At 42.6% G+C, this 144,179-nt stretch overlaps 1 protein-coding gene across 3 annotated transcripts; it reads right to left on the reverse strand.

Moving 5' to 3' along the window:
- Positions 1-41,688: 41,688 nt before the first annotated feature.
- Positions 41,689-103,371, reverse strand: UBE3A (ubiquitin protein ligase E3A). 3 transcript variants are annotated; one of them, XM_075852603.1, is made up of 11 exons: positions 103,257-103,371; positions 87,045-87,089; positions 78,071-78,381; positions 76,216-77,462; positions 63,997-64,141; positions 56,401-56,606; positions 55,408-55,572; positions 53,616-53,771; positions 53,449-53,522; positions 50,933-51,076; positions 41,689-42,482 (listed from the first exon to the last, which is right to left on the reverse strand). In XM_075852603.1, coding segments are annotated over exons 2-11 (2,571 nt in total). In that variant the 5' UTR covers positions 87,047-87,089; positions 103,257-103,371; the 3' UTR covers positions 41,689-42,361. The 3 variants fall into 3 exon arrangements, with proteins under 3 accessions (XP_075708718.1, XP_075708719.1, XP_075708717.1); XM_075852604.1 differs by lacking the exon at positions 103,257-103,371 and adding an exon at positions 103,009-103,235; XM_075852602.1 differs by lacking the exon at positions 103,257-103,371 and adding an exon at positions 102,750-103,235.
- Positions 103,372-144,179: the final 40,808 nt, after the last annotated feature.

Below are 144,179 nucleotides of genomic sequence, written 5' to 3' on the forward strand. Positions count from 1 at the left end.
GACTCCCCTCTATGAGCCACAATCAGTGATTCTCGCTCTTGGGGACAATTCATCCATGTATTACATAGAAGGCCGTTCATATAAATAGCAGTCACGTGATTCTACATTTCCCAGCTGTTTGACTGCTGTCTCAGGAGTCAGACTCACGGCGATCAGCTGATGACTGCGGCAGCTCTCAAATTAAAGGGGTTGTCTGCGATGCAACAGCCCCTTTAAGGTAGTGATAAATCTAAGGGTGTGCTTACTTTTCCATAAAATGCAATGGCATATGTTACAATTTTGTTCAAGAACTTTTGTTCAGTTACATCACCTTTTATCTTTATATACTATTTTAATGGAGATCAAATATTGATATATCCACATTTGTTAAAAATTGTAAATACTTTACATAGAGTGTCCTTACTTTTTTATATCATTATATAAATATATTTGTCTAGCGTATGATGTGTGTACGATGCGTATGTGTTAAACAAATATACTGGTAATGTTATTGATATTTCATTTCAATCTATTTTATTTCTGGACTCTGCTTGCATATGTACGGTCAGGTTGCCAACAACATAGTGTATTTCTTGCTTGACAGCTTGTCTGACATTGTTCAGGTGTTTCAAAAATAGCAGCTGAATTGTAAGCTCTGCCTTATTGTGGCTATGAGTTCTGGGAATTCTGGTGCAAAGCAATAATCACCTGTAACTTGTCGAAGCGATCTACTTAACTTCCCTAACAACATTCAACAGAAAGACAAGCTCATTGACAACCACAACACTAGACAGTGCTGCAAGTTCTCTGAAGGTGCTAGGGTAATCACCTGGTGAATAAAAATCATTCTCTCCATCAGTCACCAATCAAAAATGACAGAGAAGAAATTTAAAGAAGCAGAGAAATCTGCCCTCACTATATCCTTCAACTCAAAAGAAGAAAGCCTCCTAAAGAAGAAAATTATCTCATTGGATTTGATGAAGAAACAAGCAGCAGATTCATTGACGCTTGACCAGAAACTTTTATATAACCACTTTACACTGAAACTTAAAAGAACAGAGTTGGCACATGCCAGGCTCATGGGAAATACTGAACTGATGAAACACCTGGCACATACCATGTTCTCCAGTTTTAATACTACAGTTAATGATGGAACAGAGAAAGCTGTGAGAGCTATACTACAAAATGGGAAACCCCCAAGAGCAGTATCTGCACCATGTAGGCCAAGCTCGGGGATGTCAGAGAATGGAAAAATCTACAGAACGGATGTCAACCATGGTCATACCAATCGGAAATTCTCGGCTAGGAAAAAACATCCAAATACTCCTCAGAGGTTCTTTTCAGCACCAGGGAGACGACAATCACTGAACCGACAGGCACAAGTCAAGTTCGAAGTAGGTGAATCCATATCTAAGAATCAGGATTTAGCTATTGAGCCCCAACATTTAGGAGGTTCTGGGGTCGAAAACATGAAAGTTAAAGAGTTCCTTAAAACAAGAGCTGAAGAAACTGACATGAAATTTTCACAAAATAATGGAAGTCTAGTGAGAAAAAGGCCAAAATCTACAAGTTTCTTGTTAGACATTGGTGGAATAAAGTTGCAAGGATCCTCAACCACCTTGGGGATCGTAAAAGAGGATACAGAAGAAATGTTTGCATGTAAAGTAAAAACATTTATTGACAAAGTTAAATCTTTGCAGCAGAATGACCCCACTTTAAAAGATTACTACTCTCAGAGAATGTTGGATGAGACAGGGAAAAAAGAGATTTCCAGTATAACATGCAAGGATGACAAAAGGGAGCAGAAACAATGGTTACCAACTGGAGAAGAGCTTCATCACCGGAGTGTTACTATGAAGAAACTTGATACCAAGTTCATTCGGAAAGATGTCCCTACAGATATTTTATTCATGGAACAGTATAATATAGTTCTTACAAAAGAAAATTATTCTGAAAGGAACTGGCTCAATAACAACCCATATATTTCTACTAAATAGCCACACATCTCATCTTTACTTTTATGTTGTGATCAATAATTTCATGCTATTTTAAGGGAATTCTTGAAGCAATGGGAAAAGTAAGGTATTGCACTTGTATTATTTGTATGTACACCTTTAATGTACAATGAACAATTCTCTGTTGTTTATTTAGTAATGCTTAAAAAATGTTTAAAGGCCAATACTGACCTATAAAAACTGGCCCCTAGGCAGCAATTGTAACTGAGTGCAACGTTTTAATACACATTCTGTCCTGATTCTGCCTCCCTGCATTGGTGCTGAAGAACTACCATCCTCTGTGCAGAAATGCCTATGTTACAACTGGTATAGGGAGGCAGATTTGGGATTGGGTGTATATTAAAAGTTTGCACCAATTGCTATCTATTGAGCTGCTACTTTATGGTTGTTTTTTATTGTTTGTTTTTTTACCTGCTTGGTTCTTAAGGTACCCTTACACTTTGGTTGAACATCAGCCGAACCCATTTCAGCTGACCATCTAATGTGTATGGGGGTGTCCCGACTTTCCACTGACAGCAGATACTGGGGGAAAGCGCGATTGGGCAGGTTGGATTTCAACATGTACAATTCTTTGTTCCCGAAGGAGACACACAGAGGGGACTGGCAGCAACTTTCCCTCCTTTCCCCATCGACAACACATGCACATTTGCCCAAGCATAGATGTGTATGCGGGGAGGTGGGATGGAATAGCTGTTTACCTGAGAACATTCTTAAGGCCCTTTTACATGGACCAATGATTGGGCAAACAAATGTTCATATGAACGCTCGTTCTTGATCATTGCCCTGTGTAAACAGGGACAACGATCAGCCGATAAATGAGCAAACACTAGTTTATTGGCTGATCTGCTTGTTTATGTAGCAATAAATATTATCGTTGTCGGCAACACATCTCCCTGATGTGCTACTAACATGATAGAAATGTATGGGGACGAATGATCTTAGTAATGATCACTCATCCCCATACATAACCAATCATTGCACCTTATGAAAGGAGCAAACGAGCGCCGATCAACAACCGGTCAATTGATTAGCACTCATTTTCACAGCCCATATCGGGCTGTGTAATAGGACCCTAAGGTGTATGGCCAACTTTAGAGTCAATAATATAAGTGTTACTATTCTATTTATCTTGTGATCACGATTTAAAATCCATTCTAAAGTACAGTCATCAGTAAATGCAAATTTACTTTCTAATGCGTGACTAATTACAGCTATTTAGCATAGCAGAGGCACTTTTACATGGGCCAATGATCGTGCAAACAAGCGTTCATATAAACGCTTGTTCCCGATCATTGCCCTGTGTAAATAGGACGATCACGCAAATGCTCATTCATCGGCTGATCTGCTAGTTTATGCAGCAATAAATATTATTGTTCTCAGTAACAAATCGACCTGTGTAAACAGGGAGATGTGCTGCCGACATTATGGAAATGTATGTGGACGAACGATCAGAGTAACGAGCGCTCGTCCCCATACACTTTCTGATCATGTGAAAGGAGCAAACGAGCGTCGATCAACGAGTTGCCTAGTCGATCAGCGCTCATTTTCACTGCCCATATCGGGTCGTGTAATAGGACCATAACTTAGTGACAATTAACATTTTATAAAAAACATGCTTAAAGGAACAGTGTCATCACAAATTATTTTTTTATATGTTAAAGATGTTAGTGCTTTATTAAAAACGTTTATATTCATTTGTGTGTTTGTGTTTTACTTTTTCTTATTTTTACACTTTTTCTTCCCTATGGGGGCTGCCATTTTTTGTTCCATTTCTGTGTGTGTCGATTAACGACACATACAGACATGGAATACGGCAGCCACAGTCCCATAGGGACTGCGAACGGCTCCCGTCCCATTGACTTCAGTGTACGGCGTCTGTGTGGGAACTGCGCATGCGCCGCTCCCACACAGTCCAATTCGAAATTGGCGCCGTCCGGCGCCATTTTCCTGTGGACCGGAAGTCGCGGCCGGACAGTAATATTACTACTTCCGGTCGCGGCTTCCGGATTTGTGCACTTGGACCAGCGGCAGCAAACGGAGCGGACGGGCCGGAGGGAGCCGCGGCGGCAGGAGCAGGTAAGAGATTTCAATGTATGTTCGTGTTTGTGTGTGTTTACTACTGTATGTAAACCTACTACACTGTGTGTTAGCTCAAAAAATGGCGACACACAGTGTAGGAGGTTACACCGTTGAAACCCCTCGTTTATCCCGGCACTAGCCAGGATAAAGGAGGGGGGGATGCTGAGAGCTCACTAGAGCGAGGGCTTTTTACCCAATTTTGCAAAGCTGCAATTTTGGGGATAGCTCCATCTAGTGACCAAAAATGGGTAGTATTATAAATTAGAATTAATTTATAATATTTCCTGACTCGTGAAAAAAATAAAAAAAATTTGAACAATGTTTAATCACCCACACACTAAATGTTTAATTTTTTAAAAAAAAACATGTTTTTCTGGCAACACATTCCCTTTAAGACTTTCATTTTCTGATATAAATAACTGATAATAACGTATCAACTTAAAGCTTTCATACCAAATGCTATAATACAAATGTAGTATTAGATTATATTACATGGTATCCATAATAAAGCATCAGAAATAAATTTTTGCCTTTTGAGTTCGGATTCAATTACCTTCAGAGTATGCTAAAAATGTATCATTGTTCATACAGCAAAATGCGTAGTAGTATAGAAATTCGTTTGATTGGCTTTTGATAAAGTAAATGTCCCTGCAATTGTTCTTATGGAATGCCGCATGCACAACACTATATTACAGTTGTGTACAGCCTTGGAGTTGTACAGAACCATAATGTGGTACCTATAGACATTTATAGGGTTCTACTGTACCTCCGATTCTGTGTGAATCCAACAAAATTGCACCATGTTCCATTGGATGCTTTATTACAGAACTATTCTCGCCTAGAAACAATGCTTCTAGACACACAATGGAGCACAATATGGCTGCATACTTAGTGCCTATACCTTTGTAGTATGGAGCTGCAGGGACTCCGTGTGCTTACATACAGGTTTCATGCACACATCTCTGCCATGTGCATGAGGCCTAAGATGCTTGTATCTTGGGGAAACATCATGTAGATGTTTATTTTAAATTAAATACCCTATAGTATTACCTAGTTCTATAAAAAAAAACATGAATTTCTATTCCATCTACATCTAGCTCATGTGGCCCGGCCTGACTGCAGTGAGCGATGTCAAATTCCAGTTTTCCAGAAGAAAGCTGTTGTATGGATACTGTATATAAAAAACTATTTCAACTTATATAATAAAGATTAACATTTCTGTTATAAGGCGTCAAAGTGGTACTATTGATTTAGCTCAAGCTTAATAACTACCTACATTTTGAAATTAAATTTGGAAATCACCACAATTAGAGGATATCCATCCAGCTTTACTTCATAGCAGATACACAAATCACAGATATGACAATACAATGTTTAACCCTTTCCCGCCATTTCACGTACAGTTACGTGATGGGAGATGGTCTTTTCCCGCAACTCCACGTAACTGTACGTGAAACAGATGTAGCTGGCTCAGGATCTGAGCCAGCGACATCACCGCCGGGTGACAGCTGTGTGTTACAGCTGGCACCCTGAGGTATCGGCCAGGACCGGAGCTAGCCTCCGATCCGACCGATTAACCCCTCACATGCTGCGTTCAATAGAGATCGCAGCATGTGAGGAGTTTATAGCCACCGGCACCCCAGCAATGTGATCACTGGGTTGCCGGTGGATGCAAAGGCGATCGGAGGGCTAATACTTACCTCCCGGTCTGCTAGTACCGGAATCCTCCTATGCCCCATCGTCGGCGGGGCCCAGGAGGCTTCCGGTACCATCGGCAAGATGGCGCCGGCTCAGCTTCCGGCTCAGAGGCTGAGTCAGCGTCATCAGCAGTGGGTGTCCGCTGTATGTTACAGCGGACACCCCGATCGATCGGCAGGAACCGGAGCTAGCTCCGATTCCTGCCATTAACCCCTTCAATGCAGCGATTCAATGCAATCGCTGCATCAAAGTGGTTTGTATGAAATCGGCAGCCCTGCCATGCGATGGCAAGGCTGGGGACTGTTACTATGGCAACAGGATGCCTAACAATGGCTTCCTATCTGCCATTACCGAAGCCGATTAGGCCCCGTCCGGAGGCAGAGCCTGATCGGCTTGCTGTCAGTGAACAACTGACAGTTCTAATACATTGAACTACATAGGTAGTGCAATGTATTAGTACATCAAACAAACAGTCCCCTAGTGGGACTTCAAGTCCCCTAGTGGGACTAAAGAAAAGTGTAAAATAAAAGTTGTAAAAAATACAATAAATGTTTCAAATAATAACAAAACACAATCGCCCTTTTTACCTTATCAAGTCATTTATTATTGAAAAAAAGAATAAAGCCATACATATTTGGTATCGCTGCGACCGTAACGACCTTAACTATAAAAATATTATGTTATTTATTCCACACAGGGAACGCCGTAAAAAAAACCTAAAAAACACTGACATAATTGCTTTTTTTTGGTGACTTTGTTTTCCAAAAATTGAAATAAAAAGTGATCAAAAAGTCGCATGTACCCAAAAATGGTACCTATAAAAACTATAACTCGTCTCGCTAAAAACAAGCCCTCATACAGCTCCGTCGACAAAAAAATTAAAACCGTTATGGCTCTCACAACTTGGCGACAGAAAAAATCCATTCTCTTTACAAAAGTTATTTTATTGTGCAAAAAGTTGTAAAACATAAAAAGTGCTATAAATTAGGTATCACCGGAATCGGACTGACCTGCAGAATAAAGGTAACATGTCATTTATAATGCATGGTGAACGCTGTATAAAAAGAATTAAAAAAATATGCCAAAATTGCTGTTTTTTGGTCACCTTGCCTCCCAAAAAAAAAAGGATAACAAGTGATCAAAAAGTCACATGTACCCCAAAATAGTACCAATAAAAACTATAGATCGTCCCGCAAAAAAAACAGCCATCATACCACTACGTCTATGAAAAAATAAAATTAGTTAAGGCTCCAATAAGCCAGGAAATAAAGATATGCAGTTGTGCTGGCCCGAGGCGAACGTTTCTTCTGTTTCAAGTGGCGAATTATCAAGGCCCCTAAAATTAGGGAACCAGGAAGGGAAGGGCCCAAACATATCTGCTGGAAGCAAGGGTGCCCGTATTATACCAGGACAACACTTCCCAGCAAAATTCCTCAAACTGCAAAGATCCCGAGTGTTGACCAAAAGGAGAATAAGTAAAGACCATTTATTAGTGCGACACCGGCCTATGCAGAAAGGATCGTGTCACAGCGTAACACACATCTATGAATCATTTTATTGTTTTTTTTACCCCATTATTATACCACCTGACTATGCCCCTTATATACTCTGCCCAGCTTACATGTACCCCCACATTATAAACGGAAACACCAGTAAGACTCCAAACAAAACTACTACAAGAAAAATGCACGCTCCAAAAGCCAAATGGCGCTACCTCCCTTCTGAACCCTACAGTGTGCCCAAACAGCAGTTTACTTCCACATATATGGCATCGGCATACCCGGGAGAACCCTTTTAACAATTTTTGTGGTGTGTGTCTCCAGTGGCACAAGCTGGGCGCCACATATTGGCATATCTATGGAAAAAAATCCCATTTTCACTCTGCAACATCAAGTGCACACCAATTTCTGCCAATCACCTGTGGGGTTAATATGCACATTACACCCCTAGGTGAATACCTTGAGGGGTGTAGTTTCCAAAATGGGTTCACTTCTGGGGGGGATCCACTGTTTTGGTCCCACAGGGACTTTGCAAATGCGACATAGCGCCCAGAAACCAATCCAGCAAAATCTGTACTCCAAAAGCCAAATGGCATTCCTTCCCATCTGAGCCCTACTCTGTGCCCAAACAGCAGTTTATAACCACATATGTGGTATTGCCGTACACAGGAGAAGTTGCTTTACAAGTATTGGGGGGCTTTTTTTTCATTTATTTTTTGAGAAAATGAAACATTTTCAGCTAAAACTACGTCTTATTGAAGAAAAAGGATTTTTTTTATTTTCACTGCCCAATTCTAATAAAATCTATGAAACATCTGTGAGGTCAAAATGCTCACTACACCCCTAGATGAATTCCTCAATGGGTGTCGTTTCGTGAATCGAGTCACTTTTAGGGAATTTCCACTGTACTGGTACCTTAGGAGCTTTGCAAAAGTGACATAGTGTCAAGAAACCAATCCAGCAAAATCTTTGCTCCAAAAGCCAAATGGCGCTCCTTCTCTTCTGATCCTTTCCGTGTGCCCAAACAGCAGTTTATGACCACAAATGGGGTATTGCCGTACTCCAGAGAAGTTGCTTTACAAATGTTTGGGTTCTTTTATTCCTTTATTTGTTGAGAAAATGAAAAATTTTGAGCTAAAGCTACATCTTATTGGAAAAAAAGGATTTTTTTTATCTTCACTGCCCAATTCTAATAAAATCTATGAAACCCCTGTGGGTTCAAAATGCTCACTACAACCCTAGATGGATTCTTCAAGGGGTGTAGTTTCCTAAATGGAGTCACTTTTTTGGTGAATTAACTGTTTTGGTCCCTTAGGGGCTTTGCAAATGCGATGTGGTCTCCGCAAACCATTCCTGCTAAATTTGAGCTCCAAAAGCCAAATGGCGCTCTTTCCCTTCTAAGCCCTGCCGTGTGTCCAAACAGCCATTTATGACCACATGTGGGGTATTGTTTTACTCGGGAGAAATTGCTTTACAAAAGTAGCGGTGCATTTTCTCCTTTTAGTCCTTGTGGAAATTAGAAAAAATTAGCTAAACCTACATTTTCTTTGAAAGAAAGTAGATTTTCATTTTCACGGCCTACTTCCAATAATTTCTGCAAAAAACCTGCGGGGTAAAAATTCTCACTATACCCCTAGATAATTTCCTCAAGGGGTATAGTTTCCAAAATGGGGTCACTTTTTGGGGATTTCCACTGTTTTGGCGCCGCAAGAGCCTTTCAGACCCGACATGGTGCCTAAAATATTTTCTAATAAAAGGGAGGCCCCAAAATCCTCTAGGTGTTCCTTTGTTTCTGAGGCCTGTGCTTCAGTCAATAAGTGAACTAGAGCCACATGTGGGGTATTTCTAAAAACTACAGAATCTGGGCAATAGATATTGAGTTGTGTTTCTCTGGTAAAACTTTCTGTGTTACAAAAAAAATAGATGAAAAATGCATTTCTGCAAAAAAAAAAAAAATTGCCTTAATTCCTGTGAAACATCTAAAGGGTTAAGAAACTTTATAAATGCTGTTTTGAATACTTTGAGGGGTGAAGTTTTTAAAATGGGGTGACTTATCGAGGGTTTCTAATATATAAGGCCCTAAAATCCACTTTACAACTGAACTGGTCCATGTAAAAATAGCCTTTTGAAATTTTCTTGAAAATGTGAGAAATTGCTGCTGAAGATCTAAGCCTTGTGATGTCATAGAAAAATAAAAGGATGTTCTAAAAACAATGCCAATCTAAAGCAGACATATGGGTGATGTTAATTAGCAACAATTTTGTGTGGTATTACTATCTGTCTTACAAGCAGATACATATAAATTTAGAAAAATGCAAATTTTTGCAATTTTTCGCTAAATTTTGGTGTTTTTCACAATTAAATACTTAATGTATCGTGCAAATTTTGCCAGTAACATAAAGTCCAATGTGTCACGGGAAAACAATCTCAGAATCGCTTGGATAGGTAAAAGCATTCCGAAGTTCTTACCACATAAAGTGAAACATGTCAGATTTGAAAAAATTGGTTGTGTCCTGAAGGACAAAACAGTCTGTGTCCTTAAGGGTTTAATAGCTGAACATACTGGTTTGGTGAAACATAACACAAACATTCATTATTTTTATTTTTTTTAATTCGTTTTTATTATTTTTCCGTATGAAACCACAAAATAACAATGTAAAGTCATCTCAAGTGACTTAGTGCATTTGAAAAGCATATACTGACTTGCAAGTCAGGCAGGTAGGTACAATCAAATAATACATTCTCTTTGCCTATATACAGAACGAGAGTTTATACATGTCATTACCACTGACTCCGTTGTGCTTATCTCGTCTCAGCAAGGAAATAATTGTGCACTCTAGCCTGCGTCTCGGCCACACATCCGTGGGCCATATTACTCAGACACTTAACCAAACATAAAAACCCAAAATACTATAAAAAAAATTAATGATAAAACCTTCATTGCCCGTCGCCTCTCTTGTATACCATGTGTCATCCCCCCTGTCCTCCTTTCAGAAGTCTGTAACATCCATTCCCTGTCCCCAGCTGTCTACACCTCCCCCCCTTCTACACACTATCCCAGGCACGAATGGAAGTCCTACAGCAGAGTATCCCCAGCCAGCCTCCGCCTCTGATACCATGCTGTGGGTTGGAAGGATGTATGTATTTTATCTTTTACACGTTCGGGTAGTAGAGAAATGAAGCCCTCCCAGATCTGAAAGAAAGTCTTAACCCTCTTCTCTTTCTGGTGTGAGGCCTCCACCCAATCCATCTTCATCATAAAGGATAATTTTTCCAGGAAAACCTGAAGATGCGGGGCCTGGGTGTGGTTCCATACCTGCAGTATCGCCTTCCTGCCTGCTGCTGCCACTAAATGTAGGATGCGAAGTTCATGTCGCATATGGTCCTGTGCACCTGTTTCCACATACCCCAGTATTGCCCATTGGGAAGTCAAAGCGAACTCACCCGTCATGTTAGTCTTTGTGAAGTCTCCAACCCTCTCCCAGAACTCCCGAATGCGAGGGCACGCCCATAAGCAATGGTATAAGTTTGCCTCCGTCTCACCACATTTAAAACAGTCCGAGGTCTCATACAGTCCCATCCTGTGGCCCCTTTGAGGTGTAATATATGCTCGATGAGCCACATTTCCACATATCTTGCTGAGGGCAAGAATTTGTACGCAAAAATTGTGGCCTGAAGTATGACTGAAGGGGTTACAGTCGAATAGTCTACCTCCCATTTCGCGAGGCCTAAGCCAGAAGTACTATAGTCTATGGAGGGGTGAAGAAATTTGTATAATCTAGATATTCGCGCGAGATGTGTTCCTGGCTCTAGTATCAATGATTTAAAAGGGGAAGTCCATTCATCGGGCAAAATGTGACTCAGCACCACCTGTGTATAACTCTGGGCCTGTAAATAGTTAAAGAAGGGGAGGGAGATATGTGGATATTTAATTTGTAAGTCCTGCAGAGAGAGCATTGTGTGGAGTGTGGGATGCAAAAAGGCCCCCAAGGAGTTAATACCATTATCATGCCAGGAGGTGAAAACACGGTGTGAGGTACCCTGCTGGAACCGCAGGTTCCTGACCAGGGTCAGTGCTGGAGAAAATTGGGTATCTTGGTGCAGCATATGGCGGATCTTATGCCAGGTCCTCCAAATTGTAATTATGAGCGGGTTGACCCTAGAGTCAGTAGGCAACATGTCATATGGGAGATGTAGAAGGTTTATAAGGGAAATCCCCGGGGTGAAAGACTGATCCACCTGGGTGGTGGTATAGTATGAGGTGCCTTGTGCCCAGTCCGATATAACCCTGGCTAATGCCGCTAAGTTATAAGTCCTAATATTGGGGAAGTTCAGACCGCCGTTAAACCTATGCTGTTGCAAAACATGAAATGGGATTCTCGGCCGACCCCCCCGCCCAGATAAATCCCCTGTAGAGTTTATTTATGAGCTTTTCATCCTTCGGTCTCAAATACACAGGCAGGGATTGGAATAGATAAAGAAGTTTAGGGAATTCCACCATTTTCAGTAGGTTTGCCCTGCCCATGAATGAGAGAGAGAAGTGTTGCCACGATTTCAATGTGGATTCCAAGGCTACAAGATATTTGAAAATATTGCAGTTATAAAGGGCTGAAGGCATTCTAGTAATCTCAAATCCCAGATATTTTATCAAGGAGAGGCACCACTTCAGGGAGAACTGCGATGACCATAGGGGCGTGCGAGGGACTTTTAGAATTAGGGCTTCACTTTTATCCACGTTCAGGGTGTAGCCAGAAAGTTTCCCTAGTATTTGTAGCTCATCCAGGGCCAGGGACAAAGTGTGCTTGGGGTCATTGAGTACATCCGCATATACTGTCATCTTCAATTTGTGACTCCCCAGCTGTATTCCCCTGAACGTGGGTGACGAAGAGATGTGGTATAATAGGGGATCTAATGACATGTTGAATAGGATGGGGGAGAGGGGGCAGCCCTGTTTCGTGCCTCTAAATAAATCTATAGTCTGAGAGAGGTGTCCGTTAATAAATAGATTCGCAGTGGCCTGCGTCTGTAAGGAGTGCAGATACGTCAGAAAGGTCTGACCAAAATTCCTACCACGCAGCGTCTCATTTAAAAAGGGCCAAGAGACCTTATCGAAAGCTTTTTCAGCATCTAGACTAAGCAGCATGGTCGGAAGCTGGCCATCCTCCTGGGCCCACACCGTCGCAGCAATTACCGCCCGAATGCTTTTAGAGGAGTATCTGCCAGAGACAACCCCCATCTGAGAAGGGTGGGCGATTGCGGGAAGGAATGTCTGGATGCGGTTCGCTAAGATTTTGGACAGGTTTGTAATCCTGATTGACCAGGGAGATGGGTCTGTAGGACTGGGGTAAGACTGGGTCCTTATTCGGTTTAGAGATAATTATAGTTCGAGAGTCAAAAAATGAGTCTACTACCAGGTTGTTACGATAAATGTCATTGAGTAAGCGAGTAAGATGTGGGACTATGTCTGGGGATAGCATCTTGTAGTACTCTATCGGAAAACCGTCAGGCCCTGGGGATTTGTGGTTATGTGAAGAGGAGATGGCTAGGCGGACCTCCTCTTCCGAGATGTCCGCCTCTAAGAGCGTGTTTTGTTCCTCCGAGACACTAGGCATGGAAAGAGTTTCCAAAAAGGCCTTCACTTTTGACATATCAGTGGGAGCTGCCCTATAGAGGTCTTCATAGTATTCCGCAAATACTGCTTCAATTTTCTCCATTTCCGAGTGTAATGCCCCTGAACGCGTATCCCTTGCCAAAAGCACATGGCCAGTATTACGTGGGGGTCGCGTGAGATATGCCAGTAAGGATCCCACCCTGTTCCCCCATCTGTAAAATTTGTTTTGGTAAGACTTCACCTGCCACATTGCGTGCCCCTGTAAGAAGGTATTTAGCAGGCCCTGCGCATCTAAGAACTCTTTTTTAGAGCCAGGGGTGGGGTTGCCCGCGTGTATGGATTGTGCTCTAAGGAGATTAGATTGTAAATCAAGGAGTTGGGCCTGTGTTCGCTTGCGCTTTAGGTTTACATACCTTATTATATGCCCCCTCATCACTGCTTTAGAGGCCAGCCATATCAAGGCTACTTCATCTAGCTGCTGGGTATGATCATGGATATAATTATTCCAGTGTGTTTTTAGATAACTTCTGAAGTCCTACGACTCATAAAGATACGAGGGGAATCTCCATAAGTTCGTCCGGGGCATAGAGGGCAGCCCCTCCAAGGTCAGGGACACAAGAGCGTGATCTGATATGGTGATGGGTCGGATATCAGTCCGTGTCACTCTCGATAACAAATCTGTAGAGAGCATTATGTAATCAATTCTAGAAAAAGAGTTGTGTACTGCAGAGTAAAAAGTATAGTCTCTCACTTGTGGAATATGGAGTCTCCAGAGGTCGCATAAAGAGAGATGTTAATGAAGAAGGCCATTTGCGAATTAGGAGGGGAGTCAGCATGGTCTACACCCGATCTATCTAGGGGAGGGTAAGAAGCTAAATTATAGTCTCCAGCCACAATCAGATCCAAGCATTCCCTTTGCAACAAGAATTCCAGTAGCTTAGGATAAAAACCGTCAATCGTCAGGTTGGGGGCGTAGATGTTAAGGGGAGAGTAAGATTTGTCAGCTGCAGTAAGTCGGATGTACACAAAACGGCCATCAGGGTCAGAGTACCTATCCTGGATGGAGTATGGCAGGCCTTTTTTGAAATATACAGCGACACCATGTTTCTTGGTGGAATACGTGGAGACCACTTGCGTATCTCACCAGGAGGGCCGGATAGGAACATAGTGGTCCGTTCTCCAGTGAGTTTCCTGCAAAAAGATGATATCTGCGCGTTGACGCTTTATATGTGCAAGCACTTTGCGTCGCTTTTCAGGGGTATTCAGACCTGCCACATTCCATGACACCATGTGTAGGGTAGGGGGTGTATGGGACTCATGTGATGTGCTTATTAGGGTACTTATCCTGTGTCTAGACGTATGACTTCTGTCAGTATGATCCAAACGCTATCACGACGCCACTTCCCGTCCCAGCGAGCGCGAAGTGTAGTCAGCATACAAGAACGGGGGGACCATTTCCGGTCACAAGAGGCTATAGGTAACCTAAGAGAGAGGTGGCAAGCGTAAGAACCTAACCCAAAAACAAAATAACATCACCACACAAGTAAATGCATTACATTGAGTAAAATGGGTGCTATAAACACTCCACCATCTACAGGCGGAAAAACACAGATAGCCTCCATAAAGCAATCCAAAGATCTCACGACCCATTTAACCAACAAGAAGCCAATAGGCCAGAAAATGAACAGTCTCCGCCACAGTATGATGAATGTATATCAGTCCGCTACCACTGGAGGATATCTTCTGGCAGCTTCCTCGGGGGAGTCGTACAGCTGGGCCCGGCCATTCTCCACCACACGCAATTTTGCCGGATATAGCAGCTGAAAGCGGATATTGTTGTCATGGAGATGTTTACAGATTGGTGTGAAAGCTTTACGCTTCTGGGACACTTGTATGGAGAAGTCCTGAAACAGTAGGATTTTGTGGCCATGAACCCGAAGTTCCGGGGCCTGTCTGTACGCCCTGAGGATCCGTTCTTTAACAGTCCAGTTATGGTAGCGGGCTATGACAGCCCTCGGCCTGCCCCCTCCACCCTGGTCTCTCCTCTGCCCCAGGCGGTGGGCCCGCTCAATGGACAGGGGATCTTCCGGCGTTTGAACACCAAGAGCCCTGGGCAGATCAGTAGACAAATACTTAGCAAGTGTTTCCGCTGTAACATCCTCCGGGATGCCGACGAATCGCAGATTATTGCGCCTCTCTCGATTTTCCAAATCATCAAATTTTTCTTGCAGTGTGTGGATAAGGGCATCTTGATGGGTGGTTAGACCCTCCAGACGGGTTACCTCTGTTTCCCAGGACATGGTTCTGGTCTCCAAGTCCCCCAGCTTCTGGGAATTTGCAGTCACCTGTGCCAACACCGTGTTAATAGAGGATTGTAAAAGGTCCAATCTTTTGTCAAAGATTGGGATGATAAGGCGGGATACCTCTTGTGCCACCTCAGCGGCATGGGTGTGCATTTGCGATGCTTGGGAGGTCGGCCCTGAGAGATTTGACGGTGTTATGTCTCCAGACGCTAACCCGCCGGAAGGCGCCTACTGGTGTGATTGTGCGGCCGCCACAGTCGGACCCTTTGATGAGCCCTTTCCATTTTTCCGCTGTGTAGACTGCATAGTGGAGGTTGTCGAGGCAGAAGGAAGCGCCGTCGAGGAGGATCGAGTGGCTCTAGCTTGCCCCGATTTATGTAAGTACTTGTCCATCCAGCAGACGGTAAATGCCAGGCAGGCCGAGAGCTTTTATATTTGGGATAAGTGCACTGTGGGGGAGGGCCGCTCAACTCACATATACAGCGGCATAGAGATCATCAAAAGCAGGAGAGGGTCGCTCAGAAGACCAAACATAAGTGCCAGGAGGGATTTGCCACGGTTATTCCCACCTCCCTTCGCAGGTCTCACCCTAAGATGTCTATTCAGTAAGTGAGGTAGTAGCGATGCAAGCAGAAAGATGTAAATTAGGCGTCCATGCAGAGTTGCAGAGTATGGTTTGCCACACAAAATCTGTCCCCTCCTAGTGGGGAGTGAATGCAGAAATATAGAGCACAGTCTTATCGCTATATGGGGGGGTCGTGGGGTCCTCAGTAGCCCGCAGGGTGTGCTAATTGTTTGGCAGGGTCTCCTAGCAAGGGGATAGGGAGATATGCGCCTCCCCCCATTTCACTTATCTGTGCCGGTCCGGATCGGCTTGCCCGCCGACTCCCCTCTCTCCTCTGTGCGTCCTCCGTTCCTCTCCGGTGCGGTTGCTGTCGGCAGCGTCCTCCCAGCTAAGCCCAGCTGTGGCCCGGGAAGCAGCCGCTCGGGTCCGATGGCCGCCCGTGCACCCCTCTCTGATCCCCCACCTGCAGGGGAAGCGCCACGTGGTCTGCTCTACAAGATAGCGGGGTCCAGCCTCACAACCGCGCGCGGCGTCTCTGACAAATTAAATCCATCCATTGTTTAGTGGCCAAGAAAAACGGATGGCAAATGGATGCAAAACGGCCATAAAAACTGACAGTTGATCAGTTTTTAATGACGATTTTTTTTTCCACTGTCGTGTGAGTGTAGTCTTAACACAACCAAAGCCATTTAAATATTCTTGACACTGTAATTTAAAGTTTTTTTGTTTTTTTTTAAGACAAATTTTTTATTGAAAGTTTTCAAGGTTATACAAAAATAAACAAGATTATTGAATTTTACTCTAGGATTTGGAAATGTACAAGTGAAACCTAATGAGCTTCTAGAAGGTCACAATCTCTCTATGAAGGAAGCTGTAAACCATTAAAAGCGAGCCGTTTGGACCATTTATAAGCAAATACCTGTGGCCTATGTAGTCTTGTGGAGATTAAATGTTCCATGACACAGTTATACTGAACTTTACGCATAATTTCTGCTTTAGTCGGAATAGAAGCACTCTTCCATCTCTGAGCAATACTTGTTCTTGCTACAGCCAACACATGAGCCACAATCGCGCTGTTCTCAGTGCCTATATCCTCCAGGGTCAGGGAATGCAGTGCTACCTCCGGTCCCCAAGGAACAGGGAAGCCAATTATACTAGTCAGCAATTGTTGTATCTTTGCCCAGAAGGGAACTATGAGATCACATCTCCACCAGACATGTAATAGAGAACCAATGGAGGCTTGACATCGCCAACAGTTATGAGACACATTAGGAAACAATTTAGATATACGGTATGGAGTCATATACCATCTGTAGAGCAACTTCCGTGAAGCTTCCAAATGATTTACACAGTTTGATGACTTGGAGAAAATTTGAAACACCGCCTCCCACTGCCCAGCACTAAATTAACTCCCCAATTCCACTTCCCACTTTTGTATGAAATTAAGGGTAAACAAAGAAGATTCATGCTGGTGGATCGCCTCTTAAGCTTTAGATATACCTTTAGATGTTAGTTTAGGGTTGTAAAAGAATTGTTCATAACTAGTAACAGGGCCAGCAGCTGTAAATTTAACAGAGGAAAGGAAATGCTTCAATTGAAGATACTTATAAAAGTCTCTAGAACTTAGACCATATTTGGAACATATTATAGAATAGGGTAGCAGCAGATTATTGTCATATAATACTTCCAATGACACAATATCTTTAGTAATCCAGTTAGAGAAATTAGAATTAGGTATACAACGTTGCACCATAGCTAAAGAGACCATGCTATGCCTAAGAGGGAGAATAGAGGCATTATTAGACACACCGTTCCATACCTGGATAGACGCTTTAATTGTAGGAGATAATTTACCCAATATGCGTTCCCCCATCCTACAAGAGCCCAACACAACCTTCAAGTCTGAGCTATGTAATATATGCGCTTCCACCTCCACCCAACGCTTAGTTGCATCATATAACCATCATTGTTTTAATTGGTCCAAAATGGCCGCATTATAATAAGCAGCAATATTCGGATATCCCAAACCTCCCTTGGCTACAGACAAATGCAATATTTTCGCTGCAACCATTGCCCTCTTACCATTCCAGATAAACCTTGTAAACACCGTTTGAATACGTCTCAAAATAGATTTGGGAACTGGGATGGGAAGGTTTAGAAAATAATACAACACCTTTGGAAGAAGTAACATTTTAGAGGCAGAAATACGACCCATCCAGGACAAAGGAAACCTGGAGTAGGATATAGTGTCCTTGTTTAAAGTCTGCATCAGAGTATTATAATTGACCGACACCAACTTACTACAAGGATAGGTAAGAGAGACACCTAAGTAAGGAATTGCTCCTTCAGCCCATTTAAAAGGAAACTCCCTTTGTAGTTGCAACTGTGTAAGTTTGGGAATACCCATATTTAGAATTAAAGATTTTGATGTATTAACTTTGTAGTAACTAATCTCCCCAAATTCCTGAATGAGACGGTGTACGTGAGGCAATTTATCACCAGGGGAGGATAGACACAATATGACGTCATCCGCAAAAAGACCTATACGATGTTCAGTATGACCTAAGGAAACTCCTCTAATATGATGCAACATTTTGACCGCCATAGCAAATGGCTCCATTACCAAAGTAAATATCATGGGCGATAAAGGGCATCCTTGTCTTGTGCCATTAGAACCCCGGACGAAGGCAGGTGCCGAAACGCGCGTCGGGTGTAGACGTCCCATCTTTGCATCACAATGTCTACTGGTATGTTGAACAAATACTTGCCATCTTCAGCAGCTTGCACAAAACTTTGCCTATAACTCTTTGATTACACTTCAAAACCAGCTTTTGCACACCTAAACTGCTCTATACTATTGTATCCTGTTGGCGTTGTTTATACATTCTCTTTTTTACTCAAATCGCCACTACTGTACGAAATATATGCATATAAGTGTTTTAGCCAGGTATGCTGCTATTTATTTATTTGCTGCCATAATACCTTATTGTTTCCAACATGTTGACCAAATTAGCACATCTGATTTATGATTGATGTGACGTCCTTTTTTATTGTGTGACTTATCCTTATTCCATCTTTTTACTTGTCTCATGTCTCTATTCAATAAAAATTGTATATATATTTTTTGTATTTCACGTGCTTCAAGTCGATCATTTTTTCTTTGTCAGTTTCTCATGCTAAATCTTTTGATCGACGCACCAAGTGTATCTTGGTCAATACTTAGGATATGATAACGTGCCGCTCACATAACTAGCAACAGTGCTTTACAGTGTAAATGTTGATGCTTCGAGCACTATTATCATTATCATATTCTGTCTGTTGGTATTCTTTTGGTCTATATGTTACGGAGAAAGTAGTTGACAACGCTCCCGTACTATACATCTGGGCAGACGGAGAGGTATATAGAGCCATAATAGCAGACAAGAAGGAACTCTGAATCCCAAACTTCCCCAACACCTCCCGTGGAAACGGTCGAATATCTTCTGCGCATCCAGGGTAAGGAGCAGAGAAGGCGTCCGCCGAACCTCAACCTCCGAGATAACATTTATAAACCATCGAGTGCTATCCACTGTTTGTCTCCCTTTTTCAAACCCCACCTGATCAGGACTAACCAGCTGGGGAAGAATATCCACTAACCTGCCAGACAAAATCTTGTGTAAATTTTTATGTCTGTGTTTAGAAGGGAGATGGGTCGAAAATTAGAAGGGACATCTGGAGACTTGCCTGGCTTGGGTTAGGCGACTACAAGGGCCTTTAGCATTTCAGGAGGAAATGCTCCATTCTTAATTACCTCATTAAAAGTTCTGGCCATATAGGGAGCTAAAATATTTTTACAAGACTTAAAGTACTCACTAGTAAGCCCATCAGGTCCAGGGGATTTATGGGCTTTAAGCGACGATATGGCTTTGAGAATCTCTCCCTCTGTTATGGGCATAGAAAGGCTTTGTAATTGAGTCGGAGAGATAGAAGGAAGGTCCAATTGAGCCAGGAAACTCCTAATGTTATCAAGTTGGGGCTGCACAGTGAGGGGGGTCATTCCTTAAATTATAGAGTGACTTATAATATTCTGCCAGAGTATTGGCTATCCCTCTAGGGTTCATTATGCGTTCCTTTTTAGCGTTATACATAAATGGGATCCGAGATTTTGCACCATGTGCTTTAAGTTGCTTAGCCAATAATGCCCCAGGTTTATTACCACTCCAATAGAATGAAAGTTTGAATTTCCGTAGGGCCAAATCATATTTATGGACATTCAATTCATGCAACTGATGAGTAAGAGCCGAGATTTCTGCTGCCTGTACTGCCGAATAAGTGGCCTTATTTAATCTATGTAAAGTGCTTAGCCTAAAGAGTAATTGGCTCTCAGTGTTTTTCGTGGACTTTTTAATGTGTGAGGCAATCTTGATGAAATGACCTCTGATAGTGGCCTTGTGGGCACACCACAAAGTAACATCTGGATTGGGAGGTGTATTTGGGATGGTGAAGGACAAAATTATTAAGTCGCCAGGCAGAGTCCTGCGGCCGGCTAAACTGCTCTTGTATGGACAATGAGATTGGAGCGTGATCCGAGCAATTTAAGCAACCAATCGAGACAGAATGAGTGCGATTGAGGAGATCCCTATCAACAAGGAAGAAATCAATTCTCGTATATACTTTATGAGAGTTAGAGTAAAAAGTGTAGTCACGGTCACCATAGTGATGCAATCTCCAAATATCAAAAAGGCCATGTTTGTGTAATGTGGAAGAAGCCGGAGTAGATTCTTTACAATTTACAGTAGATGTAGAATCCATAGGGGGCCACAATGTCAAATTGACGTCCCCCACCAATGTCAATGAGCCCTTTTTATGTTGATTTGCCAAGGATATAATTTTACGCAGAAACTTGTGCTGTTTACAATTAGGGGCATATACAGACAGAATAGTGTACTGAATATTGTGCAAAAGGCATATTAGCAAAACATAACTGCCTTGTTCGTCCACAATCTCAGTTTGCATATGGAATGCAACTGAGTCCCTTACCGCTATGGAGACTCCACACTTCTTACCTACAGCTGGAGCCGAAAAGATATGTGGGAACTTTTTAATCAACAATGTTTTTTATTGAAAAAATTTTCAGTACAAATTATGCATTGCAAGGACAAGAATAACATACTCATCATCACATAAAGTTTATCAAAACAAACAACTGCATCAAAAAATTATGCTTAAGATAGAGTAATTACATATTTAACTCTTGGGCCTATAGCTTCCCAGGCAACCCCTAAGCATCACGGAAATAAACAGTTCTGAGGAAGAAGCAACCACCCCCTCCATTCCTCTGTAAATCTTGTGAATCTGTGAGTTTTATATGCTATCATTTTTTCATAAGCACACGTAACATTCAGCATAGTATGAATCTCATCAATGGACGGAATGGTTGTACTCCTCCAGTATCTGGTTATTGCTAATTTGGTAGCTAATAAAAAATGAGCAACCAGCACCCTAAACTCCCTCGGTATCTCCTCAAGACCCAGTAAAAGGAGTGCCAGAGACGGTGATGTGTGCATATTAGTCGGGAAATAGTTCTGAATATCGAGGACCACAAGGACTGAAGATAAGGACATGACCACAATATATGAAGCAGTGTGCCCCTATGTCCACACCCTCTCCAACATAGATTGGAAGAATTAGGATATATATGGCTCAACCTATCAGGCGTATAATACCAACGCAGTACCGTCTTGATAGCAGACTCGTAATGCGAGACGCATGTAAAGGTAGTAGTGATGAATTTCAAAGAGAATTTCCACTGGGATGTTTCAAAGACCTGTTTCAATTCCTTTTCCCATGCCAGGAATGGAGACGTTTTAAGAAATAAGGACTTTGAACCCATGAGCGAGTAAATAGGTCTAAGGCAGACTGGAGTACTTGATGGGGCTGACCATAGTTGAAAAACCTCCTTGTTGGCTGTTAATTGAGTATAGTCTCCCGTAGATAGGAGGTGTCTTATTCTTAAATACTTATAGAAATCTTTACGGGAGATGCCATATTTATGTGTTATATCGGAATATGGAGCTAATTGAGCCTCTTCCATCATATCATTGAGGTATACAATGCCTCTTTCTTTCCAGGGTCTCAAATCCATATCGCTTAAGGCTATGCAGAAAATCTCGATAGGTGTTACCTTCTGAATTGAAAACTTTGTATTCGGACTACGTGAATGAAACTGTTTCCAATAATACAAGGAAGTATGTAGAAAGTAAGGAAGAGAGGTAGGTATGACTATGGGCATTAGTGAAGCCAATAGTAAAGCCCTCAAGTTATCGCTAGGTGCCCAAAAAGTCTCAATATGTATCCAATGTTGTGAGACATCACCTGTCCACCAGTTTCTTAAGAGCGAGACTTGAGTTGCACAAAAATAATCTTGAATATTGGGTAGACTCAGACCTCCACATTTTTTATCTCTACTCAAGATCAAGTAAGCGATTCTGGGTCTTCCCGGCTTCCAAATAAATGTATTCAACAGTTTCTGCACCTTATTGAAGAAGGAACTCGGTAGTTTAATAGGGACCGTTCTAAATATATACAGCATTTTTGGTAGAATTAGCATTTTAAAGGCCGCTATGCGACCCACCCAGGATATTTCGGATTTATTGTACAACAACATATCTTGTTCAATGGTTTTTAACAGTGGGATATAATTATATTTATATAACGCAGGTATAGAGTTAGTAACTGCTATACCTAGATAGGTAACATGGTGTGATTGCCAATCCATGGGAAACTTAGATTTAAGTGATTGAAGAGTATCCAGAGGAATGTTAAACGGTAAAATTTGAGATTTATTCTCATTAACTTTATAAAGAGATAGTGTCCCAAATTCTTTTATAATGTTTAGTGCTGTCTCTAAAGACTTCTCCGGGTGTTCCAGTGTCAGCATGATGTCATCTGCGAACAACGAAATGCGATGTTGTCTATTTCCTATGCAAACCCCAGTGATATCCTTGTTTAGTCTAATCGCTTGAGCTAGCGGTTCTATTGATAGTATGAATATCAAGGGGGAAAGTGGACACCCCTGCCTAGTCCCATTAGAAATATCAAAGTTATCTGAGAGTGCCCCATTAACATACACTCTCGCGGAAGGTGCAGAGTACAACGCCTTGATAGCCTGCAATATCCCATCTTTTATGCCCATAGTCTCCAACACCGAGAAGGCAAATGACCAACGCTCTCGGTCAAACGCTTTTTCAGCATCTAGTGTCACCATCACTGAGGCTTCCTTTGAGCCCTGGACATAGTCCAATATATCTAGAACCCTTCTGGTATTCTCAGTTATTTGTCTGCCCTTGACAAATCCTACTTGATCTCCTCCTATCAGGGAGGGTATTAATGGTGCCAGTCGGTTAGCCAAAAATTTTGCATAAATGTTGAGATCTGTATTAAGTAACGATATTGGTCTAAAGTTTTGCGGGATATCTGGGGATTTCCCAGGCTTTGGAAGTGTTACGATTAGAGCTGAAAGCATTTCTTTTGGAAATGAGCCCTCTTTAAAGGCCTGTGTTAGAGTATTATGCAAATGAGGGATCAGAATATCTATAAATGTTTGATAGTAGCAATTCGTGAGGCCATCTGGACCTGGTGCTTTCTGCAAGGGAAGTGCTTTTACAATATCTTCTATTTCCGACAGTTGTATCGGGGAATTTAGGGCCTCCAGCTGTCGTTTAGGAAGGATAGGTACGTTTAATTTTGTTAGAAATTGGCTAATAGAAGTCACAGGGCAGATGAGGAATTTGACAACCCATCCAAATTGTAAAGACTAGAGTAAAATTCCATAAACTCATTGGCTATATCTCGGGGTTCATATATCTTGGACTGTGTAGATCTTCGATATAAAAAGGGGATCCTAGTCTTATATGATTTTGCCTTTAACCGTTGAGCCAGTAATCTGCCTGCTTTATTATTTTGTGAGTAGTACTGGGCCTTAAGTCTGGTGAGGGATTTTTCATATTCATGTAGTAAACAATCTCTCAATTGTATTCGTAGATCTCTAAGTTGTGACACCTGTTCTGCGGATACTGAAGATTTGTTTAGATCTTCTAATGTACGGATGTTCTGCATGATATCTTGCATCTTTTTTTTTTTTTCCCTTTCTACCTTAGCTCTGTGTCCTAATTTAATGAATACTCCCCTGATTATGGCTTTATGAGCATTCCAAATTGTGAAGGGGCTAGTAACTGAACCCACATTTAACTGGAAGTATTCTTTTAAGGCCGATTCTATCTCAGTTCTATATTCCGTGTGGGCTAATAGGAAGGGATTACATCGCCATAAAGACGTATTGGATGCCACATAGTATTCTTCGATTTGAAGTGATATGGAGGCATGATCTGACCATTTAATAAGGTCAATGGTAGTGTTAGTAACAGTATGCAACAAGGACTTCTGTATCAAAAACATGTCTATGCGTGAATAGGTTGCATGTGCAGAGGAGAAAAATGTATAATCCCTCTCATTTTCATGGTGAATGCGCCATATGTCATATAACTCATTCGTGTGTAAAAATCCACCCAAGGGTTGGGAGGCCGATCTCTGCTCCGCTGTAGAGTCCAGATCCTTATCGTGGATAGTATTAAAATCTCCACACATGACTAAATGACCTTGTTGAACTTTTTTAAGTTTCCGAAAAAATTTACCCAAGAACCGGATTTGATGCTGGTTAGGGGCATACACCACCCCCAGTGTGTACAGAGTGTTGTTTAAATTGCAGACATGTATGATAAATCTGCCATTTGGATCTACAATTGTCTCAATAGACTTATGAGCGACTGTGTCTTTAATTGCCAAAATTACGCCTCGTTGTTTTTTAATGTGGTGTGATTGTATAATACACGGGAACTTATAATGTTTGAGTCTATGTGCATCCTTAGCGATGATGTGCGTTTCTTGCGCACACAATACATCTCCCCTAGATTGGATAGCCTCTTTCCACATATACGAGCGTTTATGCGGACTATTCAGTCCTTTGACATTTAAAGAAAGAAATTTAAGAACCATGAGGACTATAAATACCAGATATTATACCATCATTACATCTGCATAAAAAGCTTTAGAAGATAATCGGTACCTAAATATGCTCTCTAAGAAAAGGTACACTTCGTTGGAATAGAGACCCTTCTTTGAATTCGCACCCATTACTCTGCGTACACAAAATCTTTCAGTTTTATACATCCTGCAATGCCCAAAAAAAAACAAAAACCTGTGAAACAATAACAAAGGAGAACAAAAGAAAATGGTAAAACATATACAACCTCATCTGCTGTATCCATAGAAACGGGTACCCACTCACGGTTACACACCGAGAGGGTCAGAGAACTCTCAATGCACCATTTGAAGTAGCGAACAGAGTTCAATGCTTGGTGCGTCTTCCATGTGTCACGGTATGCCATTCTTGATGTATACGAGTCGGTGATCCTCCATTATCTCCACTTTTCTCTGGTGCTGGAAGATTCCACATCTGCAGCAATTTAGCACCTTCCTCCAGTGATGAAATAGAATGCATAGTCCCCTGGCGTAGAATCAGGATTTTGACCGGCAATCCCCAACGATATGCCAATTTTTGATCACGTAGTACGGTCGTAATGGGCGCAAGTTGCCTCCTCAAGCGTAGCGTAGCTGCAGATAGGTCCGCATATAACTTCACATGCTGATACGGAGCTGGAAGATCTTTTGTTTTCCTTGCAATATCCATAAGATACTCCTTAACCCCTTAATGACCGGGCCATTTTGCACGTTAATGACCAAGGATTATTTCTTGTTTTTTCACGGTCGCATTCCAAGAGTCGTAACTCTTTTTTTATTCCGTCGACATAGCCGTATAAGGGCTTGTTTTTTGCGGGACGAGTTGTATTTTGTAATTGCACCTTTTTTAGATGCTTATAACATATTGATTAACTTTTATTAACTTTATTTTAGGAGAGAATTGAAAATAAGCAGCTATTCCAGCATTAATTTTCACGTTATAAATTTACGCCGTTTACTATGCAGCGTAAATAACATGTTATCTTTATTCTATGGGTCGGCACGATTACGGGGATACCAAATATGTAAAGGTTTTATATGTTTTTCCTACGTTTGCACAATAAAAACCCTTTTAGAAAAAAATTACTTGTTTTTGCATCGCCGCGTTCCAAGAGCCGTCATTTTTTTATTTTTCCGTCGATGTGGCCGTACGTGGGCTTGATTTTTGCGGGACAATGTGTAGTTTTCATTAGTACTATTTTGGGGTACATAGGACTTATAGATTAACTTTAATTTTATTTTTTATGGGGGGAATGGGAGAAAAGAGAGAATTTTTCCGTTGTTTTTTGCGTTTTCTTTGGACGCCATTCATTCGGCGGTTTAATTAATATGTTCATTTTATTGGTCAAGTTGTTACGATCGCGGGGATACCATATATGTGTATGTGTGATTTGTTTTGACCGTTTTACTAAATAGAACCACTTTTTGGGCAAAAAAAGTAGTTTTATTTGACTTTGGCCTCATGCACACGACCGTAAAAACGCCCGTTATTACGGGTCGTAATCACGACCCGTAATAACGGGCTCATAGACTTCTATTGGCGACGGGTGCCTTCCCGTTTTCTCACGGGAAGGTGCCCGTGCCGTTGAAAAAGATAGAACATGTCCTATTTCAGGCCGTAATAACGGCACGGACAGTCCATAGAAGTCTATGGAGCTCTCGTAATAACGGGTGGCTACATGTGTGCACCCGTCATTACGGCAGCGTTGCTAAGCGACGTCAGTAAATAGTCACTGTCCAGGGAGCTGAAAGAGTTAACTGATCGGCAGTAACTCTTTCAGCACCCTGGACAGTGACTACCGATCAGTATAAGGCCTCATTTACACGAGCGTATTATACGCGCGTGCGACGCGCGTGCTTTTCACGCGTGTCGTACGCACCTATAATAGTCTATGGGGCTGTTTAGACGATGCGTGAATTTTGCGCAGTGCGCGTGCGTTGCGTAAAACTCACGACATGTTCTAAAATCGTGCGTTTTTCGCGCATCACGCACCCATTGAAGTCAATGGGTGCGTGAAAACCACGCATGCCGCACGGAAGCACTTCCGTGCGAACTGCGTGATTCGCGCAAGAGCTGTCAAACTCCTGAATGTAAACAGAAAAGCACCACGTGCTTTTCTGTTTACAAACATCCAAACGGAGTGTCAAATTCGAGATGAGCGCACCGAACTTCACCGGGTTCGGCCAAACTCGTTTTGACCGAAACCGGTAAAAAATGTTCGGGTACGCGACGTCAGGAGACAGTCTCTGTCCACGGTGCTGAAAGCGTTAAACTGGTTCAGCACCATGGACAGTGACTTCCGCTCCGAAAATCCATGAACCTGTAAAAAAAAAAAGACGTTCTGACTTACCGATAACTCCGGTCCGACCTCCCGGGATGACAGTTAAGTCCAAGTGACAGCTGCAGCCAATCACAGGCCAAGCACAGGCTGCAGCCAATCACAGGCTGCAGCGGTCTCATGGACTGCGGCGTCATCCTGGGAGGTGGGGCCGGATGACGAGAGAGGGACGCGTCACCAAGGCAACGGCCGGGAGACCGGACTGGAGGAAGCAGGCAGTTCATGGTAAGTTTGAACATCTTTTTTTATTCACAGGTTGGTGTATATTGTGATCGGCATTCACTGTCGCGGGTGCTGAAAGAGTTACTGCTGATCAGTTAGCTCTTTCAGCACCTTGGACAGTGACGGGCGTCGACTAGCCTCATCTCTATGATGGCGGCTGCGCGAAAATCACGCAGCCGCGCATCATACACGGATGACACACGGAGCTGCCAAGTGCCTTTTGCGCGCGCAAAACGCAGCGTTTTTTGCGCGCGCAAAACGCACACGCTCGTGTAAATGAGGCCTAAACCTGTAAAAAATAAAAATAAAAGACGTTCATACTTACCGACAACTTCCTGCTTCCTCCAGTCCGGTCTCCCGCCCATTGCCTTGGTGACGCGTCCCTCTCGACATCCGGCCCGAAGTCCTGGATGACGTTTCAGGCCATGTGACCGCTGCAGCCAATCACAAGTCAATCACAGGCTGCAGCGGTCACATGGACTGCCGCGTCATCCAGGGATGTCGGGCTGGATGTGAAGAGAGGGACGCGTCACCAAGACAACGGCCGGTAAGTATGAATTTCTTTAACTTTTATTACAGAAAAGGCTGTCCCTTCTCTCTATCCTGCACTGATAGAGAGAAGGGGCTGCCGATTAGTGCAGTGCTATTTTGCCGCCAAAAACGTGCTCGTAAATACGGGTGGAATACGTGTGACACCGGACCCATATTTACGGGCACGGGTTCGTAAATACTGGTGCAAAACGGGTGGAATACGTGTGACACCGGACCCGTATTTACGCCAGTATTTACGGGTGGGAAAAAATACGGTCGTGTGCATGAGGCCTTAGACTGTAATTTATTTATTTTTTTTTTTCACCAACTTTATTTAACTGTTTTACTTTTTTTTTTTTAGTCCCACCAGGGGACTTCACTATGCGATGTGCCGATCGCATATATAATGCTTTGGTATACTTCGTATACCAAAGCATTATTGCCTGTCAGTGTAAAACTGACAGGCAACCTGTTAGGTCATGCCTCTGGCATCGCCTAACAGGCAGATGCTGAAGACAGACCTGGGGGTCTTTGTTAGACCCCCGGCTGTCATGGAAACCCGACGGCGAACCGCGATTTGTTTGCGGGGGCGCCGATCGGGTGACAGAGGGAGCTCTCCCCTCTGTCAAACACATTAAATGCCGCTGTCACTATTGACAGCGGCATTTAATGGGTTAAACTGCCGGAATCGGCGCGCGCTTCGATTCCGGCAGTTGCAGCAGGAGCCAGGCTGTGTAGAACAGCCGTGCTCCTGCCGCTTATCGCGTGGGTACACTGTCAGTACCCGCGCCATCACAGGACGGATATATCCGTCCTCCTGCGCGAACTAGCAGCTGCTGAGGACGGATATATCCGTCCTTCGGCGTTAAGGAGTTAATGTGGAAGAAATGTATTCTCGCCAGAACATCCCTCGGCGTTGTCTCTGGCAGATGCTTTGGCCGGGGGATTCTGTGAGCTCTATCTATAATCAGGGCCGCCATCAGGGGGGTATTAGGGGTAGTACTGTAGGGGGCCCGGCCAAACTTAATTGAAAGGGGGGCCCGGCAACTGCCGCGACTTGCTTTTGGTAGAAAAAAACAAGCCCCTGCAATGGGGCCTGTTCTTTTCACCAAAACAATGTCGTGAGCTGCTGCGGGCCCCCGAGCTGCGGGCCACCCTCTCATCACCGCCGCCGTGCCGCGAAACACCACCGCTTGCGCGCGTACGAGCGCGCACGACCGCAAGCGCGCACGATCGCAAGCGCGCACGATCGCAAGCGCGCGCCCACGTGCGAACGACCAGGCGCGCCGCCGAGAGGGAGCAACACAAGTACATCGACGGGGAAGGACAGCCACACAGGGACAGCGGCGCACGGTTACTTACCTGCTGGCCCGCCTCCGACTCCGCCTCCTCCTTGTCCTCCTCCGCCTCCTCGTCCTCCTTGTCCTCCTCCGCCTCCTCGTCCGCCTCCTCGTCCGACTCCGCCTCCTCCTCCAGAGCGTAGCTGCGTAAGGAGAGGGGGAGGAATCTAGTTCTTGCGCGGCGGCAGTTCTACGATCCCCGCCATTTTCTGGAGCCTGGAGGTGAAGGACGACGTCTGGACCGAAGACATCGCCTGAAGAGGACTGGAGTGGGAGCAGCTCTTCTGACATGGTGAGTAAAGTGTGTCAAAGTGCTGTTTAAGTATGGCCCTGTTCACACAGAGTATTTTGCAGGCCGAAAAAATCTGCCTCAATATTCCTTAAAGAATTTTGAGGCAGATTTTGACCTGCCCACACTATCTTGCTGCGTTTTTTGCTGCGTTTTTTGCCCGCTGCGATTGAGGACAGCAGACAAAAAACGCAGGGAAAAATGCATTTTCTGCCTCCCATTTATTTCGATGGGAGGTCAGAGGCGGAACCGCGGCAAGAAAGGACGTGCTGCTTTTTCTTTTTTCTGCGACTTACGCTCATTGATTTCAGATTAAATCAATGGGAGGCGGTTTTGGAAGTTGTTTGGTGCTGATTCTGACGCAGTGTCCGAGTCAATATCAAGGCCCAAAAACTGTGTGAACTGGGCCTTATTGTTAGGGCTTATTCAGACGAACGTGTAATACGTCCGTGCAACGTGTGTGATTTTCACGCGCCTCACACGGACCTATGTTACTCTATGGGGCCGTGCAGACTGTCAGTGATTTTCACGCAGCGTGTGTCCGTGTGTCCGCTGCGTAAAACTCACGACATGTCCTATATTTGTGCATTGTTCGCGCATCACGCACCCATTGAAGTCAATGGGTGCGTGAAAATCCCGCCCAGCACTTCCGCAGCAGTATAAACTATGAATGAAAACAGAAAAGCACCACGTGCTACAAACAGAGTGTCATAATGATGGCGGCTGCGCGAAAATCACGCAGCCACGCATCATACGCTGCTGACACACGGAGCTGTTATGGACCTTTTGCATGCGCAGAACGCCACGTTTTTGCGCACGCAAAAAGCACACGCTCGTGTAAATCCAGCCTTAGGGTAGGAACACACTAGGCATGAACGCTGCAGATTTTATGCAACACATTTTATTGTGGATAATCCGCAGCGTATGCGTATTACAGTCGCAGCAGAGTGGATGAGATTTGAACAAATCTCATTCACACGCTGCAAAAAAAATGGACCTGCAGTGTGGCTTTTGGCTTTTTAAGCCGCAGCGTGTCAATGTATTCTGTGGGATTGCTGCTCCTCTGTTGCGGAAATGCTGCCGTTCTGCCGCAAAAGTCACAAATGAGAAAAAAAAGGTACTTTTTTACATTTATAAAAAAGTTTAGACTTGCCCCGGCCGTAGTCCAAGTGACGCGATCCTCTATTAGTAGCGCAGCCCGGAATAGAGGATCGCGTCACTAGGACTACGGCCGGGGCAAGTCTAAACTTTTTTATAAATTTAAAAAAGTGCCTTTTTTTTTTTTCTCATGTGTGATTTTTGCGGCAGAACCGCAGCATTTCCGCAACAGAGGAGCGGCGATTCCACAGAATACATTGACATGTTGCGGCTTAAAAAGCCAAAAGCCACACTGCAGGTCCATTATTTTTGCAGCGTGTGAATGAGATTTGTTCTAATCTCATCCACTCGGCTGCGACTGTAATACGCATACGCTGCGGATTATCCACAATAAAATGTGTTGCATAAAATCTGCAGCGTTCATGCCTAGTGTGTTCCTACCCTAAGGCTGGATTTACACGAGCGTGTGCTTTTTGCGTGCGCATGCAAAAGGTCCATAACAGCTCCGTGTGTCAGCAGCGTATGATGCGTGGCTAGGTGATTTTCGCGCAGCCGCCATCATTATGACACTATGTTTGTAGCACGTGGTGCTTTTCTGTTTTCATTCATAGTTTATACTGCTGCGGAAGTGCTGGGCGTGATTTTCACGCACCCATTGACGTCAATGGGTGCGTGATGCGCGAACAATGCACAAATATAGGACATGTCGTGAGTTTTACGCAGCGGACACACGGACACACGCTGCATGAAAATCACTGACAGTCTGAACGGCCCCATAGAGTAATATAGGTCCGTGCGAGGCGCGTGAAAATCACGCACGTTGCACGGACGTATTACACGTTCGTCTGAATAAGCCCTAACAATAAGGCCCAGTTCACAGAGTTTTTGGGCCTTGATATTGACTCGGACACTGCGTCAGAATCAGCACCAAAAAAACTTCCAAAACCGCCTCCAATTGATTTAATCTGAAATCAATGGGAGCCAGTCGCGGAAAAAAGAAAAATCAGCACGTCTTTTCTTGCCGCGGTTCTGCCTCTGACCTCCCATCTAAATCAATGGGAGGCAGAAAATACATTTTTCGCTGCGTTTTTTGTCTGCTGTCATAAAACGCGGCAAGATAGTGTGGGCAGGTCAAAATCTGCCTCAAAATTCGGTGCGCAGTTCCAGGCGGGTGCGCATGCGCGGGAGTTTGCGGGTGTGCGCGATCGGTTGCACGGGCGGCAGTGTTTGACGACGCCCATGCTACCCAGGGCCGCCATCAGGGGGGGTATTATGGGTACTGATGTGAGAGGCCCGGCCAAACCTAATTGAAAGGGGGGCCCGCAGCTCACGACATTCTTTTGGTGAAAAAAACAAGCCCCATTGCAGGGGCCTGTTTTTTTTCTACCAAAGGCAAGTCGCGGCAGTTGCCGGGACCCCCTTTCAATCAGGTTTGGCCGGGCCTCTCACATCAGTACCCATAATACCCCCCCTGATGGCGGCCCTGGGTACCATAATATAGTGCTGGACGGAGTACCGTTAACAGGCGGTGCCACGGTAGGGGGGCCCAGAAAATTTAGCTGTAGGGGGCCCTGAAATTCCTGATGGCGGCCCTGTCTATAATCACATCATGCAGGGAGCACATAGGCATCATTGCTTTAATGAAGGATTGCAAATACTGTTGTATCTCCTGCTGTGTCACCTCCTCCGAGATTCCTCGAAATTTAATATTATTTCGCCTAGAGCGATCTTCCAGGTCATTGATTTTCATATGGATCTGCTCTATATCTTCCGATAAAGCATTGTGCGCATCGACCAGGTTATGAGAGGATGCAAAATCCGCCATTTTATTTTCCACATGATTAACTCTCACTTCTAGCTCATTAACTGTGGTGTGAATTGGTAAAAGAAGCTGTGCAAATTCTTTGTGCATGGATGCACTAAACGCTACCAACATGTCCCTCAGTAAAGTGCCAGAAGCTGGTGCATCAGTAGTGTGAAAACTCTGCAGCATTGCATTGACATGTGCTGGGGAGGATCTCACCTCAGATATTGTACCCGGCTGCTCCTGGAGCTTCTGCTTCTGTTGCGCAGGAGCATGAGCTTTACCATCAGCCCGCTCGGGGGAAGGGACGTGCCTGTTCTCAGAGTTTAAACTCCCCTCTCTCTCTGCATGCTGTCGATAACAGCCAGCACTACTGTTTCCCTCCTCTGCTCCTACCTCTTGTGATGGTGCCGGTTGCTCTTGTCTGGGCGAGGAGCACGACGGGGGAGATGTCCCAGAGTGAGAGGAAGATGGCGACCTGCCCGATTTCGCGCCTTTCACTCCCTGCTCTTTATCGAAGAAGAACTCCAGTTTCTCCTGCTTTTGATGCTGCCTCTTGCCGCGGTTCATCATCAGGGATGAATCTGCTTCACCGGGGGAAGGTTTGTAGAAAGTGAAAGTAGCTTTATATGCTGTGTCAGTCGCTCGGTGCCGGAGCTCTCTGTTCAAGCTGCCATCAGTCTCGGCTGCCAAGCCACGCCCCCCATGTGGGAACTTTTTATGTTTAAGTCTATGGGTATCCTTTTTATTAAGGTGTGTTTCTTGAATAGATAACACATCAGCTTGAGAGAGTAGAGCCTCAGACCACAATGTAGAGCGTTTAAATGGGGAGTTTAATCCCTTAACATTGTGTGAAACAACCTTAAAGACCAATTTCAACAAAGGATTGCTTAGATCTGACCAAACGCCCAGCTTTCAGAGGAAGGGGTGTCTCCACAACAGCACCAGCACAGGTTCCGTACCAGGGGCGTAACTAGGAAAGACTGGGCCCCATAGCAAACTTTTGACTGGGGCACCCCCTCCCCTGGGTGTCACACAACCCCCCCTTGTAGATAGTGCCTTTTTTACAGCCCCCCCTGTAGATAACGCCATACAGCCCCCTTTGTAGATATCTACAGAGGGGGCTGCATGGCGTTCTCTACAGGGGGGCTGTATGGCGTTATCTACAGAGGGGGCTGTATGGCGCTAACGCCATACCGCCCCCCTGTAGAGAACGCCATACAGCCCCCCCTGTAGAGAACGCCATACAGCCCCCCCCTGTAGAGAACGCCATACAGCCCCCCCCCCCCCCTGTAGGGAACGCCATACAGACCCCCTTGTAGAGAAAGCCATACAGCCCCCCCCTGTAGGGAACGCCATACAGACCCCCCTGTAGAGAAAGCCATACAGCCCCCCCTGTAGGGAACACCATACAGACCCCCCCAGTAGAGAAAGCCATACAGCCCCCCCTATAGGGAACGCCATACAGCTCCCCCCCTGTAGGGAACGCCATACAGCTCCCCTGTAGGGAACGCCATACAGCTCCCCTGTAGGGAACGCCGCACAGTCCCCCCTGTAGGGAACGCCATACTGCCCCCCCTGTAGGGAACGCCATACAGCCCCCCCCCCCTGTAGGGAACGCCTTACAGCCCCCCTGTAGGGAACGCCATACTGCCCCCCCCTGTAGGGAACGCCACACTGCCCCCCCCTGTAGGGAACGCCATACAGCCTCCCCTGTAGGGAACGCCATACAGCCTCCCCTGTAGGGAACGCCATACAGCCTCCCCTGTAGGGAACGCCATACAGACCCCCCTGTAGGGAAAGCCATACAGCGTCCCCCCTCCCAAAAAAAGCCGACCTACAGTGTGTCCTACAAAAGACATGTATCACCTATCCACAGGATAGGGGATACATGTGTGATCGCTGGCATTGATAGGGAGAACGGGGGACTGAAAGTCCCCTGAAGTTCTCCATGACTAACCTCTGACTTCCGGAATCTGCGCAGCTCAATAAAAATGTAAGGAGCACTGGTCACGCATTCGCACAAGCGCGACCGGCTCTCCATTCATTTCTACGGAGCTGCCGTCACAGACCTCGGAAGTCCGAGGTTTGTGATGGAGAACTTCAGGGGACTTTCAGTCCCCCGTTCTCCCTATCAATGCCAGCGATCACACATGTATCCCCTCTCCTATGGATAGGGGATACAAGTCTTTTGTTTAATGGCAGAGCGGGGAGATACCTCCCTGCTCTGCTGTAGTGTTCAGTGGCATCGCGCTGTAGCAGCCATAGCGGCTGCTAGCGGAGCCTCCGGCCATGGTGGGGGCCCGTGCCGGCGGGCAACACGGGCCCCCTCATGCCGCGGGCCCCGTAGCAGCCGCTACGGCAGTAGTTACGCCACTGTTCCATACATAAGGTAAACACATTTCCCAGAAGCAAGATAGAATATTATCCATGAGCAGGAATACAACAAAAAGCAAACACAGCAACAGAATAATAATAACAAAAAAAAGAAGTAGTCGGGAGTCCTGGCATTCCCACACCAAGAATCCCCACATACAAAGTTACATTCTAAGGCGGGGTCCAAGTAGAACATACCTGGAAAGTAAAAGAAAATAACATGGCATTCACGGCATTCAGCTTCATGCCTGTGTACAAACCTAAGGAGAAAAAAGGTAAGTTAAAGTGCCGTCACCCGCACTGGGTTCTAAAAGGATGATCAGTAAAATGAACAATAGTTAAAGAGGCTCTGTCACCACATTATAAGTGGCCTATCTTGTACATGATGTGATCGGCGCTGTAATGTAGATTACAGCAGTGTTTTTTATTTAGAAAAATATCATTTTTGACGGAGTTATGACCTATATTAGCTTTATGCTAATGAATTTCTCAATGGCGTGTTTTACTATATCACCAAGTGGGCGTTGTACAGAGGAGTGTATGACGCTGACCAATCAGCGTCATACACTTCTCTCCATTCATTTACACTGCAAATAGCGATATAGCTATATCGCTATGTGCAGTCACATAAACACACTATAACGCTACTCATGTGTCATGACAATGAATATACATTACCTCCAGCCAGGACGGGATGTGTATTCATTCTCCTGACCACTTCAGTAGCGTCTCTGTGAGTTACAGCACAGCACAGCGAGATCTCGCTGTGAATGACAGCTGACAGCTTACATATAAAAGAGTATCCGGCACACCAATATAGAAAAAAAGGTATTTTTTTATTTTGTTTTTGTTTCTAATGCCAGTGGCAGAGTGCGACGTTTCGGTCTAGGTGGCCTTCATCAGGCACTGAGCCGTGCTGGGCAACTGAATTGACGAGCGCTAGTGGTGCTGATAGCGGCTGGCCGCTGTATCATGGCGCCCTTTGTTTCTATATTGGTGTGCCGGATACTCTTTTATATTTATGTTTGGGTTGGGCCCCTATCCGTGCAAAACCTCACCCTTCCACGTATCTGGTGCTATCTGAACCTTTACACAAGCTGACAGCTTACAGCGTAATCTCGCGAGGCTACGCCTGCTATGCTGTAACTCACAGAGACGCTACAGAAGTGGTCAGGAGAATGAATACACATCCCGTGTAAATAAAAACCACTGCTGTAATCTACATTACAGTGCCGATCACATCATGTACAATATAGGCCACTTATAATGTGGTGACAGAGCCTCTTTAAGTTGCCACCTTAGTATTGCGGGACAGTCTCCCAATCCTTCGGTAAAGTAGAGGAAAACGACCCAGCTCTTCTCGGGGGAGATCCAGGAGCAGTCAATAACCCCCATTCTTGACATAGGCGCTCAGCATCTTTCGGAGATGTAGCCACAATTTTCGTACCATTTTTAGTAATGACAAGCTTGACCGGGAAGCCCCATTTGTACGGTATACCTTGATCTCGAAGAATCTTAGTACTGTGAGCAAACGCTTTCCTCCTTGCCAGGGTAGCCGCAGAAAGATCCGCAAATACGGAAATCTGGTGAAATCTTGCAGGCACAGTAGGTTCAGAGCGCGAAGCAGCCACCAGCTTTTCTTTAATGTGAAAGAGATTCAGCCGCCTGTTCTACAGCTCGGCGCCATTTTGGGATGAGTCCGAAGCCGGGAAGAACCTTGTGAGTTTCAAGGGGCTTCTCTTTTTTCGGCCTCTCACCATGCTGTATCCGATCCCAAGGATGTCCGGTAACAGGTAAGGAGGTTTGTAAGGCTAATGAGCCGAGTAGTGCGGTTTAATTAAATCGCCGTTCAGGCAGGAGCTCGGAGATCACATGTCCGACCTCATGCACTGCTGGCCACACCCTCGTAATTTAAAGTTTTAAGTGTCAAGTCAATAACTGCTACATCTCTATAAACAAAATGGAAAGGTTATAAAGGGAAAACAAAATAGACCAAGGCAGATGTCAATGGAAAACTGAAAGCAATATGCCTTGAAAATACAAAACGCACAAAAACAAACGAATGGCCGGAAACAGGAGTCAATATTTGTGACAGAACTGTAAGGCATCATGCACATGATGGTTTCAGGATCGCAAAACACGGATCCTAGTCGCTTCCATGTGCTGTCCGTTTGTTTTTTTGCGGACCCAAGCACTAGAATAGGGTGAGACTGCAGACCTGGACAATAGGACACGTTCTGTAAATTTGCAGGAAAAACACATGAATACACAAAAAAAAACGGATGTGCGCATGACCGCATACGAATGACTGGTTCCGTATGCTATCTGCAAAAAAAATGGATAGGACACTGAAGAAAACGATCAAGCACATGAGCCGTAAGAAATCAGCTAAATGAAATGGGATTTACATATTGAAAAGCCAGACGAAAAACTGACTATTACCTACACAGATGAAGACAAGGTTACAGTGGGCTAAAGAGAAGCAATTATGGAGAATGGAGAGTTGGGGCTTATCCACACACAACAGAATTGTTGCAGAAAATGTCTGCAGCAATTCCGTTGAAAGTCAAAGGCTTTACGCCAGGAAATGGTGCGCAAATTGCTGCGTTTTTCCCAATGCTGGGAGATGGAGACATCTCTCAAATACGCAGAAATTCTGGACACTAATTGACATCTGGTCGGAAAAATACGCACCGCAGGTCAATTTCGGCTCAGAAATTCTACGCAGCATGGGGATGAGGTTTGTTAAATCTCATCCACTATGCTGCTACTGTATTCTGCTGCATTTTTTCCGTCCGAAGTTCTGGACAGAAAAAAAAATGCACCAATTCCGCAGCGTGTGGACGAGCCCTTGGATGAAAGGGATATTCAGCGATGAATCACCAATCTGCATTGGCCGAGGAAATTACGCTGATACTTTTTCTGGTGCCATTCTTATGAAACAGATAACGATGACTGCCTAAAGAAAACAATCACATTTCCTCACTAATTTATGATATGCGGTTGCATGTGTCAGGTAAAGGACCAGGGGGGGTGGCAATTTCATCGATAGAAAATAGGTTTGGTGATTGTCAGATTTCAGGATGGCAATGCATCTAGCCACGGAACAAAGAATGGTAAAGCTTTTCTTTAGGAAAGGCATATTAACTCAATGACAATGCAGGCAAACTGTCCAGATCTCAATCCGACTGAATATTTATGGTAGAAATAAAGAAATTTGGCCTGACAAGGTCACATCCTGCAAAACTGATCGGTCAACCGCTCTTCTAGAAATTGCACCCAGCTTAATGTAGAATATGGTTTATCATTAGTAAATTCCAGGACTCCGAGTTCAGGCCGTCCTAAAAACCAGAGGAGAAAAAGTACTAAGGCCCTGTTCACTTGGAGTTTTTTGCAGGCAGAAAATTCTGCATCAAAATTCCATCTGAATTTTGATCTGCATGCATGCCATTTGCCACGTTTTTCACCCACGGCCAGTCCCACGGGGAAAAACTCAGCGAAATAGGAGGTCAACGCCCAAATATAGCGCATGTCGCTTCATTTTCCAGCGAGACGGGAAATTAACGGAAGGCATTTTGACTGTTTTCCGATGCGGTTTCAAGGTAAAAAAAACGGTTAACAGGGCCTAAGTGAGATTTTTTTTTTTGTTGATTCCATCATTTTTTTCCTCTACATGGTATATTGTTTTCTAGATCATTAATTAAAATAATGGTATTGTTTTCTAGATCATTAATTAAAATAATGAAATTTAATTTGTTTGAGGTATGTTTTACAAAGTCAGAATGTTCAGAATTGTGCATATTGGATTGGTATAACGGATGCAGCTTGCTGTACTCTTTCCACACCACAGGGTCTTCCATCACCCACTAGCATGCAGTTATTTCACACTGAATGAATATATATATAAAAATTTATAGGAATTATTTCATACTTTGTGTTTAATAGAGTGTTGTCTTGGATCAAGATGTGCCCTCCATGGGGCATTCACATCTAAGACATTTATGGCATGTCCACAGAATATGGCATAAATATCTGATAGTTGCAGGTCCCTGCCCTAATTTTTCTGAATTAATCGGTTTAGTACAAGGCTGTTTTGAACCTACAGGACCAGACACAATTTTGTCATTTTTAGGATACGTTCCAACAATGATTGGCATGGGGAAACATTTTTTTGGGGGTGGGTATTTTATGTGTATTTATTCTTACTGTATTTTACTTTTATTCTGGCTTGTCCCTTCAAAAGACAGAAAAGACCTTTGGGGGACTTTTTTTCCCCCACCATATTTAACTTCAGGAACTGGGGCTGTACAGGGAAAATCAGCCCTCTCAGTCACTATTGTTACTAATAGGCCTGGGTCTACTTAGACCCAGCGGCGGTCTTTCACTAATGGCATCCCAGCAATCATGTGACCAGTCACATGATCACCGGGACCAATAGAGGCAGCGATACAAGAGTTTAGAGAAGACAGAAAGCTGTAAAAACCCGCTTCTATCTTCTCTCCAGGATGACATGCTCTCCACCTGACATTTAGCTAACCGGTCGATCAGGCAGCCAGCTAAAGCCTGCGCTGTAGTTTTAAGGACATTAACTGCCCACCTTATAACTACCGTGGGCAGTTGGGAACCAGTTAAATAATACAACACTGTATACAATTGAATAAATTACAGATTTCCGAAGATTAACCCACTGCAGCCTTTATTCGTCCATTGTTCTAGGAAGAGATCTTCCTTCAGACCATTAAACCAGTTGTAAGCCACCAGTGTCCCTCAGCACCCACTATATACTACTGACGCAGATGTGAATGAAGCCTAATATAGGTTTTTGTGTAGCAGAAGTATCATCAGTTTTATTTTACTTTTCCCTTGAGTACACAAAGAACATTCTCATACAATAACACTGAATTGCTCACCTTGAATTGCTACCAAGAATCAAAGGATGAGAAGTGTCCAAAACAAAGCCTCTTGCTTAAAATATTCTAGAAATTGTGAGAATTGGGAACAATGGAAAGGAAATAGCACTTCGATAAATTACTATCTTTTGAGGTTTGGTTCTATGTATTGGCAATGCACCGTTTTTCCCTTTACAAATCTCTTTTACAGATGTAAACAATTGAACTTGGAAAAATTTCGGGAACTTGCTACCAGCTCTGCTGACATCAAGCAAGGACGAGTAGATATGTTTGAGATTTAGCTACGCATTTACACACTTAACCAGTGTCCTCCTCAAGCCTCAGATTACAGCCTGAGGAAGATGCTGGTTCAGCATCGAAATGCGTAGCAAAATAAATCTCTTTGAAACCATACCTAGTCGTCCTTGCCTGATGTCAGCAGGACTGGTACCAAATTTGATTTATCCTAAGCGGAGACCGTACAGTCTACTGGCAAGTGAATAGCTGCAGCTGTCATATTTTGCCTCCTTGTCTACCCCAGTGTCGTGCCTGCAATTGCAAGACTGCTCCAGGTGAGCATAGTTGCTACTCTTTCCTACTACAATTATCCCAGATGACCTGCACCATATGGCGCTGTGAAATTTTTCTCTTTTAGAACCTTGCAGAGGTAGACAATTTCCCTGTGATGTGCTCAATATACAGTATTAGGAAAACCAGTGCTGTGCTTTGTTACAAAAGAGGTACAGGATCCTTAAATTACAAACACACTGGTTAAAAAAAAAAAAAAAAAAAAAAAAAAAGAAGATACTATTCTATATCCCCCCCCCCCCAAACACATGGCTCGACAGAATATTAAAATAGTTTCTGCTTTATGTAGTGTGATTTTCATTTAAAGTGGTTGTCTGATATTAGAAGGCTGTCCTGTGTTCCGCCAAATACAGACACCACTCTTGTTTACAGGCTGTGCCTAGTATTACAGCTCAGTTCCATTCAAGTGAATTTAATCTCATACAACCCCTTTGATATTGCAAGCCTCATTACAAAAATAACTAAGGTTACAGAGGGCAGAGCAGATAAAGGGTGCCAGTTTTCACCTTTTCCCTGCCTTCCATTCCCCCAAAGCAATAATCTTGGAGCAGTTCTACAGCAAGGCTGCAGGCTCTTATGGCAGACGTCCAGATAGCTTGCATAAACACGACTTGGCACACTTCTTCAGCTAAAATAGTTTTTTGGGGGGGTAAAAACAAAACTAGCTACTCTAACCTGCACAATAATTTCCTTTAGCAGCAACGCACATGCTCAGATCTATATGTGTACAATCCCATTTTTCTAAATGATATACCAATTATGTTGTTGGTTAAAAATGGATAATCCCTTTATTTCATATTGCAACATGAGAAGTTAATACACACGCAGAAGTCCAGGTAAGAGAAACAAATACATTCGGGTATAGTATTTTTGATATTTCCTACAATTAAACCAATTGCAGATCAGGGAGAGGTCTAGTAATAGACGTTCAATACGGTATATCAAAAGGGTTGTAAGTTGTGTACATTGCTATTTGAGACTGGCCTGAAAAGGATGGTGTGTGTTTTATTTTCAGTGAGAGGTTTGATCCCTACAAAATCATACAGCAGTACTACTCGTGTGTCCTGGGTATGGGAAATAAGTCATAAGAATAGGATACGGACAAAGTAAAGGGAAGACTTTGGATTGTCTATTTAAAAGGTTTTCTTAATATGCAATTCATATTCTTCATGTAAGTGCACTTTCAGAAGCTTATTTTTTTTTAGGGTGCAAATGTTCATTTTTGTTTTTTTTCTCATCTTCTACAACTTATAGTTTGGCTGAAAATGCACTGGTCAGTAAACATAAGTGACCAAAAAAGAAAAGAAAAAGGAAAATAGCGCTAAATTCTACCCCCCTTTTCACAGACCCAGATAAAAGATTTCCTAATGAAAACCGTATGCTTTACAAGATGTGAAGACAACAAATTGTGAAATTATTCATTTTTTTAATTTGTATATTTTTTTTGTGCTGTGGCTAAAGTAAAAGGTTGCAAGGCTGCAGTATAACATTCCAAGTACTCCCATCTTTATCGACTACATTATTATTTTTTCCGGTACAGAAACGGTTTGGGGCTAGAACAGCAGTAATTGCATCACACTGTTTCCAATAATTCAAGTTTTATACACAAACTGTAAAAAAAAAAAAAAAGGGGGGGAGAATGAGAGGGTAAGAAAAAAAACAAAAACAACAGTTCCTGATGTAAGTAGATGCAGGACAAACTGGAGCAGTAACAACTTGAGTTATTCCGCTAAATGATCGCATATTTCATGAGTATCTATTGGTCATCAAAGACTCCAGTAGGTTCAACTTCAAGCAGTATTAAACATGAGAAGTGATTTAACCCTTAAAATAAATATTTAGGAAAATCTCTCTGTACATACGTGTGAAAGATTGTACAAGACTTTCACGCTAGGGGAGGGAGAAAGACTTTGTTCATATAAGCAGCAGAAATCTGCTGTTCCAGCCCAATGTCCCAGAGGAGAGGGGAGGCACACATACAGTTGACTACATGTAGCTGACTATCTTATGGCCTTTGTGTACAGGGACTTCAATATTAATGATGGTTATCCCTTTTGTTAAGATTTTTGCCTTTTCCTTTTACAGCATGCCGAATCCCTTGGCATACGTGATAGCCTTTAATAATCTCTCTTTCAGTTTCTCTTTGCTTGAGTAGTCCGGAAGTAAAAGGACATTAAAGCACGTATGAGATGTTGGTAACCTGCAGGGAAATATACAGAAAAAGGTTAAGTATACAGTTCTAACAAAGTCTACTTTAAAGAATATTCATTGGTATAGATTGACAAAAATGTTTTAATGTTCTAACCTTAACCCCTTAACCCCTTCAGGACCAAGCTCATTTTGGCCTTCAGGACCAGGCCCATTTTTTCAAATCTGACATGTGTCACTTTATGTGGTAATAACTCCGGAATGCTTTTACCCATCCAAGCGATTCTGAGATTGTTTTATCGTGACATATTGTACTTTATGTTAGTGAAAAAATTTGGGCCATAAATGTAATATTTAGTTGTGAAAAACACCAAAATTTGGAGAAAATTTTCAAAAATTTGCATTTTTCTCAATTTAAATGTATCTGCTTATAAAACAGATAGTAATACCACACAAAATAGCTACTATTTCACATATCCCATATGTCTACTTTATGTTTGCATCATTTTTTGAACGTTCTTTTATTTTTCTAGGACGTTACAAGACATAGAACTTTTGCAGCAATTTCCCACATTTTCCAGAAAATGTCAAAAGGCTATTTTTTCAAGGACCACTTCAGTTCTAAAGTGGCTTTGAGGGCCTTAAATATTAGAAAGTCCCCATAAATCACCCCATTCTGAAAACCGCACCCCTCAAAGTATTCAAAACAGCATTCAGAAAGTGCTTTAACCGTTTAGGTGTTTCACAGGAATTAAAGCAAATTAGAGGTGAAATTTACAAATTTCATATTTTTTGCCAAAATTAATTTGTAATACATTTTTTTCTGTAACACAGAAGTATTTACCCAAGAATCGCAACTCAATATTTATTGCCCAGATTCTACATTTTTTAAAAATATCCCACATGTGGCCCTAGTTCACTACTGGACTGAAGTACAGGCCTCAGAAGCAAAGGAGCACCTAGAGGATTTTGGGGCCTCCTTTTTTTATAATATATTTTAGGCACCACGTCAGGTTTGAAGAGGTCTTGTGGTGCCAAAACAGTGGAAACCCCCCAAAAGTTATCCCATTTTGAAAACTACACCCCTCAAGGAATTTTTCTAGGGCTATAGTTAGCATTTTGACCCAACAGTTTTTTTGCTAAATTTATTGGAATTAGTCTGTGAAGATGCAAATCTACTTTTTTTCTGAAAAAACCTAGAATTTTCAAATTTCTACAAGGAATATAGGAGAAAAAGCACCCCAATATTTGTAAAGCAATTTCTCCCGATTACGGCAATACCCCATATGTGGTGATAAACTGCTGTTTAGACCCACGCCAGAGCTCAGAAGTGAAGGAGCACCATTTGGATTTTGGAGCGCAGATTTTGCTGGAACGGTTTTCAGTGCCATGTCGTGTTTGCATCGCACTGGAGGGACCTAAACAGTGGAAACCCCCCAAAAGTTATCCCATTTTGGAAACTACACCCCTCAAGGAATTTTTCTAGGGGTATAGTTAGCATTTTGACGCAACTGTTTTTTTGCAAAATTTATTGGAATTAGTCTGTGAAGATGAAAATCTACTTTTTTTCTGAAAAAACATAGAATTTTCACATTTTTACAAGGAATAAAGGAGAAAAAGCACCCCAACATTTGTAAAGCTATTTCTCCCGATTACGGCAATACCCCATATGTGGTGATAAACTGCTGTTTAGACCCACGCCAGAGCTCAGAAGTGAAGGAGCACCATTTGGATTTTGGAGCGCAGATTTTGCTGGAACGGTTTTCAGTGCCATGTCGTGTTTGCATCGCACTGGAGGGACCTAAACAGTGGAAACCCCCCAAAAGTTATCCCATTTTGGAAACTACACCCCTCAAGGAATTTTTCTAGGGGTATAGTTAGCATTTTGACCCAACAGTTTTTTTGCTAAATTTATTGGAATTAGTCTGTGAAGATGAAAATCTACTTTTTTTCTGAAAAAACATAGAATTTTCAAATTTTTACAAGGAATAAAGGAGAAAAAGCACCCCAACATTTGTAAAGCAATTTCTCCCGATTACGGCAATACCCCATATGTGGTAATAAACTGCTGTTTAGACCCACGCCAGAGCGTGCAGGAGCACCATTTGGATTTTGGAGCGCAGATTTTACTGGAATGATTTTTGGTGCCATGTCGAGTTTGCAATGTACTGGACAGTGGAAACCACCCAAAAGTGACCCCATTTTGGAAACTACACCCCTATGGTATTTATCTAGGGGTATTTTGAGCATGTTGATCGCAAAGTTTTAGGTGTTATTTAGGTTATTTGTCTTTTTTGTCCCAAACCATTGCATTTGCCAGTACAAATAACTATTTCGTGCTAAAAAAGCATATGACCAACAAAAAAAAGTTAGATTGGGAAAATTTAAAAAAATATATGAAACTGCCTTGGAAAGGCAATATATTTGAAAAGTGGAGGAAACAAATACTGAGAATGTTCACATAATAAAAGGACAGCCATGGGGCTATATAATTGTTTTTGTTTTTTTTTTGAAAGGACTGGTTGTCTCATTAGCACAATCAATCCCTACATGAGGGACAAATGTGCCAAGTGACGCTGGCACTCCATAACAGCAGTGTCCAACACCGTATGTATAGATACAGTAAAGGATCACTAATCCACAAATTATTGTCAGCTTTACCAGCAGTATTATCGGGTAGAACAAGTTGCACAAAACCGTAAAACAAGCCCAAACTGCACTGATCAGGAACAGCTCGTATACCCTCCAAATAAAAAGAGCTATGCCCGTATCACCAAAAAGTAAAAAAGTACTAAGAATGAAAATAACTGCTTTTTATGGCAGGACATAATCATAACAGGCAGAACAAAAAAATCGAACATTTAAAAACTACAACCCCCAATGTATTCATCTAGGGGTATAGTGAGAATTTTGCGTGACCAATTGTAAGGCGACACCACCCTAGGTATTCATCTAGGGGTATAGTGAGAATTTTTTGTTTTGTTTTGGGGTTATTCAAATTTTTAGTCAGTGGGCAGAAAATGGGAAATAAATGAAATTACTTTATAATGGCCAATATGAAGAAAGAGGGGACTGATGAATAAAACATAATTTAAAACTCTAATGAGGTGTGATAAATTCTGAAGCATTCTTTTATGCATAGGCCGGGTTTTGTGGGGCAGGTATCACATTGGTAGGTGGTGTCTCTTCTGATCCCTCTTCTTGTACACACCCTACATTTTTTTTGGGGTCTTCTTTTTTTCTCGGTAGGGGGTGTTTCTGTTGGAAAATGCTGGCCTGGAATAATGCGATTCACATTACTTGCAGTACCCTCCCCTTCTGGGTTTCCAAATATTAGAGCCTTTATGACCTTCTCCTGGAATTGCAGGAAGGTTTCACGATTGCCTGCATACCTGGACACCACAAACGCATTATAAAATGCAATTTGGGTGAGGTGGACGACCAGCTTTTTGTACCATGTTTTGCTCTTACGCATGGCACTATATGGTTTGATCACTTGATCCGATAGGTCCACCCCACCCATGAAGCGATTGTAGTCCAGGATGCAGGTAGGCTTGGTGGTTGGGGTGCTGGATCCACGTACTAGAACAGGTCTGCTGCTAGCATTATGAATGGTGGACAATATGTGTACATCCCTTTTGTCCTTAAATTTAAGAAAGAGCAGATTATTGCTGCAGACGGCACTACTTTCCCCTTTCTGCAACGTCTGCCCCAGCAGGGATTTGGGAAGGCCCTTCTGATTCTTCCGGATGGTGCCACAGGCCACGGTGGATCTGGACGAAAGGGACTTTAGGAGGGGAATACTATTATAATAATTGTCCACGTATAGGTGATATCCCTGACCAAGTAAAGGGTGTATCAGGTGCCAAACTATTTTGCCGCTGATACCAAGAATGGAGGGGCAGTCTGGGGGTTCAATTTTTGAATCTTTCCCCTCATAAATTTTAAAACGGTGTGTGTACCCGGTGGCGCTCTCACACACCTTGTATAATTTTATGCCATACCGGGCCCTTTTGTTTGGGAGGTATTGCCTGAAGTGCAGCCTCCCTTTGAAACTTACAAGGGATTCATCGACCGCTATATTTTTTTCAGGGGTGTAACTTTCTGAAAATTTTGTATTATAGTGGTCGATGACAGGTCTAATCTTATATAGCCTGTCATAATGGGGGTCCTGGGGTGGTGGGCAACGGGAATTATTATAATGTAAGAACTTGAGCAGGGCCTCAAAACGTGTTCTGCTCATCACCGTACTGTAGAGGGGTGTATTGTACAGTACGTCAGAGGACCAGTAGTCCCGGATACGTGGTTTTTTTATGAGGCCCATATTTAACAATAGGCCCCAAAATTTTCGGAGTTCCACTGGGTCTGTGGGGGTCCAGCTTTGAACTCTGGCATTATATGAGGTGGGATTGCTGGCCATAAACTGCTCTGCGTACAAATTGGTCTGCTGGACCATCGCAGAAACAAATTCCTCAGAAAAGAACAAATTAAAAAAATCTAATTCCCTGAACCCTGCAGTCTCTACTTGGATCCCTGAGGAGGCAGTAAAGTTGGGAACCTGAGGGGTATAATTTACAGCGGGTACCCACATCGCCTCATTTGAATCCGGCTGCGCAGGACCAACTGCTCTTCTGCGCTGTGCGGGGGGCTCATCAGACTCGCTAGATGATGATGAAGATGAAATAACAAATTCCATCTCATCTTCACTTGCAGAGTCGGTGTCGGAGCATAACATGGCATATGCCTCCTCTGGACTATAAAATCTCTGGGCCATATTGGTATGGTACAGTGTATAATAATTAATAAAACTCCCTAAAAACAATATAACTAAAAAGTGATCCCCAAAAATACAGAAGCGGGACGGAGCGCACTGTATAGGTCACAGGTGGTGACAAGACACAGAGGTCAGGTAATGAGCCTATATAAAGTAGCGCCCTTCAATTGCTAAATAACTGTTAATTTTTTTTTAAAATGTTTTAATTTTTTTTTCTTTTTTTTTCTTTTTTTAACAAGAAAACTAAACTCCCTAAAAATTCAGGAGAGGACGGAGTAGGTAGGGACAGAAGACCGCAAGTAAACGGTCAGCAGGTGACGGACGTCAGCAGCTTAGCAGGATTACCAGGTGACAGACACTGGGGCTAGGGGTCAGTATAGGGTAAAATTGGGGAACTTTTTAAACAAAATTGACAGGGACACTGACAGGGACCACAGATCTGACAGGGACCACAGATCTGACAGGGACCACAGATCTGACAGGGACCACAAATCTGACAGGGTCCTTCAAACTAGGCAGGGATCAGCTGAAGGGCATGGAGGGTGAGTATAGAGGAGTTATTTTTCTATTTTTAACAGTTTTTTCTGTCAGAAACACTCTGACACGAACAGCACAGTACACTGATGACCGGCTCTGAGAAGATCTGACACTCAATGAGCTTCTCAGAGCCGGGAAAAAGCACTGTGTCGTCATTGACAGCTGTGATTGGTCTGTCACATTTGACTGACCAACCACAGCGATCGCCGACACGGGGCAGCTATGATAGGTCCCGTGCCGGGTAACTATGATTGTTAGCTGTCACGGACAGCAACAATCATTGTGATGTCACCATGTCAAGTGACATGGTGACAGTTTGAATGCAGGGCGTTACTGTACGCCCTTTTGCGGGAAGGCACCGCTAAAAAGGACGTTCAGGAACGCCGATTTGCGGGAAGGGGTTAAGGACACGGCCAATTTTAGCCTTGAGGACAGAGCAATTATTTTTACATTTCCCTCTTTGCATCCCGACGCTCATAACGCTTTTATTTTTTGTACGACGTAGTTGTATGAGACTTTGTTTTTTGCGGGACGAGTTGTACTTTATGTACGTACCATTTTTTTGTACAAATACATTATCGTTTAATTTCTATACATTTTTTATTAGATTAAAATGCAGAAAAAAAGCAGTTGTGCTGCAGTTTTAATATTTATTTTTTTACACCATACACCGATCATAATAAATAATGGTATACATTTGTAGTACACGTTGTTATGGTCGTGGCGATACCAAATATGTCTATATTATTTCATGTTTTGGGACTTATATTTTAAAAAGTTGATTTATTATAAAAAAATGAGTATTTCTGTGTATTTTATTTACCATTATTTTTTTTTTTACATTCATTTAACTTTTTCTTTTAATCCCATAAAGGGATTTATCATTTTGATTTTTATTTTGTAACTGTAATGTACTGGCATATATCTATATGCCAGTACATTAGCCTGTTACTGATTGTACACATGCAGTTGTTAGGGCATACCTCAGTATGCCCTAACAACAGGAAATATGTTCAGACAGCCCTGGGGTCCTTCACTGGACCCTGGGCTGTCTGGCCATATGAGTTATGGGCTTTGATCGCGTCACAGTTATTTTCTGTGACGCCATCAATGTGCAGTCCCCTCTCCTTGAACGCCGCGATCAGCTGTCTTCGCGGCGTTCAAAGGGTTAACAGCGGAGAGAAGATGTTTCTCTTCTCTCCGCTGTCAGAGCGGGGCCGTGGCTGTGTATTACAGCCGTTGCCCCGCTCTCGATCACACACACAGAGACGGCAGAGACGGCTGTCACACATGACGAGTATGCTCGTCCTAATGCGCGAAGTGCTCACTGCTCAGGACAAGCAAACTCGTCCTGTGTCGGCAACCAGTTAAAGCTAAGTTTGATCACATCCATAGTATAAATAAAACAATGTGGTAACGGCACCAACACACCTTTATACGTCATTGAGCTTTCTAAAATCGGTTGTGTTAAATGAGAAATCCGACAAAAATCCTTAAAGGGAATGTGTTGCCAGCAAAACATGTTTTTTTTTTTAGTTAAACAATTAGTGTGTAGGTGATTAAACATTGTTCTAATTTTTTTTATTTTTTTCACGAGTCAGGAAATATTATAAATTGGATTCAATTTATAATATTTCCCAGCACTGGTCACTAGATGGAGCAATTCCCAAAATTGCAGCATTGCATGTGGTAAAGCAACCACATTGCTTTATGCTACAAAATTGGGAAAAAATCCCTCGCTCTAGTGAGCTCTCAGAATCCCCCCCTCCTTTATCCTGGCTAGTGCTGGGAGAAACGAGGGGTTTGAACGGTCTAACCTCCTACACTGTGTGTCGCCATTTTTTGAGCTAACACACAGTGTAGAAGGTTTACATACACTAGTAAACACACACTGAAACACGAACATACATAGAAATCACTTACCTGCTGCAGTCGCCGCCGCTCCCTCCGGTCCGTCTGCTGCCGCTGCTCCATGTGCACAAGTCCGGAAGCCGCGACCGGAAGTAGTAATCTTACTGTCCAGCCGCGACTTCCGGTCCACAGGAAAATGGCGCCGGATGGCGCGCATTTCAAATTGGACTGTGTGGGAGCGGCGCATGCGCCGTTCCCACACACACGGCGTACACCATAGTGGATGGAACGGGCCCCGTTCGCAGTCCCTATGGGGCTGGAACTGCCGTATTCCATGTCTGTATGTGTCGTTAATCGACACATACAGAAATGGAAAAAAAAATGGCAGCCCCCATAGGGAAGAAAAAGTGTAAAAATAGAAAAAAGTAACACACAAACAAATATAAAAGTTTTTAATAAAACCCTAACATAAAACTGATATAAAAAAAAAATTTTTGTTGACACTGTTCCTTCAAGAGCCTCACACACGAGCGTGTTTGGTCCGTGATTTACGGTCCGTACGTCGGTCGCATTTCCTGGACCGAACACACTGCAGGGTGCCGGGCTCCTAGCATCATAGTTATCTATGATAACTGTCCCGTGCTGAAAACATGATTACAGTATGGGGCAGTATTCCCGCAGCGAGGACGTGACACCTAGCGTCACAGATAACTATGATGCTAGGAGCCCGGCTCCCTGCATTGTTCGGTCCGGGAAAAGCGGCCGACGTACAAACCGTATATCATGGACCAAACACGCTCGTGTGTGAGGCTCCTTACAGGGATTGTCCAGGACTACAAAAATATGGCTACTTTCTTTCAAAAACAGTGTCACAGCTGTCCACTTCAGCAGAGCTGCAATATCGGAAACAACCAAAGGACATGTGTGAAAGGAGAAGACATGTTTTTTCTAATCATGGACAACCCACCTTTAAAAGGAGTTTTTCAGCCCTAAGAAAACAATAGCCTATCAAGACAGGCCAACAATACCTGATCGGTGGGGGTTCCACTCCCACCGATCATCTGTTTTGAAGGGGCCGCGGCGATTGTATGAGTGCTGCTTCCCCTTCATTTCTTACCTGTTTGTACTGTGAATCGCCAACACACTTGTAGTGGCAAATCCCAGTATTACAGCCTTCTCCCATTCACTTGAATAAGATAAGGCTGTAATAATGTGAAACTACAAGTGTTTCCTTTCTGGTGCATCCACTTAAAGGTCACCTGTAGTCTGTATTTAAAGCATCTCCACTGACTGGTTACTTGGAAGAAACATTATCAATGTAAACAGCCACAGGAGCTTACCGGTCTGTGTCAGGGCCATTTTTGGCAATAATCATCTTTAGTTTTCCTAGTCCACCCACAGGCGCTCTATCTGTGCCAGTTGTAAACTGTAAGAACAATCTTTTCTGCTCATCGGTAAATGAATGCACTATGTCCCAGAACTCCCTGAAAAGGAAAAGATGGAAAGGTCACCACATTTTTTTTGTATGAATAGGACACACAGTTTACACATGTAAAACCGAGTCTACTCTTGTCAGTCTTCTAATAGACAAAAATTTGAATAAGGATTGTTCAAAAGTATGACATGCATGCGCGCGCGCGTGCCCCCCCCCCCCTTCCCCATGTTGTCTGTAGATGCATTTTGCTTTTAGTTCATTGTGTAATCGTGGTTAGATACAGGTGTGTGTCTGTGTAAGTTTGTGCGTGTGTCATTCAGCTGATCATGGGAGAAACTGAGAAGATTTCAAGCATGAAGAAGCAAAAGTTTAAAGCTTTGCGGACATCCGTTTCGAAGACCCCGCAGTATGCAAGCGCTCTTTTGTTCGGCAAAATGATGGAAACCCGACAACCCATTTAAAGAGGATCTGTCACCAGTTTATAACTGCTCTATCTTCTACCTAATCTAAAAGGCGCTTTAATGTAGATAACATTTTTTAATTTTATTTTTTGAAAAACGTTTATTTTTTACCAAGTTATGATCATTTTTTATTTTATGCTAATTTCTTCTAAGTGCCCAACTGGGCGGTTTTTTACTCTTCACCAAGTGGGCGTTGTAAAGCAAAGTGTATGACTCTAACCAATCGGCGTCATACACCTCTTCATTAATGCCCAACTTGTTTCACTGCACAGCGTGATCTGGCGAGACCACGTTGAGACAGGACTTCCATGGCACCACTGAAGGACCTGTGGGAGGAAGACTGAATAGACATCGCCTCCAGCCGCTTCAGATTCGGATAAATCTCCTGGTACGGCTGAAGGCTCTTCCGTCGCTCCAGTAAAGGACCTGTGGGAGGAAGTCCCATCAGAGCGTGATCTCGCGAGATCACGCTGTGCTGTGAAACAAGCTGGAATGAATGAAGGAAAGTGTATGACGCTGATTGGTCAGTGTCATACACTTTTCTTTACAACGCCCACTTGGTGAAAAGTAAAAAAACAAACACCCAGTTGGGCATTCAGAACAAATTAGCATAAAACTAACAATGATCATAACTTGGTCAAAAATAAACGTTTAAAGAGGCTCTGTCACCAGATTTTGCAACCCCTATCTGCTATTGCAGCAGATAGGCGCTGCAATGTAGATTACAGTAACGTTTTTATTTTTAAAAAACGAGCATTTTTGGCCAAGTTATGACCATTTTTGTAGTTATGCAAATGAGGCTTGCAAAAGTCCAAGTGGGTGTGTTTAAAAGTAAAAGTCCAAGTGGGCGTGTATTATGTGCGTACATCGGGGCGTTTTTAATACTTTTACTAGCTGGGCGCTCTGAAGAGAAGTATCATCCACTTCTCTTCAGAACGCCCAGCTTCTGACAGTGCACATCTGTGACGTAACTCACAGGTCCTGCATCGTGTCGGCCACGTCGGCACCAGAGGCTACAGTTGATTCTGCAGCAGCATCAGCGTTGGCAGGTAAGTCGATCTTACCTGCAAACGCTGATGCTGCTGCAGAATCAACTGTAGCCTCTGGTGCCGATGTGGCCGACACGATGCAGGACCTGTGAGTGACGTCACAGATCTGCACTGTCAGAAGCTGGGCGTTCTGAAGAGAAGTGGATGATACTTCTCTTCAGAGCGCCCAGCTAGCAAAAGTATTAAAAACGCCCCGATGTACGCACATAATACACGCCCACTTGGACTTTTACTTTTAAACACACCCACTTGGACTTTTGCAAGCCTCATTTGCATAACTACAAAAATGGTCATAACTTGGCCAAAAATGCTCGTTTTTTAAAAATAAAAACGTTACTGTAATCTACATTGCAGCGCCTATCTGCTGAAATAGCAGATAGGGGTTGCAAAATCTGGTGACAGAGCCTCTTTAAACCCCCCCCCCCCCCAAAAACAACCTGTTATCTACATTAAAGCGACTATTAGATTAGGTAGGAGAAAGGGCAGTTATTAGCTGGTGACAGAGCCTTTTTAAGTTAATGCGTTCCATCAGGCGCCGCTGGTTTCATTCACGGGACTGATACAGCGATTCTGGTATTCTCGTTCTTCTGCTCCTATGATGGAGCAGAACAAAGGAACCGGGAACGCAGATGTGAATACAGCCTAAGGTGTAAGTAGGTGGGCGTTAAGATGTTTGGGAAATTGTGACCCACTCGAGACAGAGACTGGTGTGACTGCATTAATTGTACATATCTGCGGAAATATCTTTGAGCTGTATAAACACTGGATTCAAAATAAAAAAACAAACCTTATACAGTATAAGGATGTTAATTTTATTGTAACACTAAAAAAAAACAAAAAAAACTACAATGGTTTCCCCAGAAGTCGTTATATTTAACCATTGGCCTTACAACAAAACCCCCTTCATTCACCTAATATTACGAGAGTCTCTGGTGTAGCCTCCATCATACTCTGTTGTTTCTTTAAGAGCTTGGAAGTCTAAATTCTGTGGGGAGAATACAGGAGTAAATAACTGTCCGGACATTACAAATATAATATGTGCTGCTTGCGGTTGGAAATAGAGACAGAAATCTCTTACCCTACTTCCACAGATAAGCAGTTCAATTTCCTCCGGCCTAAACAGATATTTGAGTGGGGATTCATTGGTGACCATGTGAAATCCCCTCCTGAAAGCCTTAAACTGTTTATCCACAGATTTATTTAAAATGTGATCTGTATAGAGACAGACAAACTCCTAGAATAAAAAGAAAAGACATTTGCATTACATACAAAAATAAATATTTGACAATATTTTTTTGAGGCGTATTTTACGGACGTTATCGGAGCGGTTTTTCAATGGAGTCAATGAAAACCGGCTCCAAAAACGTCCCAAGAAGGGACATGCACTTCTTTGACGTGGGCGTCTTTTTACGCACCGTCTTTTGACAGCGACACGTGAAATTACACCTTGTGGGAATAGAACATCGTAAAACCCATTGAAAACAATGGGCAGATGTTTGTAGGCGAAATGGAGTAGTTTTTTCAGGCGTAATTCGAGGCGTAAAATACTCGAATTACGTCTGAAAACAGTGCATGTGAACATACCCTAAACGAAGCTTCATTTTCAGCTTCAAAAACGCCTGAAAATCAGAGGCTGTTTCTCTGAAACCAGCTACGTATTTTTAGACGTTTTTTTGTGTGAACATACACTTACGGTCTATGTGAAGAAACGGTGTACAGCACCCTTCCCCAGAGAGGGGCAGGGGAGATGCATACAATTCATTAAAGAGGAGCTGTCCCTAGTTTAGTAATGCCCTATCTAGAATAGGTGTTGTCACACTGATAAATGCTAGAGAAAATTGTGTCCCAAAACGTTTATTATTTTAAACTATATGAGCATTTTTCTAAATATGTAAAGGAGGCAATACTAAGCAAGTGGGTGTCAACACAAGCCATTTTCCTGAGGTGGAGCTACCTCACAGCCCCTGACACTGTCCTATCAGCAAGAAGCTGCTTCACACAGTATGAGAGAATGAGGCTGGAGGGAAGGGGGATCACTTCAAATAGCCATATTTCGGGCTGAGATTCTAATCTTTATATGGCACCAGGATCGCAGCAGTGAAACAACCAGAGATATCACCAGTTAAATATACAGTCAGGAATGGAAGCTGTATACTGTAATATCACACTGTGTTGCTGGGCAGGGAAGGGAAGAAGCAGAATGACGATTGGACACATTAGAATATTTAGAAAAATTACTTAAAATAATAAAAGTTTTTTTTTAAAACAAATCACACAGTTATCAGCAGTAAAGCGCCTATTAGATTAGTAAGGAAATAGGGAATTAATAAACTGGTGACAGATCCTCTTTAACTATGCGTATAGTTTTACTATTCTTCCTTATCACGGCCTTCAGCAGTACCATAGAATAGTCATTAAACCCCCTGAATCTGCTGGCCCTGTCCCAGCCAAAACAGCAAAGCTGACAAGTGGTCTGCTTGAAATCTAAATGAAAAATTATATTATTTTTGGATGATACATTTCCTTTAAGAGGATAGAAGGGAATTCTGAAGCCTGAACATGGCAAATATGGAAATCAATCAAAATAGACCACCTCTTTCCCAAAAGGAACTCCTTTGTTTAATAGCTGACTCAAATGGAGTCCTGCTGCTAAGACCAGAAACCAGTTAGTGTAATGGGAAAACATTTGGCAAAAGAAGACATCCTCCATAGTGGAAACAGATTTCTGCAATAGCGGTTTGTCCCAACCTTCCAAATGCCCTATCAGGGAACACAGAAAGGGGTTGTCAATCCCTTTAAGTGACACTTTTAAAATGATTGGTACATTTGTGTAGTATGAATGATACAGTAGGCTACAGAAACATCCTCACCTTCCTGTTCTCATTTGTAATGGGGATTTTATCTGCATTCTCTTTCAAGTCATGCATCAGGGGATTCCCAAAGAGATCAGTCTGAGATATCTGAAATGTCATCATCACGTCATCCTCAACATTGCCCTCGTATTCCAATAGATTTTTTAAACTTCGGTACAGGACCTGAAAGAAAAAAAGTATTTTTACTTACTCAAAATTTCTTCGTTTGGAGAAAATATATGTGATGACATGCAGAAACTAATCCTGTGCTCATGCAGATTACCACATTCTCCTTTCAGCAAGGCATATTTCATTAATCTGAACTGAATTTAAATTTTAAGGTGAAAAATCCCTCTAAAAATAGCATGCACTGTAGTAATTCTCATAGAAAACTCAGCCGAAAACTACAGTACAGTAGTTACTAGGTAAAGATACAGTAAACAAATCTGTCTGTTAATGGATAGCTCAAGTCACGTTTATGTATTACATACAGAAATGCCATTTACTTTTTTTTCCTTCACTGTAAAGTATGACAAATACATCAATTGCACTGCTACAGAAGGCAACTTTCAGAAAGAAACTTTGGTCATTAAAGAAGAACTCACATGAAAATGTTATTGCTGTGCCCATTTATAATGGGCATCTTGTGCATATAAATCATATTTATTTTCTCACCGATCGTTTATCTTTCAATCCACGGGCTCCGTTCGGCTCCCCCGTTCAGTAACGTGACCTGTAAACTGACTTTCCGATTCACACAGCGTCTTGTGTGGACCGAAGCCAGTCTCAGACTTACATAGAGAAACTGGCTTCCGGTCCAAACACAAGAAGCGGTGTGAATCAGAAAGTCAGTTTACAGGTCACGTGACTGAACGGGGGAGCCGAACGGAGCCCATGGATTGAAAGATAGACGCTCAGTGAGAAAATAACTATAATTTACATGCACAAGATCGACACCACAATACATTTTTCATGAGAGTTCTTCTTTAAAGATCTCTTAACAAGACTTACAGGGTGAGAATCCGCCAAATCACGAAACGTTCCTTTTTTCCCCATCAGCTTTCTATACACAACCATTGGAAAATGCACATCTAGAATGCAATTATTGTAAATTGCAAGGCCCAGTACAATTCCAATAAGAGTAAACTGTCCTTCAGTTTCATATGAAGATGGATTGAACCAAAAGAATCTTGTGGACTCGTCGTAGGTAAACATGCCTGAAAATGAAAAAAAGACCTTCACTGAGCACAAAATCAGCAATGCAGCAAATATAGGACATAAGAAAAAAAAAAACTCATGCAAAACGGAAACTAATCTGCATACATACAATCTCTATTTAGTGCATGTTAAACTCATGGGGCGGGGGTGTCATGTATTAGCAGATATACACAGCACTTTCTAATACTACATGGTGCTCTATTGGTTAATATGGAAAGTCTTTTGCGGAATATTAACCCCTTCCCGCTGTGGCCACTTTTGACCTTCCTGACAAAACCTTATTTTTCAAATCTGACATGTGTCATTTTTATGTGGTAATAACTTTGGAATGCTTTTACCTATCCAAGCGAATCTGGTTTCTCGTGACATATTGGATTTTGTTACTGAAAAAATTAAGTCGATAAATTCAATATCGATTTGTGAAAAACCAAAATTTAGAGAAAATTTACAAACATTAGCCTTTTTCTAAGTTTAAATGTATCTGCTTGTAAAACCGATCGTAATACCACACAAAATCATTACTAGTTTATATTTCCCATATGTCTACTTTGTTTGCATCGTTTTTTGAACATCCTTTTATTTTTCTAGGACGTTACAAGGCTTAGAACGTTAGCAGCAATTTCTCGCATTTTCAAGAAAATTTCAAAAGGCTAATTTTTCATGGGCCAGTTCAGTTCTGAAGTGGTTTTGATGGCCCTATATACTAGAAAACCTCCATAAATCAACCTATTTCAAAAACTGCACCCCTCAAAGTATTCAAAACAGCATTTAGAACGTTTAACCCCTTAGACGTTTCAAAAGAATTAAAGCAATAGTAGAGGTAAAACTTACAAATTTCATTTTATTTTTTTCGCAGAAATTAATTTTGAATTCATTTTTTTCTGTAACAGAAGGTTTTACGAGAGAAACGCAACTCAATATTTATTGCCCAGATTCTACAGTTTTTAGAAATATCCCACATGTGGCTCTAATGTGCTAATGGACTGAAACACAGGCCTCACAAGCAAAGGAGCACCTAGTGGATTTTGGGGCACTCTTTATTACATGATATTTTAGGCACCATGTCAGGTTTGAAGAGGTCTTGTGATGACAAAACAAAGGCAAAACCCCATAAAATACCTCATTTTGGAAACTAAACCCCACAAGGAATTCATTTAATGGCGTAGTAAGCATTTTGAACCCACAGGTGTTTCATTTATATTATTAGAATTTGGATGTGAAAATATTTTTTTTTTTACATTTTTCCAATAAGATGTTTTACCGTAGCTAAAAAAAACAAAAAAATAAACAATTTCTACAAGGAATAAAAAAAAGGCCCCTAACATTTGTAAAGCAACTTCTCCAGGGTACGGAAATAGCTCATATCTTGTCAAACTGCTGTTTGGGCACACGACAGAGCTCAAAATGGAACGAGCGCCATTTGGCTTTTGTACAACAGATTTTGCTGAATTGGTTTCTTGGCACAATGTCGCTTTTGCAAAGCCCCTGTGGGACCAAACCGGTGAAAACTCCCTAAAAGTGACTCCATTTGGGAAACTACACCCCTTGAGGAATTTATCTACAAGGTGTAGTGAGCATTTTGACCTCACAGGTGTTTCATAGATTTTATTAGAATGGGGCAATGTAAAAAAAAAAATCCAAAAAGACGTAGTTTTAGCTAAAAAAATAAATAAATTCATTTGGTCAACAAATATGAGAAAAAGCACCCCAACGTTTGTAAAGCAAATACGGTAATACCCCATATGTGGTCATAACCTGCTGTTTGGGCACACGACAGGGCTCAGAAGTGAGGAAGCGCCATTTGGCTTTTGGAGTGCAGATTATGTGGCATTGGTTTCTGGGCTCTATGTCGCATTTGCAAAGCCCCTGTGGGACCAAAGCAGTGGAAACCCCCCAGAAGTGACCATTTTGGAAACTACACCCCTCAAGGTATTCACCTAGGGGCCACATGTGTTTTACAGAAGTTGGTGTACACTCGATGTTGCAGAGTGAAAATGGCAATTTTTCCATAGATATGCCAATATGTGGTGCCCAGCTTGTGCCACCATGAAAAGACAGCTCTCTAATTATTATCCTGTGTTTCCCAGGTTTTCAAATCACCCTACATGAGGCACTAATCTTTTGCCTTGACATTCGACCAGGCTCAGGAGTGAAAGAGTACCATATGAAATTGAGGCCTAATTTGGAAATTTACAAAGTATTGGTTCACAATTGCAGAGGCTCTGATGTGAAATAATAAAAGAAACCGCTGAGAAGTGACCCCATTTTGGAAACTACACCCCTCAAGGCATTTATTAAGGGGTGTAATGAGCATTTTTACCCCGCAGGTCTTTTCCTTAAATGATTGCACTGCAGATGGTGCAAAGTAAAAGTGTACATTTTTCCCTAGATATGCCATTTCAGTGGAAAATGTCATGCCCAGCTTGTGCCACTGGAGAGACACACCCCAAAAATTGTTAAAAGGGTTCTCCCTGGTTTGGGTATGCCAAATATGTGGAAGTAAACTGCTGTCTGGGCACACTGTAGGGTTCAGAAGGGAGAGAGCACCATTTGGCTTTTGGAGCGTGGATTTTGCTTGGTAGTAGTTTTGTTTGGAGTTTTACTGGTATTCTAGTTTATAATGTGGGGGTACATGTGAGCTGGGCAGAGTACATCAGGGCATAATTAGGTGGTATAATAATGGGGTAAAAAAAATAAAAATAATCCAAGAATATTTGTTACGCTGTGAAGCAATCCTTTATGCACAGGCCAGTGTCGCACTGATAAACGGTGTCCTTTCTTATCTCCCTTTTGGTCTACACTTTGCACCTTAGCAAAATTCCCCAAACTGCGGGGAAAGTGTTGTCCTGGTATAATACGGGCACCGTCGCTTCCAGCAGGTATGTTTGGGTCCTCCCCTTCCTGGTTCCCTAATTTTAGGGCCTTGATAAAAATAAGTGTTCCCCTCGGGCTGCACAACTGCATATTTTTTCTTTCCTGACTTATTGGAGACTTGGCTTTATTTTTTCATAGACTTAGTGGTATGAGGGCTGTTTTCTTGCGAAACGAGTTGTAGTTTTTTTTTGTACCATTTTGGGCTACATGTGACTTTTTGATCACTTTTTATCCCTTTTTTGGGAGGCAAGTTGACCAAAGAGCAGCAATTCAGTTTTTTTTTTTTCTACACAGCGTTCACTATAAATTACATGTTAACTTTATTCTGCGGTTCAGTACAATTCCAGCGATACCAAATTTATAGCACTTTTTTATGTTTTACAACTTTTTGCACAATAAAAATAATGTATTTTTGCTGCCGGCATGTTGTAAGAGACATAACTTCATTTTTTTATTCGACTGAGCTGTATGAGGGCTTGTTTTTTGCGAGATGACCTATAGTTTTTAAAGGTACCGTTTTTGGATACAGGCAACTTTTTGATCACTTTTTATTTACATTTTTAGTAGACAAAGTGATCAAAAAAACAGCAATACTGGCAACGTTTTTTAGTGGCGTTCACTGCGCGGGATAAACATAATATTTTTATAGTTCCGTCCGTTATGGACGCGGCGATTCCAAATATGTATGGTTCATTTTTATTTTTTTTATAATAATGACTTAACACTTTCAATCTAGCTTGCTCTCTCTCTAAGTGCGCTACACATTTGGAAGCGACTAGGAAAATAATGTATAGGTGGTATTACACTCCTAGTCGTTTGTCGCGAATATATCCATCATCAGATAGGTGCTGGAGGTGCCTCACTTCTAAGGGTACCATCCTCCATATTTTTTGGGAATGTACAGTATTGTCCAGCTTTTGGCAGCAAGTAGAACATTTCTTACGATCTCTTTTAGGGGTTGACATTCAGCTCGCCCCTGCTCTAGCCCTACTGCATGTGGGATTGGTGGATTTCTCTCCGGGTGTCAGAAACGTACTTTTTCATGTATTGCTGTCTGCAAAAATATTGATTGCAAAATACTGGAAATCTACAAAAGCACCTAGTATGAGTGAAGTGATTTTATATGTTAACAATTATTGTGTTATGGAACGCGCTTTAGCCTCTATTCAAGGGTCCTACGCTCGTACTTCCTTATGGGATCAATGGACTGACTCTACTTACTCCGACATACTCTTATGATTACCTTAGTCGAATATGTGGTCAATTTGCCGTATCTAGATCGGGAGTTTTGTTTGATTGTTTGTATGTATGTATATCTTTTGTTTTTCTGTAAAAAATGGGATCCTTAAATAATAATGACTTAAGTGAAAAAAAAAAAAAAAAAAGGGAGATTGTATTATTTTATTACTTAAAATAGAAGTTGTAAAAATTATAAAAAGTTTCAACTTTTTTTTTAGTCCCACTAGGGGACTTGAATGTCTATGTGGTACAACGTATTAGAACGCAGTCTTTCACTGACAGCAAGCCGATTAGGCTCCTCCTCCGTGCGGGGCCCAATTGGCTTCCTTAATGGCAGACCAAGCGGCAATTTTCGGGCCTCCAGTTGCCATAGCAGCAGTCGGCAGCCCTGCCATCACACGGCAGGGCTGCCGATTTTCTACAAACCACTAAGATGCAGCAACGATTGCTTTCGATCGCTGCATCTAAGCGGTTAACGGCAGGGATCGGAGCTAGCACCGGTTCCTGCCATTACAGCAGGATGTCCGCTGTAATATACAGCGGACAGCCACTGCTGATAATGCTGGCTCAGCTTTTGAGCCAGAAGAAGAGCTGGCGCCATCCTGCCGTTGGTACCAGAAGCATTTTAGGCCCCACCTCTGACCTGGCAGTATTAGGCCTCCAGTTGCCTCTGCAGCTACCCAGTGATCACGTTGCTGGGGTGCCGGTGGCTAAAAAACCCTCAGGCTCTGCGATCTCTATTAATGCAGCATCTCAGGAGTTAATAGTCCAGATCGGAGGCTAGCCGTTACAGCAGGGTGTCAGCTGTAACATACAGCTGCCACCCGGTGGTGATGGTGCGTGCTCAGCTCCCAAGCCCACACTATCACCGCGACGTAATAGTTCTGCGGTTTGCGGTAACTCCTGCCGACAGCTCCGTATATATGCGTCGGATGTCGGGAAGGGGTTAAGGAAGACCTAAAGTGGAAAGAACTTTCCATGTCCGCATCCCCCACCTGACTGTCTATCACTACACTTTTTATGTTTACTGTACTTACTTTTTGAACTGCTGCCTTTGTCTGTTTTAAAAAAGCCTCCATCTTGATTCTTAGATTTCCTCAGCTTTCTCTTCCTCTCTGCTTTACTATCAATCCCATGATGCTTCAGCACAGCATCAAATGGTCAGCTAAAGACCATACCATTTCTGCATGCTGGGGGACACGGCGATTATAGTTCTCTCTATATTCTCCAAAATAAGCTCAGAAATTGTAAGTATACAGACTGCACTATATTCTTCTACATTATACCTGTGTGACAGGAACCTAAGTATCAGTGGTAGCTGATGACAGACGTTTGTCCCCCTCTGTGCAAAACTAGTGTGTTACAGGAACTGCTGAAGCTTGTAATGGGTGACACATAGATCTCCATAGACTCAAGCAGAGAAAGCGTGTCACCGAGCCACATTCACACTGCTAACCAACCATCCCAGTCTGATATATAGATAGAAGCAGAAAAGAAAAATAACAGGTGATTGACTGACACATGGAATACCATAATGGTACACATGGGAAAGTTAAATGTCCCTTTAAGCGTTGTTGCAGTCTTTTCAGCTATGCAATAACCAAACTATAATGTAGCTTTAACTTTAATCTGATAATGCTGCATCGAGGACATCAAAATGGTGCTAATATGTGATATTATTTGGAAATTGCTCGCCTCACTAGGGAGAATTATAAGTATCTAGAGACAAGAAAATGATTTGTTGGAAATATGCAAATTGCGGTCGTCTAAAAGGAAGAAAAGGGTCTCTAAATTGCTCTTTACCCTGCAAGTCACGGTCTTACTCCCGACCCACATATTCAACGTTTAGTAAGGCAATAACCACAACATTTCACAAAGCTAAAGTGATCTTAGCTCCGTGATGATTAGGTCCAAAAGACAAACATATCTGGCCACTGATCGTTGATGCTGGGTAGCAGTGTGAACAGCCCTTAGAGACAGCTTCATTCTTTAGGATGAGAACCATTTGGAATTGCACTAGACAGACAAAAGTTTTGGGACACCATCACATTACATTTACAGGAGATTTTATGACATCCCATTCTTTGCAGCTCAAACAGCTTCCACTCTTCAGGGAAGGTTTTCTACAAGAATTTGGAGCGTGTCTGTGGAAATTTCTGTCCATTCATTTAGAAGAGCATTTGTACGGTCAGATACTGATGTTGGATGAGACGGCGTGGCTTGCAAACTCAATTCTAATTCATCCCAAATGTGTTCAATGGGGTTGAGATCAGGTGCACTGGGTTAGTCAGGCTGGAACAGAAAAAGGCCTTTCCCAAACTGTTCCCACAAAGTTGGAAGCATATAATTGTCCAAAATGTCCTGTTATCCTAAAGCATTTAGATTTCCCTTCACTGGAACAAAGGGGCCTAGGCCAAAAGTTGAAAAACATTAGTTTAGCATTATCCCTCCTCCACCAAACTTTATAGTTGGCACAATGCAGTCAGGCAGGTAACTTTCCCCTGGCATTTGCCAAACCCAGACTTGTCCATCAGACTGTCAGATAGATAAGCGTGATACGTCACTCCATACAACACGTTTCCACTGCTCCAGACTCGAGTGGTGGCGTGCTTTACACCACTTCATCTGACGCTTGGCACTGTATTTGGTGATGTAAGACTTGCAGGCAGCAGCTCGGCCATGAAAACCCATGCCATGAAGCTCCAGGTGCAGTTTGTGTGGAAGCGAATACCAGATGAAAATTGGTACTCTGCAGTTGAGTCAGCAGAGCACTGGTGACTTTTATTCACTCTGCACCTCAGCACCCCGCTCTGTAACTTTGTGTGGCCTGCCATTTCGTGGCTGAGCTGCTGTGTTTCCTAAGCACTTTTACTTTGTAATAATATCACTCACAGTTGATTGTGGAATATCTAGGAGGGAAGATATTCCACCAACAGAGTTGTTACACCGGTGACATCCTATTACGGTATCATGCCGAAATTCAGTGAGCTCTTCAGTGACCCATTCTTTCACAAATGTTCATAAAGGCGACTGCATGGTTAGGTGCTGGATTTTATACACCTGTGGCAATAGGACTGAAAGAAAAACACCTGAATTCAGTGATTAAGAGGTGCAACCAAATACTTTTGTCCATATAGTGTATATAGTAAACCATTTAGGATTACTAGCAACTTCCACAATTGACGTTTAAGATTTGGGCCAATATAATAAAAAGTCGTATAAAAAGAACCTATATCTTAATCCACATACAAAATTAAAGTAACGAATAAAAATTACCTATATCAGCGTTGAAAATTTCCTCAACAACTAATTGGAAAAACTCTTTGGATACTCCTCCCTCGTCTACTCCTTGCTCGCCTTCAAACTCCACATACAGCTGCTTCTTTAGGTCTGCTGGGTTTTCCATAGCAATCATCTCTAGCTGAAGAGGGAACAGGCATTTTATTACTATAGTCATTCGCAAACACAAAAAGATACACAAAAACTTGTTTCCATTTCCATTGGTTGGTCATGTTACTTTAAAGATGCTCTGTCACCAGATTATAAAATCCCCATCTCCTATTGAATGTGATTGGCGCTGCAATGTAGATAACAGTAAAGTTTTTTTTTTTAAATTATCATTTTTGCCCAAGTTATGAGTAATTTTAGATTTATGCAAATGAGTTTTTCAATGGACAACTGGGCGTGTTTACTCGTTTCACCAACTGGGCGTGTTTACTCGTTTCACCAACTGGGCGGGTTTACTCGTTTCACCAACTCACGCTGTGACGTCACTTCCTCCCACAGGTCCTTCACCATCGCGTCGGACGAGAGAAGACACATCGGCTCCAGGCGTCCGAGAGGGTACAGTTGAATCTGCAGCAGCATATCTCGGACTGCTGGAGCCGATGTGTCTTCTCTCGTCCGACGCGATGGTGAAAGACCTGTGGTAGGAAGTGACGTCACAGCGTGATCTCGTGAGAACAGGCTGTGTGTCTGTGCAGTGAAAGAAGCTGGGTGGGAACGATGAGAAGTGTAGGACGCCGATTGGTCAGCGTCATACACTTCTATTCACAACGCCCAGTTGGTAAAACGAGTAAACACGCCCAATTGGTAAAAACAGAATACACGCCCAGTTGGTAAAACGAAAAAACACGCCCAGTTGTCCATTGAAAATCTAATTTGCATAAATCTAAAATTGCTCATAATTTGGGCAAAAATGATAGTTTTTAAAAAAAACAAAAAAACTTTACTGTTATCTACATTGCAGCACCGATCACATTCAATAGGAGATGGGAATTTTATAATCTGGTGACAGAGCATCTTTAAATGAAAGTGGTATAGAAATGGTTCTACTCACAAGGAATAAATATTGGCCTGGCTAACCTCTATGGCCATCACATTTTGCAATCACTTATTCACTCATGCCCAACTGGTTAGAGAGAATTCACACATGCATATTAGAGCGGTGTGTAGGAGCCGTATATTTAGCACTGAAAACCAGTTCAGATCCCATCATGGGAATGAGAGAAGAACTTTTCCTTAGTGCAATGCAGGAATACTGTTCCCATTAAATACCTCAGAAGATCAGACCCCTTTTTTGGTGCAATATACAAAGCTTCCACGTAGGGCCATAATACACAAGTCTGAATAAAGCCTTATTAACAATCTATAGTGAAATTCATCACTCTGACTTCCCTTAACTCTTGCCATTTAACAGTTAATAGGAAGTTAAACTTTTAAGGTATCTTTAGAATGCCTCTTGGACTTGTTCTGAACACAATCTTGTTGCACATGTACAGGGTGGGCCATTTATATGGATACACCTAAATAAAATGGGAATGGTTGGTGATATTAACTTCCTGTTTGTGGCAGATTAGTATATGGTAGGGGGGAAACTTTTCAAGCTGGGTGTTGACCATTTTGAAGTCAGCCATTTTGTATCCAACTTTAGTTTTTTCAATGGGAAGAGGGTCATGTGACACATCAAACTTATCGAGAATTTCAGAAGAAAAACAATGGTGTGCTTGGTTTTAACGTTACTTTATTCTTTCATGAGTTATTTATGTCATTATGGGTGTCAGGTCCGAGCATTCCTAGATGAACAGTTTAATGGAAAGTGGATTGGTAGTCGTGGGCCAGTTGAATGGCCCCCTAGGTCTCCCGATCTGACCCCCTTAGACTTTTATCTTTGGGGTCATCTGCAGGCAATTGTCTATGCTGTGAAGATACGAGATGTGCAGCAACTGAAACGACGGATACTGGAAGCCTGTGCTAGCATTTCTTCTGCAGTGTTGCTATCAGTGTGTGAAGAGTGGGAGAAGAGGGTTGCATTGACAATTCAACACAATGGGCAGCACTTTGAACACATTTTATAAGTAGTCAGAAACTTGTAAATAACTCATGAAAGAATAAAGTAACGTTAAAACCAAGCACACCATTGTTTTTCTTGTGAAATTCTCGATAAGTTTGATGTGTCACATGACCCTCTTCCCATTGAAAAAACTAAAGTTGGATACAAAATGGCCGCCATGGTCAACACCCAGCTTGAAAAGTTTCCCCCCTCTCATATACTAATGTGCCACAAACAGGAAGTAAATATCACCAACCATTCCCATTTTATTTAGGTGTATCCATATAAATGGCCCACCCTGTACATGTGACGCAATGTAAAAATGTTACCTAGGATCCACAGCTCAGTTTCACCCAAGTATAATGTAAGAAGAACAACTTTTATAGATGGGATAACGGAGGAAAAGGAATGGCAAGTGGGGATTAAGTTCCCTTTTTATCATGGGATGAGAACCTTTTCAAGAATTTAAACTACTTAAAGAGGCTCTGTCACCAGATTATAAGTGCCCTATCTCCTACATAATGTGATCGGCGCTGTAATGTAGAGAAGTGTTTTCTATTTTGAAAAACGATTCATTTTGAGCAATTTTAGATTTATGCCAATTAGTTTCTTAATAGACAACTGGGCGTGTTTTTACTTTTTTACCAACTGGGCGTTGTAAAGAGAAAAGTGTATGACGCTGACCAATCAGCGTCATACACTTCTCTCCATTCATTTTTAGCAGTACTCGCAACACAGCGTGATCTCGCGAGATCACGCTGTGCAGTCACATACTCCCATATTAACTTTACCGAAGTGTCTTGACTGAACGATCTAGCGAGATCACGCTGTGTTGCGAGTACTGCTAAAAATGAATGGAGAGAAATGTATGACACTGATTGGTCAGCGTCATACACTTCTCTTTACAACGTCCAGTTGGTAAAAAGGTAAAGACACGCCCAGTTGTCTATTAAGAAACTAATTAGCATGAATCTAAAATTGCTCATAACTTGCTCAAAATTTATTGTTTTTCAAAATAAAAACCACGGTTATCTACATTACAGCACCAATCAGATTATGTAGGAGATAAACTAAGAGAGAGAAAAGGAGAAACAGCGCCACATAGTGCAGGTAATCGAGAGATTAAAATAGAGCACCTAAATTAATAAAAAGTGCTCATCTAGGATTGTAGATACTGGCAGGTATCACAATGGGGAGAAATGTAGAGACGAAAAAAGCTGCTGCCGGGTCCACAAAACACAACAAAACTAAGTTTGTTGTCAAGCAAATATGTAACACAAAAAGAAAAAAAATGGAACCAAAGTGACGCTGCTAGTGAAGGCAAGTAGACTAGGCAAAGTTCATAATTTAATGTGGATATGCAGGATCAACAAGCTACGCGTTTCAACGCCGGACCGGCGTCTTCATACGGCTAATGAAGACGCCGGTCCGGCGTTGAAAAGCGTAGCTTGTCGACCCTGCATACCCACATTAAATTATGAACTTTGCCTAGTTTATTTGCCTTCACTAGCAGCTCCACTTTGGTTCCATTTTTTTCTTTTTGTGTTACATATGTAGGAGATGGGCACTTATAATGTGGTGATAGAGCCTCTTTAACCCCTTAAGGACGCAGCCTAGTTTTGGCCTTAAGGCTCAGAGCCCATTTTTCAAATCTGACATATTTCACTTTATGTGGTAATAACGTCGGAATGCTTAAACCTACCCAAGCGATTCTGAGATTGTTTTCTCGTGACACATTGGGCTTCATGTTCGTGGTAAAATTTGGTCGATATATTCAGTGTTTATTGGTGAAAAATTGAAAAATGTAGAGAAAATTTTGAAAAAATTGCATTTTTCAGAATTTAAATGCATCTGCTTGTAAAACAGACGGTTATACCACCCAAAATAGTTACTAGTTCACATTTCCCATATGTCTACTTTAGATTGGCATCGTTTTTTGAACATTCTTTTATTTTTCTTGGACGTTACAAGGCTTAGAACATAAACAGCAATTTCTCATATTTTTAAGAAAATTTCAAAAGCCTTTTTTTTAAGGTACCTCTTGAGTTCTGAAGTGGCTTTGTGGGGCCTATGTATTAGAAAGCCCCATGAAAAACCCCATTTTAAAAACTAGACCCCTCAAAGTATTCAAAACAGCAGTTAGAAAGTTTTTTAACCCTTCAGGCATTTCACAGGAATTAAAGCAAAGTGGAGGTCAAATTTGCAAATTTCATTTTTCTTGCTGAATTTCAATTTTATTCATTTTTTTTTCTGTAACACAGAAGGTTTTACCAGAGAAACACTACTAAATATGTATTGTCCAGATTCTGCAGTTTTTAGAAATGTCCCACATGTGGCCCTACTGCGCTCGTGGACTAAAACACAAGCCCTAGAAGCAAAGAAGCACCTAGTGCATTTTGAGTCCTCTTTTTTATTAGAATATATTTTAGGCAGCATGCCAGGTTTGAAGAGGTGTTGAGGTGTCAAAACAGTAGGAATCCCCCAATAGTGACCCCATTTTGGAAACTACACCCCTCAAGGAATTCATTTAGGGTTGTTGTTACCATTTTGACCGCACAGTTTTTTCACAGCACGTATTTGAATTGGGCTCTGAAATGAAAACAATTTCATTTTTGCCAATAAAATGTCATTTGTGATCAAAATTTCTTATTTTCACAGGGAACAAAATACCCCATTTTGTTGCACAATTTGTCCTGAGTGCGGCAATACCCCATTTGTGGTGATAAACTGCCGTTTGGGCCCATGGGAGGGCTCAGAAGGAAAGGAGCGCTATATGTTTGTTGGAGTCCAGATTTTGTTGGATTGGTTTTCGGGTGCCATGTCGCATTTGCAGAGCCTCAGAGGTATCAAAGCAATGGAAACCCACCAAAAGTGACCCCATTTTGGAAACTACACCCCTCAAGGAATGCATTTATGGTTGATGTTAGCATTTTGACCACACAGTTTTTTCACAGCACCTATTTCAATTGGGCTGAGACATTAAAAAAATGAAATTTTTTCCAATAAGATGTAATTTTTTACCAAAATTTCTTATTTTCACAGGGAACAAAATACTCAATTTTGTTGCCCAATTTCTCATGAGTGCATCAATACCCCATTTGTGGCAATAAACTGCCGTTTGGGCCCATGGGAGGCCTCAGAAGGGAAGGAGCGCTGTGTGTTCTTTGGAGTACAGATTTTGCTGGTTTGGTTTTCGGGTGCCATGTCGCATTTGCAGAGCCCCAGAGGTATCAAAGCAATGGAAACCCACCAGAAGTGACCCCATTTTGGAAACTACACCCCTCAAGGAATTCATTTATGGGTAATGTGACCTTTTAGACCCCATAGTTTCTTCACAGAACTTATTTGAATTGGGCTGGGAATTAAAAAAATATATATTTTTTCCAATAATATATATTTTTTCCAATAATATGTCATTTTAGCTCAAAATTTCTTATTTTCACAAGAAATAAAATACTCCATTTTGTTGCCCAATTTGTCCTGAGTGCGGCAATACCCCATTTGTGGTGATAAACTGACGTTTGGGCCCATGGGAGGGCTCAGAAGGAAAGGAGCGCTGTGTGTTCTTTGGAGTACAGATTTTGCTGGATTGGTTTTCGGGTGCCATGTCGCATTTGCAGAGCCCCAGAGGTATCAAAGCAATAGAAACCCACCACAAATGACCCCATTTTGGAAACTACACCCCTCAAGGAATTCATTTATGGGTGTTGTGACCATTTTGACCCCATAGTTTTTTCACAGAACTTAGTTGAATTGGGCTGGGAATGAAAACAAAATTATTTTCTTCAAATAATATGTAGTTTTGGCTGAAAATTTCTTATTTTCACAAGAAACAAAATACCCCATTCTGTTGCGCAATTTGTTCTGAGTGCCGCAATACCCCATTTGTGGTGATAAACTGCCGTTTGGGCCCATGGGAGGGCTCAGAAGGAAAGGACCACCATTTGGCCTACTGGGGATTTTCTGGTGCTAAGTCATGTATGCAGAAGCCACTGAGGTACCAGTACAGTTGAAACCCGCAAGAAGTGACCCCGTTTTAAAAACTACACCCTTAAGGCATTCATCTAGAGGTGTAGTGAGCATTTTGACCGGAGACCTACACCCCATAAACTGTAATGTGGGTTCTCCCGGGTATGGCAATACCCTACATGTGGCTGTTATCAGCTGCCTGGACACACAGCAGGGCTCAGAAGGGAAAGACGAGGGGGGATAAGCTGTGTGGAGTGCATCAGGGTAAGTAAAATTGGGGTAAATTATAAACCAAGGGATGTATGATAAATTTTAAAACACTTTCATACAGAGCTCTGGTTATTCGGGACACGTGTCACATTGATATATTGTGTCATCCATTATCGCCCTCTTATAGCAGACTTTGCACCTCTTTTGACTTTTTCCCTTCTTGCCAGTTTGGGGAACTTCTCCTGGAAAGTGTTGCCCTGGTACGATGCGTGTGGGCTCACTTCCAGAAGTACTGGGTGCCCCCCCTTCTTGGTCCCTAAAGATTAGGTTCTTGATAATCACCTTTTGAAATTCCAGGAAAGTTCCCGTCTGGCCTGCACATCGACGTAGCATGTACGCATTGTACAATGCCATCTGTATGATGTGCCCGGCCAGCTTCTTATACCACATAACATGGCGCTGTAGGGCTTCAGGGCTTGATCTTACAAGTCCATCCCTCCCATGTACCTATTGTAGTCCAGGATGCAGTCTGGTTTGGGGGTGGCCTTTCCTTCATATATCCTAAATCTGTAGGTATACCCTGATGCACTCTCGCAGCTTATACATCTTCACGCCATACCTTGCCCTCTTACCCGGCAGGTACTCCCGGAATTGAAGCCTCCCTTTAAAATGTACCAGGGACTCATCAATAGAAATACACTTCTCGGGGGTGTATGCTTGGGAAAACCGGGCACTGGAACGGTCTAATAGGGGTCTCCGTTTATACAAACGGTCAAAACTGGGGTCATCTCGGGGTGGGCACGGCTCATTATCAGTATAATGTAAGAAGCGAAGTATTGCCTCATTTATTTAGGTTCCAGTTCAGTTCTGAAGTTGCTTTGAGGGGCCAATATATTAGAAACCCCTATCAAATACCCCATTTTAGAAACTAGACCCCTCAAAGTATTCACAAAAGCATGTAGAAAGTTTATGAACCCTTTAGGTGTTTCACAAAAATTTAGAGCAAAGTAGAGGTGAAATTTACATATTTTTTTTGTCAGAAAATCCTCTTTATACCATTTTTTTTATAACACAAAAGGATTTATCAGAGAAACGCAACTTAATACGTATTGCCCAGATTCTGCAGTTTTGAGAAATATCCCACATGTGGCCCTAGTGCGGTAATGGACTGAAGCACCGGCCTCCGAAGCAAAGGAGAACCTGGTGGATTTTGAGGCCTCTTTTTTATTAGGCACCATGTCCAGTTTGAAGAGGTCTTGTGGTGCCAAAACATTGGGAACCCCCCAAAAGTGACCCCAATTTGGAAACTAGACCCCTTGAGGAATCCATTGTAGTTTTCTTGGGGTGCATGCGGCTTTTTGATCAGTTTTTATTCTATTTTTAGGTGGCGTGGTGACTAAAAAACAGCAATTCTACGATTGTTTTTTTTTTCGTTTTTTTTTACAGCGTTCACCGTGCGCTATAAATGACATTCACTTTATTCTGCTGGGCGATACGATTACGGCGATACCAGATATTTATAGTTTTTTTTATGTCTTATGGCGTTTGCACAATAAAATACGTTTTGTAAACAATCATTCACTTTTTGTGTTACCCTATTCTAAGGGCCAGAACGTTTTTATTTTTCAATCAATAAAGCCGTGCGAGGACTTATTTTTTGCGTAACAAACTGTATTTTCCATCAGTACCATTTTTAGGGACATGCGACTTTTTGATCTCTTTTTATTCCATTTTTTGGGAGGTGAAGTGACCAAACAATTGTGATTGTGGTACGGTTTATTATTATTTTCTTTTACGGCGTTCACCGTGCAGGATAAATAATGAAATAATTTTGTAGTTCAGGCCGTTACGGACGCGGCAATACCAATTATGTATAGTTTGTTTATATATTTTTATTAATAATAAAGGACTGATAAGGGAAAAAGGGGGATTTTTACTTTTATTACTTTTAAAACTTTTATTTTCTTATTTTTACACATCTTTTTTTAACTTTTTTTTTACTGTATTACTTTGTCCCACTAGGGGACATGAGGGCAGGAGGCCCTGATCGCTATTCGAATACACTGCACTACATGCGTAGTGCAGTGTATTAGAACTGTCAGCTACTCACTGACAGCAAGCATAGTGGGTCCTGACGTTGTCACGACCCACTAGGCTTCCGTCTATGGCATAGCCGGACGCCATTGTTTGGTGTCCGGTTGCCATAGTCACCATCGCCGGCCGCTATCGTGTAGCAGGCCGGCGATGGCAGCTTAACCCCTAAAAAGCCACGCTCTCTATAGAACGCGGCTTTTAAGGGGTTAATCAGCGGGGACACAGCGATCGGTCCCCGCTGTAGGAGCTGTGACAGCTGCTGAACAAGACAGCAGCGTCACAGCTCCTGTATGTGTCGGGAGGACGGCCGAAACGGCCGTTACTCCCGAGACGTACTATTACGGCATGGAGCGCGAACGATACAGATGCCATGACGTAATAGTACGTCAAGGAGCGGGAAGGGGTTAAAGGTAACAGCCTAAGTGATTCCAGTAAAATTATCCTTGGCCCTTCTGGTATGAAACGCTGCATTTTCTCTGTTATTTATATACATACTTTTTTTTACAATAAGTTAAATGTGTAATTCAGCCAAGGGCTACTCTAGAAGTCATAGGGCCCTAGAGTAAAGCCAGAAATGGGCCCCTTACTGTGTTGACTGACAGCAGAATAAGTACTTTAACTTCATCAGCAACAAAATATGGATAGTGCCAGATAGAAGATCTTCTGCACCCTTGCCAAAACAATCATGCACATGAGTAGGGCCCCCCATCTGTACGCACATGATCAGCCATAACATTAAAACCTCATGGCCAATATTGTATTGACTCCTCTTGTGCCGCTAAACGTATGGACTATACAAGACCTTTTGTGATATCTGGCACCAAGACGTTAGCAGCAAGTTGTGTAAGTTACAAGCTGCAGTCAACACATTGAACTCTGTCATGTCCCCCAAAATTTTTTTGCTGTGTGGCAGGGCGCATTATCCTGCTGAAAGAGGTCACTGCCATTTAGGAATACCGTTGGGATGGATGCGTAAACTTACAGCCAAAAAAAACTGTACAGCAGAAACACTCACTGATTATGACAGAAATACTGTCCTTAAAGGGACTATCTAGGATTTTAAAATTCATGGCCTAGCTTTAAAATAATTATATATCGGTGGGGGGTCCAAAACTCTCCACCCACGCCGATCAGCTGTTTGAAGGGGCCAGGGCGCTTGTATGAGCGATGAAGCCACTCCATTCTTTACATAAGTTTCTTTCCTATTCATACTTGCACATGTGATTATTTTTGTAGCGGAAAATGCAAGGTATTGCAGCGCGGTCCCATTCAAGTGAATGGGACAGCACAGCAATACATTGCACAGCCGTTATGAAAGTAAGTGTGCAAGTATGAATAGGAGTGAAACACGAGGTAAACAACGAAAAGGCCCCTTCAAACAGCTGATCGGCGAGGGTCACGGGAGTTGGACGGATATCATATTGTTAGCCTATTCTAAGGATAGGCCATCAATTTTAATATCACACTTAAATTAAATCTAGTTCCGTTAGACGGGCAGTGTTATATTATTGTACATTGCTGTCTATATGGTATAAACCACACACTGAAGTTGTGCTCCAGGAATGGCTACATGCACACAGATAGATGCAGGCATACAACACATGTACACTAGGCACATACATACAGAATTATATATACACACACAGAAATATGTTGTGTCCTGGTCTTAGGCCCCATGCAAACGACCGTTCCCGTAATCGCGGCCCACGATTGCGGGCACGGTTGTCTGCTGACGGCCGCCCGCATTTTGTGGGCAGTGCTTTCATACAAAGTATAGGGGTACGGCCCATAAAACATGAAAAAACTGACATGCTCCATAATTCCCGGCAGTTCTAATGCACGGGCACCCATCCGTAGCGATACGGAAAGGTGCCCACGGCCAATATAACTGAATGGGTCCGTAAAACCCATTTTACGGTCGTGTGCATGGGGCCTCAGACAAGTGAATTTAAATTCACGTCACAAGTTGCAATCTTTGGCTTCGTCTGCATCCATTTTATCAAGCTGAATCATAGTTAAGCTTGCAATACACATTAAAGAGGGCCTGTCACTAGATGGTATAAGTTGAAATGGTTTACGGACCTGAACAACGCAGACTCCGATTCCAGAGCTGTTTTTTTTCTGGGACCCCCTGTTACAAAGATCTGGCCCACTGTGGTGTTGGCTCATTTTATACTAATTTTCTGTAGTTAGCCAACAGGGCATGAACTGCCTCGTGCTGATTGTGCAGTATCAGAAGCAGGGACACAAGCTCCACCCCATTGGCCAACTACAGTAAATGAGAATATAGGGAGCCAACGCAACAGTGGGCCATATCTCTGGATCGGGGAAGTGCGTAAAAAATGGCATCTGTTGATTCCCTGTGACGCGATCAATAGGGGGTCCGCCGTCCCATTTTTGCTTTGAACGCCGCAGTTATCTTTGTATGCAGCACTCAAGAAGATAACGGCAGAGATTAGAGGATTTTTTTTTATCTCAGTCTTTATAGCGGGGCTGCAGCTCTGCATTACAGCCATTGCTCCGCTCCTGTATTACAGCCATGCCCTGCAAGTGTGCCCGTGGGATCAGAATGATGTGATGCGGCCGATGCTGCACTAGTGAGCAACCTAGTACTGAAGTGAGAACCTGTGGGTGCTTTGCAATGCGCGCACGCCATGTTCTCCGTCTATAGGGCAGCCACCGCTGCACGTTACTGCAGCGCTGGCCGCATCACATCATGCTAGTCACAACATTCATGTATTTCGATAATCAGCTATGCAGCCGCACAGCTTAGTATCGAAATACATGTATTCACGGTATTGAACCGTTTGAGGGTGCACAGCATCTAAATAGTATAGGCATTTTGATGAATCGTGCATTACTAATTAAACGTTTTTAAAAGTTTAGTAACACTTTAAGCTTATACATCACTGCTGCATTGTTAAATTGACTTCCTCAGCAGATATAAATTATATCTCTTTTAGAAATATGAGAAATACAGCAAATTACACGAAAAAGTTATTTTAACATATTAAAGCGCGCGTGTGTGTGTGTGTGTGTGTGTGTGTGTGTGTGTGTGTGTGTGTGTGCGTGTGCACATGGTTTAATAATAGAGCATAGACAAAGGCTTGCAATGAAAAGTATATACATATATTCCCATACGTGATGATTTCCCGTCCTGCTATAGGACCTTTTTCAAGCATGAAAAAGGTCCTATAGCAGGATGGAAACGTTGCAGCTGTTGACTGAATAAATCATACTTTTTGGAACCATCGGAGTGCTGTGGGATTTCTTTCGTTTAGGTCTTACAATCCACGGATCTGGATTACCTGCTTGCACCCATTACCGTGTTGGAATCGGTCTCAGAGTGCTGATATATATATATATATATATATAAATATATATATATATATATATATATATATAGAAAGAGAGATATATAGAGATATATGGTAAAAAAGGGCATAATGTAATTTAAATACAGTGCAAAAATATCTAGTATATTACTGCTACATAGCTTTACTTGCATCTGTAATGAAAGAATTACTTTATTTTTTTAAGCTTCGAGACACAAAAGGAGCTTTAGAAAAACTAGCATTTAGAAAAAAAGGGAGACGTTGCAGAGTCAGATAAATACCTTCATTCTCAGACCTACATTAAAAAAAAATTTAAGCTGTAAATTAACTGGTTGTTTAGGGAATAGACTTAGTAGTATTCTATAATATACTTTTTCCCCAGAAACTGCGCTACAGCATTTGATGGACCGTGTCTGGCATTGCAGTTCAACCAATGGACAATCGTGCCACAATTCTGAGGGAAAGAAAAAAAAAAAAAAAAGCACGTTTCCTTTCATCTAATCCTGGATAACCCTTATAAAGTTCGAACATCTTGTATAAAAGAGTGATACTTACCCTAACTAAAGCATCATCAATGATATGGTCTCTTCGAACCTTGAGTCTTAGGTAGGGGTTGAGTTGCTGCCCTTGAACAAGGCTGTAAAGCACTGTGATTCTTCTTTCACTGTACATGCGGATTCTGTTGTCATAGTACAGTCCCAAATTTTTTGTTACAGCATTCAGGATAAAGGGACATGTCATAAAAGAGAATTTATTTTCAGTTTCTACTTTAAAGAAAGTATAGTCTTTGTCCATTTCGAGAACATCATTGAGTGGTTCATTAACAAATTCTTCAAAAGGGATGAGGGGTTTCCTGCAATCAATTGTTTTTACACCAAGTTCGGTTTCAAGGGGGTCTACTCGGGGCCCCGTCTTATTTCTTCTTTCCTCTCCCAAGAGCTCCTGGAGGGTCAACTCACTAGATTCTGGGATGGGTTCTTCGTCTTCATCTTCATTGTGATCTGTCTCAATCTCTCCTCCAACAACATTTGCATAGTAAACCATTTTCAGGCATTTTGTTGCAGCCACAATGGCGTCGTCGTCATTCACTAGGTTGCGACTACTGAATTCGTTGCTTATCACTTTGTAAGTAATGAGCTGCTGAAATGTTTCCATCATTCTTCTAATCTGCTCTGCGCTGTATTTTGACCACAGCCGGATTAACTTTGCTTGTGCCGCCAAAGGCAATTTGCTCATAGCTTTGCAGAACAATGGTAGAGCCATTTCCAGGTACTCAGGACTGTGGAGATTACAATTCTCCATGACTATAATGAACAAATTGAGATAGTTGGGGTCCCTTGAATATACATTATGATAAGTTAAGTCACATTCGACATTGGGAGATAGGTACACAAGTGCGTTAAGAAAGGCAGCTTCTATTTTCTCATTCGAAAGTAACCTGTGATAGACTCTTCTAACTGCTTCAATGTCTAGGGTTACTTCTTCTGGGCCTAGTCTCGGTATATTGTTATCTCCCTGTGTACCATCGTTCAGTCTGGAGGATGAAGCTGCGGAATCATCTTCCATAGCAGCAGCAGACGAAGCCGCTTTTTCCTTCTCATCTTCATCTTTATCTTCATCCTTTTCCTGTAAAGATTTCAGCTCCTCCTTAGTATGTTGTTTTGCTTTTCGGAAGCTCTGAACCAAGGCGTCAGCACTGGAAAACACTTTCCCTATCACCCGAATAAGAGGAGAGTAATCCTCCCGTTCTCTACACAGTTCAAGGATTTCATACACCTTTTCTTCAGAGAGGAAAGTCACATCTAAAAAGAAGAACAGAGAGGAGCTTCTAAGATAAGTCGTCATTAAACAGAAAGAGAGCAACTAAAGTCCAAAAGGAAATTCCTGGACTGCTATACAGCATACATTAAATAAAGATGAAATAAAATGTACCTGTAATATATTGGCTTTCAGTGAATTATACTTTGGGTATCATTTACAGCAGGGGTATGCAAACTTTGTGAGGCAGTGATCTACTGCAGAATTGCAGCATATTTTCACAGAAGAACTAATTTATTTGAGTAGAGGAAGAAACAATGTGTCCGTCACTATGGAGTTTTCCTGTGGATTATGGTAATAAGTACTGCTGCTGTAATTGATAGGATAAAGCGTTCTCATTGTTGAACTAAAGCACCAGAGATCTACTCAGGACCTGCCAAAGATCTACCTAATGTGGATCTCAATTTAATAGTTGCCTAAATACAAGTTAAACAAATACTTTTTTTATTTATACATATATGTCCAGAGAACTTACATGGCCGCAGGGAATTCTTCTCTCTCCCTTAACTATGTATACAATTTATGATAGAGCATTTCTCGAACATACAATGCGTATTTAAGATCATGCTTGTGATTTATGATTAAGCTTTACCTTTGAAGTCCTCCCTAGGTCCGTGTACTTCCTTCCTATTCATCTTTCTTTCCGTGCACGGATTGTTATGGGCACTTTTGGAGTTGTTCTCTAGATAAGATGAGCTTGTTCCTTTCTTGGAGGGATGAGGATCACAGAGTTTTGCATTAATCTTATATAATTCGAGGGCCTTAATGGCTGCTGCATTGTTATCCATATGGAGAAAAGTGGGACAGGAACCACAAAACTCATTCGTGCAGGAATCATTTCCACAGCCCTCCGTTAACTGGTGGTAGTAGCGTTCTATTAGATGCTTTGCAGCGGCCCGCTTCCTGTAGCAAACATTCAAACAGGCATTTGTATTAGTACAGCTTTCATATACAAAGCGCATTTCACCTTAGTAGTAAAGCTTGGTTAGTCTGGCATATACATAACAGAGCGGAATACATTTCAACACAAACTACTGCATTTTCAATCTATTAACAGATCCGCTGTTAATAGACTGTCACATTTAATTCACATATAATAATTTTGAAATAACTGAATAAATGTTAGTAAATGTGTAATAAACCATATATATCATAATCAAGAAGTTGCTGTGACACGACCCCATGTATGATATCCTGGGTATGACTTATTCCTGTGCATTGCCAATCTCTGAGATTATCGGAATCTTTAGTTACAGCGAGTCCTGTGGGATAAGCTTCTGTGCTGTGTCCCCAAGACAACACCTCCTGATCATGTGCTCTGGTAAATCACTGTTATCATAGGGACAGTGGGTCTTCATCAACAAGCTTTCGTTCTTAACTGCTCTATAGAAAAAAATTGAATCTTTCTTCTCATTAGCATGCCCTATAATATTGAATTGCTAGAACACAGAGGCAGCAGCCTGCAACGTCAACCTATGCGAACGCAGCTCAGGAATAAAATAAAAAAAAAAGTATAAAACACAATCTAATCAAAACACGTTACACTCCTTTCCAATTTCTAAGTGAAACTGACTAATGGCTTTCCAATATTCTATAAAACACTCATTTGGTTGGTTTGCAACAGACTATATAATGAAGCATGCACTTTTCACCTCACTAAAGAATTTCTCAAAATAAAAAAAAATAAAAAAAGTCTTATTAGCACAAAAGAAGACAAAGAGACACACATATGACATCAATATTCGAAAAACAACTTTTCTGTGGACATAAAGGGAAAGAATGGGAATGAGAACTAAAACATGAAAGCGTGTGACACTTCCTGAACTAAATTGATATGATACATGATCTATGCTGAACTACACAGGAGTTAGTAGGAATGTAATAGAAGTGCAATACAATGGAAAGATAATACAAGTTGGTGTGTATGGGTATATTGTAGCACACTCTAGCAGACACAACGTATCTGCTAAGAGCCTGAACACAGTTAAAAGGGGTATTCCCAACTCAGACATTTATGGTATATTAAATATCTGAAAGTTGCAAGGGGACCCGCACCTAAATCGAGACACCCCCCTCGCTTTTCCTGGTGAGGGTCAGTTGACAAAGATTATTCTGAAAAGTCACCTGAATGTTAGGTACGCTTTAAAGCACACCTAACTTTTCAGGTGACTTTTCAGAATAAGCTGTCATATGTGTGTACATGAGGAATAAAACTATTTCTGACCATTATAGGACTTGTATTCTGCATTTTTTTAGATTATACAGAAGTAACAAGCAGTGTAGCTGGGAATCCAGCACTGGTGTAAGATATAACTCTTACTCAGTCTGTGTCTTTCGAACTACGCTCCTGCTCCCCCTCCCTATAGACTTGTATGGGCAGTCTGTATGTCTTTTTCTCTCTGCTCACCCTCCCCTCTCCATAGATTTGTATTAGCAGGCAGTGAAGAGACACTCCCACCTTCTGCAGCCCGTCTAACTAGGGGCGGATTTTTGCTCGACAACAGAAGGTGGACAGCAGATTACAGGAAAGGAGATACCTAGAGGCAGTAATTTCAAACAGACTTTACATGGATAAAACTACATTTTAACAGAAAGTAAATTACAAAGTTTATCTATATCAGGTATCCTATTAGATCAGCATAAATTGTTTGAAAAGTTAATGTCCATTTAGTTGAATACGATGTATTTTCTATCGAACAAATTTTTGCAAAGGTTAAAAAAGGCAATTTTTTTTCCAGCTGGGTCATCTTATAGCGATGCCAAAAGATTCACTTCACAATGCATGATATGCCTAAACAAATATTGGACCCTAATTTGTAAGGTCTCAAGCACACGACCGTAAGGTATTACTGTCCGCAAATATGTATGCACATTCGTAGCCGTCCGCAATTGTGGAAGCGTCCGTGACACAAATGCAGACAAGTATAGGACATGTTCTATATTTTCCGGATAATTTCTACGGCCCGGACACAAATCCGTAAATATATGAAAGGTGTCCGTGGCCAATAGAAACGAAAGGGTCCGCAATTTCTTCCAGAATTACGGTAATGTGTGTGAGGCCTTAGACTTTGTCATTTTTATTCGTACTTTGAAGAATGATTATTGCGTTTTTCGGTTTGCTTGTTTTTTTATCGTGGTAAGACATGGATTTTCAGAAAGATGGCTTCCATATTTTTTTATTTACATAACTTTGATTAAGCCTGAGCGAACTATTAATAAGATTCACAGCAAGGGCATTGAAGTCATACTTAAAGTAAAACTGTGCACACTTACATAGCTAACACATCGCTAGAGTCCCTTTAAAGCTAGCTTGGCAACGTCTAGAGACACGCAGTACATGGATAGAAGCCAGAAGTTACTTCTATAAATACACAGCCTCTAAAAGCACGTGCTTGTTCACTTTAATGTTTGGCATCTTTTTGATGGCCACATACCTATAGCTTCTGCATGTAGGACTCTCATGCCTAACATAGCTATATGCATGTATAATGGTACAAGAAAAAGCCATGCAAAGAATAGACCCTTAAAAAATCACCAACACATGCAAAACACGGCACATGCTTGTAGAGCAAGTGCACATGAAAACACTGATACAATGGCCTTGACACTTTATAGAATTAGGAATAAAAAAAAAAACACTGTTATCTACATTACAGCGCCAACAAGATTATGTAGGAGATAGGGCATTTATAATCTGGTGACAGAGCCTGAGGCTCTGTCACCAGATTATAAATGCCCTATCTCCTACATAATCTGATTGGCCCTGTAATGTAGATAACAGAAATGGTTTTTATTTTGAAAAACGATAATTTTTTAGCAAGTTATGAGCTAGTTTAGATTTATGCTAATTAGTTTCTCAATGGACAACTGGGCGTGTTTTTACTTTTTACCAACTGGGTGTTGTACAGAGGAGTGTATGAGGCTGACCAATCAGTGACTAATCAGAGTCATACACTTCTCATTGTTCCAGCACAGCTTCTTTCACTGCACAATCACACTGTGCTGCGGATCATGCTGGGCTGGAACAATGAGAAGTGCAGGACACGGATTAGTCACTGATTGGTCAGCCTCATACACTCCTCTGTACAACACCCAGTTGGTAAAAAGTAAAAACAGGGTATGTATCTACCTAATAGAGGTGAGGTCCGTTGATTTCATTACTATGCACAAGCCAACTATAAAGCATGCACAGGAATCTAAATAAGCAGTCCAATTGCTCTGCATAACTGTATAATGTGTTACGCCAAACATAAACCATGTCTGGTTAACTGCAGGGTTACCAGCCAGAAGCTGCAATATCATAGTCCATATGGCATGAAATAAATATCATATGAGTGAACAATTGGTGCACTCGCCAGTGTCCCGACAGTGTCTCTGCACATAGTAAGAAACATCATGGGTCTTCACCAAAATGTATATTGACATGATTTGAAATTCATCGACTAAATACTAACCATTATTATTTTCTCTTTTTCTAGATGAAGTTTACATGTACATGGATATCACTTCTGGGGATTCAAAGAATCACCGATTTGTAGACCCTTTTACTACTACCTTCACTACTTTTAGGTACCCTGTGATTGTGTATATTACTATATACTGTTTATGATTCTGTTGCCATTTATATGAACCTGAATAGGTCATTTGTTTTTCGCAGGCACGCACAACCTTACACTGTTCTGACCTTATATGATATAGTGCATCTATGGGCCCCTCCTGTATACACTACAGTGTTGGTAAGCGAAGGTCTTTGTTACCACACTAATAGCATTGGAGATATAGGAATACACACCGGGCACATGGATGTGTGACACATGTAGGGTGCCACTGTTTTCCTCCCGGGGTTGAGGTGATGGTTGCTGATATGACAGCCATTGACCTTTTTCCCTCTCCACTTCAGGTCTTGCGTATGAGGGGTCCTATTGGTTTATACCTTGTGTACTCCACAGGGAGGGTGCAGAGTGTCTAGGTTCAGACAGTGTGCTCGCTCCGGTGCCTATGTATACATTTACCGTATTCAGGCTACATGCTTTGTTACTATTCTGTCACTTAGTTTTTATTCCACTATATTACGATCATTTTTCAATGCGCATGCGCTTACTTACTCTCTTTTCATGACCCAATATGGCCATCACTGCATCCTTATCTCTACGGCGCATGCGCTGACATGCGCCTCACATTCCGGATACCTACAATTAGTTAGAAATTTTCCACTATGGCGGTGTCCATGTATTACACAGGTGTTTATACTCACACACAGAGTAATACTTTACACTATAGTTGTTTAACTTGTATGTAAATGTACCCAATTTTGGATACACTATTACATAATGTGTTTCTCTATCTCATGTACGGTTGGATATATTGTATTATATACGCTTTATTTTTTTTTTTTTTTTACATGTTTTGACATTTGATTGCTTATATTTGTATTGCTGAATGGCACCTTCTTTTATACTCTGATTTTTCACAGGTCATTTGCTTGAGAAAGGCTCTAGAGGACAGAGCTGAAACGTCGCACATGTAAAAATAAAGTACCCTTGATTTTTTTCACTTTAAACTACGGAGTGCTGACTATTTTTTGATTGCTGTATAGTTGAGAGCTTGGTCTGTTCCCTAGGGCTTGCACCCAGATCCTATCGGAAGAATAAGGGAAGGTATTATTGGTTGTTTTAAGTCTGTTTTTTTTGGTCATGAACAGACCTGAGTTTTCAGTTATTCCTTTTAATATTTCATTTTTTTCATGAGATGTTCTCTTTCCATGGATAAATACATTGTTACAAAGTAGTATAAATTAGGTAAATAGGAGATTATGTAACGTGGTTTCCTCCAAAACGCTTTATGCGTTCTACTCTGATGTATTAATGGTACTGCACATATTTGTTTAACCACAAATGGGTATATGATATATTTTATATTTTATGTAAAAGTGTATGGTGCTAAGAAAATATATATATGTGTATGGGTCATTTACAGAGTATAAATGTGTGTGCGTGACAGGGGTTCATGCCCATGAAAAAAAAAAAGTTTTAGGCAAAAATAGAGTCTGGTGTTTGGACGTCATATGAATTATTTTTTTCTTCTTACTTTTTCATATGATTTTATACCTGGTGTTGAACCTAAATTGTGAGCGATAATAAACCTGGATTTTAATACGTTACAGTGATTTATTCGGACAACTGATCACTCACTTCAAAACTCATATCTATGCCCATCTTTCCAGGGCTGGACATGTGAACAATTCAAAACCAACTAACAAATACATTTTTCTCTGGGCATACTTCGTTTATTAACTGGTTCCCGACCGCTGGCTGTATTTTTACGGCCAGCGGTCAGGGTCCTTAAAACCCGAGCCATAGACTTTTTACGGCTCGGGATTTAAACTTACTGCCCGTGCGATCGGACAGCTGAATGTCGGGTCTCCGGCTGTCAGTGACTGCCGGGGACCCTGAGGAGAAGATAGAAGCAGCTTTCGCTGTTTCTGTCTTCTCTGATGACTTGTACACAGTGCTCAATGAACGCTATATATAGGAATAGAGGCCGCTGTCTAGATTCCTCCCGGTATTCATGTGACTGGTCACATGATCGCCGGGTGCCGTTACTGACAGACTGCTGCTGGGTCTTACTAGAACCAGCACAGCCCTATTAGTGACAATCGCCACTATGAGAGGGCTGATTTCCCCTGTAACTGGGGCTGCTGTGCAGCTCCAGTTACAGTGGAAAAAATGGTGTAAAAGAAAGAAAAAAAATATATAAAGTCCCCCAAAGGTCTTTTTGACCTTTGAGGGACAGACCATAGTGATAAAAAAAATAAAACGTAAAGTGCAAAAAAAATTAATAAATACACATAAAATACCCATCCCAAAAAACCCGCCAATCATTGTTAACGCTAGCGCTGACCCAATTACCCTAATATGGACATGCAATATATTAAAATTTACGGTAGACAATGACGATCACAAATAAAAGGTCTATTTTAGGGTAAAACTATGTTGCAAAAAAAAAATAAAAAATAGCTGAAAAGCAAAAAAGCTTATTTTTTTTACTATTATTTTCACACTTTATGAATAAAAATTCTAAAATAGCAAAAAGGATGTGTATAAAAACGATTAAAAAAAAAGAAACCTGCATTGTCTACGGAAAAAACGTCGCAAAAATCACGTCGTTAACCCAACAAATAAAAAAGTTATAGCCATTCAACTAACACGTGCTAAAAAGGGCTAGACAGTGTCTGGTCCTGAAGGCTCAAAATAGCCCGGTCCTGAACTGGTTAAAGGTAATGTGTCGCTAGAAAAACATTTTTTTTTTTTTTTAGTTAAACAGTTTGTGTATAGGTGATTAGGCATTGTTCTAATTTTTTTATTTTTTTCACGAGTCAGGAAATATTATAAATTAGATTCTAATTTATAATATTTCCCAGCGCTGGTCACTAGATGGAGCAATTCCCAAAATTGCAGCATTGCATGTGGTAAAGCAACCACATTGCTTTATGCTGCAAAATTTGAGAAAACTCACTCGCTCTAGTGAGCTCTCAGAACCCCCCCTCCTTTATCCTGGCTAGTGCCTGGAGAAACGAGGGGATTGAACGGTCAAACCTCCTACACTGTGTGTCGCCATTTTTTGAGCTAACACACAGTGTAGTAGGTTAACATACAGTAGTAAACACACACTAAAACACGAACATACATAGAAATAACTTACCTACTCCTGCCGCCGCCGCTCCCTCCGCTCCGTCTGTTACCGCCGCTCCAAGTGCACAAGTCTGGAAGCCGCGACCGGAAGTAGTAATCTTACTGTCCGGCCGTGACTTCCGGTCCACAGGAAAATGGCGCCGGACGTCGCACAGTTCAACTTGGACTGTCTGGGAGCGGCGCATGCGCCGTTCCCACACAGACGGCGTACAGCATAGTGGATGGAACGGGCCCCGTTCGCATTCACTATGGGACTGTATGTGCCGTATTCCATGTCTGTATGTGTCGTTAATCAACACATACAGAAATGGAAAAAAAAATGGCAGCCCCCATAGGGAAGAAAAAGTGAAAAAATAAAAAAAAGTAAAACACAAACACACAATAAAAAAACGTTAAATAACACACTAAAGTCAAATTGATCTAAAAAATTTTTTTCCGTGACACTGGTCCTTTAAAGAGGCTCTGTCACCAGATTTTGCAACCCCTATCTCCTATTGCAGCAGATCGGCGCTGCAATGTAGATAAGAGTAACGGTTTGTTTTTTTAAAAACGAGCATTTTTGGCCAAGTTTTGACCATTTTTATATTTATGTAAATGAGGCTTTCTAAAGTACAAGTACAACTGGGCGTGTATTGTGTTCGTTACATCGGGGCGTTTTTACTTCTTTTTACTTCTTTTACTAGCTGGGCGTTGTGTATAGAAGTATCATCCACTTCTCTTCAGAACTCCCAGCTTCTGGCAGTGCAGACACACAGCGTGTTCTCAAGAGATCACGCTGTGACGTCACTGACTTCCTGCCCCAGGTCCTGCATCGTGTCGGACGAGCGAGGACACATCGGCACCAGAGGCTACAGTTGATTCTGCAGCAGCATCAGCGTTTGCAGGTAAGTAGCTACATCGACTTACCTGCAAAGGCCGATGCAGAATCAAATGTAGCCTCTGGTGCCGATGTGTCCTCGCTCGTCCGACACGATGCAGGACCTGGGACAGGAAGTGCGTGACGTCACAGCGTGATCTCTCGAGAACACGCTGTGTGTCTGCACTGCCAGAAGCTGGGCGTTGTGTAGAGAAGTGGATGATACTTCTATACACAACGCCCAGCTAGTAAAAGAAGTAAAAACGCCCCGATGTAACGAACACAATACACGCCCAGTTGTACTTTAGAAAGCCTAATTTACATAAATATAAAAATGGTCATAACTTGGCCAAAAATGCTCGTTTTTAAAAAAAAACAAAACGTTACTCTCGATCTGCTGCAATAGGAGATAGGGGTTGCAAAATCTGGTGACAGAGCCTCTTTAAGGTAAAAATAAAAGTGGAGGTACACTTGTTAGTAAAACGCATAGTCAGAGTAAAGTCTGGCAAATAAGTAAGCGTAAGAGCAATATTTTAAAGGGGACTGGTGTCATAAGTGATCTAGGGAGAGCACTTGTCTACACTCATACATGTATAATGTCACTTTCTGCCTAGAACAGGCAATGTGGTCCACAATCGTGATGTGGTGTGTGGTGGACGGTTGGGTTCAGCTGTTCTGTAAGCCATACAAGTGAATGGCTTTCCAGTTGCTGCTAGTCCTAGTAAACCTTAACCTTGCTTGTGGCTAAATTAGCTTCCCGTTTCCAGTTTTTATTGTAATTTTTCAATCTTCTTAGTAGCATATAAAAATACCCCATGTGCTGTCATACAATCATTCCACCTGCTATACTTAGGATGTAGCCCCTGCCTCACTTTTCCTTTTGGCATTTATGTGTAACAGAACGATGCATCAAGATTAGAATAGGAAAGCTAAAATTTCAATTTCTGGTTAACCAGGTCTCACGAGGTCCTTACATAAATCCGTACAGCATGCATTTTTCTGTAAAGCTCCATACTTACATTCGGCTATTTTCTAGGTTTTCTGAATTAGGATCCACTGGTGATCTGTAAAACATAAAATCAGTGCTTTAATAGGTATTTTACAAAGATAATATAACAGAACACAGCACCTCCTCACTTATAGGAAAAATGCCTTTCCCTAAACAAACGCATAATACTGAAATACACCTTTAATTGTGGAATAATTTAAAAAGGTCCCGTTACCTCTCCTGATATGTCTATTTTAGTAAATACCTGTATTGCCTGTGAAATAACAATTCTTTTCTTAGAACTCTGCATTGTGCTGTCATAACACGAGCGGCTGGTTGTGTTATTTCTCTCAGCCGCCGCTCCTGTCTGATCGCCGGTGTAACTGCCGCGCGGCTCCCTATATGCTGCCCACTCCGTTCCAACACGGGATAGGGCTACATGTGTAATCAGGTCCACCTACAGTGGACCTGTACTCTGGTATAGAGTTAGTGCCGCGTCTCAGTTGACTACTGGGCGCGGGCACATTCAGGGAATCACAGCTGATCTCCACGCTGCCGCCCCGATAACCAGGGACAGCGGCGTGAGAGTGCAGCTGCATGCTGTCATTCACACGTACTGCGGCAGACACATATGAAGGTGCGCTGGGACACCCACTCTAACTGACAGCATGTCATGCTCTGCAGGAGACTGCAGGCACGAGTGGCTCTTATGTATCCAACCAGTGTAATTCAAAAAGCACACACCGCTACTTCATATTGCTTTCACTATTTGTTCATAATAAAATTGTTGCTTTTCAAACAGTTTGTCATACCATAGCATCATTGTTATGGTTTCTAGTATTCCATAGCAGTGCAATTTCGGCCTGTGATTTGTGCTCTTGCTCCAGCGCAATAGACATACAGCTCAGGGCGCTGCTTGCAGGCTCCTGTTCACACCACACTGCAGTGCACCTACATAGTGGTACAGCAGGTTACATTGCTCAACCCTGCTGCATTGCCACTTTATAATTTACAATAAATCTGCAAGCTCAGTACATCATGTGTTCTTCGCATGAACACTTTTGACACAATCATAATAAACATATCCCAATTTATTTAGCCTAGGTATGTGAGTTTGGGGGTCACTCGCACATACCTCTTGCACCTAGGATTTTTATAATTTATCTCTTTTTTTAATGCATATTAATAAAAGTTAAATATTATTATAGATCACATACTTTCTCCCTTTCCCTTTCCTCATACATATAGCTTTAGTGGGTGGTGCACACCTATGTGATCTGTCTACCATACTGTGTGATAGGTGGTCTTCCACACTTTGCTAGATATGAGAGGAAGCACTGAAGACCGAACATGACGGACGCACTGCAAAACACCCCCGTGTTCGGTCTTTAGTGCCTGCCACTTAGTACCGCAGTGCGGGCCGCATCACCTCATGCTAACCACGTGCACACTTGTTGTCAGGAGCGGGGCAATGGATGTATTAAACAGCCGCAGTCCCACTCTAACGGCAGAGATGAGAGAAACCGCTCATCTCTGCCGTTATTCCCCTGAATGCTGCGATCAAAGCTGACCACAGCAGTCAAGGGGAAAATTAGAAGGGGGAATGCCCCTTGGATCGAGTCACAGGGATTTCCTGTGAGGCTTCCCTGTGACACGATTGATTGACATACCATATATGGGCAGACAGTCCCAAGAAGGACCCCAGGGATGTCTTACCATATTTCCTGTTAGGGCATACTTAGGTATGCCCTAAGAACTGGCGGTGTACTATCCGTAAACAGGCTAACATACTGGCATATAGATATATGCCAGTACATTAAAGTTTAAAAATAAAAAAGTAAAAACATACACATTTTTTTCAATAAATATTAAAATAAGTCTCAATACATAAGATACACACATAATACACACGTAATAACCTGCACAACACATTTTTTGCGTCATTTATGATGTGTACGCTATAAAAAATAAAAAAAAACTTCTTTCTTTCACTTATTAATGTGCGGCACGAGGTGTGATGAATTTAACTTCCATGTGCCTTACATTAAGGGCGGATTTACACGAACGTGATATAGGTCCGTGCAACACGCGTGATTTTCACGCGCCTCGCACGGACCTATATTAGTCTATGGGGCAGTGCAGACTGTCAGTGATTTTTGCGCAGCGTGTCCGCTGCGTAAAACTCACGACAGGTCCTATATTTCTGCGTTTTTCACACATCACGCACCCATTGAAGTCAATGGGTGCGTGAAAATCACGCGCACCACACGGAAGCACTTCCATGGGACGCGCGTGATTCGCGCAACAGCAGTCAAAAGTATGTTTACAAACAGAAAAGCACCACGTTCTTTTCTTTATACAAAAATCCAAATGGAGTGTCATAATGATGGCGGCAGCCGCACATCCTATGTGATGACACAGGGAGCTGTTAAGTGCCTTTTGCGCACGCAAAACGCAGCGTTTTTTGCGTGCGCAAATAACGCACACGCTCATGTAAATCCGCCCTAATAGTAATTAACCCCATCATGTACCTAACACATTAACCCATTATAACTGAGAAACATGATGGGGTTAATAACTATTAATGTGAGGCACATTCAAAATTCATCACACCACGCGCCTCATCACAGAATGGAAGAACTTTTTTGGTATCGAAAATCGCAATACTACACAAAGTATCGGTATCGAAGTCCAAATTCTGGTATGGTGACATCCCTAAGGCCGGATTTACACGAGGGTGTGCGTTTTGTAATTAAAGAGGCTCTGTCACCACATTATAAGTGCCCTATCTCTTACACGAGGAGATCGGCGCTATAATGTAGGTGACAGTAATGCTTATTTAGAAAAACGATCTATTTTTACCACTATTAGCATTTTTAGATTTATGCTAATGAGTTGCTTAATACTTAAGTGGGCGTATTTTGACTTTAGACCAAGTGGGCGTTGTACAGGGGAGTGTATGACGCTGACCAATCAGCATCATGCACTCCTCTCCATTCATTTACACAGCACATAGGGATCCTGTTAGATCCTTATGTGCTGTCTTATACTAACACATTAACAATACTGATGTGTTTAGACATTGAATAGACATTCCACGGGATGTCTATTCACAATCTCTGCACTTCGTTACTCTGTCTATGGTAGTTACAGCAGAGGACGCGTAATCTCGCGAAATTACACGGTAAATGACAGGTTACAACGAGATCACGCTTCCTCTGCTGTAACTACCACAGAGTAACGAAGTGCAGAGATTGTGAATAGACATCCAGTGGAATGTCTATTCACTGTCTAAACACATCAGTATTGTTAATGTGTTACTATAAGACAGCACATAAGGATCTAACAGGATCCCTATGCGCTGTGTAAATGAATGGAGAGGAGTGCATGACTGATTGGTCAGCGTCATAAACTCCCCTGTACAACGCCCACTTGGTCTAAAGTAAAAATACGCCCAGTTGGGCATTAAGCAACTCATTAGCATAAATCTAAAAACGCTAATAAAGTGGTAAAAATAGATCGTTTTATTAAATAAAAAGCATTACTGTCACCTACATTATAGCGCCGACCTCCTTATGTAGGAGACAGGGCACTTATAATGTGGTGACAGAGCCTCTTTAACAGCTCTGTGTGTCAGCCGCGTTTGATGCGTGGCTGCGTGATTTTCGCGCAGCTGCCATCATTATGACACTGTTTGTAAACAGAAAAGCACGTGGTGCTTTTCTGTTTTCATCCATACTTTTTACTGCTGTTGCGCAAATCACGCGCGTCACACGGAAGTGCTTCCGTGTGCTGCGCGTGATTTTCACGCACCCATTGACTTCAATGGGTGTGTGATGTGCGAACAACGCACAAATATAGGACATGTCATGAGTTTTACGCAGCGGACACACGCTGCGTGAAACTCACGGACAGTCTGCACGGCCCCATAGACTAACATAGGTCCGTGCGATGCGTTCCTTCTAGAAGTTTATGAATAAATTGTCAAAGGGGCGTGTCCCTAGACAGTCTCACTCTGTCAGCACGGATTGGACAGTCAGTCTGTGTAGGAACACGCCTCCTACTGGTAAAACCAAGTTGTCAATTTATTCATAAATTTGCCTGCGGAAGAACAAAGGAATGGTACGACACAGAGTTACAAGAAAAGACAATCCAGAATTATTATTTAACGGGGAATAAAATTACTTACTAACGCCCGTAATTACGGGCCTATAGACTTCTATTGGCCACGGGTACCTCCCCGTATGCTTACGGGAAGGTGACCGAGCCGTTGAAAAATATGGAACATGTCCTATTTCAGGCCGCAATAATGGCACGGGCAGGCCCATAGAAGTCTATGGGGCTCCCGTAATTACGGGTGACTATGTGTGTGCACCCGTAATTACAGGAGAGTTGCTAGGCAACGTCAGGTGATAGTCACTGTCCAGGGTGCTGAAAGAGTTAAGCGATCGGCAGTAACCGTTTCTGCCCCCTGGACAGTGACTACCGATCCCAATATACAGCTACCTGTAAAAAAATAGAAGTTCATACTTACCGAGAACTCCCTGCTTCTTCCTCCAGTCCGGCCTCCTGGGATGACGTTTCAGCCCATGTGACCGCTGCAGCCAATCACAGGCTGCAGCGGTCACATGGACTGCCGCGTCATGCAGGGAGGTCGTGCTGGATGTTGAAAGGACGCGTCACCAAGACAACGGCCGGGTAAGTATTAATTTCTTTTACTATGGAAAGGGCTGCCCCTTCTCTTTATCCTGCACTGAGAGAGAGAAGGGGCTGCCGATTAGTGCAGTGCAATTTTGCAGCGAAATGTGCCCTTAAATACGGGTGGAATACTGGTGACACCGGACCCGTATTTACGGGAGGAAAAAAATACGTTCGTGTGCATGAGGCCTAAAACAGTCATGTCAGGAGTTGTGACCGGTCCTCTTTAATACAAGAACTTTGTGTTATGAATAATCTATTTCGGCACACTGCTGTATAGAGTTTTTGCTCTATCTTGTAAATGTAGGTCACTAAACAGATTTGCAGCATCCATAATGTGATTTTCTGGTCTGTGTTTAATTTTTTTGTTGCCATAAAAATAAAAAATAAATCACAGAAAGGAAAATTTTTCCCAGGTAAATTTCTTCCTAGTGCTGAAGGTCAACATACAGGAGTAAACATGGACCTGAAATAAGCTTGCATGAATGAAACCCGAAGGCCAAATGCACACGATTTGGCGCACATTTTTCGGAGGCTAATCTGCAACGTAATACAGTACCAGCAAAGTAAATGAGATTTCAAGTAGTCTCATCTACACGTTGCAGAATTTTTACGAACGTAAATTGACCTGTAGTGCGTGTTTAAATATCCACAGCATGTCAATTTATCTTGCGTTTCCTCCTCAGAATTATATCTGACAAGCTTATAAAAAAACACACCAAAATCAGCAGCGTAAAACCGCAGCTATTTCCACATCAAGATGTAAAAACTGCACCTAAAAATGCATTTAAAAAAAAAACACACTATTAGCTGCAGATTTTACCGGTGGAATTACCTGCAGATTTTCTGCACCAAATTACACGTGTGCATGCAGCCTAAGGGCTTGTCCACACGTAACAGCAATTCCGGATGGAAAATACGCAGCGGAACACAGTAGTAGTGTCCTCAAGCTGAGTAAGATTTCCATCCCGAAATTCACCTGTGGTGCGTATTTTTCGTTCCGCAGCATGTCAACTCCTGCTGCGGAAAGTGGACTAAATTGCTGCGGTTTCAAAGATGTCACCATCTCCCAGCATTGAGAACACAGCAAAACCTGCACCATTATCGACAGTAAAAAATGCAGGAAATGGTGGTTTTACCACAGCGAAAATCCTGCTAGTTTTAGTGGATTTCTGCAGCAATTCCGTTACGTGTGGACAAGCTCTAACACATCTGCCAGTATGAACACTGCTATCAATTAGTATGCCCATTACTTATGATTTTTGCTTAAAAGGGAACCGGTCAAGCTAAAAATGCAGTCTAATCTGCAGGCAGCGTGTTATACAGAAGGTGTAGCGGAGCAGAATGTGTAGTTTTGTAGCAAAACACTCGGTATACCTTGTAATTTATTCAATTAAACCTCTGCTCATTCTGAGATTAGGAGTTCCTCATTGATTGACAGCTATCTCTGTATTTACACTCGTATAGGGAAGGCTGCCAATCACATCCACAACAAGAACCCATAACCATATGCCCTTTAGGGTATAATTTTGTCATGGGGGGCGATGTACCCAGCTGTCTGTCAGCACCAAAGACATTCAATTGTGTGGCAGCGCACATGCGCGACCACTAGGTGATAAATGTGCTTAGTGGGAAAACCCCTTTACGGATAAAACGTTACATAGGGTTCAATACCTATTAAAGGAGTATACAATGTGTGTTTCCTACTGACATATGTAAAGGAAATGGCAACGCAGGCCATGCCTGTACATTTATTTGCTTGCAACCAATAAGTCTTTTATTGTGATTCACCTCCAGGGTGTACACATAAGGCCAGTTTAACACGAGCAGAATACGGGCACATTTCTACCGGAGACTGACGATACACTACAAGAGAAGCCTGCGTTACACCACAAGCTGTGTATGCAAACAGATTCAACATTGCTGCGTGTATTCTTCCCTAGATGCATTGGGAGAGATTGGTTATGCCATTTACAGAATTAGGCTACATTCACACGAGCGTGACAGATTTACGCGCGTAAATCTGGTCCGTGTGTTGCGTTACTGCATCTGTGCTTTGTGAGTGGCATGTGTTTTTCACGCACACGCAAAGCACATCTTTCTTTTTTTTTTTCAATGGAATTGATGCGCAAATCACACGGATGTGTATCCGTGTGCTGCGCGTGAGTTTTCACGCACCCATTGACTTCAATGGGCATGTAGGTAAGTGAAAAACGCACCAATATAGGACATGCAGTGAGATTCACGCAACGGACACACGCTGCGTGAAAACTCCTGCCTGTGTGAATGGCCTCATTGAAATCAATGGGTCAGTGTGTTCTGCGTGATTTTCTGAACGAGCCCCTATTCTGGACGAAAAAAAATGGAACATTTTGTCGCACAGCTGTTTAGCACAAAAAACTGACTTTTTTTTTTCCACTCTCCACTTTAAAAAAAAAAAAATGAGGGGATTAGTGGGAGGGGCAGGCCAATCGTAGCTTAGCAAATTTACTATCATTTACACCAGAAGTTGGCAGTACTTGCAAGTTCTACTCCAGTTCGCTATGTGAAAAATGTATTGAAAGGCAGGCCGCAACTTAGGCCCCATGCACAAAACTGTCGGCCGGCCACTGACAGTTGTCCGCATTTGCAGACCATGCTCCCATTATGACGTATGGGAGCACAGTACGTAAAATAAAAAAATAGGACATGTCCTATTTTTTATGGAAGGTTCATACGGCATGGACACCTTCCAGTAAATATATGAGAAGGTGCCCGTCGGCCATAGAAATAAATGGGTCAGTAATTATGGACGAAATCTATGGTCATGCGCATGGGGCCTTACTCTGAAGTTTTATACAGCAGTCGTAGACAGAAGACCACTAGTCTTAGTAAATCTGAGCCATTGTTTCTAGGGCAAAATACCTGCGTTAAAAAAATCTGTGGCATATTCTTTTGCGTATGAATTCTTGAAAACATTTTTTTCTCATTTTATGAGCATGGTATCATAGATCCATACAACACAGGACTGTAATACGGCTGCGTGCATGAGTCCTTAGTAAGGCACTGTTCACACTGGTGTCAGTATCCGTTTTAAAGGATCTATGAAAGATATAATAGATCAGTTGTTTTTTTTTTACCAGGTAGAATGGCGCAATAGACGACATTATTCTTTTAAATATAAAGACTCAGCAGGTTAAGTTACAAGTTAGGTGCCACTAGCAAGTGTCTGAGCACCTCTATGTATTTATATCGTAGCAAGCTTCATTAATACTAGAAAACTTGAAGAAAAAGACATTATTCTGCCTTACATGGGCAATGTAAACTAAACAGTGAGCAAAGTGATACACAGAGAGAAAAAAAATTATTCACATAAAGTAGGCCGTGGATATAAAGGATGGGCTACATTATTATTAATTTTTTTATGGAATGCTCATCAGCAAAGAAAGGAAAATAATCGTTTATTGAATAAAAATATCATGCGCCTGCAGTACCCCATATAGATTTTCTAGGGCAATAGCAAACTGTAGCGTTTAACCACCAACGTTTAAAAAGATTTTAAAGCATGAACGATAAGTGCTCCTATTTAGGGTGAATTCATACGCAGCATTATTGTTGCAGACATTTCTGTGACTGTCCTATTTATCTGAATGGGGATTGTAGAAATCCATGGAAATAGTGCAGAAACAACCCCATTCAGATGAATGGAATATACTTTTTAGCCATGGAAATTTCTGCAACAAACCTGCGGTTTAAATGTGTCTTTTGCCTTGAATCGCGGCAAAATTGCCCCATTTTACACGATATTTGTTAAATTAGAGCAAAAAACACATAAACCACAATGTGAGACACCCACCTAACATCTGTCGGACTACTGTTTTCAGTACCACAGACAAAAAGATTAGCATGAAAGTATGTGGCCATGTTGGAATGCTTTGAGGACATGAAAATCCCACACATCACAGCTCTACTTTTCCAGAGACCCTTTTAATCATTAAAAGAATAAAACTGTTGAATGCTACAGGCACATTTCCCCCCTTTTATGTCAGTTATAAGCCTCCCCCACAAGAAACACAGTAAGGAAAGATCCACATGAAGCAGATATGGTGCAGATTTTCTGTGCGGAATTGTTATCTATGGGGCTGCCGATTGCCACTCTGCATTGTGCCGATCCGGTTATTCTGCCTACAAATTTATGAATGGACAACTTAGTGTTACCATTCCCCTTGTCAAAGGGGAGTGTCCCTACACAGTCTCACTCTGTCTTCACTGATTGGACAGTGTCAGATGGTGTAGGGACACACCCCCAACTGGTAACACCCAGTTGTCAATATATCCATAAATTTTAAGGTGGAATAACAGAGGAACGGCAAAACACAGTTCAAGGAAAAGATATTCCAGAATTGTTATATTATGGGGGATACAATGATTTACTAAAACAGATAAGTCAGGAGAGAGGACAGCTCCTCTAACCAAATTTTAGTATGTTGATTAATTTATTTGAGGCATTAACCAACTGTGGATACAAGCCGCTGACTGAAAACATGATGTGCTATATCAGGAGTCCACTGCATTTGACAAACTGCACTCTTGCATTCCTCTCTAGTAAACTGATACAGATGTTCCTCAGCACTACCTCCAGACATGAAAGTGACAGCTCAGGCTTGTTATGAAGCCAGGCTAGTGAAGTTACCAGGAATATGCTGCACGCAAAGACGACTCAGAAAGCAGGTTCTGAAATTGAATGTTCTTTATATTTAGTGAAGCCGTAAAAATAAAGGGGATCTGTAATATAAACCCACAATAGAAATGCCTTCATCGTTAACACTCATTCACTCTTGGTCCTGGTGGACCGGGGAAACTAAAGTGTGCGCAGAACTGTTCGAAAGGTGCATTTATGAACAGATTACCGATAACCCATGCCTATGAGGCCACGTTCAGACGTGGTGGAATTGCCGTGGATTTGCAGAGCAGCTTCCGCACTTTAAATCCATGGCAATATATAGGACAATACAGTACAATCCCATCCTCATGTAGTGGAAATACGAGCATGCTGCAGATTTTCAAAAATGTAGTTTCACCGCGGACCACACCCTTTCAATGAATAGTGTAAAATTTGCAGTGAATCTGTAGCACAATTCACTGCAAAATCATTACAAGCCGATTTTGACGCATATATTCGCTGCAGATTTATTTTGCAACATATTGACTTAGCCATAAAATCCATCATTTACTTCAGACGTGACTAATAGAAAATAGATAGAAAGGAAACCCAGATTTGTACACTATTAAAGGGATTTTCTCACCATAGATATTTATGGCATGCTTCTGGGACCCCACTACCTATCAGAAAACAGGGGTTCTCTGACCATTGGTCTGCCAGTTTAGGTAGTTACCACATCCAAACAGATTAAATAAAAAGGTGGCCACTCATGTGTGCTGCTTTCTACGTTTATGTCTATTGGTTATATTCATACATGGAAGATTTGTTGCAGAAATGTCTTCATCTGAATAAGACCTGCAGAATGGAACGGATTTCCAAAGCTACGTACCTACATTTTCAACATATTCTTACAGAAACAGCTGCACAAGGGATTTTCCAGGATTACAAAAACATGGCGGCTTTCTTCGAAAAAACAGAATCACACCTGTGCATAGGGAGTGTGTTGCATTGAAGCTCAGCCCAATTTACTACAATGGAGTCGCCTTGTAAAACAAGACAACCCATGGACAGGTGTGGCACTGTTTTTTGGAGAAAGCAGACATGTTTTTGTAATCCTGGTGAAATCACCTCATTTTAATTGGCTTTTAAATTTAGATTTTAATGACAAATTATTATAAGCAATAACAGTCAAATAGAGCGGGTTACAAACAAAGCCGCCAAATGCAGGTAGTCAAAGCAACAAAACAAGGATTATTACAGCACATAAAATTAACGTGAACAGAACAATAAATATGCACGTCTGCCTGAACAGCCCCTTTAAATGGATGGTCACCCCTTCTTGGATCTAGCAACCGGCAGATACATCACCTGGCGGAATAAGGGTCAGTTGAATAAAATGTTCCCAATAGTAGGGGTACTAGAGGTACTGTGGATATAACAAAAATATCTAGGGGTGGAAAATCCCTTTAAAGGGGTAGTCTGGGCATGGGGCTGTTTTTCATACTGATGACTTATTCACAGGATAGGTCATCAGTATAAGATCGGTGGAGGTCTGACACCCAGATCCCACTCCAATCAGTAGTTCCGGCTGCCTCGAGGCATCGGGAGTTATGCAGTGGTCGTGTCAGAAGCGGGTCTTTCTGGTCTGGCTTTTTAGTGTGCATTAGGCCTGTAGATTTGGTCCGGAACTACGGTCCGTAATTACGGACCATTCATTCCTATGGCCGCCGGACACCTTCCCTTATATTTACGTGAAGGTGTCCGTGCCGGAGAAAGGCTCCGCAAAAGATAGGACATGTCTTATTTTTTGCTTTTTATGGACCGTGCTCCCATACTTTATATGAAAGCACGGCCCGCAAATGTGTGTGGCTGTCCGCGCCCGCCAGTACCACTGTGATTATGGGCACAGTCATGTGCATGGGGCCTTACACATGTGAAACAGTTTATTTTTCAAATCTTACCCTATGCTAAGATATGACCACTTGAGGTTCCAGGCCCAAAGCGTGAAGCTGCACTGCTGATGGATTCTGATGACATGTGCCCTGATTTATACATAGATATAGAGATATATACACATACACACATAACTGCCACTATTCAAGACATGTAGGAGGTAGATATAGTTGCATATAGTGATTTTAACCCACACAGGGTCTTCATGGCATCATTGTAGCTGGCAGGAATCATCTTGTCATTAGAACTTGTCAGTAGTGCAGCTTCAGGCTTTGGACCGGTTACTTCAAGTGATCAGAACTTGTCATACAAAATTTAAAATATCAGTTTTCCTATTTTAACGGAGTATCCTCATCTCTTAAATCCATTCTCATGACTGCCAACCTAAATATAAATATATCCTAAACATTAAGATTTTTCCAAAGTGTCCCGCTTGTCAGATATTTCTCTACATCCAGCCTTACAATACTTCTCGTCAGAACGCCCAGCTAGTAAAAGTAGTCAAAACGCCCCGACGTACACACACACACAATACACGCCCACTTGGACTTTTACTTTAAACACACCCACTTGGACTTTTGCAAGCCTCATTTGCATAAATACAAAAATGGTCATAACTTGGCCAAAAATGATCGTTTTTTAAAAATAAAAACGTTACTGTAATCTACATTGCAGCGCCGATCTGCTGCAATAGCAGATAGGGGTTGCAAAATCTGGTGACAGAGCCTCTTTAAGTGTAGAGGATGGTGGGGGTAGTGCACTTCTGATGCATGTGCGGTAGCTCCCGACCCCGCCAACTATCTGCAGCTCCCGACCGAGGTATACGCAGTAACCCTGGAGCTAGGGCTGGTCAATTACAACCTAAATCAAAATAACGATTAATTGAACATGAGATTACGATTATTGGACGATTATTTAGGCCACATCCCCTTTTGTATGCTATGTGCCCTATTTGAATGCTACGCCAGTGAATATTTTATCCCAAAATAACCCGACACTGCCTCCACACAGTATAATGCCCCCATAGTGCTCCCCACACAGTATACTGTCCCATAGCTGCCCCCACACATTATAATGCCGCTATAACTGCCGTCACACCGTATAACGCCCCTATAGTTGCCCTCCACACAGTATAATGCCCCCATAACTGCCCCTGAAGTATAATGACCCTCATAGCTGCCACCACACTGTATAATGCCCCCGTAACTGCCCACCACATAGTATAATGCCCCCTATAACTGCCCTCCACAGAATATAATGTCCCCATAGCTGCCTCTACATAATATAATGCCCCTATAGCCGATTTCCACGCAGTATGATGCCCCTATAGTTGCCCTCACACAGTATAATGGCCCCATATATGCATCCCACACAGTATAGTGTCCCCCATAGCTGCCTGATAAAAATAGTATACATATTCACCTAACCCATTCCAATGACGAGTGGAGGTGATCCCTCTGGTCTGTGCGGCACGGCGCAGACAGGAACGATGACGTCACTGCCCACATCCAGCGATACATTGTGAATAGTAAAAAAGGTACCTGACTGTCCCCTGCTCTACCATTGGATTCAACTAGATCTGCGTCCTGAAGATGCAGCTACAGTTTAAACTGGAAAATAAATTGACAAAACCGAAATTCGCAAGAGGACGTCGATGAATTTCGATTAACTGCCCAGCCCTAGCTGGAGCAGTTTAATAGTACTGCACACTAGGGCTGGGCAATTAGGACTTAAAACAAAATCATGATTAATTGAACATGTAACCTCGATTCCGATTATTAAACGATTTAGGCCACTCCCTTTTTGCATGCCACGCCTATATATACCACTGTATATAATATAACCCCTGACACTGCCCCCATACAGTATATTGCCCCCAATAGTGCCCGATAAAAAAAAAAAATATATCATACACACTCACCTAACCCCGTTCCAACGACAAGTAGAGCAGATCCCTCTGCTACTCGGGTCTGTGCGGAATCGCGCAGACAGGCGCAACGACATCACTGCCTCGCGTCCAGCAATACATAGTGAATAGTAGTGAAGATGCAGATACAGTTTAAACTTGTAAAAAATAATTGATAAAATCGTAATTTACAAAATGACGTCGATTAATTGCGCTGAATCTCGATTTCGAATTGCCCAGCCCTACTGCACATGTCTCTTCATATCTATCACAAGACTTTTAAGGGGTAGGAAGCTATACAAAAATATTGAAGAAGCAGAGTACCAGCACGTCCTGGAAGTTTTATCCATTCAATGCTGTCTTATGTGTAGAAGCACCTGATAAAGAATAGGCATTTCTGCCCACAAGAGAGCTGCTCTTGGACAAGATGACCAGGAAGTATTTTTGTATGGCTTAAAAAATGCGTGCAAAGTCCGCAGTGTGAACAAGGCCCAAGATGTACAGGATAGAAAAAGAATGGAGCAGGGCGTGACAAAATTCTACTAGCAAGGTAGCCAACGAGAATAGAAATTTGCTACAGGTTCCTAACTTATAGGGTGTGTATTCACAAGCGGCAGATAGAGCGCAGACATTTCTGCGACTGAAAAAACCATCCCATACAGGTGAATGGGTTTTTATCTGCAGCATGTGCATGGATTTCTGCAAGCTGCATTCAGATAAATAGGACAGTCGCAGAAATTTCTTTGGCAAATTGCCCACCTGTGAACATACCCTTAGGACGGACTTCCGAGGGACATTACCTTATCCATTGAATTGGCAGAGTAGGCAGTGCCATGTTAGGGGGACCCTGTATATCCCCTTTTTGGTTGTATTAGGCCTCATGCACACGACCGTAAAAACTCCCGTTATTACGGGTCGTAATTACGACCCGTAATAACGGGCTCATAGACTTCTATTGGCGACGGGTGCCTTCCCGTTTTCTCACGGGAAGGTGCCCGTGCCGTTGAAAAAGATAGAACATGTCCTATTTCAGGCCGTAATAACGGCACGGACAGTCCATAGAAGTCTATGGAGCTCTCGTAATGACGGGTGGCTACATGTGTGCACCCGTCATTACGGCAGCGTTGCTAAGCGACGTCAGTAAATAGTCACTGTCCAGGGAGCTGAAAGAGTTAACTGATCGGCAGTAACTCTTTCAGCACCCTGGACAGTGACTACCGATCAGTATAAACCTGTAAAAAATAAAAGACGTTCATACTTACCGAGAACTTCCTGCTTCCTCCAGTCCGGTCTCCCGCCCGTTGCCTTGGTGACGCGTCCCTCTCGACATCCGGCCCGACGTCCTGGATGACGTTTCAGGCCATGTGACCGCTGCAGCCAATTACAGGTCAATCACAGGCTGCAGCGGTCACATGGACTGCCGCATCATCCAGGGATGTCGGGCTGGATGTGAAGAGAGGGACGCGTCACCAAGACAACGGCCTGTAAGTATGAATTTCTTTAACTTTTATTACAGAAAGGGCTGTCCCTTCTCTCTATCCTGCACTGATAGAGAGAAGGGGCTGCCGATTAGTGCAGTGCTATTTTGCCGCCAAAAACGTGGCCGTAAATATGGGTGGAATACGGGTGACACCGGACCTATATTTACGGGCACGGGTTCGTAAATACTGGTGCAAAACGGGTCGAATACTTGTGACACCGGACCCGTATTTACGCCAGTATTTACGGGTGGGAGAAAATACTGTCGTGTGCATGAGGCCTTAGTCATTGGTAGAGAAAGGCAGACATTCTGTCACACCTGACCATTTCAGTATGCAGAGGAAAGTAACATGCAGGACCCTCCCCCCCCAATCTGTGGTGCAATAGACTAGTGGGTGCTCTCAGCTATTCCATAACACTGTCACTATTGTAGATTATAATTCATTGTATATTGTAGCTTATAATTCACATCATTGGTGGTATTCTCTAGATTCTGAACATGGCCTCTGACAACTTGGGCGATCAAATTATAAAGACGGTCAGATAAACTGCAGATACACTGGGGGAGAACTATCAAAACAAGGGAAAGTGAAGTCACTCGTGGCAACCAATCAGGTTCCAGCTTTCATTTCTGAAAGTCTTAGGAAAATGAGAACAGCAACCTGATTGGGCGTTATAAGCAACTATTACTCTCTCTTTTGTTTTCCTTCCCTGTATTTCATAGAACAGCAAAGACGCTCATAGTGCTGAGCGAGATAATGTAATAAGATTACAATACAACAAAACGCTTCACCGCCTGCGGTTAGAGGTGCACTTATAGTCGTTATTTCTACCCTATACTGGAAAGGTGCACAGGACATCTTCATGGGCCCTTTAACCCTACATGCTCCCATATATGCACTATCCCCATAGAGATCACTATAGCCTAGCCTGTAACCTGAGGGAGATAGGCCTCATCATAAGATCTCTATGGAGCGGTCAGTGCCCAGGCCTGAACTGGATCCCTCCCCCCTCTTTATATAGAGGCGTCACAGTGCAGACAGGAGACCCTCGCTGACCTGTCTCCCCCGGGGCTGAGTTCCGGGCTGCTGCAGGGGGTGTGTGTTCTCCTCTTCTCAGGCTCCGGGGATCCCTCTCTCTCCTTCTGCTGCCGCCGCCTCTGGTCCGGGGAACTCATGCGAGAACCCGACACAATCCAACAGACACACAACTAGTCCAGCAGGCCGGCCCCCCGGGCCATGCACACAGAGACTTGATACGTGAATGACAGTTCCCTACACAGGCTCTGATAGTCGCCGATGAATGAGCGACACGCACCGAGATCTGGCTGTGTCACACTATGGGGCACACTATGGCGGATGTGTCGGGATCTGTCACACAGGGTCACGGACAACTATGAGGCTCGTTGGCTGCTTCTTTCTGTTCTTGTTCGGTCACCCCGAGCCCAGCTCCGCCATCTTGCTACAAGACACGGACCTCGGGCAGCGCAAACTGGGAGGACCGGCGAGGAGGGCGGGTATATCCCAACGTGCACCGCGGCATAGTACCATAGACTTTAGGCTAACCTTCACTCATTACGGTGATAGTCCAGAAGGGGAGGCGGAAGTCGAAACGCAGTTTCTCTCTATGGTTTGTGCAGGGCGCAGCCGGAGCATGCGCAGAATTGGATGACTGGAAAGGAAGCCGCTCTCCTGACAGCTTCTCTAAGAATACACCAGTGCGTGGTGACGTCACGGAGGTGGAATGCGCGCCGCTCAGGCGGAGGACGTGCTCGGTCTTATGCCTTGTGTGATTCTAGTATTAAAGGGAATGTATCATCAGGAAATGTTATTACAAATATATATTTTTAGTAAGTGTTTTGTGTGGGTTTTTTTTGTAAGGTTTTACACCGGCTACTGGAGCAATCCCAATAGGCTCTTACTGTTTCCTGTAGTTCGCTTGTCCACTTTGCTATATAGATTGGGACAGAATGAGTTATTGACAGCTCTATCGTACTGCTGTAGTTCTAGATAAAGCGGGAATAGTAACACTACACATATAAGGGTATGTTCACACGCACTATTTCAGACGTAATTTGGGCGTTTTACGCCCGAAAAAACGGCTCCATTACGCCTACAAACATCTGCCCGTTGCTTTCAATGGGTTTTACAATGTTCTGTTCCCACGAGGTGTAATTTTACAAGTTGCTCTCAAAAGACGGCGCGTAAAAAGACGCCCGCGTCAAAAACGTGCATGTCACTTGGGATGTCTTTGGAGCCGTTTTTCATTGACTCCATTGAAAAACAGCTCCAATAACGTCCATAAAATACGCAGCGAAAAACGCGAGTAGTTACAAAAACGTCTGAAAATCAGGAGCTGTTTTCAGACGTATTTTGCTACTGCGTGTGAACATACCCTCATACTCTGTTCTCTAGGTGAGACCGGGATTCCCTTTAAACTGTATGTATTTGTAAAGGGAAGTGTTTTATATATTTCTATCTATATACATGTGAGTGTAGATATATATAGATTTGTCCCTCCAGAAAGGTGTATACCCACCCCCCTACTAGATAATGGTATTCCATGAGGCCCAGGCCCCTCCCTTTCACGTGCATGAGCCTGTGAGGTCACACAGATGTTCCTGCTCCCTGGCTCCACTAAGGCTGGGTTCACACGAGCACATTAACGTCCGTAATGGACGGACGTATTTCGACCGAAAGTCCCGGACCAAACACAGTGCAGGGAGCATTAGCATAGGAGGCACATTGCCTTAGCCCATGTTCACTAATCCCAAGCCAAAAGACATTTGGTCGGCATTTCTCACACCACTGCAATGCAGGCGAGCACAATATGAGGAATTGAGCAAAACCACAAAAGATACACTAATACCTCAATGAGCGCCAACACAGAGCGGTAAGCCGCCGGTTACTGACCACAGCAGCGCTATACACGCATCATTTTGTACCGATCCAGTCCCCAGCACGGCTCAGTGCCCGACGAAGGTCTGTCTGACCGAAACGTCGACGTCGCACATACAGCCTCTGGCATCCATAATAAAAATAAAAATATATTTTTGTAACACAAGCAAGGTGTGCCGAGTACAAATTCTTAACCTCAATCATGGCATGCAACAATCTTGGTACGTGGCCATAATGTTCAAACGTTACCTAAAAGAATCTTTTGGGGAACCTGGGTTCCAGCACATAGATGGAGGCAAACACATCAAATCTTACTTGCAACCAAAAAAACACTTTAATGTGTAATTTAGAACTGTAAGTTTAAACAGAAACCAGCAGGCATCCAAAAATTGAAAACGCACCAACATGATGCTAAATTTACCACCTCGGTCTTCTCTGTTTAGCTCACAACATCGAGCCCCCATAATCTGCCTACACACAGCTACAAATCTTGAAACCTCTGTGCTGGCGACTGATGGCTCTGCATTTCAGCACCACTATACTGTCCCTGGGCCTGCTGAGGATGTTCTTCAACAGCATAGTGGTGCTGATACAGAGGGCTGAACCCTGCCGGGGGCCCTGGGCAAAGGGTTGCTGGGGTCTGCCGTAGGGGGCGAAAGGGCGGTCCCGAGGCACCACATGACCAGGTGACATGATGCTCACCATTGGCCGTTGGTACTGTGGCCGTGGAAAGGAGTTTGCAGGCTGGGAAGGGAGAGGTGCAGTAGAGGGCACCTAATCCTCAGGCAATCCACGCCATTGCTCTATTACCTGGAAGCACTGGCGTGGATTGTTAGGAGGAGTGGCGGAGTCAATAATAGCAAGGATGGAGCCTTGGACGCGCGCCATCCGGTAGTCCGGTACTCGCCGGAGTAGCGGTGCTATGCTACGGCCAAATGCGTCACAGGCATCCTCCTCTGAACAGCGGCGGAGGTACTCCAGGACTCTGGAGTCCACGTTGGCACCTGTTGTGGCAACCGGCGCCTGGCTGGTGGCGTCCGGGGATTGTCAACGTCCCGTGGCAGCTGTGGTTGGCTGCTTGACTGGGTGGCTGCTTGTGGTTGCGTGGGGTCAAGGGCAGCACGGGATGTTGTTCCGTGACCAGCTGCGACTCCGCATGGCCAGCCTCCTCCTCGGTGTCGTTGAGATTATCACTGCATCTGCCAGAAACATTTTGCGTTACTCCTTTTAACATATCCACAAGGGACAAACAGACATTTTTGGCCGATTATACAGTGAACACACACATGTCATCAAGGTACAGTCAGTACTTACGACCGCATCTCCATTATTTCCTTCAGGAACATTAGTTGTTTCATGTATATGCATGGGCGTTTTTTAGGCGCCCCATCCCCACTTCGCCCTCTGCTTCCAAATTCCCTCCTGAACTGATCCTGACAGCACCTCCACCGGGTTTTAACATCATCAACTGGACATAGGAACAGCAATCAAACAAAAAAAGGACACCATGTGACATCACAGAAAACTGCACTTGTCCGAAACGTCGCAAAACCTTAAACACATCTAAACATTATACACCTGCCTAATGATGCTGTGACACACCCGCGACCAAGCACAGTAGGAACATGTGAAACACAAGGATATACACTACAGCATGGCCGATTGCATTAGCATCAATACAGATCTGCGCTTACCTATGCTTTTTGCGGTCTCTTGTGGTGCTTTTATCCCACTCCTGTCCGAAGAGGCTTTGCGCGACCTCATCCCAGCCAACATCCTTGCCCGTGCGGTCGTGGTAGGCCTCTGCGTTGGTGTTCCACAACTGTGGCCTCTCATGGACCAAGCAGATCAGTTTTTCGACATCGCACGCACGTGGCATTGCAGCAGATGTCGGTTGGAACTGTGCGCATGTGCCCAGAAAGTGAAAAGCCACTTCCTGGTTTGTGCTTGTTTTGTCTAGTTTAGTCAACTCATTTACATAGGCTTAACAAGTGTTGCGTGAAAAACGCTGTGCGTACGGAGGTGCTTCCGTGTGCCGTGCGTTGTTTTCACGCACCCATTGACTTTAATGGGTGCGTGATGCGTGGAAAACGCAGAAAGAACGGACATGTCGTGACTTTTTTGCAACGGAGCAACGCTGCACAAAAATCACGCACATGTCTGCACGGCCCCATAGACTAATATAGGTCCGTGCGACGCGCATGAAAATCACACGCTCTGCACGGACGTTTTTCCCATTCGTCTGAATAAAGCCTTAGAGTATAGGGAAAGTTATATTAGGAGGGAGTGAGACAGAAATAGTGAGCGTGTATTGGATTGTAACGTAACTGTATTCATATGTATGTTTAGATAAGTGGGTGGCGGTATAATTAGGATTATGATATCATGTTTATACTGTACTACGTATAGTGTGAGTATACTCAGTATATATCAACGTGTTATATGTATTGGGGTATACTGATACTATACGGTGATCAGTTACTGTGTTCTGTGTTTAGTTTGGTGTATTTTATATGTAAGTGTGATTATTGTTAGTAATAAATATTACCCTTTATTTACTATACAATTGTATTTATTGTACGGTCTTATTCCGTTGAGTAGAAGCAAAGCAAGTAGACGTTAGTATAAGGAAAAGGTAGGGGAACTAGGCATAACCCTATTGACCCTGATTATAAAGGGGGTAGTAATAGTGGGCGACCAAGGTGAAACCCAGCTATTATACCAGCCCTTGTACATGCGTGGGTGAGTGCGTAGTGAGTATTCATTATATATATAGTTATATATATTGAGTCCTTTTTCAGTATTGTTTCTCAACTTTTTTTATCTAAATAGGTCCAAAATTCTCTGCTGAATAACTTCATAATATCTTTATAAGGGTCGAAGCTCTGTCAACTGTTATGGCTGAGAACTCTGATTCTGGAAGCTTCATCTGATCTATTATTGGATCACACCAGCTGTTAAAGAAATCAACTAGCAATTCAAATAACAGAATTTGTATTAACTCCTTCCTGTCCGCCCACTGTCTTTTGACGGCCGGCGGTGCAGGTCCAGAGTCTACAGCGATGTCGCTGAAGAAAAGGCGTATGAGCGTTCCAGTGGGCGTTCATGCTCTAAGCCGAAGCTATTACTAACAGCTCCTATACTTAGAGAAGCCTGCTGAATACAGCTGGGATTAGAATTCCAGCTGTTTAACCCTTTGATCACCGCGGTCTGTGTCCGTGGAAAACAGTGACACGCTTGGAGACTGGGGGAACCATCTGCAGTCAGCCACGGGAACCTAGAAAGGACCCCAGGGCTGTCTATTCTGTAAGCCTGCTGTTACGGCACACTATGTTCCCCTAACGGCAGCTTGTGTCATAGTGATACAGTATGTATTGGCATACAGGAGTAAGCAAGTACATAAGTATAAAATAAAGTTGTTAAGTTATCCCTTCATAGGATAAAAAAAAGGAATAAAAAATAATGATAATAAAAAAAGTCATTATTTAGAATAAAATATATTTTATTGCACATACATTACATAAAACCAAAACCTACACATATTGGGGTATCTACATGACCATAATAACCTGACAAATTAATTTAACAGGTTATTTAGAGTGCAACGTTAGTGCTATAAAAATGAAACAAAAAAATCTATTTTGAAAGTCGCTTTTTTAAATAAATTACAGTCATTTATTTTTACCCCCAAATTGTGCAGCCCAAAAAAAATTACAATTACTGCTGCATAAAATAAGGCCTGATACAGCCATGTTAATGAGCAAATGAGAACGTTTGGGCTGCTGGAAGGCAGAGAGGCAAAAACAAAAAAATGTAGCTGGTCATTAAAGGCTGTGTAAACCTTTTGAATGGCATTTTGTTTCTTTTAATAAAGTCAGTCATTGTGATTTGTGCAAGTTTATAAATAGTTTTTATTGAAAATTATTATTACTTTTTTAGATACGGCTCCTCTGTATTCTCTATACAGAGAATCTGTATCTTTCGCTATGACCTGAATCCGTCTGTCCTGCGGACATGACCGGAGCAGGATTTTTGTTTTGACATCAAGCAAATTCCTGATTTGGAGAAAAATCTTGACTTGAAAGGACAGGAAGAACTATCTCTTGGTTAATATTGGATACAGAAGGAACCTTGAGAAGGAACCCTGGCATAGTTCTCAGGACAACAGCTTCAGGGAAGAGTCTTGGGTATGGCTCTTTGCAGGGTAACGCTTGTATTTCACTAATCCTCCTGGCCGATGTGATGGCCACTAGGAAGAAAGTTATAAATGAGAGAAATTTCAAGGAAGTTTCTTCAATTGGTTCAAAAGGAGCCGAGCACAGGCGGTCTAAAACCAGAGTAAGGTCCCAGGATTGTACACGACTGTGGTACATAGGTTTCAGTCGATTGACTTATTTGATGAACCTGGATACTAAAAGATCACAAGAAAATCTTCCTTCTGATAGAGCATTAATTGCTGTCACATTCACTTTCAGCGTGTTAGCCTAAGGCCTTTCTCATATCGCTCCTGTAGAAGAAGAGAGGCAACGTTATTCGGAGAACTGTTCTTCTGAAAGCACCAGGAAAAAGAGATGTTCCAGATGGGGGAGTAGGCCTTGGAAGTAGTAGATCTCCTAGATGAAAACAGGGTGTTAACTACTTCTTTAGACAAGCCCTTGGATCTTAAGGAGCTCTGCTCAGTCGCCATGCCGTCTTGGGGTGAAAGAAACCCTGTTGAGACAGTAGATTTTTGCAAGACAGTCGTCTCCATAACCTTCCTCTCGATAACGCTAATGCGAGCAGAAAATATGCTCTCCCGGGCAGGGGGGGAGAATGGTGATCGCTGTTGTCTTCTCGTCCCGAATCTTCCTCAGGACTCTGGAAATCAGATGTATTAGGGGATACGGATAAATGAACGTTAATTCCCAAGATATGGACAGCCCGTCTATGACCACTGGGTGGTCCGACCTGTAAAGGGAGCAGAAGCTGATGGTTTTGGTGTTGGCTCTGGTCGCCATAACATCCAGCTGAGGATTGCCCTATCTGGCCGTGATCTGCAGGAACACTTCATTCAATTCGCCCGGATGCAAGGAGTTCCGACTTAATCAGTCTGCTTGAATGGTGGTCTCCTCTAATATGGTTTGCTGATATTGATTGAAGATTGTCTTCTGCCCACCTCATGATCTGATCGCATTCCCTTGTCATTGGAACACTTCTTGTGCCCCTGTTTGTATAGATAGAATACTGTTGATAGGCTGTTGGACTGGATCTGGACAGTTTTCTGGAAAAGAAGCCACTGGAAATGAAAAAGGGCTAATTTGATAGCTCTGATTTCCTTGAGGTTGGCCTTCTCTGATGTAGACCATTTCTTCTGTATCCACTCTGTCCCTACATGGGCACCCCAACCAAAACCGGAGGCATTTGAAGTGAGGACTATAGGGGATGTGGTGCCATGAGGGACTGACCTCTGGAGAGATGAGAGTGATATAACCAGCACTAAAGATCCGACCTTGTTCTGGCTTCATGGCAAAAGTGTATGGAGCACATCCGAAGCTGATGAAACTTCCGACAGCTTGCATCATGCCCTGGATCCTGTCTTCGGTCAGGAATAAGGTCATCAACGTATGTATGATGAACCCCAAATACTTCAAATGAGAGATTGGAAGGGGTGTGATTTTTCTAAATTGCCCAGGAAACCATGTAACTGTAGAGTGGTTTAGAGATGATCTTGAAGGATGTCCTGAAAAGGTGCTCTGATGAGCCAATTATCCAGATAAGGATTTATAATTTGATCTTCTGGGAGCAGAGAGGAAGAGAACTCCATTATTCTCATTTAACTTTTTTAAGATGGGGATTAAACCCACATCTCCTGTGTTACAAAGCTAAAATTCTGTCCACTAGGCCACAGGTTCAGGTTTTATGTCTGAAAAAACCGCCACCGTATAATCCTTAAAGGGAAGGTGTCACGAAATTATTTTTTTATATATATGTTATTGCTTTTATTATGTCATTAACCCCTTAATGACCAGGACATTTTGCACGTTAATGATTAATGATTATTTTTTGTTTTTTCACGGTCGCATTCCAAGAGTCGTAACTTTTTTTTTTTACTACGTCGACATAGCCGTATAAGGGCTTGTTTTTTGCAGGACGAGTTGTATTTTGTAATTGTACCATTTTTAGATGCTTATAATATATTGATTAACTTTTATTAACTTTATTTTAGGAGAGAATTGAAAATAAGCAGCTATTCCAGCATTAATTTTCAATTTATAAATTTACGCCGTTTACTATGCAGCGTAAATAACATGTTAACTTTATTCTATGGGTCGGCACGATTACGGAGATACCAAATATGTAAAGGTTTTATATGTTTTCCTACGTTTGCACAATAAAAAGCCTTTTAGAAAAAAATTACTTGTTTTTGCATCGCCGCATTCCAAGGTCCGTCCTTTTTTTAATTTTAATTTGTTTAATTTTTTTCGTCTATGTGGGCTTGATTTTTGCGGGCAAATGTGTAGTTTACATTAGTATTATTTTGGGGTACATAGGACTTATAGATTAACTTTTATTTAATTTTTTTATAGGGAGAATGGGAGAAAAGAGAGAATTTTGCCGTTGTTTTGCGTTTTTTTGGACGCCATTCATCCTGCAGTTTAATTAATGTGTTAATTTTGTTGTTCAAGTCGTTACGATCGCGGGGATACCATATATGTGCATGTGTTATTTGTTTTGACACTTTTACTAAATAAAACCACTTTTTGGGCAAAAAAAGTAGTTTTATTTGACTTTGACTGTAATTTATTTTATTTTTTTTTTCACCAACTTTATTTAACTGTTTTACTTTTTTTTTTTTTTAGTCCCACCAGGGGACTTCACTATGCGATCTGCTGATCGCATATATAATGCTTTGGTATAATTAGTATACCAAAGCATTATTGCCTGTCAGTGTAAAACTGACAGGCAATCTATTAGACCATGCCTCCGGCATGGCCTAACAGGCGTTTGCTGAAGGCAGACCTGGGGGTCTTTGTTAGGCCCCCGGCTGCCATGGAAACCCGACGGCGACCCGCGATTTCTTTGCGGGGGCACCCATGGGGTGACAGAGGGAGCTTCCTCCCTCTGTCAAACACATTAGATCTCGCTGTCACTATTGACAGTGGCATTTAATGGGTTAAACTGCCGGAATCGGAGCGCGCTTTGATTCCGGCATTTGCAGCAGGAGCCAGGCTGTGTATAACAGCCGTGCTCCTGCCGCTGATCGCGTGGGTACAGTGGCAGTACCCGCGCCATCACAGGACGGATATATCCGTCTTCCTGCGTGAACTAGCAGCTGCAGAGGACGGATATATCCGTCCTTCGGCGTTAAGGGGTTAAAATAAATTTTATTTATTTGTGATGTACTTTTTTCTTTCTTTTACTGACATTTTTTTGTTTCATCTCTGTATGTGTCGATTAACGACACATACAGAGATGGAATACAGCACATACATCCCCATAGAGAATGCGAATGGGAGCCGTTCCATTCACTATATTGTACGCCGTCTGTGTGGCAACGGCGCATGCGCCGCTCCCACACAGTCCAAAAGGAATGTCTTCGGCAGAGCGACATCCGGCGCATGCGCCGCTCCCACACAGTCCAAAAGGAATGTCTTCGGCAGAGCGACATCCAGCTCCATTTTCATGTGGAACGGAAGCCGCGGCCGGACAGTAAGATGACTACTTCCGGTCGCGGCTTCCGTCCATATGTTCAGAAGCAAGGACAGGGAGCGGAGCCAGCGGCAGGAGCAGGTAAGGTATGTTTGTGTATGTGATGTGTTTGTATGTTCGTGTTATACTGTGTGATTACCACTATCTAATCCCCCTACACTGTGCATTCACTCAAAAAATTGGCGGCACACAGTGTAGGAGGTTTGAACATTCAACCCCCTCCTTTCTCCTAGCACTAGCCAGGATAAAGGAGGGGAGATTGTTTGAGCACACTAGAGCGAGTGTGTCTTCTCCAATTTTGCAGCATAAAGCAATGTGGTTGCTTTACCACATGCCAATGCTGCAATTTTGGGAATTGCTCCCTCTAGTGACCAGCACATGGAAATGTTATAAGTTAGAATCAAATTTATAATATTTCCTGACTTGTGAAAAAATAAAAAAAATTAGAACAATGTGTAATCATTTATATACTAACTGTTTAACTAAAAAATACAATTTTTTTTACTGCACTTTAGTACTGCAAAGGGTCCTACTGCCCAGGCAGAGCGCAAGGACCCTAGTGCATTGGCAGAAAATGTAAATGCAGAAATCTCACGATAAAACAAGATCCCGGGGCATGCACAGTAGAGAGTCGGCAGCTAAGGAGAAGGGAACAGGGTGCATGCGCTAATCCCAGCGCACTGCCCCATAGAGCGGCGCATGCGCCGGGTTGTCGATGCAGGGCACTGCGGCCATTTTTTAACATCCACAGAAAATTTCGGACATGCACAGCGGCCATTATACACCCAGCCAGGAAGACGCAGCAGCCATATTGGAACACCCCGCCAGGAGAAGCCATGTGTAAACGAGCACAGCATGTCGACATACCGAACAAATCCCAGCTCTAGGTAAACGGACCATGAATTGCAGGCAGACAATATCAGGGGGCAGAAATATTACCTTCATATCACTGTGAGACAGGAGCCATAGCACTGATTGTAAAGGATGGCTGTGGTTCGTTGCTGAGGGACAGGTATCACCTGTATACAGCATCATTGTGGGTACGAAACATTCGACTCTGAATCTATAGCCTTAGGGACAGAGAACCTCTCTCTGTATAGAGGGCTAGAAGTCGTACTTGAAGGTAAAGTTCTTCTATCCACAGCAAGAAACTACAAAATGCGTCTTTATTCCAGTCTATGGATAATTTATAGGGGATGGCTAAACTCGTAATTGTCTAAATTGGTTTCTGTGTATACTGCTAATTAACCATTTGTCTCTTCTATCCAGCAGTCAATAGACTTTAACCCCTGCATATATGCCATAGGACGATCAGGAAATAAAAAATAATTACTATTTGTCCTATCACTGCCATCTGTATAGTACTACACAGATCAGGAATCCCAGCCAGTGCATTGCATACAGTGTTCCCGTATCATGGTTACATAGGAGGCTGCGTCTGTCAGCTTGTGTTGATAGTATCTTAGTAACCCAGATAGACAAGTACTAAGCTAAGAAGATTGTAACATCACCTGTAAGTGCAAATATAGCAGCGTAACAAGGCGTCAGTGCTAATATCTGTGGGTGCCCCGCTGCCAAATAATACAAAGCATTAGCAGAGGCCATAGGAGTAATTTCCTTTTTAGTAATGAGTACATGAATGTAGCGTTATACGGTTGGCTTCTGTGGCTTTGGGATGTGTACCCAACCTTTTTATTGTTTGTCTTGCAGTAAATTATGTACATATTATAATTGAGGATATAGAAGTTTGCACAACCACATTTCTACAGTAGTATTGGATATGATCCAAATTTAAGACCTGTATAAGAGGGTGTCATAGAATGGATGAGCACATTGACTGTTTGAAACATGAAAGACATTATGTACAATTACTTGTTCTGTATTATAAAATCATTGCTGGTCTGTGTGCCCTGTTGAGCATACATCAGATTTTAGTTCATTGTATAACACTAATTGTTATAATATGATGTATGATAGGTTAAGCTGCAATTGAGTGCAAAATGCTTGAATTATGTCAGTGGAGTTATCAGAATAAAGAATATATATTTCCAATATAAGGATTACAATATTAGGCATACAGTGTATCTGTTTTGTCCAGAGGCTTTCTTTAACCCCTTAAGAACACGACCAATTTTGGCCTTGAGGACAGAACAATTTTTTTATATATTTCGCTCTTTTTGTCCCAACGCTCGTAAGTTTTTTGTACTACGTAGATGTATGAGACTATGTTTATTTACATCATAGTTTAATTTATATAAATTTTTGTTTTGGAAAAAATACAGAAAAAAAGCAGTTTCGCTGCAGTTTATTTTTTTTACACCATACGCCGATCATCATAAATAATGTTATACATTTGTTGTACAGGTTGTTATGGTCGTGGCTATACCAAATATGTGTATATTGTTTCATGTTTTGGGACTTCTATTTTGTAAAGTTTATTACCATATTTTTCGGACTATAAGACACACCTGACCATAAGACGCACCCAGATTTTAGACAACAGAAAATAGGAGAAAAATTATTTGTTAAAAAATAATTTATTCTGTTTCACCACATTATTTTATTTTTTTTTACACTATTTATTAGTTCCCCTAGGGGGCTTGAACCAGCGGCCACTTGATTCCATCTGGAATTACTGAAACAGCGTAACTCCCTGAGCTACGCTGTTTCCCTAACTCTCATAGTAGTGAATGGCAGTTACGGAAGCAGCGTAGCATGCGAGCTACGCTTTTCCCGTAACTACTACGGGAGAGTACAGAAAGCTAGAACGGGTTTAGGGGCCCCGTTCTAGAGATAGGTGCGGGTCCCAGAGAAGGGACCCGCATCCACCTGACATTTATCCTTCATAGAAAAGCCCTATAAATTCCGCCGTCGCTGTTGACCGCAGCATTTAACTAGTTAAAGAGGTTTGCCATAAAATACATGTATCCCCTATCCACAGGATAGAGGCTACATGTGGGATTGCTGGGGTCCGACCACTGGGACCCCCCAGCGATAAGGAGAACAGGGGACTCAAAGTCACCCAGAGTGCTACATGAGAAGCCTGAACTTCCAGGTTCTGGCCTGAACTTCCGGGTTCTGTGTCCGGCTTATTTGTTCTGCAGCTCCATAGAGATCAATACATAGCCGCACGCGCATGCGCAGAAGAATCCCATTCATCTCTACGAAGCTGCCGGCCACAGAACGCGGAAGTCAAAGCTTCCCATGTAACTCTTTGTGAGTTCGGTCCCCGTTCTCCATATCGCTGGGGGTCGGACCCCCAGCGATCACACATGTATCCCCTATCCTGTGTTTTATGGCGCAGCCCCTTTAACCCTTTCAGGACCGAGCTCATTTTGGCCTTCAGGACCAGACCCATTTTTTCAAATCTGACATATTTTACTTTATGTGGTAATAACTCCGGAATGCTTTTACCTATCAAAGCGATTCTGAGATTGTTTTCTCGTGAGACATTGGACTTTATGATAGTGGAGAAATTTGGTCGATAAATTCGATATTTATCAGTGAAAAACACCAACATTTTGTGAAAAATTGCAAAAATTAGCATTTTTCTAAATGTAAATGTATCTGCTTGTAAGACAGGCAGTTATACCACACAAAATTGTTGCTAATTAACATCACCCATATGTCTACTTTAGATTGGCATCGTTTTTTGAACGTCATTTTATTTTTCTATGACGTCGCAAGCAGGGGCGTAACTAGGAAAGACTGGGCCCCATAGCAAACTTTTGACTGGGCCCCCCCCCTCCCCTGGGTGTCACACAACCCCCCCCCTTGTAGATAGTGCCTTTTTTACAGCCCCCCCTGTAGATAACGCCATACAGCCCCCCCTCTGTAGATAGCGCCATACATCCCCCTGTAGATAACGCCATACAGCCCCTTGCAGAGAACGCCTTACAGCCCCCCCCTGTAGAGAACGCCATACAGCCCCCCTGTAGAGAACGCCATACAGCCCCCCCTTGTAGAGAACGCCATACAGCCCCCCCTTGTAGAGAACGCCATACAGCTCCCCCCTTTAGGGTACGCCATACAGCCATCCCCCCCTGTAGGGAACGCCATACAGCGTTCCCCCCCTGTAGGGAACGCCATACAGCGTCCCCTCTCCCAAAAAAAATGCGACCTACAGTGTGTCCTACAAAATACATGTATCCCCTCTCCACAGGATAAGGGATACATGTGTGATCGCTGGCAGCGATAGGGAGAACGGGGGACTGAAAGTCCCCTGAACTTCTCCATGACAAACCTCTGACTTCCGGCGTCTGCACAGCTCAATAAAAATGAAAGGAGCGCTGGTCACGCATGCGCACAAGCGCGACCGGCGCTCCATTCATTTCTACGGAGCTGCAGACACAGACCCCGGAAGTCCGAGGTTTGTGATGGAGAACTTCAGGGGACTTTCAGTCCCCCGTTCTCCCTATCAATGCCAACGATCACACATGTATCCCCTGTCCTGTGGATATCCTGTGGATAGGGGATACATGTCCTTTGCTCTATTTTGCGCCTTCAGGACCAGACACCGTTTAGCCATTTTTAGCACGTGTTAGTTAAATGGCTATAACTTTTTTATTTTTTATTTTTATTCATAAAGTTTGAAAATAATAGTAAAAACATAAGCTTTTTTACATTTCAGCTATTTTTTTTTTTTTGGTAATAACATAGTTTTACCCTAAAATATTTGTGATCGCCATTGTCTACCGTAAATTTTTATATATTAGATGTCTATATTAGGGTAATTGGGTCAGCGCTAGTGTTACAACAATGATTGGTGGGAGGGGAACGTTGTTTTTTTTTGGGTGGATATTTTATGTGTGTTTATTATTTACATTTTTTTTGCACTTTACTTTATTTTTTTATTACTATGGTCTGTCCCCCAAAGGTCAAAGAAGACCTTTGGGGAACTTTATATATATTTTTTCTTTCTTTTACACCATGTTTTTCGACTGTAACTGGAGCTGCACAGCAGCCCCAGTTACAGGGGAAATCAGCCCCCTCATAGTGACGATTGTCACTAATAGGACTGTGCTGGGTCTCGTAAGACCGAGCAGCAGCCTGCCACTAACGGCACCCGGCGATCATGTGACCAGTCACATGATCACCGGGAGGAATAGAGACAGCGCCGCTGCTGCTATCTCTATTCCTGTACACAGAGCGCATTGAGCGCTGTGTACAAGTGATCAGAGAAGACAGAAGCAGCGAAAGATGCTTCTATCCTCTCCTCAGGGTCCCCGGCAGTCACTGACAGCCGGAGACCCGACATTCAGCTGCCCGATCGCGCGGGCAGCAAGTTAAAACCCGAGCCGTAGAAAGTCTATGGCTCGGGTTTTAACAGGTTCCCGACCGCTGGCCGTAAATATACGGCCAGCGGTCAGGGTCTCTAAAGTCCGGCGTATAGTATATATACGGCCGCACTTCAGAGACTGTGCACGCGCGATCGCGTGCACACAGCTCTATGCCCTGGCTGTTGCTAACAGCCATGGGCACTGGGCAGAATGTCAGGGGTCAATCTTTTGGCCCCTGAACATGTGATCGCTGTGACAACCAATCACAGCGATCACATGCATTTCTGCATAGAAAACAGTGTGCACGCGATCGCGTGCACACAGCCCTGTGCCCTCGCTGTTACCAACAGCTCTGGGCACTGGGCAGAGTATCAGGGACCAATCTGATGGTCCCTGAACATGTGGTCGCTGTGACAACCAATCACAGCGATCACATGCATTCCTGCTTATAAAACAGTGTGCACGCGATCGCGTGCACACAGCCCTGTGCCCACGCTGTTACCAACAGCTCTGGGCACTGGGCAGAGTATCAGGGACCAATCTGATGGTCCCTGATCATGTGGTCGCTGTGTGGTCGACCACATTTGTTTTATTTTGACTTTTCTGGCAGTAAATCTCCTGCCTCTTTTCTCCTCCTGAAACATTGTTTCAGTTTGAGGAGAAGAAGAGACTCGGGAGAATTGCTGCCAGAAGATTACAGTTACAGTTACACAAAAAATACAGTTACACTCTAAAACATTCTCTGTATAGATAGATTTCTATCTATCTATACAATCTATCTATCCATCTATCTTTTTTTCTATCTATCTATCTACCTTTCTTTCTTTTATTCTATTAGAATAGGCAGGTAGGGAGTATATAATTATATATATATCCACATATATATAATATATATAGCAATAGCGGTTTATTTTTTTGTTAGCGGTAGTGTAGATATATATAGCAGTTAGTTTGTGTGTTTTATAAAAAAAAATAAAAAAATTTGTTTAGTTAGTGTTAGTGTTAGTTACGTTATGGCGAGGAAGTTGTTTAGCGCCGAGGAGGCATACGCCATGCTGTGGTCTGAGTCGGAGACCGCATCAGAGATGGCGTCCGAGATGGAACCTGTTTTAGGTAGTGACGATGACAGCGTCACTTCAGGTTCATCTTCAGGGGACGTTGTCCCTGATGCAGTCGAAACTGCAGAACATGAAAGCGCAGGGCCAAGTAGCGCTGTAGCACGGGACAGCCTGGTCCCTCCAGTCCAGGCTCTTGTATGGGCACCTGCCCCATCTTTTGGGCCTAGAATCCACGGATTTACGGCCACTCCTGGCATAACCGTGGACAATACAAATTTTGTCCAAATAGATTACTTCCATTTATTTATAACGGACGACATCCTAAATCAGATTGTCCACGAAACAAATTTATATGCCACGCAATATATAAGGCAGAAACCTTCATCCACCCATGCCAGAGATTGGACGCCCACCAATTTGCAGGAATTAAAACATTTTTTGGGGCTCACCCTAAATATGGGTATTGTCAAAAAGCCCTCCATTAGGTCTTACTGGTCAACAAGACCCGCCCAAGCCACCCCAGTATATTCTGCAGTAATGCCCAGGTCTCGTTATGAGACAATAATGAGGTTCCTCCACTTCAATGACAACGCACAGGCCCCCCCAAGTACCGATGCAAACCGGGATCGGTTGTTCAAAATAAGACCGCTAATAAATTCCCTGAATAATTTATTTCTGCAACTCTACACCCCTGAGCAGAATGTAAGTGTGGACGAATCCCTCCTCAACTTTCATGGCAGACTTAGCTTTCGCCAATATCTACCTTCCAAAAGGGCAAGATATGGCGTTAAGCTCTACAAATTGTGTGAAAGCGGGTCAGGATATACCACCGCCTTCAGAATTTATGAAGGGCGGGACCGCACAATAAATGTTCCTGGATGCCCCCCTGATCTTTCCACCAGCAGTAAGATTGTGTGGGAGATAATGCAGCCTCTGCTTCACAAGGGGTACCACCTGTACTGTGATAATTTTTATTCCAGTGTGCCCCTGTTTAGGCATTTGCATGCTGCAAGGACTGGGGCATGTGGTACCATGCGCAAAAACCGAATTGGTTTTCCACAGCAATTAGTGGGGAAGCGCATGGTAAAGGGGGACTCCTGTGCTTATGCATCTGAAGAATTGCTGGCGGTCAAGTTCAGGGATCGCAAAGATGTGTATGTGCTAAGCACGATTCATACCGCAGGAACAGTGGCAGTGAGGGAAAGAGGGGGGGGGGTGGATTTAAGCGACCAGGTTTTACAGCCCTATTTAGTAAAACGCAAAACTAAAACCTGGTACAAAAAGGTGGCCATTTATTTGTTACAGGTGGCCATCCACAACTCATTTGTGCTCTATAAAAAAAACAGAGGCAGAGACACATACCTGGATTTCCAGGAAAAAATTATTGAAGGCCTCATTTTTGATGTTCAGGACACCCGAGAATGCCCCCAGTCTGAGGATGTCACGCGACTGACTGAAAGACACTTCATCAGTCGGATTCCCCCAACAGCAACCAGAAGCAACCCCCAGAAAAAGTGCCGCGTCTGCAGAAAAGACGGGCACCGCAAAGATTCCCGATATTTCTGTCCCTCGTCCCTCGCAACCAGGCCTGTGCATTGAGCCATGTTTTAAAAAATACCACACTGTTCTGAATTATTAGATTTTAGTTAATTTGTTGAAAATATATTTGCCCTACATTACGTTTTTATTTTTCCCCTGATTTTACTCCAAGGGTGAGGGAGGGAATGGGTGGGTGGGGGGTGGATGTCATGTTTGATGTTTTCTAAAGTTCATCTGCTGGAGAGCTCCATTTGCATTAACCTGCAATTTCTTATTTTAGAAAACCCCAAAAAATAAATTCCCATTATACCCCTAGATGAATATTTTGGGATTTCTGCTTCAAGAGCAGATATTTTGGAAGTGTTATAGAAACTCTGTTGAGTTTTGTAAAACCAGCTTTGAAAAAAAGCGATTTGTGAAATAATCTTCTTCTATCCTCCGCCCTCCTACATCTCTATGTGATAAATAAGGCCACATATTTGGTATCCCCGTGCACGGGAGAAGTGGCAGAATGTGAACGGAGATTAATTTTGTCCGTGGTCTATACCGTGTGTGAAAAATGCTGGTATAAACTGACGCATTTGTTAAAAAATTGCTAATTTTATTTTAATCCATCTTATTCAAGAAACTTTCAGAAGAAAACTGGACTGTCTAAAAATATGATAAACCCCTTGAAGGAAACCTTGTGGGGTCTACTTGTGTGAATGAAGTCATTTATGGGATGTTTCTAATGTTTCAGCAGCATTACACCCCCCAGAAAACAGTATGCTGCTATAAAATCAAATGCAAAATTCCTGGACCAAAAAGACTCCTTTTATGCCAAGCCCTGGCACATGCCCGCACAGTGAATAAGGCACACATATTTGGTATCCCCATGCACGGGAGAAGTGGAAGAACGTGAAAGGAGATGAATTTTGGCCGTGGTCTATACCGTGTGTGAAAAATACTAGCCTAAACTGACGCATTTGCTAAAAAAGTGCTGATTTTATTTTGTTCCATCTTATTCAAGAAACTTTCAGAAGAAAACTGGACTTGCTAAAAATATGATAAACCCCTTGAAGGAAACCTTGTGGGGTCTACTTGTGTGAATGAAGTCATTTATGGGGTGATTCTAATGTTTTAGCAGCATTAGGCCCCCAGAAAACAGTATGCGGCTATAAAATCAAAATTCAGAATTCCTGGACCAAAAAGACTCCTTTTATGCCAAGCCCTGGCACATGCCCGCACAGTGAATAAGGCACACATATTTGGTATCCCCATGCACGGGAGAAGTGGAAGAACGTGAAAGGAGATGAATTTTGGCCGTGGTCTATACCGTGTGTGAAAAATACTAGCCTAAACTGACGCATTTGCTAAAAAAGTGCTGATTTTATTTTGTTCCATCTTATTCAAGAAACTTTCAGAAGAAAACTGGACTTGCTAAAAATATGATAAACCCCTTGAAGGAAACCTTGTGGGGTCTACTTGTGTGAATGAAGTCATTTATGGGGTGTTTCTAATGTTTCAGCAGCATTAGGCCCCCCAGAAAACAGTATGCGGCTCTAAAATCAAATGCAAAATTCCTGGACCGAAAAGGCCAAAAAGCCTCCTTTTATGCCAAGCTCTGGCACATGCCCGCACAGCGAATAAGGCACACATATTTGGTATCCCCATGCATGGGAGAAGTGGAAGAACGTGAAAGGAGATGAATTTTGGCCGTGGTTCATACCGTGTGTGAAAAATGCTAGCATAAACGGACGCAATTGTTAAATTCTTGCATTTTTTTCCAATTTTGCCCACTTTAGAGAAAAAAAAAAAAATGATATATACTGACAAATGCCACTAAAACAAAGCCCTATCTGTCCTTTAAAAAGAGTGTAAAATTCAAAGATGAACTTTATTCACCTGCTGAGTTATAGTCATCTAAAGAAGCGCATAGCAAAATTGTGAAATTTGCTCTGGTCATTTAGCTGTAAAACAGCCTGGTCCTTAACCGGTTAAGGACCCTGACCGCTGGCCGTAAAAATACAGCCAGCGGTCGGGAAACAGTTAATGGCAGAGCGGGGAGATACCTCCCTGCTCTGCGGTAGTGTTCAGTGGCGTCCCGCTGTATCAGCCATAGCGGCTGCTAGCGGAGCCTCCGGCCATGGTGGGGGCCCGTGCCGGCGGGCGACACGGGCCCCCTCATGCCGCGGGCCCCGTAGCCACTACTGCTGCTACGGCGGTAGTTACGCCACTGGTCACAAGGCTTAGAACTTTAGCAGCAATTTCTCACATTTTCAAGAAAATTTCAAAAGGCTATTTTTACAGGGGCCAGTTCAGTTGTGAAGCGGCTTTTAGGGCCTTATATATTAGAGACCGCCAAAAAGTCACCCCATTTTAAAAACTGCACCCCTCAAAGTATTCAAAACAGCATTTAGGAAGTTTCTTAACCCTTTAGACGTTTCACAGGAATTAAATCAACGTAGAGGTGAAATGTTCAAATTTCATTTTTTTTTTGCAGAAATTCATTTTTAATCTATTTTTTCTGTAACACAGAAGTTTTTACCAGAGAAATGCAACTCAATATTTATTGCCCAGATTTTGCAGTTTTTAGAAATATCCCACATGTGGCCCTAGTGTGGTAATGGACTGAAGCACCGGCCTCTGAAGCAAAGGAGCACCTAGTGGATTTTGGGCCTCCTTTTTATTAGAAAATATTTTAGGCTCCACGTCAGGTTTGAAAGGCTCTTTCAGTGCCAAAACAGTGGAAACCTCCCAAAAGTGACCCCATTTGGGAAACTACACCCCTTGAGGAAATTATCTAGGGGTATAGTGACCATTTTGACCCCGCAGGTTTTTTGCAGAAATTATTGGAATAGGCTGTGAAAATTAAAATCTACATTCTTTCAAATAAAATGTAGGTTTAGCTAATTTTTTCTAATTTCCACAAGGACTAAAGGAGAAAAAGCACCACAACATTTGTAAAGCAATTTCTCCTGAGTAAAACAATACCCCACATGTGGTAATAAATGGCTGTTTGGACACACGGCGGGGCTAAGAAGGGAAAGAGCGCCATTTGGCTTTTGGAGCTCAAATTTAGCAGGAATGGTTTGCGGAGGCCATGTCACATTTACAAAGCCCCTGAGGGGACAAAACAGTGAAAACACAAAAAAAGTGACTCCATTGAGAAAACTACACCCCTTGAGGAATCCATCTAGGGGTGTAGTGAGCATTTTGACCCCACAGGTGTTTCATAGATTTTATTAGAATTGGGCAGTGAAAATAACAAAAATCCTTTTTCTTCAATAAGATGTAGCTTTAGCTCCAAATTTTTAATTTTCTCAACAAATAAAGGAAAAAAAGAACCCCAACATTTGTAAAGCAACTTCTCTGGAGTACGGCAATACCCCACACGTGGTCATAAACTGCTGTTTGGGCACACGGCAGGGCTCAGAAGGGAAGGAGCTCCATTTGCTTTTGGTGTACAGATTTTGCTGCATTTGGTTTCTGGTCGCTATGTCGCATTTGCAAAGTCCCTGTGGAACCAAAACAGTGGATCCCCCCCAGAAGTGACCCCATTTTGGAAACAACACCCTCAAGATATTCACCTAGGGGTGTAGTGAGCATGTTAACCCTACAGGTGTTTTGCAGAAATTCGTGTGCACACGATGTGGGAGAGTGAAAATGGGATTTTTTTCCATAGATATGCCAATATGTGGTGCCCGGCTTGTGCCACCATAACAAGACAGCTCTCATTTATTATGCAGTGTTTCCTGGTTTTAGAAACACCCTACCTGTGGCCCTAATCTTTTGCCTGGACATTCGACAGGGCTCAGGAGTGAAAGAGTACCATGTAAAATTGAGGCCTAATTTGGCGACATATAAAGTATTGGTTCACAATTGCAGAGGCTTTGATGTGAAATAAAAGAAACCCCTGACAAGTGACCCCATTTTGGAAACTGCACCCCTCAAGGCATTTATTAAGGGGTGTAGTGAGCATTTTCACCCCACGTGTCTTTTCCATAAATGATTGCGCTGCGGAAGGTACAAATTAAAAATTTTCCCTAGATATGCCAATTCATTGTCAAATATGTAGTGCCCAGCTTATGCCACTGGGGACACACACCTCAAAAATTGTTAAAAGGGTTCTCCCGGGTATGGCGATGCCATATATGTGGACGTAAACAGCTGTTTGGGCATGCTGTAGGGCTCAGATGGGTGGGAGCGCCATTTGGCTTTTGGAGCGTGGAATTTGCTTGGTAATAGTTTTGTTTGGAGTCTTACTTGTGTTTCCGTTTATAATGTGGGGCATATGTGAGCTTGGCAGAGTACATCAGGGGCATAGTCAGGTGGTATAATAATAAGGTAAAAAAAATAATAAAATAATCCATAGATGTGTGTTACGCTGTGATCGATCCTTTCTGCACAGGCCGGTGTCGCACTGATAAATGTCCTTCCTTATCCCCCTTTTGGTCCACACTCCGCACCTTTGCAGTTTGGGGAATTTTGCCAGGAAAGTGTTGTCCTGGTATAATACGGGCGCCCTCGCTTCCAGCAGATATGTTTGGGCCCTCCCCTTCCTGGTTCCCTAATTTTAGTGCCTTGATACATTGCCTTTTGAAACAGAAGAAATGTTCCCCTCGGGCCGGCACAACTGCATATTTTTATTTCCTGGCTTATTGGAGCCTTGACTAATTTTCTTTTTTCATAGACGTAGTGGTATGAGGGCTCTTTTTTTACGGGATGAGCTGTAGCTTTTATTGGTACCATATTGAGGTATATGCAACTTTTTGATCACTTGTGAGGGTATGTGCACACGTAGTGACCAAAAACGTCTGAAAATACAGAGCTGTTTTCAAGGGAAAACAGCCCCTGATTTTCAGACGTTTTTTGAGCAACTCGCATTTTTCGCGGCGTTTTTCGCGCCGTTTTCGCAGCGTTTTTTACGTCCATTTTTGGAGCTGTTTTCATTGGAGTCTATGAGAAAACAGCTCCAAAAACGTCCAAAGAAGTGTCCTGCACTTCTTTTTACGAGGCGTAATTTTACGCGTCGTAATTGCCTTACGACGCGTAAAATTACGCGTCGTGGGAACAATACAGCGTTATACCCATAGAAAGTAATGGGCAGATGTTTGACAACGTATTTGAGACGTATTTTCAGACGTAAAACGAGGCAAAAAACGCCTCGTATACGTCTGAAAATAGGTCGTGTGAACCCAGCCTGATCCTTTTTTGGGAGGCAAGGTGACAAAAAAACAGCAATTCTGCCATAGTTTTTTAGTTTTTAATATACAGCGTTCACCACGCGTTATAAACTACATGTTACCTTTATTCTGCGGGTCAATACGATTCCGGCGATACCTAATTTATAGAATTTTTTTATAACTTTTTGCACAATAAAATTACTTTTGGAAAGAGAATGTATTTTTTCTGTCGCCATGTTGTGAGAGCCATAACTAATTTTTTTGTCGATGGAGCGGTGTGAGGGTTTGTTTTTTGCGAGACGAGGTATAGATTTTATAGGTACCATTTTTGGATACGTGCGACTTTTTGATCACTTTTTATTTACATTTTTGGAAGACAGTGACCAAAAAAACAGTAATTATGACAGTGTTTTTGAGGGTTTTTTTTTACGGCGTTCACTGCGCTGGATAAATAACATAATATTTTTATAGTTTAGGTCGTTACGGTCGCAGCGATACCAAATATGTATGGTTTTATTATTTTTTTCAATAATAAATGACTTGATAAGGGAAAAAGGGCGATTGTGTTTTATTTTATTACTTGAAACTTTTATTGTATGTTTTACAACTTTTATTTTTACTTTTTTTTACACTTTTTTTTTTTTACACTTTTCTTTAGTCCCACTAGGGGACTTGAAGGTCCAACTGTTTGTTTGATGTTCTAATACATTGCACTACCTATGTAGTGCAATGTATTGGAACTGTCAGTTGTTCACTGACAGCAAGCCGATCAGGCTCCGCCTCTGGGCGGGGCCTAATCAGCTTACGTAATGGCAGACAGGAGTCCATTGTTAGGGCTCCTGTTGCCATGGTAGCAGTCGCCAGCCTTGCCATCGCGTGGCAAGGCTGCCGATTTGCTACAAACCTCTAGGATGCAGCGATAACAATGGATCGCTGCATCGAAGGGGTTAATGGCAGGAATCTGAGCTAGCTCTGGTTCCTGGCGATAGATCGGGGTGTCCGCTGTAACATACAGCGGACACCCACTGCTGATGACGACGGCTCAGCTTCTGAGCCGGAAGCTGAGCCGGCGCCATCTTGCCGATGGTACCGGAAGCCTCCTGGGCCCCGCCGACGACGGGGCATAGGAGGATTCCGTTACTGGCGGACCGGGAGGTAAGCATTAGCCCTCCGATCGCCTTTGCAGCCACCGGCAACCCAGCGATCACGTTGCTGGGGTGCCGGTGGCTATAAACTCCTCACATGCTGCGATCTCTATTGAACGCAGCAAGTGAGGGGTTAATCGGCCGGATCGGATGCTAGCTCCGGTCCTGGCCGATACCTCAGGGTGACAGCTGTAACATACAGCTGTCACCTGGCGGTGATGTCGCTGGCTCAGCTCCTGAGCCAGCTTCATCTCCATCACGTACAGTTACGTGAAAAGGCGGTAAGACACCAGTTTTAATCGCGTAACTGTACGTGATTTGGCGTGAAGGGGTTAAACCTCCAGGAACAGCAAAATTGCTGTTCCTGGCCGTTAGAGCAGCATGTCAGCTGCAGACACCTGCAGAGTATGGAGCGGACTCAGCGTATGAGCCCGCTCCATGATATGCCGGGAACGTCATGGGTCGGGAAGGGGTTAAGTAATGAAGCGGTGAGGGGGCCCGGCGATGCATCTTATAGTCTTAAAAATACACTAATTGTAAAAAAAAGTATGCATTTCTGTGTATTTTTATACAGATTTTTTATTTTATTTTTTATTAATTTAACTTTTTTTTTTAACTCCATAGGGGGATTTCTAATTTTGATTTTTTAATTTTAATATACTGGAATATATCTACATGCCGATACATTATGCTGTGTATTGATAGTATACAGGCCGTGGTTATGGCATATCTCAGTATGCCCTAACAGGAAATATGGTCAGACAACCCTGGGGTCCTTCAATGGACCCTGGGCTGTCTGGCCATAAAAGGTATGGGCCTCTATCGTGTCACAGGGATTTCTTGTGACGCTATCAAAAAGGAGTCGTTCCCCCCCCCTTCTAATTTTCACTTTTAATGCCGCGGTCAGGCTTTGATTGTGGCATTCAAGGGTTTAAGGGCAAGGAGAAGAGGTTTCTCTTCTCTCCGCCATTAGAGCGGGGCTGTGTCTGTGTATTACAGCCATTGCCCCGCTCCTGATCGCGCGGACACACTGTGTGTCACACAGGTTGAGAATGCTAGTCCTATTTTGGCATGCACCCGACTCGTGCAGGGGGGCACGACAGCAGAAGTCATCTCTGTTTAAGTGTCATTTGTCAAAGTGTCCTGGCAGTTATAAATGGCAGTTGGACAGGGTAAGTGACAGGTAATCTGCATTACCAAACCAAACAAACTAGCACACATTCTAATTATTACATCCAAAATTTTACCTGTTAACAAACAAAATACAAACAAACACGTCCACTGCCGCACTCATCATTATAGCTGCTCTTGGTTTAAAATCCTACCGCCCATTTAGGCCTTGGGAAAAATCAGTCCACATCAGTCCCTCTCTCCTTTCCTCGCCCATGTACAGCTCCCATGCACTATTCACTTTCCTCAGTCACCTTAACCCATCTCATCCCTCTGCTCAACATAAAAATCGCTCTCATAAATCTCAGAACGATCTGCTGTCTCTCTCCTTTCTCCTGCTACTAGCTGCAGGGGACATCTCTCCCAACCCTGGTCCTCCCCTTTCTTCTGCCAAGCTCAACCACTTACCTGCCACACATAGAAACCCTGCAAATCTTCTAACCATTCCTTGTATGTCTTCTCCTGTCTCTTTTAACTGTGCTCTCTGGAATTCTCGGTCCGTGTGCAACAAACTCACCTTTATTCATGACTTATTCCTTTCTAACTCTCTTAACCTTCTGGCTCTTACCGAAACATGGCTACACCTGTCTGACACTGCTTCCCCTGCTGCTCTATCTTATGGTGGTCTCCACTTCTCTCATGCCCCCAGACCTGAGAACAAGCAGGGTGGAGGAGTAGGTATACTTCTTTCCCCACACTTCACTTTTCAAGTCATTACCCCGGTACCCTCGCTCACATTTCCCTCTTTTCAAGTCCACACCCTCATACTCTTTCACCCTTTTTCCCTCTGAGTGGCAGTTGTCTACCGCCCCCCGGCTCACCCCGCCAATTCCTGGATCATTTTGCTGCCTGGCTTCCACAATTTCTATCCTCTGAAACACCCACTCTCATCATGGGTGACTTCAACATCCCCATTGATAACCCAATATCCCCATCTGCCTCCCAGTTACTATCTTTAACCTCCTCCCTAGGTCTGTCACAACTTACTAACGCTCCTACACATGAAGATGGGCATTCGCTGGGCATGCATTGGATGAAGTAGCCCCCCCTACACTCCGAACCACCCGACAAAGACGACGACAACCCTGGCACACGCCTCAATCCCGCTTTCTTCAGCAGTGGTGCTTGAGATGTGCCAAACGACTGTGGAGAAAATCGCATTTGGCTGTAGACTTCCTCCATTAAAAATGTATGCTCAAAACTTACAACTCTGCCCTTCACCGTGCCAAACAAGTCTATTTCACTTCTCTCATCTCCACACTATCTAATAATCCAAAACGCCTCTTTGATACTTTTGACTCCCTCCTTAGTCCTAAAGTGCAGCCGCCAATCACCTATCTCAGTGCTGAAGACCTGGCCACTTATTTTAACGCCTTAATGACCAGTCTATTTTAGACCTTAATGACCAGGCTATTTTTTACGTTTTTCCATCGTCGCATTCCATGAGCTATAACGCTTTTATTTTTGCGTCGACATAGCTGTATAAGGTCTTGTTTTTTGCGGGACAAGTTGTATTTTTTAATAGCACCATTTTGAGGTACATATTATTTATTGATTAACTTTTATTAACTTTTTTGGGGGGATAGAAAAAAATCAGAAATTTCGCCACTCTTTTTGCGTCCTAAATGTACGCCATTTACCGTGTGGTATAAATAACACAATAACTTTATTCAGCGGGTTGTTACGATTGCAACGATACCAAGTTTGTATAGTTTTTGTATGTTTTACTACTTTTACACAGTAAAAACGCTTTTTTTTTCAAAATTATTTGTTTTTGTGTCTCCATATTTGAAGAGCCGTAACGTTTTTATTTTTTCGCCGATACAGTTGTATGAGGGCTTTTTTTTTTGCGGGAAGACTTGTAGTTTTTATTGGTAGCATTTTGGAGTAGATTCGACTTTTTGATCACTTTTTAATCACATTTTTTTAAAGTCAGGATTCACAGAAAACAGCAATTTTTCCGTCGCTTTTTATTTAATTTTTTACGGCGTTCACCGTGTGTGTTAAGTAATGTAATAGCTTTATAGTCGGGGTCGTTACGGACGCGGCAATATCAAATATGTGTAACTTTTTAACTTTATTTTGGTTTTTTAATAGTAAAGCATTTTATAAGGGGAAAAGCTGGGTTTTTCATTTTTTTTTCAACATTTTTTTTATTAACTTTATTAAACTTTTTTTTTTTACTTTTTTACTAGTCCCACTAGGGGACTTCACTATGCGATCTTCCGATCGCTATTATAATACACTGCAATACTTTTGTATTGCAGTGTATTATGCCTGTCCGTTTAAAACGGACAGGCATCTGCTAGGTCATGCCTGCGGCATGATCTAGCAGGCAGTCGCTCCAGGCAGACCTGGGGGCCTTTATTAGGCCTCCAGCTGCCATGGGAGACACAGACACTCGGCGATCGTATCGCCGGGTGTCGGTGGGAGAGAGCGAGCTCCCTCCCTCTCTCCAAAACCACTCCGATGCGGTGCTCGCTATTGAGCACCGCATCTGAGGGTTTAAACGGGTGAGATCGATACTAATATCGATCTCACCCGGCAGAGCAGGAACGCCTCCAGCCCTCAGCTGCCTCTGGCAGCTGAGAGCAGGGATATTTGACAGCTCCCTGCTCTGTTTACTTATTCCGATGCCGCGACGTAAAAAGTCTATGGCATCGGAATAAGGCCCATTAGTGACCGACGTAAAAAGACTATGGGCCGGTCACTAACGGGTTAAAGTTAAAATTGACAACATCCAGCATGATATTATCTCCCAGTCCCCTAGTAACATCAACATGTCACCAGGCTCCTCTCTTCTTCTCGTCCTACTACCTGCCCTAGTGATCCTAACCCCTCACACCTCCTCCAGTCCCTCTCCCCAGCTGTCACTAGTCGCATGACTAAAATATTTAACCTCTCTCCTTTCCTCTGGTATCTTTCCCTCCTCTTTTAGCCCTTTCAGGACCAAGGGTCATCGATACATCAATGACCAGCCCTATTTTTTCAAATCTGAAGTGTCATTTTATGTGGTAATAACTCTGGAATGCTTTTGCCTATCCAAGCGATTCAGAGATTGTTTTCTCGTGACATATTGTACTTTATGTTAATGGAAAAAATTTGGACAATAAATTCATAGCTTATTTGTGAAAAACCCCAAAATTGAAAGAAAATTAGCAAAAATTATTTTTCTAATTTTAAATCTAATCTACTTGTAAAACAGATAGTAATATCACACAACATTGTTGCTAATTAACATCCCCCATATGTCTACTTTATATTTGCATTGTTTTTTGAACATTATTTTATTTTTCTAGGACATTACAAGGCTTAGAACGTTAGCAGCAATTTCTCACATTTTCAAGAAAATTTCAAAAGGCTATTTTGTCAAGGACCAGTTCAGTTCTGAAGTGACTTTGAGGGCCTTATGTACTAGATAGACCCCATAAATCACCCCATTTTAAAAACTGCACCCCTCAAAGTATTCAAAACAGCATTCAGAAAGTTTATTAACCCTTTAGGCGTTTCACAGGAATTAAAGCAATGTAGAGGTGAAATTTACAAATTTCATTTTTTTTGCCGAAATTCATAATTGTAATACATTTTTTTCTGTAACACAGAAGGTTTCACCAGAGAAATGGAACTCAATATTTATTGCCCAGATTCTGCAGTTTTTAGAAATATCCCACATGTGGCTCTAGTGTGATAATGGGCTGAAGCACCGGCCTCAGAAGCAAAGGAGCAGCTAGTGAATATTGGGGCCTCCCTTTTTTTTTAGAATATATTTTAGGCACCATGTCAGGTTTGAAGAGGTCTTGTGGTGCCAAAACAGTGGAATCTCCCCAAAAGTGTTTTTGGAAACTACACACCTCAAGGAATTTATCTAGGGGTACAGTTAGCATCTTGACCCGACAGGTATTTTGCTGTATTTATTGGAATATGTCTGTCAAAATGAAAATCTACTTTTTTTCTTAAAAAATATAAAAAAAATGTAATTTACAAGAAATAAAGCGTTAAAAGCACCCCAAAACTTGAAAAGCTATTTCTCACGATTAAGGCAATACCCCATATGTGGTAATAAACTGCTGTTTGGACCCACGGCAGAGCTCAGGAGTGAAGGAGCGCCATTTTGCTTTTGGAATGCAGATTTGGCTTGGTAGTAGTTCTGTTTGGGGTTTTGCTGGTATTTCAGTTTATAATGTGGTGGCATATGTAAGATGGGTAGAGTACATCAGGGCATAATAAGAGGGTAAATAAATAATTCATAGATGTGTGGCCGGTGTCGCACTGATAAATGGTGCCCAATCTTATCCGCTTTTGGACACTCTGCACAATTTCTGTCGCTATATTCTGAGTGCCAGAACTTTTTTTTATTTTTTCTCCACCGGAGCCGTGGAAGGGCTTATTTGTTACGATACAATCTGTAGTTTTCATTGGTACCATTTTAGGGTACATGTGATTTTTTGATCACTTTTTATTCTATTTTTTTGGCAAGCAAAGTGTCAAAAAAAACATACATTTTGACAATGTTTTTTGTCCTTTTTTTTTTTACAGTAATCACTGTGCGATATAAATGACATTTTACTTTATTCTGCAGGTCGGTACGATTACGGCGATACCATATGCATGTAGTTTTTTTTATGTTTTGTGGCATTTGTGCAATAAAATCACTTTTCTATAAAATTATTCTGAGAGCTATAATTTTTTTATTTTTCGGTCAAAAAAGCTGTGTAAGGGCTTGTTTTTTGAGGGACAGGTTGTAGTTTTATTGGTATTATTTTGGGGTACATGCAAATTTTTGATCACTTTTTATTCTATATTTTGGGAGGGGTGATGACCAAAAAAATAGTGATGCTAGTATTGTTTTTTAATTATTTTTTGCGGTGTACACCATGAAAAAGAATATTATTGTTTTATAGTTGGGATCGTTACGAACGCGGTGATACCAAATATGTGTACTTTTTGAACGTTTTATTTTTTTCCTATAATAAAAGACTTATTATAGGAAAAAAAACATTTTTTTTTTATAACTTATAACTTGTTTTTACACTTTTATAAAACATTTTTATTACTTTTTTTTTTTACTTGAAGACCTGCAGCACTGATGGCTGCTATAACACATTACACTATCTAGGTAGTGTAACGTGTTATAAACTGTCAGTGTGACGTTGACAGTCACACTGACAGGAAGCCTATGAGGACCAGCTGGTCCTCATAGGCTTCCGTGAATGGCAGTTGTATGGCCTCCGGTTTTGCCATGCAACCGACGGCACCACCCGCAATCGGTCCTCGGGAAAGTTTGTTGTAGCAACAAACTTTCCAGTTTGTTGTAGCAACAAACTTTCCAGTTTGTTGCTACAACAAACTTTCCCTGCGATCACATGATCGGGACCTGAACCAATCAGGTCCCGGTCATGTCTCCAGTGCGATCCGGGTGTCAGCACTACTCTGAAACACCCCGATCCCGCTTTTAACACCCAATGTGAATTCACGTCGGCGCTACACAGAGCCCAGCAAGTGCCAACGTGAATTTACTGTGGGTGGTCAGGAAGCGGTTAATAACGGTGATTACATTCTCTGTAGCCGAACCAATCGGTTCGGCTGTCAGAGAACAGATTGCTGGGGAGCCAGGGACACTGACACAGCCGGCGTCCGAGCGCTTTTCACAGCGCTATGCCGGCTGGAACAAGGATCTGTATATACACGCCCTGGCAGCACGGGGTATGTGCGAAAAGGACGTGTATGTACAGATTGTCGGCATGAAAGGGTTAAAGATGCCATTATAAACCCATTACTGAAAAAAACAACTCTTGACCCATCCAGCGCTGCTAACTACCGACCAGTCTCTAATCTCCCCCATCTCCAAACTCCTGGGACGCTTGGCCTACTCTCGCCTTATCCGCTATCTCTCTGCCAACTCCATTCTAGACCCCTTACAATCTGGTTTCCGCACTCTACAGAGACTGCCCTTACTAAAGTCTCAAATGATCTCTTGGCGGCTAAATCGGACGGTAAATACTCTCTCCTGATTCTTCTGGGTTTCTCTGCAGCCTTTGACACTGTAGACCACCAACTCCTACTTAAGATGCTCCACTCTATTGGCCTCAAGGACGCTGCTATCTCTTGGTTTTCCTCCTATCTCTCTGACCGCTCATTCAGTGTGTCATTTGCTGGTTCTACTTATTCTCCTTATCCACTTGCTATCGGGGTTCCTCAGGGATCAGTCCTAGGTCTACTCCTCTTTTCTCTCTACACAGGCCCTATTGGATAAACCATCAGCAGATTTGGCTTCCAGTACCATCTCTACGCTGATGACACACAATTATATGCCTCTTCCCATGACATCACCTCTGCTCTAATACAAAACACCAGTGATTGTCTGTCTGCTGTCTCTAACATCATGTCCTCTCTCTATCTGAAACTGAATCTTTCTAAAATTGAGCTCCTTGTATTCCCACCATCTACTAACCTACCTAAATCTGATGTCTCCATCACAGTGTGTGGCACTATCATAACTCCTAAGCAGCATGCCTGCTGTCTCGGGGTTATTTTTGACTCAGATCTTTCCTTTACTTCATACATTCAATCACTTTCACTCTCCTGTCATTTTCACCTCAAAAACATCTCCAGAATTCGCCATTTTCTTACTGAGGAAACAGCCAAAACTCTCATTGTCGCAATGATTCACACTCGTCTTGACTACTGTAACTCATTACTAGTTGGTCTTCCCCTCACTAAACTCTTCCCTCTCCAATCTATCCCCAATGCAGCAGCCATGCTGATCTTTTTGAGCAACTGCTACACCAACGCTTCTACTCTGTGCAAGTCACTTCACCTGGTTGGCCATCCCCTTCAGAATAAAATTCAAACTTATTACTCTCACCCACAAAGCTCTCCACAGTGCTACACCTCCTTACATCTCCTCTCTCATATCTCTGTCTACCACCCTACTCGGGCTCTACGTTCTGCCAACGACTTTAGATTGAAATCCTCCATAATCCGAACCTCCCACTCCCATCTCCAAGATTTTTCTCGTGCTGCACCCGTCCTCTGGAATGTGCTACCCCAGACAATCCGTTTAATTCCCAATATCCACAGTTTTAAACGTGCCCTGAAAACACATATTTTTAGACAGGCCTATAACATTTCCTAATCTAACTCCATTCCATGGCCCCCGTTTTAGATTAGTCATCAGAATAAGATTCCCTCGCACTCCTTCTCTTCATGTCCGTCATACACGGATACTAGCTGGTGACCGGCTCATGCAGCTTTATGTGTACCACCCCATGTGTATAAAAAAAAAATGGCTGGACTATTGTACAGAATAAACACTTTTACACTTTGTGTCTCCCTTATTTCCTAATAGATTGTAAGCTCTTGCGAGCAGGGTCCTCACTCCTCTGGTTTGAATTGTAAATTAACTTTGTCACTATGTAATGTCTGATATTGTTTGTTTCATGTTCCCTCTAAATTGTAAAGTGCTGCGTAATATGTTGGCGCTATATAAATAAAGATTATTATTATTATTATATGCACCCGCCGCTCAGGAAGAGTATTCTTGTCCTGTGTCTTCAACCAGTTAAGGTGGATCTGGTGAGCTGATCAGAAATAACAGTGATTGTCTTGTTACAATGGCACCTGGCAAGGGGTAGGATATATTAGGCAGTCAGTTCTTGAAGTTGATGTGTTGAAAGAAGGAAAAATGGGCAAGCATAAGGATCTGAGCAACTTTAGGCCATATTGCGATTGCTAGACGACTGGGTCAGAACATCTTCAAAACGGCAGGTCTTGTGGGGTATTTATTTTATTCAGTGGTTAGTACCTACCAAGAGTGGCCCAGGGAAGGACAACCGGTGAATCGGCAAACAGGGTCATGCGCGCCCAGACTATTTGATGCACGTGGCAAGTGATGGCTATCTCATTTAGCCCGAACCCACAGAAGCGCTACTGTAGTACACATTGCTAAAAGAGTTTTCCAGGAATTTTTTGTTGATGGACTATCTTTAGGATAGGTCACCAATATGAGATTGGTGGGGGGTCTGACTCCCGACACCCCTACTGATTACTTAAAGAGGCTCTGTCACCAGACTTTGCAACCCCTATCTCCTATTGCAGCAGATCGGCGCTGCAATGTACATAGAAGTAACGTTTTTTTTTTTTTTTTAAACGAGCATTTTTGGCCAAGTTATGACCATTTTTATATTTATGCAAATGAGGCTTTCTAAAGTACAACTGGGCGTGTTTAAAGTTATGTACAAGTGGGCATGTATTGTGTATGTACATCTGGGCGTTTTTACTTCTTTTACTAGCTGGGCGTTGTGACTAGGAGTGTATGATGCTGACGAATCGGCATCATCCACTTCTCTTCACAACGCCCAGCTTCTGGCAGTGCACAGACACACAGCGTGTTCTCGAGAGATCACGCTGTGACGTCACTTCCCCAGGTCCTGCATCATGTCGGACGAGCGAGGACACATCGGCACCAGAGGCTACATTTGATTCTGCAGCAGCATCGGCGTTTGCAGGTAAGTCGATGTAGCTACTTACCTGCAAACGCTGATGCTGCTGCTGAATCAAATGTAGCCTCTGGTGCCGATGTGTCCTCGCTCGTCCGACACGATGCAGGACCTGGGGCAGGAAGTGAGTGACGTCACAGCGTGATCTCTCGAGAACACGCTGTGTGTCTGTGCACTGCCAGAAGCTGGGCGTTGTGAAGAGAAGTGGATGATGCCGATTAGTCAGCATCATACACTTCTAGTCACAACGCCCAGCTAGTAAAAGAAGTAAAAATGCCCAGATGTACATACACAATACACGCCCACTTGTACATAACTTTAAACACGCCCAGTTGTACTTTAGAAAGCCTCATTTGCATAAATATAAAAATGGTCATAACTTGGCCAAAAATGCTCGTTTTAAAAAAAAAAACTTTACTGTTATCTACATTGCAGCGCCGATCTGCTGCAATAGGAGATAGGGGTTGCAAAATCTGGTGACAGAGCCTCTTTAAATGTGAACGTGCAGCAGAGAACTGTGATCCGAATCACAACTGCTATGGATGTGTACAGCCCTGTGCTTATTAAACTATTAAGAGGTTGCAGCGTTCGTCGCCATAGCTTCTTCAGTCATCTGATTGGTGGGGTTCCCGGGAGTCAGACCCACAATGATCCAATATTGATGACCTATCCTAAGGATAGGACATCAATATTGTAGCGCCCATGACCGCGGACCACTGGGATTACTCAGCCCCCGGCGGCCGCAGCCATGGATCTTTGAGCGCTGGCCCGCATCTCCTCCCCGCATCTCCTCGCTCACTTCCTCTCCGGTTTGCTGTGTCCCGTCGGGGGGTGCAGACACGCTCATGCCCAGCCTTAAAGGGCCAGCGTGCGCACACGGGAATCATCATCAATTAGCCCGTGATCACCCTGGACTATAAGAAGGGCCCTGCCCTTTGCCTGAGCATTGTTAGTATTACCATGTCAGTCTTGCAAATGGTCCCTTAGTGTTATCCTGTTCCCGTTGTTACCCATGCCCTGCTACCTGTATCCTGTACCCCGTGCTCTGTCCTTGTTCCTGAGCCATGTTCTACTGCACCTGCTGTCATCCGCCACAACTGATGCAAACTGCTGTCATCTACCACGTCTGGCGCAACCTGCTGTCATGTGCCACATCTGGCGCAACCTGCTGTCATGTGCCACATCTGGCACAACCTGCTGTCATCCGCCACGTCTGGCGCAACCTGCTGTCATCCGCCACGTCTGGCACAACCTGCTGCACCCACCTCCATCTGTTCTAAAGCCTCTGCCACTGTCTGGACTATTCAGGTACCCTTGTGCAAGACTTTGTATTGGTTGTTGATTGGGTGCTCTGTTGCTTGGCCAGCTGCCGCCATGCTACGGCGGTGCGGCCTAGTGGGTCCACATACCCACAGACTGTGACAAATATAAACATCTCGGAAAGCCCTGGATATGATAGAAAGGTGTTGGAACACACAGTGCATTGCAGCTTGCTGCGTTTGGGGCTGGATAGCCACAGACTGGTTAGAGAGCCCATACTGACACCTGTCCACCACCGAATGCGCCCACAATGGGTACGGAAGCATTAGAACTGGACAATGGAAGAAGGGGACCTGGTCTGATAAATCACGTTTTCTTTTAGATTGCGTGGACGGCTGGGTGCCTATGCGCCGCTTACCTGGGGAAGAGATGGCACCAGGAGGCCCTAGGGGAAGAAGGCAAGCAGGCGGATTCAGTGTGATGCTCTGGGCAACGTTTTGATGAGAAACTTTGGGTCCTAGCATTCATGTGGATGCAACTTTTAAAAGTACCACCTATCTAAACATTGTTGCAGACCAAGTACACCCCTTCAAGGCAATGGTATTACCTAATGGCAGTGGCCTCTTTCACCAAGATAATACGGCATGCTGCACTGCCCAAATCGTTCAGGAATGGTTTGAAGAACATGACGAAGAGTTCAAGGTGTTGACGTGGACTCCAAATTTTCCAGATCTCAAACTGTCTGATAAATAGAGGCTCCACCCTGCAATTTACAGCACTTAAATGATCTTTTGCTAACGTCTTAGTGCCATATACTACAGGACCCATTCAGTGGTCTTGATGACTTAACAGTGTATAGTGTAGTAAGAAGAAAAAAAAGATCACATTAAATATAGACATGAAGAAGTCCATTGTGTAAAATCAATACAATATCATTTTAAATTTGGCACATTCACATAGTGGAACCTGGAGCTATTTATATTATGGAATATGAAGCCTGACGTTTGTGTCGAGTTTATTCCCCCTTGAATTTAATGACTTGAGCCCGAACGAAAGTAAAAACAACATACATTAAAGGGGTATTTCGGTTACAAGTTACCCCCTATCCATAGGGTATGGGGTAACTCGCTGATCAGTGGGTGTCCGACAGCTGGGACACCCACCGTTTGAGATCAAGGTTCCAGTGCCCCTCGTTTGAACGGAGCAGGATAAGGGGTAACTTGATGTAACCGGAATACCCATTTAACAAAGTTTTTGCCTCTCTTTGGAAGGCAGTAGTGCTGCAGGTTTGTGCATTACTACCACCTAATGTGCACTAGTTCAGAAGATGAATGAACAGATATCAGGGTATTTGTAACTAAATGCAAGACCGTGCCTTGAAGCTGTTTAATTATTTTCTGATAAAAGTAGTTAAATAGGGAAGGGGTATAAAAAAATATCAGCACTGACAATACACCCTAGGTATATTCAGTGTCACCAGCAGGAGTTCCTGGGCCCCATACAGCCAAGGAGTATGGGCCCCCCTCCATTACCGAGGGTTGGGCAATGGAAAGTGGTGCGCTCACATTTGTACGTTATGCGCGTTAACGGATTTTGGTACTGATGTCAATGACCGTGAGCGACACCATGGGTCAGGCACATGACCGGTTAATGCCCTGGATTTTGTTTAATTCGGCCAAAATGTAAAACATACGGTGGTGAGATACGTCACCCGGGGAATGGCCCTGAGGAAACTCCTGAAGTCACTGTCCATAAATGGGCAGTGACCATAGAAGCTTTCCCAGGGCTGGAGTCACCGGGCAGAACTTCTACTAGAGCTCTACCCAGGGACTCTGGCACTGTTCCTGATGTCCATAAATGGACAGTGATGTCAGGAGCTTCCCCAGTGCCAAAGTCCAAGGGCAGAACAATTGTGATGCTCTGCCTGGGGACTCCATCATTGGGAAGCTCCTGACATTACTGTCCACATAGTGTTTTCAGGAGCGGTATACATTTTCTTTGCGGGATCTCTCAGGATGGAATAGCATAGTTTTACTATGCTATTCCATCCTTCCAAAAAAAGGTGACCCCCCATTTCACATGAGTTATATTGTAGTTTGTAATGAATTTTCAGTGCGCAATCCACCATGAAAATAGGAGAGTTTTATATATATTATATATCTCTAGATGTAAAAAAATGAGCAGCAACTCCAAATATCAAAGTGAAAAAAGTGGGTACTTTATTGCCCGTGCAACGTTTCAGCTCCATCCACTGGAGCCCTTCTCTTGGCTTGAGAAAGGCTCCAGTGGACGGAGCTGAAACGTTACATGGGCAATAAAGTACCCACTTTTTTTACTTTGATATTTGGAGTTGCTGCTCATTTTTTTACTTCTGTGTATCTGGAACCTGGTCTGTTCCTCAGAGCTTGCACCCACACGCTGCCGGTGCTGCTAGATCTTGTATATATTAGATAGTCCGATATATATATCGGACTCTCTCATATATATTGATATATAGTATTGTTCTAGGTTGGGGCTGCACAATGACTTTGGCAGCGACACAGGTCCCATGGGCAAAAATTGCTTTGTTCAATAGCCTACATCGCAAGTTAATGACTGCTACCACATTCACGGTCATTACTTGCCATGTAGGACACGGAACATAGTAATCTTTGGCTGTGCGACATGTGTCGCGGTCAAAGCCCTAGCCTAAAACGATACGAAGTATAGATAGATGTAACGTCTATGGCCGCGGCCCGTCGTTCTGACTTACCCCTCGACGGCCATGGACATGTGAGTTCTCTACAGCGACGTCCTCCTGTGAGGCGCCGGCACTCACTTCCTGGTATCGAGATGGTCTACAGAGGGCGCGCACGGTCTTAAAGGGCCAGTGCGTGCATAATTGCAGGTCGTCTGCAATCAAGCCCAGAATGCTACTGGACTATAAAAAGGGCTCTGCCCTCTTGTTGTTTGCCTGAGCGTTGTTCGTTACCCAAAGTTTGTCTTGCAAATGGTCTCCTAGTGTCTTCCAGTTCCAAAGTGTATCCTGGTCTAGTCTTGTGCTGAAGCTGTTGTGTTCTGCTACTACACGCCTGACGTCTACCTGCTGCCTGGTCCCAGCCGAGCCTGCCTTGCCTGACGTCTACCTGCTGCCTGGTCCCAGCCAAGCCGGCCTTGCTACTGTCCGAGTTGCCACAGGTACACTTTCTGGACTATAGACTCTGTACTATACCGGTTTGACCTGCTGCCATCCCGCTACGCGGTACGGCCCAGTGGGTCCACACCCCGCATCATAATAGATAGATATACATACATAGAGCAAGAAAGAGGCAGCACGCCGTAAGTCAAGTGAAAAATCAGGGGTACTTTATTACCCTCAGTGCAATGTTTCAGCTCCTCACACTGGAGTCTTTCTTAAGAAATAACAGTGAACCAACAGGGTATATATCACAATGCAAAGCAATTAATACAAATTACGTTTTTAAATAATTAAAAGTTAAATATACAGTAGACGTGTACGGTTACAAAATATGCAAACTAGTAAAATAGTTAGCTGGCAGTGTTAAGCTGTATCAGAAATAATCAATATACATACAACTGTACAGACAGTGTAGGTGTAAGTTTAATTACATAGGGAAAGGGGTGAACACAGTTATGTGAATAATAAACAGGTGTACTAAAATAAAATTAAAAAAATCACCTCTAGGGATCCAGTTAACAATATTATCAGCATCTCCGCCATCGAGGCGCACGTGCAAAACAAAATGTAATAAGAAGTATTAGTACCTACGGCGCATGTCCGCGCATGCGCCGTCCGGAAATTTCAATGACAGCAGCCAGACGGAGACTACAGCTACTGTGTATCTAACGCGCATGAGCGCGCATGCGCAGATAGTACATACCCGGCTGTGATGGTATCGATAAAAGTAAACTAAAGTAATTTTAAGATTTAAGAATGCACCATATACAAAAACGGAACATACTGGCGGTAATGCATGTTCTTATCAAGGAGATTCAAGAAGTCACCTGAATAGAGAATGCGCGTCTTTTATTCTTATCGATAAGGACATAATAGGACAGGTAGATCAAAAATCCATCAGCAAATGCCTGCCTCCATCATGAATGACAGAGTTTTTATACATATTCTGAGAATAACATGTCTGGACTAGTTCTTGTTACATTTTGCTTCATATATCACAATTGAAAACTAATTAGAAGTTAAACCTTTGTGTAGAAATTCTAATCTCCCATTTTAGGTATTCAGCTACCCCCTCCTCATATATAATATCCGTTATCTTAACAATAAAACATATTAGACATTTTTAGTCAAGGCTTTACAGATAGTTTTAGTCTTCATTAGATAACGTAATCATAAATTTAAAGCTTTTCTAATATTCCTCCCTGTTGTAAATTTATCAAGGAATGTTCTGTGTGACATATCCAAAACAGATTTTCTTCTTTAAGTTTTCACCAATTTTTTCATACATCAGAATTTTGTCATGAGGAGTTTCCAAGCCATCGTATTAAGTCCTCATTTTGAATCTCTTGGTACATTGTTTTAGTAATTGAATTGTCAATAAATCTCTGAATTAGTCCCCTTATTCAAGAAATGCAACAACATGCACGAGTTACAAGTATGGCTTCCACTGTTGCTAAGGAAATCAATAGACTGGATATGTGGTTACTTCATTTTCCAAACCATCTTTCAAGCCAATCAGTGAAGATGTCATTTATTCCAGAGTCCCTTATCCTTTTATTAGGATTTCGAAAGGTCAAAAATAACTAGTTGGTGAAACTTGTACAGGGAGAGGTAAGTTTCTTCATAATAAATAACTTTTCTTTTAAAGAGGAATTAATGTCAGACATCATGGAATATCCATAATCATTATGGGCTGTGATCCATTTGGCCGAAGACCATGAAGAACATCTCCTTTTCCTCAGGGTATTTACATAGATAGTACAAATGTACTTATCTGAATATGCTAGTTTATAAGCTATGTTCCTATCCGTGAATTTGGTCTCTAACCACAGCACAAAAATCTATTTTATATGTTGCAGTCTCACCTTCAGTGAAATTAAAATATTTAACCCTTCAAGCTAAGTCTTTAGGGAAGCCTTTCCCCTCACCCTGTTTCCCAGGGATCCCATACCTTAGGTTGACACACCTTGGACCCCCATAGGATACCTAGAATAACTAATAACTTTTTGCCCTGTATCCTCCCAGGCTCTGGATGTTTTATTCACTGAAGTTTGAGTCCAGTCACTTCTAATAAATGACAACCCTTTGTAATCAGTCTTTTATAGCCTAGGAGGATAGTGGCAATTCCCTAGCTACCTTACAGTGTGAAGTGTATCCAAGAGGTGGGTTCAGCTATCTGTACGGACGTAGGTGTGGTAAGTAGAACCTGATATCATCCTCATTGGGAAGGACCATGCCAGTCTTTTCTTTTTATAACTTTGATCAGGATCCAATTTCCTGGCTTCACAGGTTCAGGTACAGGGTCATCTGGAATACAATTAGAGATAGAAACTTCCCTGTTGGTTAGCATTTTTGCCATATATTCAGCAAGTGTAAAATCAAACTCCTCATCCAACTTAGAGAATGGATTTAACTGTGGTATTACAAATGGTCTACCATACATAAATTTCAAAAGGTGTCAAACCTGAAACTGTAGGAGTCACATGCATATTTAGGACTACTAATGGTAAACAATATACCCAATTCTTCCCAGTCTCTTCCATTGTTTTCTTGAGTTTGATTTTTAGTATCCCATTGTCGCTGTATATTTTCTCAGGTATCCCTCCCAAACCTAGGTATTATCTCCTTTTACCAATGCTTTAGCGACTATGATAGCATCTGGGCTTGCTGTGGTGAATACTTCTACACATTTGGTAAATACATCAATAATCACCAAGCAATATTTCTTCCCTTTTAGTTTCGCATGAGAACAAAGGTCAAAGATAACGAACTTTAATAACATACGAAATCAGCACTAATATACTTAAAATGAACAATGTCTTTCTTATTCGCTACATAAGAACAAGATGGGGTCTCCAGACAAGATGGCTGCTGCACAAAATTAATTTGCCTCTGGACAGGGCACCTAGAAATATGTAGTTACTGCGTACATTTTATTTGCACTTGGTGTTACACTTTTCAGCAGGATTTGTATCTTGATCTGAGCTGATTACCTGTAACTTCTTCTACTCACAAAAATATTCACAGATACCATACGTTTTATCTGACAAGTGTCTCAAACCAAATTCTTCTTACCTACTCTGAGATTCAAATTAACACCCTTATACATATACCTAATATCTTAGGAAGCTAAAAACAACTTTTTTAATTCAATGAAATCCATACAAAATGTGTTAGAATGGATATTGTGGACTTGGGAACGGTCCTCCTCTTTGGTCTTACATTCCCCTGTGGATTATGTTTGGCCCTTTTTAAACAGGTTAAACAACATTTTTAGGGTAGTTAGTAAAGCCATATGCCGTGAACACTTTAGATATGATTTTTACCATACCCCCTGTTGAGACATGGCTTGTCCCATGGCTCAATATGACTGCATATCTGAATAAGTTGCTGGGTAGGATGTATTTGTTCTTATAGGATCCATCTACCAACAGTATGAGATCACTATTTGGTATTGGAGTATCTTTAAGATCTGATCTTGGTAACACTCTCTCTGCTATGGAGGATAGGCAATCACGTGGTTCACCATCCTCAGCAGTAGGCATGAAGAATTTAAAAGTGGTACATCATTCTATCATAAATAACACTAATGTGGCAGAAGCTCTTATAG

This window comes from Rhinoderma darwinii, chromosome 2 (genome assembly GCF_050947455.1).
Source record: "Rhinoderma darwinii isolate aRhiDar2 chromosome 2, aRhiDar2.hap1, whole genome shotgun sequence".
NCBI lineage: Eukaryota > Metazoa > Chordata > Amphibia > Anura > Rhinodermatidae > Rhinoderma > Rhinoderma darwinii.

Excerpts from the sequence above, each read along its gene's own strand:
- UBE3A (XM_075852602.1), bottom strand. The coding sequence starts at position 102,868 with ATGAGTTCCCCGGACCAGAGGCGGCGGCAGCAGAAGGAGAGAGAGGGA. Across the intron at positions 53,772-55,407 it reads TTACAAATGAGAACAGGAAG|GAGTTTGTCTGTCTCTATAC; the intron begins GTGAGGATGTTT and ends TTTTTATTCTAG. Across the intron at positions 53,523-53,615 it reads TGCTTATCTGTGGAAGTAGG|AATTTAGACTTCCAAGCTCT; the intron begins GTAAGAGATTTC and ends TTCTCCCCACAG.